At 40.4% G+C, this 118431-nt stretch overlaps 3 protein-coding genes across 5 annotated transcripts; 1 reads left to right on the forward strand and 2 right to left on the reverse strand.

The window, feature by feature from the left end:
* Window positions 1-1754: 1754 nt before the first annotated feature.
* Window positions 1755-38827, reverse strand: KATNAL2 (katanin catalytic subunit A1 like 2). Its single transcript, XM_060761221.2, has 16 exons — window positions 38668-38827; window positions 29087-29157; window positions 28679-28845; window positions 26655-26691; window positions 24775-24904; window positions 23373-23471; window positions 20842-20940; window positions 18199-18276; window positions 17293-17391; window positions 15176-15239; window positions 13841-13959; window positions 10427-10518; window positions 7766-7876; window positions 6212-6374; window positions 3919-4021; window positions 1755-2389 (listed from the first exon to the last, which is right to left on the reverse strand). The coding sequence occupies exons 1-16, from the start codon at window positions 38716-38718 to the stop codon at window positions 2250-2252; spliced, it is 1623 nt and encodes a 540-aa protein (XP_060617204.2). The 5' UTR covers window positions 38719-38827; the 3' UTR covers window positions 1755-2249.
* Window positions 38828-44766: 5939 nt separating this feature from the next.
* On the forward strand, window positions 44767-74384 carry PIAS2 (protein inhibitor of activated STAT 2). Of its 3 annotated transcripts, none has more exons than XM_060761218.2 (14): window positions 44767-44881; window positions 55287-55761; window positions 57221-57305; window positions 57950-58000; window positions 58110-58200; window positions 61246-61380; window positions 61576-61681; window positions 63361-63434; window positions 64135-64295; window positions 65688-65821; window positions 67267-67435; window positions 69232-69371; window positions 70168-70205; window positions 71855-74384. In XM_060761218.2, exons 1-14 carry the CDS (start codon window positions 44858-44860, stop codon window positions 72044-72046), a joined length of 1875 nt encoding a protein of 624 aa, XP_060617201.2. In that variant the 5' UTR covers window positions 44767-44857; the 3' UTR covers window positions 72047-74384. The 3 variants fall into 3 exon arrangements, with proteins under 3 accessions (XP_060617201.2, XP_060617202.2, XP_060617203.2); XM_060761219.2 differs by having other exon boundaries at window positions 44768-44881; window positions 71858-74384; XM_060761220.2 differs by having other exon boundaries at window positions 44768-44881; window positions 71884-74384.
* LOC132766853 (elongation factor 2-like) lies at window positions 73995-102599 on the reverse strand. The gene is made up of 15 exons (XM_060761217.2): window positions 102437-102599; window positions 91699-91913; window positions 90508-90689; window positions 88699-88910; window positions 87481-87662; window positions 86993-87098; window positions 85780-85893; window positions 85394-85532; window positions 84262-84457; window positions 83671-83929; window positions 80659-80766; window positions 78435-78788; window positions 77780-77962; window positions 76077-76209; window positions 73995-74383 (listed from the first exon to the last, which is right to left on the reverse strand). The coding sequence occupies exons 1-15, from the start codon at window positions 102437-102439 to the stop codon at window positions 74190-74192; spliced, it is 2580 nt and encodes an 859-aa protein (XP_060617200.1). The 5' UTR covers window positions 102440-102599; the 3' UTR covers window positions 73995-74189.
* Window positions 102600-118431: the final 15832 nt, after the last annotated feature.

Here is a 118431-nt window from a genome sequence, read left to right on the forward strand (position 1 = left end):
GCTCACAGTATTCCAGGTGTGGTCTGACCAAGGCAAAATAGAGGGGTAGCATGATTTCCATGGATTTAGACACTAGATGCAGGCCAAAATCCCTTTGGTTTTTCGTCGCCGCATGACATTGGTGGCTCCGTGTGTTGAACATTTTGTACCTAGCTTTACCCCAACAACAATCTTGTAGTCTCACCAAGCAAAGAAGGTAAAATATACCTTGTATTCTTGAATATGCAGGAAAAGAGAACAAGAAATGCTCTTGATTTGCACAAGCAAGTAAGGCCCCAAAGGACACCCTGAAAGGGAACAGATGTTTATTCTTCTTTGTTACCAGCTCTGTTTATATCTAAATTAAGACAAGGACCACTGTGCAGAGCAGCTAAAACACCTGTCAGTTTTCTCCTCCAAGGAGGGAATGCCTAGGAGCAAAATATTAGTACAGTCAGTCATTGAGAGATTGGTTCCAGATATTAGCAGGATTATATAAAATACTAGCTGTACCTGCCACGCGTTGCTGTGGCCAACCTTCCCTCCCTCTTTCTCTCCTTTCTTTCTCTCCTTCCTTCCCCTTTTTCTTTCCTTCTTTCCTTCTCTCCTTCCTTCCTTCCTTCCTTCTCTTCCTCTTCCGTTCCTTCTCCTTTTCTTTCCCTTCATCTTTCTCCACTTTCTTTCCTTCTCTACCTATTCTTGAGCTGCAACTCCCAGCAGTCCTCCTGATCCATCTGTCTACCTATCTCTATCTAATCTATCTATCTGGAGGATTGATGGGAGTTGCAGTCTAGGAATAGGAAATTGGAAATACACAGAGATTGGGATGTTCTCAAAGAAATCCAAGAAGAAAGTTTGGATCTTGGAAGCAGTGCATTTGGATCATCCTCCTCTCCTAAAGGGCCTGGTCTAGGGGATGCTGGGAGCTGTAGTCTGGAAGAGAGTGTGGATATGCTATTGTGTGTTTTGTTTGCCGGGGTGATCATTTTTGTGCATGAATTGTAGCATCTTTTTGCTTTCTTAGCTTTTTAAGTCCCTTCCACTGTGCTTTTTTAAAGTGTTTTTATGAGTGATGGTCACTTGTTGGCCTGAGAGGTGTATTGTGTCCAAATTTGGTGTCAATTCGTCCAGTGGTTTTTGAGTTATGTTAATCCTACAAACGAACATTACATTTTTAGTTATTTAGACTAGCCGTTCCCTGCCACGTGTTGCTGTGGCCCAGTCTGGTGATCTGGAAAATAAAGTAATGTGAAAGTGTTGGTTTCTAATATATGTAATTCCTTTATGCTTGTGGTTAACAGTATTTCTTGCTGTTTCTTGGTCAGTGTTGATGTGGAGATTGTTTATCCTTCTTTAGGGGTCCCTTTCAAACCTATGATACTATATCTCTCTTGTGTGTATCATATATATCTATCTATATCTATGGCTGGATGGCTCTTTGTCAGAAGGGCTTTGATTACATTTTCTTGCTCTGGTGAAGGGAGTTGGACTGGATGGCCTTAAGTATGGGGTTCTGCCTTGATTCTGTTGTTGGTGGGGTTCAGAATGCTTTTGATTGTGGGTGAACTGTAAATCCCAGTAACTACACCTCCCAAATCTCAAGGTCTATTTTCCCCAAACTTCATCTGTGTTCATATTTGGGCATATGGAATATTCGTGCCAAAATTGGCCCAGAACCATCATTGTTTTGAGTCCACAGCACTCTCTGGATGTAGGTGAACTACATCTCCCAAATTCAAGGTCAATGCCCACCAAACCCTTCCAATGTTTTCTGTTTGTCATGGGAGTTCTGTGTGCCATGTTTGATTCAATTCTATCATTGGTGGAGTTCAGAGTGTTCTTTGATTGTAGGTGCACTATAAATCTCAGCAACTACAACTCCTAAATGACAAAATCAATTTTTTTGAATGAAGGACATACGTTGGCCTGATAGGTGTCTTGTGTCCAAATTTGGTGTCAATTTGTCCAGTGGTTTTTGAGTTCTGTTAATCCCACAAACAAACATTACATTTTTATTTATCTAGATATTTAATACATACCAATTGCTTCTAGGTTTAAAATAATAAAGTGCAAAATCGTTTTCCTTGCATATTCATAAAAAGTGAGCAGCTAGAAAGAACTGTAGAGGGAAGATGCCAAAGACCAAGTGCCAGCTTCCCTCTCAGCTGTCAAATGTCTTCTTGATGTTCTTTGCATTCTTGATTGTAGAAATTGGCTGGGGATGCCTTTTTTTGTGGGGGGGGGGGGGGATGAAATTCTGGATTAGAGTTTCAGACAGATTCAAATTCTCTTTGCCAGCTGGTGTATTTCTGGGTGAGGTTCTTAGCGGAGGGCTTGGTGTGCATGAGCACCTCCAGGAAGTCTTCGGTGGTGACAGTGTCCAGCTGGATTACAGGAAGGCTCCCACTATCTGAAAGGGAAAAGGACACACAATCCTTGCATTGGAAGGTGTGGCGTAATGTAAAATCACGCATAGTTCATGTTTGATCAGTCCACACACTGTCTCGCCAGAGAAAATATGCCATGCAGATTATCAACAAACACACAGAAAGAGAAGGAAATAAAACAAAGTTAGAGATCATAGAATCATAGAGTTGGAAGAGACCTCATGGGCCATCCAGTCCAACCCCATTCTGCCAAGAAGCAGGAAAATCGCGCTCAAAGCACCCCCGACAGATGGCCATCCAGCCTCCAAAGAAGGAGCCTCCATCACACTCCGGGGCAGAGAGTTCAATAAAGAACAAGTAGTTCGTAATTCAGAACAACATATGTACAATCATGTGATCAGTCGCATTAACTCGCATAATGTCCTTTTAAAGAGATTTAAAATGGTCTTTCTTTGTCCATGTGGAAAACCTTCTTCCAGCAGCTCATGAAACAAGAGCACACTCTAAACCAGGGGTCCTCAAACTAAGGCCCGGGGGTCGGATACAGCCCTCCAAGGTCATTTACCCAGCCCTCACTCAGGGTCAACCTAAGTCTGAAACGACTTGAAAGCACACAACAACAACAATCCTATCTCATCAGCCAAAAGCAGGCCCACACTTCCCATTGAAATACTAATAAGCTTATAATTGTTAAAATTGCTCTTCATTTTAATTATTGTACTGTATTTAAGGGGGTTTTTTTGCACTACAAATTAGATATGTGCGGTGTGCATAGGAATTCATTCATGTTTTTTTTCAAATTATAATCCGGCCCTCCAACAGTCTGAGGGACTATGACCTGGCCCTCTGCTTAAAATGTTTGTGGATCCCTGCTCTAAACTGTCTCTCTGACTTTCTACTTCTGAGCACCTGGCCAGCTCAAGCCTGAAAAAATGTAACAGTAAGCAAAACTCCCAGGCTCAGCTAGCTCCCCAGGCAAAGCCCAACCAATCAGTTTTGTGCATGTTATTTTACAGTTGACACACACACACTCTAACTGATTTCTTACATGCCCTAACAGAAGGGACTCCAATGGCCATCTTGCCCAACCCCATCCCACCATGCAGGGACATTACATGACCAAAGCTCTCCCAGCAGATGGCCATCAATTTTCTGTTTAAAACTTTCCGGAGAAGGAGACTCCATCACACTCTGAGGCGGAAGCGTAGTCCCCATTGACCTGAAATTCACATGTTGACAAGGGGTGCTCTGCTGATGGTCAATGGAATAAAAATGAAATAAATTACTACAATTTCCCTTTTTATGGCTCAAAGCCTAAATGAATGGGAAAAAAACACCCTAAATTGACAGATAACTTGAAGGCAGGTACATGTACACACACACACACACACACAAGTAAATAGAACACTGCCACCTGCTGAATATAAAAATATAGCTAGTTCTGTACAAGTTATTGCTAGCCTGTAAAAACTTATCTTTCTAAGTATCCTCAAATAGCATTATCTGCAGCATCAATCCAGTTTGAACACCCAGGAGGTTGTTACCAGGTTACCTGGCTGGTGGTTTTCAAGGGCACTGAAGATTTTTCTGACGGGTCGCATCGCAGCTTCTTTGCAGCCCAATTTGATGTCGGAGCCAGAATACCCGTCCATCTCCTAAGACGCAAATCGGAAATACATATGTGAGTCTGCTGAGACTTCCCACAAGAGGCTGTTTAAAAACTAATAAGTAAGCAGGGCAAGAGTTTTAAAGAAAAAGAAATCAGAAAGAGGTTGCGAGGAACACTCCATTGCAAAGACATGATTTGGTATGTTCCATTTACTACATGAATCCAACATTGCTAATTGCTCATTCTTTCCCTATTCAGATAAAGTAAACTGACTACCAGGTGAGACTGATTTGAGACTATCAGTTGATATTTATTTATTTATTTACTTCATTTATATACCGCTTTTCTCAGCCCTTGGGCGACTCAAAGCGGTTAACAATAGCAAAATTCAATGCTCAACATCATAAAAACAGTTTAAAAACAATTAAAACAATAACATAATAAACAGTTAAACATCAATATAACATCTCATTAGCGTCTCAAAGTAGAATCAAGATCCAATCTCATCATCCGTTGTTCCGAATTCCTATATTCATTGCACTGCCTATTCAAATGCCAGCTCGAACAACCAGGTCTTCACTTTCCTCCGAAATGCCAATAGGGAGGGGGTCGATCTAATTCCTATAGGAAGGGCGTTCCACAGCCGAGGGGCCACCACTGAGAAGGCCCTATCTCTCGTCCCCGCCAGACATACCTGTGATGCAGGTGGGACCAAGAGCAGGGCCTCCCCAGATGATCTTAATGTCCTAGCGGGTTCATAGGAGGAGATGCGTTCGGACACGTAAGTTGGGCCAGAACTGTTTAGGGCTTTATAGGCTAATGCCAGCACTTTGAATTGTGTGCGGTAGCAGACTGGTAGCCAGTGGAGCTCGCGCAACAGAGAAGTTGCATGCTCCCTGAGTGCCACTCCTGGCTGCCAAGCGTTGGACCATTTGAAGCTTCTGAGCAGTCTTCAAAGGCAACCCCACGTAGCGAGCGTTGCAGTAGCCTATATGGGATGTAACCAGAGTGTGGACCACCGTGGCCAAGTCAGACTTCCCAAGTCTGATTAGGAAGGCTTTTCCGTTTTCTGCCCCATCTGAAAGCCTTTTCTAAAATTACAGGTTGAACTTCACAGAAAGAGGGAAGAAGCTGAAGAGGGAAGCGAGGATCTGGGAAATGACAAGAGGTGTGTGTTGCACCTCAGAATAGAGACACCTTGCTTAGACACCAAGGAACACACCATCAGTAGTCTTTATAGTTTATTAAAGTAAAAGATAAAAAGTTCAAAAAGGCAAAAGTATATTTCAAAAGATCAATCCAAGGTAACATAGGCAAACAAGATCCATGAAGACACAGGCAAGGTGAAATCACATGAGAATGTGACAACGTCCTAAATCATGAACATGAAAGCTGCAAGACAAATCCAAAGTCTCTTGATTGAAACGGGAAGTTGCTCTGACACTGAGGCACGTTCAAACAGCCTGTTTAATACTCTTTGGATAATATGAAGGTGTTCCTATGGCCCCGAGCCTCCCTCTCTCACCTGCTGGCGATCCTGACACTCCTTCAAACCTTAAATTCCAACCGATCAGCTCGATCTAAACCTCCGGCTTCATCAAGGTCAACTCCCTCGTTAGTGCTTTTTCCCTCGTTATCTGGCTGAGAACTATCTGGTTGCACCTGGCTCTCAGTAGTTTCACTTTCCCCAGCGTCATCCCTTGCTGTGGGAAACAACTGAACTTCTTCCCCCTGTTCCTGGTCTTCTTCGTCTAACACAGGGACATCCTCGATTTGCACCTGACTGTGCATCTGAATCCCATCATCCCCATCAGAATTGTTGACACTATCACTCTGAGATTCTACCTGAGTCACAACAGTGTGGATGTGTGTGGAGAGCTAGGCTTGGATCCCCAATCTTTCACCAAAATGATTTTTACATCGTTTTTATATTATTTATTTATTTATAGTATTTATATACCACCTTTCTCACCTCTGGGGGGAATATATAATATGCGCTAAATGTTTTTAATTGTGTTTTATGACTATTGTGGCATCGAATTGTGCCAGTTGTAAGCCCCCTTGAGTTGCCTCTGGGTGGGAATGGTGGCATAGAAATGCCATAAGTAAATAAATAAATAAATTTCCTAAATCTAAAATAAAGCAACATTTGAAACACTTCTGGTCCAAAGCATTTTGGTTAAGAGATACCCAACCTGTATTTGTCCTTGCTGGTGAGCAACGGCGCCATCTTTACCTGACTAAGCAAGGCATAGTCCAACTCAGTCCTCAGCGTCACTCCTCCGCTGTTGCTCACAGGGGGAAGCCAGTGCTGGATCATGGCTTGCCGTGCCTCTTGACTTGGTAGGTCAACCAGAATCCTTTTTTCCAGCCGGCGCAGCATGGCACAATCCAGTTCCCTAAAGAGATACAAGAAACACAGTTTCCTAAGGAACAAGACACAGAACAGTTTTGTTCTTGTTGTGCCTGCAAAACACTTTTGACTTATGGAGACCCTAAGGCAGTCATGGGCAAACTATGGCCCTCCAGGTGCTTTGGACTTCAACTCCCATAATTCCTAACAGCTGGTAGGCTGTTAGGAATTGTGGGAGCTGAAGTCCAAAGCACCTGGAGGGCCAAAGTTTGCCAATGCCAGCCCTAACTTAACTTATCAATGTATTTTCTCAGCAAGATTTGCTCAGGAAGGGTTTGCATTTGTCTTCCCCTGAGGATGAAGTGTGTGATTTGCCCAAGGTCATCCCAGGGGTTTCCATGGTCTCCAGACCAACACACAAAGCTCTGGATGACGGTTTTAATATGGCAATTTTAAACTGATGAACTAGTTCCAATCTATATATTTTAAACTATTTTAATGTATATGTAATGTTTTTTAACTATTTTAATGTAGAGACCCTGGTGGCGCAGTGCGAATCCGGGGAGTGGCATGAGCTCCCGCTGTTAGCCCTAGCATCTGCCAACCTAGCAGTTTGAAAACATGCAAATATGAGTAGATCAAAAGGGAACCTACAGGAAGCACTGCCTGAACATCAAGCAAAAAGTGAGTGTAGAAACAATATCATACGAAAGCTGACTGGCACAACCTAGGGATCACAGCCAGACACAGTGAAGACGTCTGCCCTTGCGCTATGCTACTCTGCTGCTGAGTATGCATGCCCAGTGTGGAACACATCTCATCACACTAAAACAGTGGACGTGGCTCTTAATGAGACATGCCGCATTATCACGGGGTGTCTGCGCCCTACACCACTGGAGAAATTACACTGCTTAGCCGATACTGCACCACCTGACATCCGTTGTGAATAGTGTATGTTTTCTATTACAGGCCATTTCCACCTCAACTAGATCTATCTGGTTTTTAAAAAAAACCCAAGGGGTTTTATCGTGAAACTTTTCAAAGTCACCTTTTAATGCTAACAGGACCCAACCTTGCCTATTTATAGAGCATATCTTTTCTGAGCACTGGATGCTTTAAGCACCTTATAAGTTTCTTTGCTGAAACCCTTCTTTAGCTTAACCATAGTAAATAACTTGGCTATCAAGTCCCTTTTTAAATATTAGCAGCTGGCTTGCCCTGGCATATGTTAACTTCACGGAGGATTATGCACTCCTGCGGCACAGACAACAAGAACTGCGGAGGGGAGGAAAAAAAGAGTAAAAAGCTCCCAATTAATCTTTGAAGGTTTTAAGCAAATATCAAGGCTTTTATTGCTCTGAGACTAAGTCAAAAATCTTTATCTGTGTTTAGAGGCTCACGCAAATGTATTCAAAATGTACTCTCCGGATCTCTTACCAGGGTAAGTTGGAAGCCGCTAAAACAAAGACAAGATCATCCGATCGGGCCAGGCCATCCATCTGCACCAATAATTCTGTTTTCATCCGCCGGCTTCCTTCATGTTCACCGCTACCAAAGATATATTCAAGGGGAAGAGGGGGCACGGAAAGGAGGAAGTGTTATTCTCTGGTTACATCAGTACAAGCTCCTTTCTTTCTATAGGAAAAGGCTTAGATGGAGGAAACCCAGCGACGGGTCTCTTCCCATCCACCCCCCAACTCCAAGCACGGCTGACTTCCATTAGCTAAACCCCGAGGCATTATGTCAAACTTCATGGCGATTAATGCCCAAAAGTTAATTCTGCAATGAATCCACTCTTAAGAGTACTAGAATGAGAGGAAATGCACAGTTTGGAGTTTTATCTTTGCACGCAGATTAAGAGAAGAAGCCCTAAGCAAATACCGGAGCTGGCATTTAGTGAGAAGGCTATTAAGCCTGGGGTTGGATCACGACAGACCTTTACAGAGAAAAGTAACAGGCGCTCATGCTGTGACCACATGGAGACTTTGCACATCTCATAATGCAGGACAAGATGGGCTACTGAGCTCATTCAGTATACAAGGGTTGAATGAAAAGTAATGCCTCCACCTTCGTTACTTGGGTTTGGATGGGAATATTTTAATAAATCAAATGCAGAAATAATCCTTAGAATGTGCTCTTTAACTACTACTGTTCACTTTTCTACATAATCACCAGACAATTGGATACATTTCTGCCAACGATGAACAAGTTTTCTGAAGCCGTCACAAAAGAAGTCGACAGTCTGTTTCCACAAGCAGCGTCTCACAGTTCTCTCATCCTGGGTACCCATCGTGCACAGATCTTCCATGAAAGCGTCTCACAGTTCTCTCGACGTCTTCATCAGAAGCAGAATGATGTCCCAGCAGATCTTCTTTCTGAAGCCATCACGGAAGAAGTCAACACTCTGTTTCCGCAACCCATCATGCACAGATCTTTCGGTAGCCAAGCAAAGCAATAATGTGACCCACACGTTCTTGTGAAATGCTGATTATGCTTGAAATTTCTCTCTGAGTGATATGACGATCATCCTGAATAAATCTGTCAATCTTTTGCTTGTGAAACGTGGTGGTTGCTATCACAGGACGTACACCTCTTTGTCACGCTAGTCAGATGTTCCCACCCCAACACCTTTAAACTTACTTGCCAAACGACGCACAGTACTCACATCAACACAATCACCATAAACTGCTTGCATTCTCTGATTAATTTCGTTTGGGGTGACACCTTCTGCTGTCAAGAATTCAATGACTGCACGTTGCTTAAGTCGCATTGACCGACCATCTGTGCAGGGTTCGATACTTCACACTTTAACAACACAACCGTTCAATAATAAGGCTTTCTCCCAAATTGGAACTGTAGAGGAGAGTCTACTGAACAAGCCAGTACCTGCCGCACACCTGTACTGCCATCTGTTGAGGAGTTACAAAGGCGGAGGCATTACTTTTCATTCAACCCTCGTACATTACAGTCTTATGATCCCACACATTCTTGGACTTAACTCATACCAAACAATGGCAGAACGTAGTAAGAACGTCTCTTTTGCAAGTATCCACTAAAAAGAATGGGAACATCATAGAGAATATGCCTACAACTTTGTGGGGCTCCTGCGAGATTTAATACCATGTATAGGAGGGATTTGTGGTGTAGTGGTTTGAGTGTTGGACTAGAACACTAGGGGACCAGGGTTCAAATGTCCACTCAGTCATGGAAACTCACTAGGTAATCTTGGGAAAGATATTGTCAAAGGTTTTCATGGTCAGAATCACTGGGTGACTGTGAGTTTTCCAGGCTGTATGGCCATGTTCCAGAAGCATTCTCTCTTGACATTTCACCCACATCTATATCAGGCATCCTCAGAGGTGGTGAGATCAGTTGGAAACTAGGACGAGAAGTTTATATATTTGTGGAAGATCCAGGGTGGGACACAACCTCAGAGAATGCCTGCCATAGATGTGGGCGAAACGTCCGGAGAGAACACTTCTGGAACATGGCCATACAGCTCGGAAAACTCACAGCAACCTGTTGTGTAAGATATATTATTTCAGTCTCAGAAGAAGGAAAAACAACCCCCTTTGGCGAAATTCTGCCAAGAAAACTCAGTGACAAGTCAATAGTACCACAAAAGCTATTAGAACCACAAGTAAGGTGGGATCCTGCATAGATTGTGCTATACTTTAGTAGAGGAAAATCTCCATTCCATCGCTGTACGAGTATCAGTTTTACAGCCTTCTCTAGCGAGCCATTGCTCTCTATGTGCAATAAAGTGGATTGTGGGTGTGAAAAATCAATAACTATATGGATATTGCCTGGGATGTAAAAGTTGACAATTAGGCTACAAGATCTTTAAAGTTCCCAAATTCAACCCTTGGTATCTCCAGCTTAAGTATCTTAATATGCAAGGCTATGAAAGACCAGATGGCACAAAGATATGAGGACTATCCATTACCACAAAGCAGCTCCTTGCATCTAAAATAATGTTCTCTTGAGGCTCACCTGGCCTCTCTCTTAAAGGAGACAAACATACTGAACGTCACCTAGCAAGAAGATCTACCTTACAGGAAAGACTCAGCAAAGGGCATGCCACTCACAAACAGTTACCCTGGCACGGTGCCGCGTTGACTCATGACGGACTCCAGCTCATCCAGAAAGATTGTGGAGGGGGCATGGTAGCGGGCCAGCTCAAACAAGACCTGCTCGGAAACGGGTACAAGGAGAGACAGGTAAGGAGAGACAAAGCCAGCTTCTCTAGCTCTGGTTTCATGAAGTTCAGGAAGAACACACTGTTATAGAAAGCTTGTGTATAAAAGTCTTCTACACTGAGATGCTCTTGAAGCTTCGGCAGGACCAATGGTTCATCACAATACTCACTTCCATTATTGGCAGCAGCAATTCTAAGTCCATGTGGTGGTCTATTTCATTATCTGCTACCACAGATCTGAGCATAGTAAAGGTAAAGGTCTAGTCATGTCCAACTCTGGGGGGTGGTGCTCATCTCCATTTCTAAGACGAACAACCGGCATTGTCTGTAGACACTTCCTAGGTCATGTGGCCAGCATGACTGCATGGAGCGCCATTACCTTTCCACAGAAGCAGTAACTATTGGAATGTGTCCAGAGGAGGGCAAATTAAATGATCAAGGGTCTGGAGAAGAAGCCCTATGAGGAGTGGCTTAAGGAGCTCGGCATGTTTAGCCTGAAGAAGAGAAGGCTGAGTGGAGATATGATAGCCGTGTATAAATATGTGAGAGGAAGTCATAGGGAGGAGGGAGCGAACTTGTTTTCTGCTTCCCTGGAGACTATGGACTCAAACAATGATGGATTTGGACCAAACTTGGCACAAATACTCAATATGCCCAAATGTGAACACTGGTGGAGTTTGGGGAAAATAGACCTGGACATTTGGGAGTTGTAGTTGCTGGGATTTATAGTTCATCTACAATCAAAGAGAATTCTGAACTCCATCAATGATAGAATTGGGCCAAACTTCCCACACAGAGCCACCATGAGCAACAGAAAATACTGTGTTTTCTGATGATCTTTGGTGACCCCTCTGACACTGCCCTCACAACCTCCCCCCCCCCCTCCAGGGTCCCAACTCCCAGGTTAAGAAACGCTGCTTTACCTGTTGTAGATAAGCAGCCAGAACGATATAATGCAATCCCATTCCTTCCCAATCAAGCTTTATTGCTTAGGCTTAATGTTTACTTCAGACATGTCACTGCAAGTCAACACCAAAATCCTTTGTTTGTTTCTCCATCCCAACATGGTCAAAATATTGCAAACAGAGGACAAAGAGGAAAAAAGCAAAGCTAGGTAAGTGAAAAAGCCTTTGTTAAAAAGAGCTTCGCCATCAGAGGATTTGTCAACCGAGATATGCTTGTAATGGTGATATTACTTTCAGCTACTTTGAGCCCAAGATGAAGTAATACAGGATATAAAGATACATTTCTTAAAAATGTATTTATGTGTTATATATTTTATTTTTTCCCCATGTGCTTTGACTAATACAGCTGATTTTTAAGGAAGTCTATGTGGAAAAATATCTGAAAATAAAACCGTTTGGAAAAAATAACAATATCTGAACCAGAGCCTTAGTATAAGAGTACAAACCATTTCTTAAATCTGCATGGTTTATAAAAGAGCAAACATCCATACATAATCCCGTCTTTATGTTTTAAATCTTTTCTGCTAAATCCTTCCCAAGTACATGGAGAATAATAGGATAGAAGAAAATGATTCCAGAAAGGGATTCTGGGCAAATCCTAAAGCAGCGACCAGAGATTAAAACATTTCCTTTCTTCCACTGTTGCATTATTTGTAAATTTTTAAATAAGGATTAAATAAAATTAAAACCAAGTTGGGTGGAACTAAAACAGTTTGAGATTTGTTTCTTTTTTTCCCTCCCTTACTAACCCAGAACAAATAATATTGTCGTCATTATCTGCTCTCAAACCGACTTTGATGTGTGTTGACCATATGAAGGAGAGATCTCAGAGAGTCCCTATCATCCACTGCCCTAGAATCATAGAATCAAAGAGTTGGAAGAGACCTTATGGGCCATCCAGTCCAACCCCATTCTGCCAAGAAGCAGGAATATTGCATTCAAATCACCCCTGACAGATGGCCATCCAGCCTCTGCTTAAAAACTTCCAAAGGAGGCGCCTCCACCACACTCCGGGGCAGAGAGTTCCACTGCTGAACGGCTCTCACAGTCAGGAAGTTCTTCCTCATGTTCAGATGGAATCTCCTCTCTTGTAGTTTGAAGCCATTGTTCCGCGTCCTAATCTCCATGGAAACAGAAAACAAGCTTGCTCCCTCCTCCTTGTGACTTCCTCTCACATATTTATACATGGCTATCATATCTCCTCTCAGCTTTCTCTTCTTCAGGCTAAACATGCCCAGCTCCTTAAGCTGCTCCTCATAGGGCTTGTTCTCCAGACCCTAGATCATTTTAGTCGCCCTCCTCTGGACACATTCCAGCTTGCCAATGTCTCTCTTCAATTGTGGTGCCCAGAATTGGACACAATATTCCAGGTGTGGTTTGACCAAGGCAGAATAGAGGGGTAGCATGACTTCCCTAGACCTAGACACTAGGCTCCTATTGATGCCGTGTCTAGATCCAGGGAAGTCATGCTTCCCCTCTATTCTGCCTTGGTTAGTGAAGGCAAAGATCACATTCCAGAGAGGGATCAGAGAAGTCTTTCTCTAGAGAAGCAAGTTCAGAGGATTAACTGCCAGGATGAGAGATTAATGAGCTGATACCTAGGAGACTTAGTTTTCACAAACTCTGAGCTGATTCACAGACTCAGTGAAGGTCACAGTGCTTATTAGAGACAAAGCCATTATCAGTTTGCCAGGGAAAACGGAATGATTTCATGGCTTTATTAGAGAGACCAAAGGGATTTTTCAGCAGTCTGGTCAATGTTGGAGTTTGAAGCAACATCTCTTGCCAAGTTCTAGTCAAGCCTGCTAAGGGAATTCTAGTTTAATGTTATCAGTTGTTCATGTTCCACGCTTCCAAGTTTAAAGTATTGTTCCTGAATGTTTATGCATTGGATTTTATGCTGCCTTGTGTATCCTGATTCTTTTGCATTCCTGGTGTTTCATGCAACTCTTGTATCTTGAATCTTATGGACTATTTCATACATTTGGACTTTGATGTTTTTACTACTTTTGCTCAACTGCTTTTAATATATTCTTCAATAAACTGCTTTGCTGATTTACATTGGACTGGAGTGTGGTGATTAAGCTTCCTGTCCTGGAATACAACAGGTAGAAACACTCAATAATGGAGGCTACTGCCCTGATTTTACTAGATTTGAACACTTTTAAAAATAAGCAAGTCTTTCATAGATCTCCTACTAATAGGGTTGTCTGAGGTCAAAGCCAACTAGATGGCAAAAAAACAACATAGTAGATTGGAGTTAAATCATTCCTGCCCTGTAGTAATACACTTTCTTCCCACCACTATTCAGTTTTGCAGTTGTAAAAGGAAGACAAAATCAGTTCTTACTCTGACAAGTTTTTCTGAATCACCTCTCCATTTGCTAACGATAGTGGATGCTGAGATATTGAAGAAGGTAGTATTGCATTCAGTGGCCACAGCTTTAGCTAGCAAAGTTTTTCCAGTACCTACATGGTGCAGGAAAGAGGAAGCTTACTATCAGCCTTCAGTCTCTCCTTAAGCATTATATACAGGTAAGAAATACTTTTCTTGATTTGTTTGGTCAAGATTGTGTTATTTCTAAAAGGAAGATAAGTACAGCCATTATTTAGAGCAGTGTTTCTCAACCTTCCTTAATACAGTTCCTCGTGTTGTGGTGACCCCCAATCAGTACATTAATTTTTTTTACTACTTAATAAAAGTAATTTTGCTACGAATCGTAATGTCAATATCTGATATGCAGGATGTATTTTCATTCACTGGATGAAATTTGGCACAAATATCCGATACACCCAAATTTGAATACTGGTGGGGTCAGGGGAGGGGATTGATTTTGTCATTTGGGAGTTGTAGTTGCTGGGATTTTATGATGTTTTTGTTAGTGGGGAGAAGGGTGGGGTATAAATATAGGAAATAAATAAATAATAAATAATAGTTGCTGGATTTATAGTTTGCTTACAATCAGAGCATTCTGAACCCCACCAAGGATAGAATTGGGCCAAACTTCTCACACAGAATCCCCATGACCAACAGAAAATACTGTGTTTTCTGATGGTTTTTGGTGACCCCTTTGACACCCCCTCGTGACCCCCCCCAGGGGGGGGGGGGTTCGGACCCCCCAGGTTGAGAAACACTCATTTAGAGGAATCAGGCTCCAAGCAACACTACTAAATGCTACAAGAATACTAGCTGTGAAAGAGTCTCAGGCCCCTTCTACACCATCATATAAAATCCAGATTATCGGCTTTGAACTGGATAATACAGCAGTGTAGACTCACATAACCCAGTTCAAAGAAGATAATATGGATTATCTGCTTTGATAATCTGGATTATATGGCAGTGTAGAAGGGACCTGAGACTCCTTTTCTCTCCACAAGGAGAGAAATTTAGGAATGCATTCACATATAAATATATCTCTTTAAAAATGTTTTGGTCTCCTTTCTTTAATGGCACACCACTCCCAATGTACAAGGGAAATAAGTGGTCAAGGCTAGAAACTAATCTAGCATTCATCTTGCAGAACACAAAAGATGTGCATGCAGCCAGATTCACAGCAGGGAAGAAGAACCTGCTGAGACCACATTAAGAACACTATATCTGCCTTCAGCCAGAGCATAAGAAACATTGCAGATGTCGAAGGGAAGACAAATGCAAATTCACAAGCTATCACTCTACGGTGTTTACCTGGAGGTCCATAAAGCAGTAATCCTTTCCATGGAGACAGGATGCCTGTAAACAGCTGTGGATACTAAGGAAAGAGGTTGACAAATCTCAGATTTTTTTTGAAAATATTCGAGTCAAAGAGCAATTTTTGAAACAACACTCAAAGTATCATGCTGATCCCCCTGCTATTCCTATACTGTACATAACACATTGCAATAGAGGCTTTATCATACAAATATGGGATATTGGGTTGTAAGGGCCACACTTTCACTTAGATGATCCCTCGTTGTCTGAGTAAGTTCGGTGTACTGGCGGTGGGTCCGTAGGTGACTGTGGAGCCCTATTCTTGATCCGCATCTTCTCCCACAGTGAGGGCATTGGTTTCCAAGTGGAAGGCGGTCCTGGTCGGGGTTGGCTTGACGCACCTTCCTCTTGGCACATTTCTCTCTTTCACCCTCCAATCATGCCTCTTCAAATTCTACAGCACTGCTGGTCACAGCTGACCTCCAGCTAGAGCACTCAAGGGCCAGGGTTTCCCATTTCTCGGTGTCTATGCCACAGTTTTTAAGGTTGGCTTTGAACCCATCTTTAAATCTCTTTTCCTCTCCTCCAACATTCTGTTTTCCGTACTTGAGTTCTGAGTAGAGTAACTGCTTTGGGAGATGGTGATTGGGCATTCGGACAACATGGCCGGTCCAGCGAAGTTGATGGCAAAGGACCATCTCTTCAATGCTGTTGGTCTTTGCTTCTTCCAGCATGCTGACAATTGTCAGCCTTGATTTGCAAAAAATTTTTGGAGGCAATGCTGATGGAATTCTTCCAGGAATTGAGTGTGACATCTGTAGATAGTCCACGTTTCGCAGGCATATAGCAGGGTTGGGAGGACAATAGCATTATAAACAAGCACCTTGGTATCTCTACGGATGTCCTGGTCCTCAAACACTCTGTGTCTCATTCAGAAGAATGCTGCACTCGCAGAGCTCAGGTGGTGTTGTATTACAGTCTCAATGTTGACTTTTGTGGAAAGGTGGCTGCCAAGGTAACAGAAATGGTCAACATTTTCTAATGTTACACCATTAAGCTGTATTTCTGGCATTGGAGAGGGATTGGCTGGTGACTGCTGGAAGAGCACTTTGGTTTTCTCAATGTTCAGTGACAGGCCGAGCTTCTCGTATGCTTCTGCGAAGGTGTTTAGAGTGGTTTGTAGGTCTTCTTCTGAATGCGCACAGACGACATTGTCATCATATTGGTTTGTATGGGCCACAGCTTAATGACAGAGCACAAGTTTCCATTCAGTTGACTTCTTAGCTCAGCATCTCCAAGCAAGACACTAAAAGCCTCCACCAACAACATGGAGAGCTCTCGCCAATTCAGATGAACAAAAACGAGCTAAACAGAAACAAGGGCTAATTGGTATAAGCCATTGGCCAACATTTCTGCATTCTGAAAGATTTCCAGATAAATATTTGGTAGCACATTTGCTAAGACCTGCAAGAGTAGAAACAGTTAAATCATGGAAAACATCAAATCAACAGTGGTCAAAAAGAGTGTGATTTATAGCCTTACACAGCACAACAAAGAACTCTTGGTGTCTTAGTTTTTAGACGAACTGTTTTTAGTGACGAACTGGCTGAAAAAGGCAGAGGGAAAGTTCTTTCACACAGGCATCAAAACTCGTCCCACAAATGACAAAATGTATTGAATTGAATGGTGATTCTGTGGAACAATAATGTAATACCTATGCTGCAATCCATGTAAGTTTTATTACAATATATGCATTCTTTGTATTTTAAAAAAATCTTGTAATTTTACTTTCCGGATAATGCTCATAATTCTGGAGGACCTCAAGTTTGCCAGAGGTGTTCACTTAGATTTAAAAAAATGTTTCTTATGTTCAGCTTTCACAAGGGTCTTGTGCCCCACCCCTGTAAAAGTGACGGGCCTATTTCCTAGTGTTAGAGTGACATGTATTTGGGTCTTTGACTAAGATTGGGGTGTGAGACGGATGGAGCAACGGAAGCGGAATTTGAATGTTGTAACTCTGATGCAAGTTAATAAATGGATTTTAAAATGTTGAAAAGAGGGGGAAATTGAAAGAGTCTTGTGCCTTTTAAAATAGTTGTGGAGGATCTACTTACCCGTATGGGATACACCACAGCTTCCTTGACTAACCGCTTGGCTGCATCAAGTCCAATAATATCACTCCATTTGACATTTGGGTTATGGAGATAAATATCCTGCAAAACATTGATTGCTAAAAAAGCAAACTCAGGACAACCGTTTAAATCAGGCCTCCAGCTGTTTTGGACTTTTACTCCCACAATTCCTAACAGCCTACGTACCAAAGTTTGCCCATGCCTTATTTAAATGGCCAAGTATAACACATACTAAAATATAAATTTACTTATGCTGTTTTAAAATTAAATAGCAACCTCTATGTTTCAGTAAACATTTGATTTTATTTATCGGGAGAAAGGCGCGATAAAAGTTAAGTAAATAAACAAATAAAATTTGCAGACTGATTGTTTCACATGTAACAGACTTGAAGGTGTACACAAACAAACATGCATTAGTTGGAACTAACAGACAGAATTCAAGTCATAATCTCCACTTTTGTCAGCAACCATGCTGCACAAAGCTACACAGAGAAGGCAATCCAAGACGACCTACCACTGAAACAGATGGATACTGTTTATCCCTACCGACAACAGCAAACCACCCCCTTGGATTATTATTATTAATAATAATAATAATAATAATAATCTTTATTTGTACCCCGCTACCATCTCCCCAAGGGACTCGGTGTGGCTTACATGAGGCCAAGCCCCAAGTACATCAAACAAAACATCAATAACACAACATTAATAAAACAGTCAATAAAATACAAATCATATAAATCACATAAACAAAATTAGGGATTATGCCCTAGGGATGTTCCCTCTGCTGCTCACAACTTCCATTTGTTATTGGACAGGAATGAAGAGCATTCCAGTCCCACGCGATTAATGTAGAACATTCTCCAAGATGGAAAAGGAAGCTCCTACCCGGCTCACGACGGTTGCAAGTTCTCTCATTTCAGCAGACATCCCACCAAAGGCTCCTAGCGGTTTTAACAGCCGTTCCTATTAAAACATAAAGCATGCACAAGCATACAGGATTAATATCTTACATATTGGGAGGTGTCATTAAATTTGACTTGAAATAGGTTACATCTTTTGGAAATAGGCTTTTGGGTAAGTTCACATTCATTCTTTACACATTCATTCCTATCATATGTGGTGAGGCACCGAGGCTATTTCCACTCCACTGATCAAAGTAATAGTTGAATTCAAGGGATGTTGTGGTTATTTGGGTTGAATAACCTTCCTACATCTTGGATATTGCATAGGCCCAAGATCAAATAAGAACGACTTTGGAGATCCTCATCTATCTCAGGACGGAAATGAAGTATATAATCCTTAATAAAGAGGTATGTGTAGTTGTTTGTTGTTGATTATTTGTTCAGTCGCTTCCGACTCTTTGTGACATCATGGACTATCCCATGCCAGAGCTCCCTGTTGGCCAAGGCTACCTCCAGTTCCTTCAAAGTCAAGCCAGTCCCTTCAAGGATACCATCCATCCATCTTGCCCTTGGTCGGCCCCTCTTCCTTTTTCCTTCCATTTTCCCCAGCATCATTGTCTTCTCTAAGCTTTCCTTTCTTCTCATGATGTGGCCAAAGTACTTCATCTTGGCCTCTACTATCCTTCCCTCCAATGAGCAGCCGGGCTTTATTTCCAGAAGTATGGATTGGTTGGATCTTCTCGTGGTCCAACGCACTCTCAGAACTTTCTTCCAACACCACAGTTCAAAAGCATCTATCTTCTTTCGCTCAGCCTTCCCTAAGGTCCAGCTCTCACATCCATAGGTTACTATGGGGAATACCATTGCTTTAACTATGCAGATCTTTGTTGCCAGTGAGATGTCTCTACTCCTCACTATTTTACCAAGATTGGTCATTGCTCTCCTCCCAAGAAGTAAACATCTTCTGATTTCCTGGCTGCAGTTTGTGTCTGCAGTAATCTTTGCACCTAGAAATACAAAGTCTGTTTTCTCCTTCTATTTGTCAGTTATCAATCAGTCTTGTTGCCATAATCTTGGTTTTTTTGATGTTGAACTGCAATCCAGCGTTTGCCTTTTCTTCTTTCACCTTGGTTAGAAGGCTCCTCCGCTCCTCCTCACCTTCAGCCATCCAGTGGTATCATCTGCTTAGCTAAGGTTGTTAATGTTTCTTCCAGCAATTTTAACTCCAGCCTTGCATTCGTCAAGCCCCGCACATCACATGATGTGTCCTGCATACAAGTTGAATAGATCGGGTGAGAGTATACAGCCTTGCCGTACTCCTTCCCCAATCTTGAACCTTGTATGTAGGGATGGGTGTAAAGACCACATCTAATGTAACTACCAGGGCAGGGAAAGGAGACACTAACACCCAAACAGATCCTTGTCTTTTTTTGTGTTCACCTGGAAGGGTAAAGAATTGTCATGAAGCTAATGGGGCATATTGCCTTCCAAGAAGGTACCATCTAGGGAAGATCTCAGCAAAATTGGGCAAACCCAAACCCCAATCTTCACACTCATTCAAATATTTCCAGCCCACATGCCCTACCGACACCCCTTGCTTTTGATGCATTGAGACTATTACTATTTAAAGATCCAGATCTTCCAAAATATGGACCTAAGAGACAGGCGGCCAGAAGGGCAAATAACTAGATCCAGTCCTGAAGATCTTCCCATCTAGTCATAATCATCCTAGTTTCAAAGTCAAGTTTTTCATCCTCCTCTTTCACTTGCTTTCTAGGAGACCACAGATAGTTGCACAGCACATCCATTGCACATAAATGGTCCCAGGTTCAGTTCTTGACATCTCCCATTAAAAGGATTAAATGGGAACGAAAGACCTTTCCCTGTTTGAGACCCTGAAGAACCATGGTCGAACTATCTACCACTGAGGAAGACAGACAAAAACATTGACCTAGGCTTTGGTTGTTTGTCTCTTTTGCGTAAGGGTCTGAGGTGATTCTTCCCATTTATATGTTTGGTCCATGTTGAAACAGAGAGCTGACAGACAATGACTAGAGATGTATCGTCGAAGGTTTTCATGGCTGGAATCACTGGGTTGTAGGTTTTTCTTACAACCTCACAACCTCTGAAGATGCTTGCCATAGATGCAGGTGAAATGGCAGGAAAGAACGCTTCTGGAACATGGCCATACAGCCCAAAAAAACCTACAAGAACTCAATGAGTAGAGACTCCACTTACAATTCATACTTGGGGAGGAAGAGGTTAGAGAGCCTTTACACCTCAATTTACAGAGGAGTAAGTCACTTAGTAGAGCACCATATAGATAGTCTTTCTACCTTTGCTCAAGTGAAAATATGGCCTTTGTTACAATGTAGATCCAAGCTATATATTATGGATTTCTTTCAGATTTTTTGTGCAATGATTCAAATTTAGTAAAATTTGGTAAAATTTTAGTATGTCTGGATATTTCACTAATTTCTTTGTGTTTTCTGAAAATATGAAGGGCGATAAATGCACAAAGCCAGACATCCTCAGACCAGGAATTTCTATTTTCAATCAACTCATCCAACGAGCCAGGCATCACTCCTCCAATTTACCTTTTGGGTCTAGAAAGAATATCACTCACCGAAGGATCCGGATTGCAGTTAAGGCTATGCAAAGCTATTTCACTTGATGCACCTTTAATAGCATCGTGGATCATCCCACGGAAATCAATAATTTGACCCTGTAGGAGAAAAAAAGAATGTTTACCAGGACTAAAGACCATAACAAGCACTGAAGTAGGAATCTGAAGGATGCCAGATGGGGAAGGAAAGGCTAGATCCCCAGGAAAGCTTACTGTATATACCCGAGTATAAGCCGACCGAATATAGGCTGGGGCACCTAATTTTCCACAAAACAACCTGGGAAAACTTATTAACTTGAGTATAACTTGAGGGTGGGAAATGCAGCAGCTACTGGTAAATTTCAAAATAAAAATAGATATCAATAAAATTACATTAATTGAGGCATCAGTAGGTTAAATGTTTTTAAATATTTACATAAAACTGTAATTTAAGATAAGACTGTCCAACTCTGATTAAACCATTATTCTAACCTTCTTCAATATAAATGTGCTTACATATCTTTCCAATAATCATCATAGATCATTTTAACTATACATTTTGGGATAATGCTGTGTGTATATGAATAAGGAAAAGTGGGAAAGACTGTGTCGAGAGAGGAGGAGAGGAAGCACGCACTGCACCGAGAGGAGGAGAGGAAGGAGTGCGCTGCACCAAGAGAGGAAGGTGCGCACTGCACTGAGAGAAGGAGAGGAAGGAGTGCACTGCACTAAGAGAGGAGGAGAGGAAGGTGCGCACTGTGCCAAGAGAGGAGGAGAGGAAGGTGCACACTGCACTGAGAGAAGAGGAGAGGAAGGTGTATACTGCACCAAGAGAGGAGGAGAGGAAGGTGCATGTTGTGCGAGAAAGGAGAAGAGAAAGGTGTGCACTGCAAACTGTGTCAAGAGAGGAAGGAACAAACTGCACTGAGAGAGGAGGAGGAGAGCAAGGTGCACACTGTGCGAGAAAGGAGGAGAGGAAGGTGTGTGCTATGTCGAGAGAGGAGGAGAGGAAGGTGCACACTGTGTAAAGAGAGGAGGAGAGGAAGGTGCATGTTGAATGAGAAAGGAGGAGAGGAAGGTGCACACTGTTTCAAGACAGGAGGAGAGGACGGTGCACGCTGCATGAGAAAGGAGGAGAGAAAGGTGCACACTGTGTCAAGAGAGGAGGAGAGAAAGGTGCATGCTGCATGAGAAAGGAGGAGAGGAAGGTGCACACTGCACCTAGAGAGAAGGAGAGGAAGATGCGTATTGCACCAAGAGAGGAGAGGAAGGTGTGTGTTGTGTCGAGAGAGGAGAGGAAGGTGCACACTGTGTCAAGAGAGGAAGAGAGGAAGGGGTACGCTGCGCAAGAAAGGAGAAGAAGGTGCACACTGCACCAAGAGATGAGGAGAGGAAGGTGCATGATGCTTGAGAAAGGAGGAGGAAGGTGCGCACTGTGTGAGAGAATAAGAAAGGAAGGAGAGCTGAGTTGCTGTGTGGAGGTGAGGGTCCTGGCAGGAAGGCGTGGGGCTGAAAGAAGGCCTTCTTTCAGCCCCAAACCTTCCTACCAGTACCCACACCCGAGTATAAGCTGAGGGGGGCTTATTCAGCCTAAAAAAGGGCTGAAAAACTAGGCTTATACTTGAGTACATAAGTATTTAATGGCAAGAAGTTAGGGGAAGTTGCACGTTAGGTGCTACAAATAAGTTCAATCAGTTTGCTTATCTGAGAAACAAACCAGCATGATCTCCTCCACTGACTTTCATGTTGGTCTGGCTTGACTACCCTTCCATACCTTTGCTTCTGCAAGTGCTTATGATAGGTATGAAAGACCAGTCTCCTTCATCAAAAGCCCTGGCAGGTTTACCTGGCCACAATCTGTACAGTGTCCACTTTAACCTTCTTTTTAAAAATCATAACAGCCATTGTGGAAAATGCAAATGACAGCTAGATTCAGAGGAGATGGGAATGGGCAGGGCCTGGATTAGCAGTGGTTCCTGTCAGGCTGTTGGGTCTGTATCAGCCACCAAAATACATTGAATTCATGTCAGCCTGCCCCACATCTGACCTGCTCCCAGGAAGGTTTTGTTAAATGAGCCAAGGTAAAGGTAAAGGTTTACCCTTGACATTAAATTTAGTCGGTCCGATTCTGGGGGGTGGTGTTTATCTCCATTTCTAAGCCGAAGAGCTGGCATTGTCTGTAGACACCTCCAAGGTCATGTGGCCAGCATGACTGCACGGAGTGCCGTATTTTTCCCACTGGAGTTGTACCTATTGATCTACTCACATCTGCATGTTTATGAACTGCTAGGTTGGCAGAAGCTAGGGCTAACACTGAGAGCTCACCCATCTCCATGGATTCAAACTGCTGACCTTTCAGTCAGCAAGTTCTGCAGCTCAGCGGTTTAACCTGCTATGCCACCGCAGCCCCAAATAAGTCAAGACCAAGATGGAATTTAACAAGGGAAGATCTATGTTTGAAACTCCCCATAAGTCATTCCCTGTTGTTGATATCATCAGACACCAAAGGTGTAGTATGATATACACATGAAAAATGTCAGATGACAACTAACCCTTCGAGGATGAGTCCCTTCTCCACCTCCTCCTTTGTGGATTGCGGATACATTTAAACCAAAGTCAGATGAAATACGATTCAAAGAATCTTCACTTTCCTGTAGAAAAAGGATCCATTATTGTTGCCATATGAAGGAGAAAAGGGAAGCCGTGCATAATCACACACACATTCTAGACTTTAAGAAAGCTAATTTCAGTAAATTTAGAGAAGCAATGGGTGCGATCCTGTAGTGAAGACCATGGAAACTTGTGTTTAGAGAATAATATAATAATAATAACACTTTATTTATATTCCGCCCTTCTCACCCAAAGGGGACTCAGGGCGGATCACGGCACATATGTATGGCAAACATTCAATGCCGCTTTGTATACACAGACAGACGGAACAGAACAGAAGGAGGTGGTTTGTTTCAGCTGTTTGTGGTGCCATGGAAGGTTGGGCTCGAGTCCAGGTGGTGCTGTTGCTCTATCCTGATTGACAAGGAGTCGTCAGGAATTCCTCCTTCCTTTTGGTCACCAAGCATTTTCTGATCTTCTTAATTTAAGCCACCATTAAAAATCCTCCCCCGCTTTTAGCAGTACCTAATTTCTCTAATCACAGCTAAAGCTGTTTTCGAATTGCTTAGGTAAACAATGAGCTAGGCTGACAGTTGGCAGCTCACGCCAACCAAGGGCTTCGAACTTGCAACCTTTTGGTTGATAGATCTTATAACTGCTGATGATTTACCAGCTGTGCTAAACCTTCGGCTGGTTGGGCTAGATTTTTTTATTGTGTCAGAAGTGACTTGAGAATCTGCAAGTCGCTTCTGGTGTGAGATAATTGACCATCTGGAGAGATGTTGCCCAGGGAACGCCCGGATGTGTTACCATCCTGTGGGAGGCTTCTCTCATGTCCCCGCATAGGAAGCTGGAGCTGAGGCTGGATGGCCAAACAGGCTGGATGGCCATCTGTCAGGGGTGATTTGAATGCAATATTCCTGCTTCTTGGCAGGGGGTTGGACTGGATGGCCCATGAGGTCTCTTCCAACTCTTTGATTCTATGATTCTATGACAGAAGGGAGCTCACCCCATCTCAAAGATTCAAACTGCCACCCTTCAGGTCAGCAGTTCAGCTGGCAAAAGGATTTAACCCATTGCACCACAGTTGAGCTAGATGATGTGACCATATTAGCCACCTCTATCTTCCTACTGAACCATGCTGACTGAATCCAGTACAATAGAACAGATCAAAATGATAGATTTAAGAAGCCTGCTTATCCAACCCAAGGAAAGTCAATATCCACAATGCTATTAAGTTATCTGATGTTTGTCGGTCCCCACAATCTATTAGTTGCCTTACCCAAGTGTCAAAAGGATTACATTCCAAAAGGTGTGAGAAGCAAGTAACAGAGGGACGTTAACCTGTCTAGGGCTCTCCTTGCTGAAACTTTTGGAGTCTGCTGTTCTGGAAGGGTTTGCTTTTGACGTGGGCCTCTGCGTTGTTTGAGGCTGGCTGATTTTAGGAAGATTCCGGTAATTGCTGCTACCTGCCCTAGAACACAAAACGGGTTCCTGGTGTAGCATACCTTGCAATACGAAAGAGTACTAATAGTTACACAGCCCTACACACTGATGGGGGTAACTTTGGTAATTTTCATTGTTTGCAGATTTGATTTCTAGAAATCTCGAGGTCCTCCAGATCAACTTTCCTATTGCCGCGATCCCTTAACTTTCAAAATTTCATTATAAATGGCAGTACCTAATAGGTTCTGTCATAAAACTCACCAATAATGACATTTTGAAAGTTTTGTAAGAGTTCTGACATTTTCACCACCAGAACTTTAGCAACACTGTAGAAGCAAAGCACCAGCGCCCCCTAGTTTTCACCACCAGAACTTTCATGTTTGGGCGCTGCGTTTGATGGTCCCTCTGTAGACTTGTCCGCAGCTGCATGGTACAGGGTAGACTCCTGCAGAAGTGAGAGGATCCCTCTTGTCCTTTGCTGAACGTAGCATTTGTTGGATTTTCTTGGTGGGGCTGTGGATAGTTTGTATATTGTGTTTCCTCATCAGCTTCTCATCAACCTCTCACCTCTGCAGGAGTCTACCGTATACCATGCAGCTGTGGACAAGTCTACATAGGGACCACCAAACACAGCATTGCCCAAACACGAAACAAGGAACATGAAAGGCACTGCAGACTATTTCAACAAGAGAAATCAGCCATAGCAGAGCACCTGATGAACCAGCCTGGACACAGCATTTTATTTGAGAACACAGAAATGCTGGACCACACCAACAACCACCATGTCAGACTACACAGAGAAGCCATTGAAATCCACAAGCATGTGGACAATTTCAACAGAAAGGAGGAAACCATGAAAACGAACAAAATCTGGCTACCAGTATTAATAAACTCTAAAATTACAACAGCAAAACAGCAGAGAGGAAACAACCAGGCACATCTTAACACCTCTCAACAAAAGATTCCCCCAGGCTCAGCCAGGCCTTTCAATGCCAATGAAGGTGGTCAGTTAAAACATTCACACCTAGCTCCAGCGGAGAAGAGCTCCTTGCCCCACCCCAGTCATTCCACAGATATATAAACCCATTTTCCTAATTCCAACAGATCTCACTGCCTCTGAAGATGCTTGCCATAGATGCAGGTGAAACGTCAGGAGAAAATGCCTCTAGAACATGGCCATATAGCCCGAAAAAACCCACAAGAACCTAGTGATTCCAGCCATGAAAGCCTTCAACAACACATTAAAATAATAACTGTTGTAATAATAATAATAATAATAATAATAATAATAATAACAATAACAACAGAGTAAAATAATGGAAAGGACATAAGAGTAATACTACAATAAAATAATAAATGTAATAATAATAATAGAGTAAAATGATAAATGTATTAAAATAATAACCTTGACTCAAGCATAAGGGAGACTTTTTCAGCCTAAAAAAAGAGCTGAAAAACTAGGCTTATACTTGAGTATATACAGTACTTTGAATACTATAAATACTTTAAAAATTCTTTTACCCCACAGGATACCCAAGACACAAGACATAGTTACCAAAATCTCTTTGCTCCTGTCCCAATTAACAACTTCATTCACATTGAAGTCTCTTATGATTTACTTTCTATTTTCCATTAGAAAATGGTATAGTGCTTCCATGTTGCGAGCTTAACCCTGTTTGCCACAAAACTGGAGTGGGAATGATAAATAAATATAAAGTATTTTAAATCAACAAAATTCTGTTAACTATTGTTGTTCGCGTAGTTGCCATTTCTCTTACCTTTTTATTTTTCCTCCACTTCTTGATTTATTATCAGCTGTGTGGAAGGAAAACATGAGTATGAATTTTCTCTTGCTTTTAATAAATGTATCAAGCTGAAGGTCACAATTTAAAATATATCTTTGTGTTGTCAGAGGCTTTGATGGCCGGAATCACTGGGTTGTTATGAGTTTTCTGGGCTGTATGGCCAAGTTCTAGAAGCACTCTCTCCTGATGTTTCGCCCACAACTATGGCAGGCATCCTCAGAAGTTGTGAGGTCTGCTGGAAACTAGGAAAATTGGGTTTATATATATGTGGAATGCCCAGGGTGGGAGAAAGAACTCTCGTCTCTTTGAGGCAAGTGTGAATGTTGAAATTGGCCACATTGATGCCCTTGCAGCTTCAAAGCCTGGCTGCTTGCTGTCTGGGGGATCCTTTGTTGAGAGGTGTTAGCTGGCCCTGATTGTTTTCTGTCAGGAATTTCCCTGTTTTTGGGGTGTAGCTCTTTATTTACTGTCCTGATTTTAGAAGTTTTTTTAAATATCGGTAACCAGATTTTGTTCATCTTCATGTTTATTTTTATATTATTTGAGAACACAGAAATGCTGGACCAGTCTAACAACTACCATGTCAGACTACACAGAGAAGCAATTGAAAGCCACAACAAGCATGTGGACAATTTCAACAGAAAGGAGAAAACCATGAAAACGAACAAAATCTGTCTACCAGTACTAAAAAACTCTAAAATCAGGACAGTAAATAAAGGGCAAGGCTTAAAAAAGAGAGGAATTCCAGGCAAGAATCAATCAGGCCAGCTAACACCTCCCAACAAAGGATTCCCCCAGGCAGCAACCAGCCAGGCCTTGAAACTGCGGGCCATTAAATGCTAATCAAGGTGGCCAATTGCAACATCTATGTAAATAAAAATGTAATGTTCATTTGTGGGATTAACGGAACTCAAAAACCACTTGGGGAATTGACACCAAATTTGGACACAATACACCTAACAACCCAATGTATGTCCTTCACTCATAAAAACACTGAAAAGCACAGCAGAAGGGACTTAAAAGGCCCCCAAAAGCTAAATGACAATATAGAAAAAAAGGGAAGAAAGAGGGAGGGAAGGGGAGAAAAAAAGAAAGAGAAAGAAAGAAAGAAAGAGAAAGAAAGAAAGAAAGAAAGAAAAAGAAAGAAAGAGGGAGGGAGGGAAAGAAAGAAGGAAAGGGAGAAGGAAGTATGGAAGCAAAGAGAGAAGGAAGGAAAGAGGCAGAGAAGGAAGAAAGGAGAGAAAGAGGGAGGGAAAGAAAAAGGGAGAAGGAAGGAAAGCTAGAGAAGGAAGGAGATAAAGAAAGAAAAAAGGGAAAGAAGGAAGGAAAGAGGGAGTGAAGGAAGGGGGGAAGATGTAGAGAAAGAGGGAGGGAAGGAAAGAAGAAAAGAGAGAAGCAAGAAAAGAGAGACAGCAGAAGAGAAAGAAAAAGGGGAAAGGAAGGAAAGAGGAAGTGAAGGAAGGAGAGAAAGAAAGAAAGAAAGAGGGAAGTTTGGCCACAGCAAAGCGTGGCGGGTACAGCTAGCTAGTTCACAATATTTTCTTCTTTTTCTTCCAACTCTGCATAATATTCCTTCTTCTTATTTTATCCATTAACAAATTTCTACTCTTAATTTAGTTAATTAATATCTTAATATTCATAATTAATATCTTAATATCTTAATTAACCAAATATTTGGCGCTGAAGCTCATAGAATCATAGAATCACGGAGTTGAAGGAGACCTTGTGGACCATCCAGTCCAACCCCCCGCCAAGAAGCAGGAAAATCCCATTCAAAGCACCCCTGAAAGATGGCCATCCAGCCTCTGCTTAAATCTCTAATGCAGCCAGTGATATATTTATGCAGATTAGAAAGTGCTCAGTTATATGGACCAAAGTATGTTGGACAACATTGCTTCCAAAAAAGAAAGAAAAGGTCTATGAAGACTTCTTGCAGTAATATAATTTTAATTTTGAAAGGGAAACAAGTGCATTGTTTCTGAAAAAGCGCAACTTACTGGTGTCTAAGGTTTTCTTGGTGATCTTTGGATACTTCTGAAATTTAACATAGTAATAACTTTCATATTCCAGCATAATCGTTTCAAGATCCACGTTGTCGCAAACTTCAAAGCGTCGCAAGTTCATTTTCGTTTCTTGTTCCAAAGTGTTTGCAGTATCAACATATCTGGGAATTATAAATCCAGAGGTTCCTGTTTTGTTATTAAGACACAAACATTGTAACAGACTTTAAAAAAAATTATGTCTAGCTCAGGCATGGATAAATTTTGGCCCTCCAGGTGTTTTGGACTTCAACTCCCACAATTCCTAACAGCTGATAGGAAGATTCTTGATGATTGGATCAATGCTAAAATGTCCTCTTACATAGGAACATTTTTTTCCTGGAGAAGAAACAACAATATACATACCCTTCCTCAGTTAAATAATTTAGTATCAGAATGAGAAGATTTTTTCGACGGGCTTCTGTTCGCATCTCTTCCTGTGAATAAAAAGGTGAGTTGTGTCATATTTTCCATTGTGATAAAGCAAACACTCCTGAATAGAGATTAGATTGGAACAATTAGATTGGAGGAGTTATGCCATATTGTCTTATCATGACTTTTAAGCCTGAGGGCTTTTAGCTGGTATTGCACCACCTGATATCCGCTGGGGAGTAGCAACCAACAGTGAAAGGACCAAGGCAGTGACATCTCCGGCCCACCCCCTGTTTGGGTATCAGCCAGCATGTCAATGACTTAAATCAAGAAATAGTTTTCTAAGATCTACAGAGACAATCGCTAGAACACCTCAGCAAGCGAGAGTCCAAAAGTGGCAGGCTCAAACCCAGAACCTCAACCAATGGCTGATACCAAATAAGAGACTCCCTCCTGGGCACACAGAAGACTGGGTGACTTGGAAGGCAATGAACAGACTGCGCTCTGGCACCATGAGATGCAGAGCCAACCTAAAGAAATGGGGCTACAAAGTGGAGTCCATGACATGCGAGTGTGGAGAAGAGCAAACCACTGACCACCTACTACAATGCAGTCTGGGCCTTGCCCTATGTGCAATGGAGGACCTTCTCCTAGCTACACCAGAGGCACTCCAAGTGGCCAGCTATTGGTCAAAGGACATTTAGCATAATACCAAGTTTTGAACTTTGTGATTTTAAAAATATATTACAATTGTACTCAATTTGCTTCTGACATGATAAATAAATAACCAAATTACAACAGTCATGATTCTGCAGCACTGACCCCATGGAAGCTAATGTGCTGTCAAACTGCATTAAATCTACAGTGTATATGCACTGAATAGCTATGTGTGCATTATATTTAGGATGATCATGATTTTCATGAGCATCACATTTTATGTGGCATACAAAAATGTTCTGATTTTTTCTTAAAAACGGGGTGCCATCTAGTGGCTCAAGGAAAAAAGCTTTTTTTATTTACTTTTGGGTATAGTTTTGAAAAAAGAATGTTTTTTCAAGACCAGTGGTTTCCAATCTTTTTTTTCTTTTTTTGACCAGGGACCACTCTCTGACATTAGTACCAAAAGGGTTAGGAATCAGTTTTTGGGCAACTTTAGAGTTGGTTTGGATACTGATTCAGAAAATTGCATTGGATAGACCACATCAGCTCTGATATCTGATACAGAACATATGCCATGGTCAGTGACAGGGAAGGAGTGGCAGGTGGTGCAAAAGGAGGGGAAATAAAATAAATAAAATAAAATAAAATAAATAAATAAATAAATAAATAAATAAATAGGAAAGAGGACCGGATGGACCTCTCATGGACCGGATTTTTGTCCTCACAGCCCAGTGGTGGTCCACGGCACACAGGTAAAGAACCATTGCTCTAGTTTTTCCGGATTTTAGGGCCCAAATCCTTATGAAAAGTGGCTTAGAAAGCTGGATAAGTTTAGCTTGAAGAAGGTTGAATGGGGACGTGAGAGCCATGTACAGATAATTGAAAGAACGTAATATTGATGACAGGGCTTGTTTCCTGCTACTATAAGGCCAGAATATGGAGCAATAGAGTTGAAGATTCCATCTAAACATTAAGAAGAACTGATTGATGGTAAGACCTGTTTGACAGTCGAATATGCTGTCTCAGAGTGTGATGACACTCTGAGACATCTACACATCTTCATCCTTCCAGATGTGACCTTAATTTGATTTGCCACCTTCCCTGGGCTCTCTCTAGGAACAATTGCACATTCTCTGATACTTCCACACTCAGCATTTATTCCCTCAGCCATGATACTGTTTTTAAAATGTGTAATGTGATTGTATGTTTTTCTGATGTTGGAGTTGATTTTATTTTGTCTTATTTTTATTGGTTGTGTTTAATCTGTATTCTTGGCCTTGTCCCCTTGTAAGCCGCCCCAAGTCCCTCTGGGGAGATGGTGGCGGAGTATAAGACTAAAGTTGTTGTTATTATTATTATTTTACTGACACAAAAACACAGTATGTCACAGCAAATGAGATCTATATGCTGGATTTCATAACACAAAATCACAAGTCAAATACTTCCCAAGCGTCTAGGACTGTGTGACACGTGCAGACCCAAGTCAGGTGGCCTTTTGCAGTTGACAGATCGTGATTTTATTTTTATTTATTTATTTACAGTATTTGTATACCGCTTTTCTCACCCCGAAGGGGACTCAAAGCAGTTTTGTTAATGTTTATTGTTTCCAAATGCTGGCTGAGATCTTTTGGCATGGCACTCAGTGTGCCGATGACCACTGGGATGACCTGAACTGGTTTATGCCAGAGCCTTTGCAGTTCGATTTTGAGGTCCTGATAACAGCTGAGTTTTTCCTGTTGTTTTTCCTCAATGTGACTGTCAACCGGTATGGTTCGAATCTGGGGAGAGGCGGATGTGCTCCCTCTATCAAATCCAGCTCCTCTTGCGGGGACATGAGAGAAGCCTCCCACAAGGATGATAAAAGCATCAAATCATCTGGGCGTCCCCTGGGCAACGTCCTTGCAGAAGGCCAATTCTCTCACACCAGAAGTGACTTGCAGTTTCTCAAGTCACTCCTGACACGATAAAAAAACAAAAAAACAAAAACAACCCGGTATGGTGACATCAATAATCCAAACTTTATTCTTTTCCATAATCGTGATGTCTGGTGTATTGTGTTCCAAAACTTTGTCAGTCTGGATTTGAAAGTCCCACAGTATTTTTGCGTGTTCATTTTCTACTACCCCCGATGGGTGCCACCTTGTTATGGTGGGGGGCTTAACTGCTCCAAGGATGCTGAGAGCTGTGCTGGCGGCAATGTAACTACCAGCAGGTCCAACCAAGCCAGAGAGGTCTCAGCTGAGGAGTGGAACCAAGAGCACCTAACCCATTAGCACTATGGAGAAGCAAAGCAAAACGAAGTCTATACTGACTCAATTGATGCCCAGAATAAAAAAGGACCGCAGCGGATGCTGCTGATTCTGGACATCCATCGACAAGTGGGCCACAGAATAAAAATACAAATGAATATTCACAGAAGTGGCAGAAATATACAATGCCAGAACACCGCACAATTATTATCAATATTATTATTATGCGGTAAAATCCAGAATGATGTGGGTTATAAGATGGGTGGTGTCTAAAAATGTTCATGTCTAATGCGTGCTGCAATGTATATCCAATGAAAAACATGTGTCCAAAAAAGTCAAGAGAAAGTCTGAAATCAGCTATATAATGTGCTACAGCTAATCAGTATATGAAGAGGAGAAATTCTGGATTATGTGGCTCTGTAGAAGCAGCTGGAGTCTCTTTCTCTTGAGGTTTTTAAAGAGAGACTAGATGGCTATCTGTCAGGAGTGCTTTGATTGTGTTTTCCTGTATGGCTGAATGGGGTTGGACTGCATGGCCCTTAGAGTTGCTTCGAATTTTATGATTCTCTCATGGAAATGAGTGGCCAGCAACCTTCTTAAGAGGTGAAAATTTGTTTCAATCAGCCCAGCAGCAAGTATGTAAATCTAAACATTATCTATTATGTTTGTTTGTTTCTACACTGACCATATAATGCAGTTTTGGTCAGAATTTTATGGTCGGTGTAGATTAGAAGCAGCCTTTGACCCTTATCTTATCTCTGGTCCTTTCCTTTCCAAATCTTCAAGTAGGCTCTCCTTTACTGCAAAGCGCTGCAGCCCTCATCAAACACTTCCCACAATGGCCAAAACACACCAAATGCATCTTTGCTCAGAATTGCAACTAGTTCCCACAGAAGTGGTAGATCTTGCACATGCCTGAAAGGATAAAAGCACTTTGAAAAGCAAAACATTATTTAAAATTCAGTTTAGGTTTATAGTGATTTACATTTGCTTCTTTAATTGCTATGTAGAATGCCACCCTCTTTACAGCCATTGGTATTTCAATAGACGGTTAAGTGTTTAAAGTTTAATAAGCTCCCATTCCTAGGACAAAAAAATAGTGTAATTAAATTTTCAATTACTATAAGGGTTTTTTGGTCCATACAATTAATAAAAGCTTAAGGCACTTAAACAGGAGCTAGTTTCAAATGCTAAAAGTGCTTCCCTAATTAGCTTCCATGTTTACAGAGCACATTATTCATTTCTTAAAATGCCACACATTGTTTTGGTTGCAGCTGCCAAAAGATGAATTAGTGAGCAATCAAGGTTTATTATTAAAATCCAATAATTCCACAAGGTTCTTTTACCCCCTCGCTCTTGAAAGATGCTGATGTTGCACTCTCAATTTCAATAAATCTAAAGCAAGAATGATCAGATATGTTCTCTTCTGCATTGATCACAATCTTTGGTCAATTTTGTGAATTGTCTCAATTTAAAAAGGGCACATGAGTCCTATTAAATTTCTAATTACAAGTCCAAATGAAAAAGCATTTGTCATGACTTATATTCGAAATTCATACTACAGTATATTCTGGCGTATAAGACTACTTTTAAACCCAAGAAAATCTTCTCAAAAGTCAGGGGTCATCTTATACGCGGGTGTAGTCTTATGCATGGGAGTGGTCTTAACTCTATATTTTAATTGGAAAAGTTGGGGGTCGTCTTATACACCCAGTCGTCTTATATGCCGGAATATACGGTAATTTCCTTCTGTCCACACAGTTCATTGTCTCTTGCTCTTTGTTTCACCATATGGGTTAAGATAAGTAGACTGGTGAATGCTGGTGACTGTAAATCTATCTATCTATCTATCTATCTATCTATCTATCTATCTATAAATGCTCTGTGCATAATGAGTACCTTAAAAAAAAAAGAACCAATGAAGGAAATCACACCAAATTTGGCAACAAAACGTCTCACAACACAAGGAGTGACCATCACTCAAAAAAATATATATGATTTTGTCATTTGGGAGTTGTAGTTGCTGGGATGTATAATTAGCCTACAATCAAAGAGCATTCTGAACTCCAGCAATGATGGAATTGAACCAAAGGTGACACACAGGACTTCTATGACCAACAGAAAGCACTAGAAAGGTTTGGTGGGCATTGACTTTGGGAGCTGTAGTTCACGTACATCCAGAGACCACTGTGGACTCAAACAATGATGGATCTGGACCAAACTTGGCACAAATATTCCATATGCTCAAATATGAACACAGATGGAGTTTGGGGAAATAGACCTTGACATTTGGGACTTGTAGTTGCTGGGATTTATAGTTCACCAACAATCAAAGAGCATTTTGAACCCCACAAACGACAGAACTGGGGCAAATTTCCCACACAGAACCCCCATAACCGACAGAAAATACTTAAGGCCATCCAGTCCAACTCTCTGCACCAGGCAAGAAAATCTAATCAAAGCCCTCCTGACAAAGAGTCATCCAGCCATAGATAGATAGATATGATTCACACACAGATATATCATAGATTTGAAAGGGACCCCTAAAGAAGGACAATTACTGTATGTACTTAAGTATAAGCCGACCCGAATATAAGCCGAGGCACCTGATTTTACTACAAAAAAACTGGGAAAACTTATTGACTCGAGTAGAAGCCGAGGATGGAAAATGCAGAAGCTATGGGTCAGTTTCAAAATAAAACTAGATACAAATAAAATTACATTAATAGAGGCATCAGTAGGTTGATTGTTTATTAATATTTACATAAAACTGTAAGATAAGACTTTCCAACTCTGACTAAACCATTATTCTAACCTTCTTCAATGTACATGTGTTTACATATCCTTCCAATAATAATAAAGTAAAATAATAAATGTAATAATAATACAAATAAATGTAATAATAATAATAATAATAATAATAATAATAGAGTAAAATGATAAATAACCTTGACTCGAGTATAAGCCGAGGGGAGCTTTTTCAGCCCAAAAAAAGGGAATTAAGGGGAAGGCAAGTGTGTTTCTTAGGGTTAACAGCTGAATTCAGCAACCCAAGTGGCCCTCTCCTACATATTCATTCCTCTCATCTCAGATAATGAAACAACCAGAGTCATGAACATAATCCAATGGACTTCATTTTAAAAGGAAAGATATTAACATGGCATCACTGTTTGCAAATGCAATGGGAGCTGGAGACTCTCATCTCAGTGGGACAGTAAATCCATGCAGATCTATCTGAGGAGTTGAACTCTATCCCACAAAAGATGAAGCACTTTGAGGAGCTCATTTAAATATACAGTAGAATCTCACTTATCCAACATAAACAGGCTGGCAGAATGTTGGATAAGCGAAAATGTTGAATAATAAGGAGGGATTAAGGAAAAGCCTATTAAACGTCAAATTACATTATGTGTTCTGTCGTGTGTTGGGCCTGTAACAGCTGTCTTTTCTATAGGACGTATACTTTAAGCCCAGCGGGAAGCCAGGTAGCCTCAAAGAGAGGTTCTCAGGGATTTTTCTGAAGTGATGGTCTTTAGAGTCTTTAAAGATACAACAAAGTCTTTATTATGGAACAAACAACAAATCTTCAATGGTTCAAACAACACTTCAAGGCTTTCTTAGTCTAGTCCTCAATGGACTGGTACCTGACTTTAATTAACTGTACTTTCTCTGTAGGAAAAAACCCTATTTAACCTCTCCCAGGCTGTTTACTATCTATGTCTCATCGGTGTGGGTCCTACTACCGATTCCAAATGCGTCTGGGTATCGAGTAGACCTACCAGCCGAGGCTTGTAGATATTTCAGCTGGAGTTCTGTGGATCTGTAGTGCTGTCCTCCCTCAGAGAATTCTTTGAAAACTTCAGGGATGTTTTCCCTCTGTTTGCTGAGAGGCTGTGAGCTCTCAGCCAGAGCCTTGGGACCTTTCCCCTGGAATTTCTGTTTCCCCGGATGTTCCTTTTCCCTGGATGCTCTTGAGAAAAGAAGCTTTTCTACGGGACGAGTTGGTCTACGTCCTATAGTTTAGATTCCTTATGAGAGACTGCCCAAAAAATGGCTCCTTTCCCTCCCAGAGCCCTGAACAAGGGGCGGACCAAAGCTTAATTATGATGGACAGGAGGCCTGCCCCATGACTGCAAACAGATAACAGAAAGAAAATAAAGTTGGAGCTCCTGGTACAGCCGTACCAGCACAAGACCCCTAAAGAAGGACAATGACATGTTGCATGTTCCAGAGTAGGAAAACCAGCCAATCTCCACATAAACATTGGCAAAGAAACAGCAAGAAATACTGTTTACTCACAAGCAGAAAGGAATTACATATATTAGAAACCAACACTTTCTCATTACTTTATTTTCCAGATCACCAGACTGGGCCACAGCAACGCGTGGCAGGGGACTGCTAGTAATAATAATTAGAGAAGTAACCATTAGACAAATTGTAATTCTGAATAAAATTGGTTCATGGTACAAGAAAAGGTTGAATATACCTTTCCGAAATACATGAGACCAAAAGTGTTTTGGATTTTAGAATTTTTTTAAAAAAAAATTGAATAGATATATCTGCATATATTTACATAATCAGATATTCTGGAGATGAGCCCCAAATCTAATCACAAAATTAGTTTTCGTTCATATATATCTTGTACACATATCCTGAAGGTAATTCTATTCTATCTGTTCTGGTATAGCCGCACCAGGAGCTCCAGCTTATCTTGCTATTTGTTGATTACTGCATGTATTTTAAAGTTCTATGCCTTTGTAGTTAGATGGTTGTCCTTAATTTGCATTTATTGGATCTATGACCTGTCAATTATCATTAGGTTCCCTGGTCCCGCCCCCTTTTAGGGTTTTGGAGGGAATAGGAGCCATTTGTGGGTCAGTCCACACAGAGAAGTCTTTCAAACAGGACATAAAACCAGGAGCTCCTGTAGAAAGCTTAGTCTTCTAGAGCTTGGCTGGGGAGATATACAGCCTCATAGCTTGGCCAGAGAGATGCAGGCTCAGCAAAGCTCTTTTGCTGAGGATTTTACAGCGTAAGACCCGTCGCAAACTAGCCTCTTGCGGGAGCAAACTGTGCGAGCACGTCCATGACGTCATGAGACTGCGCTTCTCTCTCCGCCCCTTTCTCCGCCTCTTTCTCCGTGCCAGAGTGGTTTTTCCTTTGCTAGGGCAGCGATGCCAGCGTTCTCTCTCAGTTGAATTCTGCCAACTGAGAGAGAACGCTGGCATCGCTGCCCTAGCAAAGGAAAAACCACTCTGGCACGGAGAAAGAGGCGGAGAAAGGGGCGGAGAGAGAGGCACAGTCTCATGACGTCATGGACGTGCTCGCACAGTTTGCTCTCGCAGGAGGCTAGTTTGCAGCGGCTCTCCTTTGCTGAGGTAATCCGGTCCCACACCACTTCAGCCAGCCATCACGGAAACCTGAACACCTTCTTTTCCCCTGGAAGCAGGCCCGTAGCCAGGATTTTGTTTCGGGGGGAGCTGAGTCTGAGTGAAAGAGGGTCTACCCTAGCAAACCTTTTGTATCATTACCCCAATACCCCCATGCATATGGGATATATTGAGCATAGTGATCAGATCATGATATGAATAAACATAACAGTTTAAATAATGTACCAGTAAGACCTTCTCGCGGACCACCATGAGAATTTCGGGGGGGGGGGGGGGGCTGAAGCCCCTCAAGCCCCCCCCCCCCCGACTACATGCCTGCCTGGAAGTCTACAAAGGACTCTGCTTGGTAAGGGCCACTCGCGGCACCCAGAAGCAGTTGGTACCGGGTGTAGGGGCTCCACGCCAACAGAGGCAAAGACAGACTGCCCAGATAAGAGGTTAAGGATTTCCCCATTAGTAAAAAAAAACAGTTATGAAGATAGTGAAGATAGTGGACAAGATTGAGAGAGCCAATAGACTGTCAAGAAAGCCTTGAAGTACCTGGTTGATTTCAATAATAAAGAACTTTGTTCAACCTTTAAGCAATCTAAAGACTCTGTTTGGGGGAATCCAAGGGCCTTTAATCTCAGGCAGCCCCGGCGTCCCGTTGGGCACACAGAATGTATGTCCTGTCTACAGTCTTATGTATAGGCCCAGCGTACGATAGCACACAATCATTACCTCAGCCACACTATGATGATTTCAGATTTTGGAATTCCGGGTAAGTAATGCTCAACCTGTCTAACTGGGATGCTCCACCAAAAAAAAAAAAAACCAAAAAGGTTTACCAAATAGTGGTGAGGTGCAAAACATTGTGGAAAAAGCCTATTCGAAAACTCATTTGGGATTTGCAAAAAAAAAGGCACATAAAATAACAGCTTTGTGATCTGTAGAGACTCATATTTATATATCCTCATAATTCATATATATATAGATAGATAGATATCAATATGTGCACAAGCTCATATATATATATATATATATATATATATATATATATATATATATATATAATCTCCTCATCATTCATATTTCTGTGTGTGTGTGTGTGTATCTCAAGAAAACCCAAGTGCAACAACTCTGCAAGACCTTGTAACTCAGCTGGGCTCAGGAGCTCCACTGCGCCTGCGCAGGTGCAACCCAGTTAGAGAGGCGCATGCGCACAGAACGCGCCTTATCAGTTGCCATAGCAACGCAGAGAAACACACACAATCCAGGCCTTCTTTCCCCCACTCACCGCTTCCTTCACCTCATGCGTCTTTTTCAAAGCATGGTAAGTTAACTCCATGGCTAGAATGGTATTTAAAGACAATCAAAAGAAAATCCGGGTATATTTCTATTCCAGATTTGCAACATGAAGAGACCGGTGGCTTGCTGCTCCACTACGACGGCGTTCGGCAGTATGACAGAACAGCCAATCAACGGCGTGGAAGGGACAAGGTTTGGCCAATGAAAGGAAGGGCGGGGCAAAGGACAATCGCGGGCAACACGGGATAGGCTGAAAGGCTGACCAATCAGGAGGTTAGGGAGGGGAAAGGGGCGGAGTCTCCAGGAACTAGCTGGGCAAGCGCTGCAAAGAAGCCTCCTTCATTGATGACGCAGAGATTCGTTTGCTGACTCAGCAGAAAAGACTCTCTAGTGTCCAGCACAAGTGGAAAGCGGAAGTCAGCCCTTTTTGATGACTCAGCAGAGCAATTGCATGGAAAGAAGAGAAGTTAGTGAACTTAGAAAAAGGCGTTTTGGGGGGCATCTATGCTATCTATATTATTATTAGGTTCTTGTAGGTTTTTTCGGGCTATAGGGCCATGTTCTAGAGGCATTTCTCCTGACGTTTCGCCTGCATCTATGGCAAGCATCCTCAGATGCTTATTATTATGCTTATAATTATTATTATGCTTATAATTATGCTTATAATTATTATATTATTATTATTATTATTATATCATTATCATTATTATTACTTTGAGTGCATCTTATTATTATTACTTGTGCGCCAGCTGCGCCCATACCTTGGGAAGTCTGACTTGGCCACGGTGGTCCATGCTTTGGTTACATCCCATTTAGATTACTGCAACGCTCTCTACGTGGGGTTGCCTTTGAAGACTGCCCGGAAGCTCCAACTAGTCCAACGTGCGGCAGCCAGAATGCTAACACGAGCAGGGTACAAGGAGCATACTACTCCTCTGTTGCACCAGCTCCACTGGTTGCCAATTAGCTTCTGAGCACAATTCAAAGTGCTGGTGTTAACCTATAAATCCCTAAACGACTCCAACCCAGTTAACCTGTTCGAACATATTCTCCCCTATGAACCATCTAGGTTGTTAAGATCGCCTGGAGGGGCCCTGCTCTCGGTCCCACCAGCGCGTCTGGTGGGGACGAGGGACAGGGCCTTCTCGGTGGTGGTCCCTCGACTCTGGAACTCTCTCCCACTGGAGATCAGAACTGCCCCCTCCAATCTGTCATTCAGAAAACGGGTGAAAACCTGGCTATGGGGTTTGGCTTTCGACGAGTGAATCAATATTTCTGTGATCGGATAGATGACGATGAATGATGGACAACGAATTCACTATGACAACTGACCATTGTTATTATGTGATTGCATTTTGCTGTTATAACATTTTAATTGAATATGTTATATGATGTTTTTAATGATTGTTTCGTGATTTTATTGTTGGAAACCGGCCCGAGTCCCCCGATAGAGGGGAGAAGACCGGTATACAAAATTGCTAAATAAATAAATAATAAATCTATGCTATATATATAATACTGATATATAATATATAATACTGATATATTGTACTATGCTAATAATATAATATAATATAATATAAATATTATATTACTATGCTAATAGTATAATATATTGTATGAAAATATATATTGTAAGCTGCTCTGAGTCCCCTTCGGGGTGATAAGGGTGGCATATAAATGCCGTAAAAAATAAATAAATATAATTAATGCACTTTAATTAATGCATTTAACTGCATCTATGTTAGTATTATTATTATTATTTGAAACACAACAAGATGAGTCCACAGCAGACAAGATAACTCTGCTGGCTGTTGTATTGGATCACAAGTGTCTAGGACTGTGTGATATATTGGCGAATAATGTGTGCAGATCCCAGTAACGTGGCCTTCTGCAACTTGCAGATGGTAATTTTGTCAGCGCCGATTGTGTTTAAGTGCAGGCCAGGGTCTTTAGGCACTGCATCCAGTGTGCCGATCATCACTGGGACCACCTTGACTAATTTGTGCCAGAGTCTTTGCAGTTCGACCTTTAAATCCTTATATCGTGTCAGCTTTTCTAGTTGTTTCTCTTCGATCCTGCTGTCACCTGGGACAGCAATATCGACAATCCATTGTTATTATTATTATTTACACCCCACTTTTTCTCTCCACAAAGTAGACCCAATTTCTAAATATTTACTTAAGTTTCTAAAGTCACTTACAGTCATTGTTCTGCCAGGACTCACTGTCTGCTCTACTTGAAGCAAGTAGGCAACATTATTTGCCCCTAATTTCCCTAGGTAAATAAGAACTCCCATTCATTTCACCTCCACCTGGGAACAATTCTTCCTGATGTGTATCTTAATTTCTAAAAGGAAAATATATGATGTCTGTGTGTGAATGAGAAGCGTTCTCCAGTTATACTCCATTGTAAATGCATAGTGAATTGTAGTGAGTATTGTAACCCTGTGAGGATACTGTAAGAAGTAGGCAGCACAGCAGGCATGTAGCTGGGGGGGGGGGGGGGGCTTGAGGGGCTTAAGCCCCCCCCCCCCCAAATTCTCATGGTGGTTCGCGAAAAGGCCTTACTGGTACATTATTTAAACTGTTATGTTTATTCATATCATGATCTGATCACCATACTCAATATATCCCATATGCATGGGGGTATTGGGGTAATGATACAAAAGGTTTGCTAGGCTAGACCCTCTTTCACTCAGACTCAGCCCCCCCAACCCCCCCCCCTGAAAATTTTTTAGCCCCCCCCCCCACCCGAAACGAAATCCTGGCTACGGGCCTGCAGCACAGTAGTTGTTATTTTTATTTATTTATTAGCTCATATGGTTTGTTGTGCATGCTGTAAGCATGCTATATAAGAGATATAAATTATAACTACTGATTGTGCTTAATGTATATATGCTTCACATTTACTATTTTGTATTATTTTTTACTTTCTCTGTAAAACTTGTCAGGATTGTTTAACTTTGAGTGGAAACTGGAACTGCTCACCCAAGATAACACAATAAAGGAAAGGTAAGACAATGAGGAACTCTGGCAGCAAATAATATTATTATTGCTATTGTTAAATACTGCCAGAGACTGTCTAACAGGTCAGCACTAATACAGGTCTGAATATGACAATAAATAACAATTACTGAGATTACTAATATTGCTATTGTTAATATTAACAGAGACCCTTTGAGAATTGAATGCAATAACAACATTATTAGTCTCTGACAGGGATAAATACATTTTGTTGTTACTGTTGTTGTTTCTTCTCTGCTGTTTTGCTGTTGTAATTTTAGAGTTTTTTTTTATACTGGTAGCCAGATTTTGTTCATTTTCATGGTCTCCTCCTTTCTGTTGAAATTGTCCACATGCTTGTGGATTTCAATGGCTTCTCTGTGTAGTCTGACATGGTGGTTGTTGGAGTGGACCAGCATTTCTGTGTTCTCAAATAATATGCTGTGAAGCAGAGAGGAAACAATCAGGCACATCTTAATTGTCTGATTGTCCTTATCTAGTTGTCAGATTGCCCAAAGGCCTGGTCCCACAACCATGTCTTTACTTTCCTCCCGAAGAGGAGGAGGGAAGTTGATGACCTAATTACCCCCAGGAGTGAGTTCTACAGGTGAGGGGCCACCACTGAGAAGGCCCTGTTCCTCGTCCCCACCAACCTCACTTGTGATAGCGGTGGGGTCGAGAGTAGGGCCCTCCCAGATGATCTCAAAATCCGGGGTGGGACGTAGAGGGAGATGTGTTTGGACAGGTATGCTGGACTGGAACCGTATAGGGTTTTGTAGGTCAAAACCAACACCTTGAACTGGACCGGCAGCCAGTGGAGCTGACACAGCAGGGCGGTGGTGTGCTCCCTGTATGACGCTCCGGTGAGTAATCTGGCTGCCGCTTGCTGGACCAGTTGAAGTTTCCGAACAGTCTTATTTATTTATTTATTTATTTATTATTTAAACTTATATGCCGCCACTCCCCTGGGGCTTGGAGCGGCTTACAAGACTAGCTAAAATCTAACACAATTTAAAAGCAATTTAAAACAATTTAAAAACAACACTATCAAACATTAAAACCTGTTGAAACAGGTATGTCTTACATGCCCTGCGGAAAGATGGTGAGTCCCGCAAGGCACAGACTTCAAGTGGCAGAGTATTCCAGAGTGATGGTGCCACTGCTGTGAAGGCTCTGCGTCTGGTTGCTGTTAGATGCAAGGTCCTGACACTGGGGACTTCCAATAGATCTTGGTCCTCAGAACGGAGGGATCTCTGGGGTTGGTAGGGGGTGAGGCGGTCCCTCAGGTACATCGGCCCCAGACCATGCAAGGCCTTAAAGGTGAGTACCATCACTTTGAAAGTGATCCGGTGCTCAATTGGTAACCAATGCAGCTGTAGTAAGATTGGGGTTATGTGGCATCTCATCAGAATTCCCGCAAGAAGCCGAGTAGCTGCGTTTTGTACCAACTTGAGCTTCCGGATCATCGTCTTCAAGGGTAGAGTGCGTTGCAGTAGTCTATTCGGGATGTAACAAGAGTTCTTTCTCCCACCCTGGACATTATTCCACAGATATATAAACCCAAATTTCCTAGTTCCCAATAGACCTCACAACCTCTGAGGATGCCTGCCACAGATCATAGAATCATAGAATCAAAGAGTTGGAAGAGACCTCATGGGCCATCCAGTCCAACCCCCTGCCAAGAAGCAGGAATATTGCATTCAAATCACCCCTGACAGATGGCCATCCAGCCTCTGTTTAAAAGCTTCCAAAGAAGGAGCCTCCACCACACTCCGGGGCAGAGAGTTCCACTGCTGAACGGCTCTCACAGTCAGGAAGTTCTTCCTCATGTTCAGATGGAATCTCCTCTCTTGTAGTTTGAAGCCATTGTTTCGCATCCTAGTCTCCAGGGAAGCAGAAAACAAGCTTGCTCCCTCCTCCCTGTGGCTTCCTCTCACATATTTATACATGGCTATCATATCCCCAAAGATTACTGCAGATGCAGACTGTGGCCAGGAAATCAGAAGACGCTTACTTCTTGGGAGGAGAGCAATGTCCAGTCTCGATAAAGTAGTAAAGAGTAGAGACATCAGACTGGCAACAAAGATCCATTGCCTAGTCAAAACCATGGTATTCCCTGTAGTAACCTACGGATGTGAGAGCTGGACCTTAGGGAAGGCTGAGCGAAGGAAGATCGATGCTTTTGAGCTGTGGTGTTGGAGGAAAGTGCTGAGAGTGCCTTGGACTGCGAGAAGATCCAACCAGTCCATCCTCCAGGAAATAAAGCCCGACTGCTCACTGGAGGGAAGGATACTAGAGACAAAGCTGAAGTCCTTTGGCCACATCTTGAGGAGACAGCAAAGCCTAGAGAAGACAATTATGCTGGGGAAAGTGGAAGGCAAAAGGAAGAGGGGCCAACCAAGGGCAAGATGGATGGATGGGATCCTTGAAGTGACTGGACTGACTTTGAAGGAGCTGGGGGTGGTGACGGCCGACAGGGAGCTCTGGCATGGGCTGGTCCATGAGGTCGCGAAGAGTCAGAGACAATTGAACGAATGAACAACAATCATATCCCCTCTCAGCCTTCTCTTCTTCAGGCTAAACATGCACAGCTCCTTAAGCCGTTCCTCATAGGCCTTGTTCTCCAGACCCTTGATAATTTTAGTCGCCCTCCTCTGGACACATTCCAGCTTGTCAATATCTCTCTTGAATTGTGGTGCCCAGAATTGGACACAATATTCCAGATGTGGTCTAACCAAAACAGAATAGAGGGGTAGCATTACTTCCCTAGATCTAGACACTATGCTCCTATTGATGCAGGCCAAATAGACCTCACAACCTTTGAGGATGCCTGCCACAGATGCAGGGGAAATCTCAGGAGGGAATGCTTCTGGAGCATGGCCTTACAGCCCGGAAAACCTACAACAACCCAGTGATTCCGGCCATGGAAGACTTCATGTTGCTGTTGTTGTTGCCAAAACAGTGCTGCCCCTTTAAGAAAGGAAAGCCTCATTCTCAAGAGGGCTCCTCCCTCCCTCCCGCCCGCCCTTTCAAACACCCAGCGAAGGGGGCGTGGCCAGGAGTAGGCCCCGCCCCTCGGGGGGTCCACGTGACCGGCGGAGCGGCGGGGGAGGGGGCGCTGGGCGCGTGCCTCAGGATGGTGGCGGCAGAAGCGGCGGAGGCGGCGGAGGGAAAATGGCGGACTTCGAGGAGCTGAGGGTGAGCAGCAGGCGCGGGCGGTTGGAAGGCAAGGCCGCGGGGGCCTCCGTTGCCTGGGCCCCGGATCCCTCTGTCCACTGAGGCCTCCCAACCTTCCTTCCTTCTCTCCCTGGAGCCTGAGGCCTAGCTCGCCCCCACAGCCCGGGAATTGGGGCCTACACGGTCTTGTTCCTAAGGCTGCGAGCAGCGCCTAGGCCCCTCCAAGGAAAGAAGAAGGCCTTAGGCAGAATACATTGGAATATTACCAATAATTAGGTTCCTGTAGGTTTTTTCGGGCTATAGGGCCATGTTCTAGAGGCATTTCTCCTGACGTTTCGCCTGCATCTATGGCAAGCATCCCCAGAGGTAGTGAGGTCTGTTGGAAGTAGGAATTAACAACAGCTAAACAACAGAGCGTAAACAATCAGGCACATCAAATCACTCTCAACAGAAGATTCCCCCCAGGCACTTCCAAGCCATTAAATGCTAATCAAGGTGGTCAGTTGAAACATTCACACCTTGCTCCAACAGACAAGATTCCTTTGTCTCACCCTGGTCATTCCACAGATATAAAAACCCATTTTCCTATTTCCAACAGACCTCACTACCTCTGAGGATGCTTGCCATAGATGCAGGCGAAACGTCAGGAGAAATGCCTGTAGAACATGGCCCTATAGCCCGAAAAAACCTACAAGAACCTAGTGATTCCAGCCATGAAAGCCTTCGACAATACATTACCAATAATAATTATAATAAATCCGAATAGTCTCTCTTAATGGCCGGCCTGTGCTGTGAGCCACTAAGAGAGCCAGAAGGGTATACATATAGTAATAAATAATAGCAATAAATAATCAAAATAATAATCTGCACCTGAATATTCTCTCTAATTGTTTTTAATCCCCTGAAGCACTAAGAGAGCCAAGAGACTATACATATAGTAATAAATAGGTTTAATAAATTATAGTAATAGTTAAACATGAGCCAACAATGTGATGTGGCAGCAAAAAAAGCCAATGGGATTTTGGCCTGCATCAATAGGAGCATAGTGTCTAGATCTAGGGAATTAATGCTACCTCTCTATTCCGCTTTGGTTAGACCACACCTGGAATATTGTGTCCAATTCTGGGGACCACAATTCAAGAGAGATATTGACAAGCTGGAATGTGTCCAGAGGAGGGTGACTAAAATGATCAAGGGTCTGGAGAACAAGCCCTATGAGGAGCAGCTTAAGGAGCTGGGCATGTTTAGCCTAAAGAAGAGAAGGCTGAGAGGAGATATGATAGTCATATATAAATATGTGAGAGGAAGCCACAGGGAGGAGGGAGCCGGCTTGTTTTCTGCTTCCCTGGAGACTAGGACGTGGAACAATGGCTTCAAACTACAAGAGAGGAGATTCCATCTGAACATGAGGAAGAACTTCCTGACTGTGAGAGCCGTTCAGCAGTGGAACTCTCTGCCTCGGGGTGTGGTGGAGGCTCCTTCTTTGGAAGCTTTTAAACAGAGGCTGGATGGCCATCTGTCAGGGGTGATTTGAATGCAATATTCCTGCTTCTTGGCAGAATGGGGTTGGACTGGATGGCCCATGAGGTCTCTTCCAACTCTTCGATTCTATGATTCTAATAATAATAAATATCTTTATAAATAAAACATGTAATGTAGTATACATATAAATTTATTTATTTTTGGCATTGGTAGCCTTCCTTTCTCAGCCTTATAGCTACTCAAAGCGGCTTACAGAAATGGGCAGAATTTGATGCCATACATTCAAAGTACAGTTAAAAACATTCAACCTAATAATATAAAAACCATATAAATCATTAAAACCATTTTGAAAACATAGAATCACCAGTGTCGTCCTGTTAAAATCATTATCCAGCAGCTTCGTCTAGTCATTCTGTCTTCATTCTTCCTATTTCTGAATTATTCATTCCACTGCATTTCTTGGTCGGGCCCTCTTCCTTTTGCCTTCCACAATATATTATATCCTTAGCATAGTTCAATATCAGTATTAAATACATTGAATGTTTGTTGTGTATATGCTGTGCTCCGTCCTGAGTCCCCTTCGGGTTGAAAAGGGTGGAATATAAATGTTTTAAATAAATAAAATATTACTATATTGTACTATACCATTATATTGTAATATTATTAGTAATATTACATGTAATATAAATATATAATTGTAATATATTATTAGTAGTATTATATTGCATTACATTATAATATTATAAATATATGTGTATTTATAATTGATATTGTATTACATTATTTTATTAGAATAGCACAGGAGACAAGGTGGAACTGTCCCCTGGCCCCCTCTCTCTTCACTGGCCCAGAGCGGCAGTTGGTGCTGGGGGGAGGCAGGGGACAGTTTGATCTTATCTCCTGCATCACCGATGACATATGCAGGAGACAAGATGGAACTGTCCTCTGCCTCCCCCCCCCCCCCCTTCACTCTATCCCAGAGTGGCAGCTGGTTCTGAGGGGAGAAGTCCTCATCTGATGACATATGCAGGAGACAAGATGGAACTGTCCCCTGGCCCCCTCTCTCTTCATTTTGGCCCAGAGCAGCAGTTGGTGCTGGGGGGAACACATGAATATTCTCTGTAATAGGCAGCCTGTGTTGTTTTTAAGGCTGTGAGCAATTAAGAGAGCCAAATATAATAATTAATATAATATAATAATTAATATACACCTGGATAGTCTTTCTAATGGCCAGTCTATATTTTTAATTTTGTGAACCACTGAAGAGAGCATAATACATATAAATAATAATAATATAAACCTGAATATTCTCTCTAACGGCTGTCCTGTATTGTTACTGTGAGCTGCTAAGGGAAGACGGTAAAAGTTTCCTCTTGACACGAAGTCTAGTCGAATCTGACACCTCCATTTCTAAGCAATCAGCATTGTCCGTAGACACCTAGGTCATGCAGCCAGCATGACTGAATGGAGCGAAATTACCCTCCCCAAAAGTAGTACCTATTGATGTACTCACATTTGTATCGCCCTGCTCCCCGGATTCAAACTGCTAGGTTGCAAAAGCTGGGACTAACAATGGGAGCTCACCCTGTCCCACAGATTCGAACCACCGACCTTCTGGTCAGCAAGTTCAGCAGCTTCACAGTTTAACCCACTGCAGGGAAAGGAAGAAAGTAGAGTATAAATAAATATAATGAACACCTGCATATTCTCCTTCATGGCCAGACTATATTGTTTTCAATGTTGCAAGCTGTTTTGAGTCTCGTCTAAGAGAGGAAACTGGAGTTTTACTAAACACCAGACACAAACGTGGTTTGTAGGGCTCATCCCTCATGGAGAGGGCCTTCTCGATGGTGGCCCCCCAGCTTTGGAATGCCTTCCTCAGGGAGATTAGGCAGGCCCCCAAACTGCCCTTCTTCTGTACAAATCTGAAAACTTGGATGTTTAAACAAGCCTTTTAGAATGGCTAGTCCCAATGGTCCACAATCAATAACACAACATTGCACTTTCATTCCATGCTTTTGTTCCTTAGCTACAATTTGCACTATCCATTCCCTTGTCTTGTTTACAGTCTGGCCATGTCTTACGAAAGTTGTCACCATAGGTTATTGTTCTGAGTTAAATTGTTTTTTATATGCAAAATATTTTACTTTATTGTATTGTACTCTGTGTCTATTTTATGCTATGTTTTAGGCACTTTGTGCCATATATAAGCAACCTCGAGTCTCTTTGGGAGATAGAGGTGGGATTCAAGAATAAAGTTGTTGTTGTTGTTGTTGTTGTTGTTGTTGTTGTTGTAAATAAACATAGTAATGTTATAAACGTGAATATTTTTCTTAATAGCTGGCTTTTATTTGTCACTTTTGGCCCACTCCTAATTCTGCTCTGTTCCAAGGATAGCTTTCTTTGTCTACCATTGGGAGGTGTGATGTAATTAGGGTTGTGTCATGTGATTGTGAGCTGCCCATAGGAAGAAAGGTGGGATAGAAATAAAGTGATAACAACAGCTCTCCCAGTTCACACTTTCCAAACAGATTGGTCCAGGGAGATACAATTTTAAAGATAATCATCATGTACTAGTAATAATAAAATCTATATGGATCCGAGGAGCCTGTTTTGCTCTTTACTTTGCCTTGATTAAAGGACAGAATGAGTGAGATTTTGTGGGGGAAGAGGCATTTTAAGTCTACCTTTAAAGGTATTTTAATATTTTTATGTTCCACAAATCATAAAGTTTAATTGTGGTTTAAAAAAAATACCCATATTGTAATGTATTTGCTCTGTTTTTAATGTTATGGTGTCATCTTTGCTATTTAGCACCTTGAGTCCTTCTATTGGGATAAAGATTAAAAAAGTAAATGAATAAAATTCTTTGTCTCAAAACACCGTACAACTAATTCTAATTGAAATGCCCTCACGTGGTGTACAGCTGGCTCTCCCTATCCAGGGATTCAACCAATGATGGCTTGAAAATATTCCAAAAATTATATTCTAAACCTTGATATTGACGTGATATATAAGGAACATCCTTTAACTAGGCTATTTAATGATTGGCACAATGGAACTTGGAACATCAACTGATTTTGATAGTCCTGGAACCAAACCTTAGCACAGTGTTTCTCAAACTGTGCTCCCCCAGGTGTTTTGGACTTCAACTCCCAGAAATCCTAGCCATCTTACCAGATTTTAGGAATTGTGGGAGCTGTGGGGAGTGCAGTTTGAGGGACTCTGCTAGCTGATACTAAAGCCCAATGTATATCTGTTCTGCCTTCCTTTCCCAATCTGTGGTCTCTATTTACACTCGCATTTGACGCTCTTACCTTTCTGTCTTTCCTACAACTATGTTTCTCATCCCATGAAAACTGAACATCTTTACTACGTTCACTCTTAATTCTTTTCCAAGCTGTTTCATCTTGAATGTTGCCTCTTGCAAGGCTCCTTTTGCAGAAAAGGTGCTTCCTGTAACATCCTTCTGTATCTCATGGTCAGTCTTTTTCCTTTTTATTTCATTGGTTTTCTTTTTGACAGCCAAAAATTAGATTTGATGATTGCAGTGGCGATCCATTTTCTGAAGGATGTCAAAGTCATAGTTAAAATCAGGCAATTTCATAGCACCTTCAGAAATGAATTTAAAATGTGATAGACAGTTCTGTTACTTGACAAGTGTCACTTAGAAAATTTGGTAAATCAAAAATATAGAGAAAAGCCTTCTTTGCTGCGTTCTAAAGCTGACAGCCTCTTAAAAGTCAAACTATAGATCAGATACATTTTATTCTCTGTACTTCTTTCATCTTGTCAGATACTTGGTTATTTCTTTCATGTCATCTTCATAGAGTGCTCAAATTCTTCATTTTCCTTCCTTTCTTCTTGGAGATAGTTGCCTCGGCGTTGCATAAGTTTTAGCTCAGAGTACACTTCATGCATTTTGTATTAATAGACTCCATCTGTTCTTTGGGGCTTGCTTCTAGGTAAACATGTATACAGTTAAGCTGTTGTATGCCTATCCGTGATGTGAAATTACTTTTCCCCAAGAAATCTGAGAGCCTTCTTAGGTAACCTAGATTTGAGTTCTTATTGTCTATTATAATTTGGAGCTAGAAGGAGAAGTTAAAGCACTTGGATTATGGCTGTGGAAATGAAATGTAAGGATGCTTTGCAGATTTGTTTTTCTACACTTCTTTTTTGTACATAATTTTATTTGAATTAATCATATTTGAACTTGTGTTCTTGTGCTTTGATAAATTAGATTGGAAGAGTCAGAAAGGTTCTACAGTTTGCCATAATAAAACCAGATAAAACAGAAGGATTTGCAGTAGAGCTGTTAGAATATCCATGTTTAGATTAACTTGAGGAATGTCAAAGAAGGAAGGTTAACTTTATGAGTCCCCCCAGGGGTGAGAAAGGCGGTATATAAATACTGTAAATAAATAATACTGGAAATAGATTATTATTCTGCTTGTGTATTTTGCTCCCCTTTGTTTGTTGTCTGCTATTAGCCGAGTCTTTTCCCTTCATATTTAAAGCTTAAAAATGTAAAGTAGTAATATCCAAATTGTCAGTGACTCCTCTTGACTGTTTTAAAAATGTCACAGCCAGTTTGTTTTTAAAAGGTATACTTGAAACATGGAAGGATCTGCTATTTTATTCTTTGTGCTGCTTCTGATGATAGGTGATGTTCTTTTTCGTTCCTTTGTGTGGATCACTTTTCCTTCTTTTCATTATTTAAACTTTTTATCTTTAAAGTATTAAACTATTCTGTAGTGGTATTTTGCTTTTGTATATTTACTGTTGACAGAGCATAATGATAATAATATCGTTATTATTCTTATACCCCGCCACCATCTCCCCGAAGAGGCTTGGGGCTGCTTACAAGGGGACAAGCCCACGTTACAAATAGGAACAGCATTAAAATCAATCATATAAAAACAACGCAATCACAAAAGCATCATATTAAAACAATAAGGCTGAGATAAAGTAAAAACCTGGGATCAGTCTAAAATAAGTGCAATGATTCCGAAATGGGGCCAATGGAAAGTGAAATTCAAGTGCACAGAGACTGAGGAATACCCTTAGAAAGTGTCGAGTAACCAATGCGTGGGCCAAGAATAAAGTGCATGGCTTAGAGTAGGAACGAGATAGTTAGATAATGATACCAGTCTTCCTCAACTTGGTTGTTTTGGATTGCAGAACGATTGGCTACACTTGATCATGGGATCATTGGCCAGGCTTTATAATGTTCAAAACATCTGAAGTGCATGCAATTAGAGAAGGTTGCTCCATACTTTAACTGTTTTTCTTTGGGATGAGGAGAGGGATGAACCATGTTGTGATGGTTTTCTGCTTGCATACAAACATGGAATATGCTATCCGGTCACCATCTTTGTTATTTCTTACAACTGTACAGTCTGTAAGTATTTTGCATGCATCCACCTCTAAGAAGACATGCATAAATATCTATAATGATTGCATATTGGAACCCACCATTGTGGGTTAATACCTTCTGATTCATTGTTTGGATGTGGGATTGGCAGGATTTTGTCATAGAATTGTACAATGACAATGAAGTGTATGCCCAGTAAAGTCCTTTATTTCTTGAAATCAGACTCTTTGAAAGACCACATTCAAAATGAATGGTGAGTCTTTTTAGGTTTTTAAAATCATAGAAGAGACCACAAGGGTCATGCAGGAACACACAATCCAAGCACTCTTAACAGATGGCCATCTAACCTCTGTTTAAAATGTTGTAGAAAAGACGACTACCACACACCAAGGCAGCATAGTTCACTCTCGAACAGCTCTTACCACCAGGAATATCTAATATTTTAGTGGAATCCCAAATGTTTTGGAGCCTCATGGAGTCCTACCGGACTCCTTTCTGTGGGACTCTGTTTCTAAAGCATATGAAAATGGAGCTATAAATCTGTCTGGTGAGGTCCTCAGTTCTTTTTTTTTCAGGCAGGTTCTTGATCCGTAAACTGGCCTGTTGCTTAAGTGAGTTTTTCTGAATTCTTGGGTGTTTGTTTTTTTTGGTGTGTTTTTTAAAGTGTTTTGATTGTGTTGACTTTTATTTCAGCTTTATTAGATACTTTTGCTTACTACAACTCCCTATTTTGGGGCAAAAACTTAGGATATAATTTTAGCCGAGGCCTGGATTTTCTCAATCATTTGATTTTTTTGCTATCTTTGTCAGAACTTCTTGTTTATCTGATTAAGAATTAGGCCCAGAAGCAAACATTTCACTGTTTTTTAAAAGCAAGCAAATGTGTAAGACGGTATGTAGGAAACCCAGTGTGATCTATTACATGCTCAATTTGTACTACTTTGCCATTTTTTATCTAGTTATGAATTATTTCTTATTCAATTATATGAACATTTGCATATCCTGATATTATCAACATATCTTATGTATATATTGACATAAATATAAGAGGAAGGTATGTGTAATATTATTTGTGTTTATACATCTACAGCCTGTAGTTATGGAGAACCTAATATGGGGAAGCAGTGGATATTATCATGTTTCTTTTCTTCAGGACAAAAGAAAAAGTTTTGATTTTGGGGGCATCAGTAGTATCCCTTCAGGAATTTGGTGGTGATCTACTGTGTCTTCATGGGAAGATGAAATGAACTTATCTTGATTGTCTTGACTACTGATGTCTAAAGGAATTTAACCTTTGTGCTAGGAATGCAGAAACTGCCAGTGGGTGTATGCATTTTTTGGCCCAACTTGTTCAGTATAGTTGGACAAGGACTCTTTGGGATTTCAGACAGAGTTCTTAGGCTTACCTGGAGATCTCCAGAATCAGATGCAAGCAAATATGTGAATTACAACTCTTTTTGAATAATGGTTTGGTGGGTTTGCTACTTAAAGGTAGGAAGCCTCAACTCAACTCTTCTTTTTCTGTTGGACAAACTCCTTTATGTTGCGGTGTTCTTGGTTTTGAGTTAGTAGGCTAGGTATTAAGAAAGGAAACAAGAATACAATATTGCAATTTGCTGCTAAGAACAGAGAGAGATTTGTGTTTCAGGGTTTGTTTTTTCAGAAAAGGGAAATAACTGGATTGTTTTTAAATTTAGTTTCCCATTCATACTTCCAAGTTACTAAAACAAAATGATGCATGACTTAAGCTCACATAAACTGTTATAATACATTGACCACAGTAAATGATCTTAAAACAGTAGAATATTTATGTATGCCATTTTATACTGCTTGAGTTAAAAAGATATCTTGTGCCAAATGTATATGTTTATGTAGAAAAACAGTCTTCAGCACAGCCTGGTTGATAGCCTGGTTGATACGGGGTTGTTGATCCTAGTTGTAGACCATACTCCAGATAAATGAGTATGGGCTACAACTAGGATCTACTTCTGAATAAATAAGATTGTAAGGGCAGGTTTCACACACTTTGTGATTATAGTGAGCTCTCTAGATATGTGATTTAAAGTAACTCTGGATTGTCTTGAATGTTTCGCACAAAATTGTATATCTGGCCAAAAGAAGCTCTAAAAATTCAGAAGGAAGCAGAGAACTGTGAGACTTGGCAATCTCATTTACAATAGATTTGGCAATGCAGTACATCTTCGTCCACAGGACCAGTATCTGCAATTCCATTTATTCTCGTGTTCAACAAAATATGTCCTTTGCCTGCATTTTCTAGGTTCTCTACCATCACTCCGTGGTATTCCTGGGCTCCAAATTCTTCATTTCAATAGAACTTACTATTATTTGAGGTGTTACGTTTCCATACAAAATCCAGGAACATACTGTACTGCAGTTTAAATGCTATAGTGTACTTCATTTGATTTTTTTTTGTCATTAGTTTGATGATGACAGTAGATGCCCCCCTGACACTGTCAATATGGTTGGGCTACTTCCTTTGTGTAAAGATTGGTTATGTGGTTTTTCCATACCTCTGTGCATGTTGAGAAAAGGTCTGTGTTACGCTTTATGTGGCTCTTAACCGTTCCAATGGAACAGAGGAGATAAGTTCCGTTGTGCTAACTAGTTCAGTTGAACTGTAGCTTATGGCCTGCTTTACTTTTCCTCAACGTTCTGGAAATTCAGTCCTGTATTTGAGAGGTGTTAAATTTGAAGAAGGATGCTGAAGGGTCTGAAAACAAAGACTAGTGAGGACAGTTGGAACAAAGACTAGTGAGGACCGGTATGTTTCATCACAGAACAATTCCCAAGGGCATGTAATTATTGAGTAGAACTTTCAAGAAAGTTGACTTAGAGTAAATTTGCGGAGAAACTTCCTCATAGCCCACGAAACTGCCTGAGGACCTGATTTACTGCTCTTTGGTGGCCGCACTTAAACAGTCTGTTCAGTTGTCTGTCAAAGGTGTTGGGAGTCATGAGGACCACAAGTCAAGAATACTGTAGTCAGCGCTGCTTCGGTCTTTCAGTATATTTGTATTCTTAAAATATTAAATCTATTAGAATTATGCTGTTACTGTTTTTAGTTGCCATCCTGAATAACTGCTCTTACCACAAATAACTACTACTTCACATGTAGTGACTATGTACATTTGCTTGATTGGAGGGGAGACAGTTGTCCAGAAAATGCATTTGGTGTTCTCAGCATCCTGATGTTAATACCTTTAAAGTTCAGTTGCAGTTTCTGTTTTACCACCTGATCTCATGTTTGAGATTCATCAATTCATCAATTTATCTAAATAAAACTGTCAAATGTGAGGGAGGTTATAAATAACAGAAAGTTTCATAATATTTTCTAGGCTGCTTGCTGAGCAGGGGTTGGAGGTGGTCCCTCCCCCAAATAGGTATTTGAAATAATTACTGTACAATATACATGAAATGGTAGGGAGGGGGAAGAGTTCTTAAGAAAGACTTTATCTGTTTTATATTACACTTTCAAACATGTGATGTCTAGTGATATCTACTCAAAGTATTGTGTCTGTGTTTTTTATGTGCTATATTTTCTCTTAGAATATGGTGTCAAGTTTTCGGGTCTCTGAGTTACAAGTGCTATTGGGCTTTGCTGGACGCAATAAAAGCGGGCGCAAACATGACCTCCTGATGAGGGCATTGCACTTGCTGAAGAGTGGCTGTAGCCCAGCTGTTCAGATAAAGATTCGAGAACTGTACAGGCGCCGGTATCCCAGGACAATAGAAGGACTTTCTGACTTGTCTGCTATAAAATCCTCAGTCTTCGGTCTGGACAGTAGCTCATCTCCTGTGGAATCTGATTTGGCTGCAGCCGGACTTCATCCAATACCATCTACTTCAGTCACCCCTCAATCTCCTTCCTCGCCACTTAGTTCAGTTTTACTTCAAGACACAAAACCGTGCTTTGAGATGCAGCAACCATCACCTCCAGTCCCACCAGTGCATCCTGATGTTCAATTGAAAAGTCTTCCCTTCTATGATGTACTTGATGTTCTCATTAAACCTACAAGCCTAGGTAAGTGTTAAAACGTGACAATGTAACAGTTGATTGTGTTCTTATTCTTGCTAAAATCTCTTCTGGGCATATGTAAAGGTAAAGGTTGTCCCCTGACATTAAGTCCAGTCATGTCTGACTCTGGGGTGTGGTGCTCATCTCCATTTCTAAGCCGAAGAGCCGGCTCCATGACTGCATGGAGCACCGTTACTTTTCCGCCGGAGCGGTACCTATTGATCTACTCACATTTGCATGTTTTCGAACTTCTGGGCATAGCACAATATAATTTGGACCAAGGGGCATGCATGTCTCTGCTGCTTAAGCTGATAATCTTTTAAATATGCACTCTTTAGAAACAAAACTAAATTCTTACATGCACAGTGACTAATATCTGAAGCAATCATTCACAGCTGTATGCAAAACATGTATGGGAACGCTTCGTTTCAAAAATGAAGTTTGATTGTGAGCACTTGAATAGCCTTGACACATAGTGGGCAGCACATGGAAGGACTGAAGGTAATAAAAAAAACACAATGTAGAAAAAACACTAAATTCATTTGTTAGATCTAACTAAAACAGTGGTTCTCAACCTGTGAGTCCCCAGGTGTTTTGACTGCACTGAAAGTAGAATCTTACTTCAGCACTGGCAAGGGGACAGCTCTCAAAGCAAAGAAAGACCAGCGGCCTTAAGAAGAGTAGTTGGGAAGCTTTGATTCATCTGCCTCACTCTGCCTAATGGCAGATATGGCCCTCTTCTGAATCTTATTGGGAAAGAGACAGAAAAATAAGCAAATATGTGAGAGCTCCATGGTTGTTTGGACAGAAAAATTAGCAAATATATGAAAGATCCATGCTTGTTTTAATGCTTCCACTCCAAGCAGGGACAGTCGGGAACAATGTGTTTTTGTCCTGATAGCCAGAGTTCCCTGGCAACCCTTCCTTAACATGATGCTGAAATTCACCCAGTTTTTGTGAGTAGCTCAACTCAATTTTCACTTGTAGTCAGGGTCCACTTTCATCAGTTAATACTGCCTATAGTGAGCTGACAAGACACCACAACAGCCTTTAGTTATGACCGTAAAGCTGTTCCTACCAAATGTGCCTGGTGAAACCAAGAGAAAGTCCTTTTCTGAGGATGGCAAAACTCTAGCAAGCTCAAATTGAGTTATAACAGTCTTTCAGATACAATGAAACCCCAAATCAATAAGCAGCAATTGGGGTCAGCATCAAAGCAAGGCATATCAGTGTTAGGTTAATTTTTAAAGACATGTAAAATGTAGGCATGAACTTCATACTTTTAATATTTGCCAAATGCTTGAAAGTGTCGCATTTATATCTTGGTTAGTGTTATGGCCATTTCAGTCTCTGCTAAAACCAGGAATACTTTAGATTAATTTCTGTTTCTTTACAGCCTTTTGTAGTCTATGAACTTTGTCAGTGGTTTATCACACCTAAAAGATGTTTCCCTCTGTCTTTTCAGTACAGAGCAGTATTCAAAGATTTCAAGAGAAGTTCTTTATCTTTGCTCTAACACCCCAACAAGTCAGAGAAATCTGCATTTCCAGGTACTAATGGATTGTTTGGCATGAACTTTCTCACATCTGATTTGGCTAACTTTTATTTGACTGAATTATAAGGGAGTGGAAATTTGAGAGAAAATAGTGTACTTTGAGTCTTTTTTTACGAGTGCCTGGTGGGAATTTTCCATCATCTAAGGAAATAGTCCCCTATTTTGCTGTTAACAGTCTTGTAGCATGAAATTAAGAGATCACAGTTTTTTCATAAATAAGAGTCCTTTTCAAATTTTGAAAGGTGCATTATCTATCATTTATAAGAGTCTTGTGAGTGGTAGTCTGTGATGTTTAAACTGCAGTCTGCCATTGCAATAGATGCAAGAATTGGACTTTAGTTTAACTAGTTCTCAGGGAAACACTACTGAATTTGTTTTTTCTTTCCTTGATACATCATTCATCAGAGCATGTTGGTCAGCTTGCCTACAAGTTTATCTCTGCAACTGTGAAGTCTAGTTGTATGTACACATATTTTTCACTTACTGTGTCTGTGGGAAATGGTTAGATGTGATGTCTTGTCTAATATATGCATCAGAACCTAGTGAGGGCAGTATAATTATAGATACTATACTTTTTAGGGCTACAAATAAAAAAAACTAGAAAGTCATTTTATAACTTTCCCACTTTCATTCTAACAGGGACTTCTTGCCAGGAGGCCGAAGGGATTACACTGTTCAAGTTCAGCTAAGGTGACTTCAGCCTTTTTATGTTAGTGTATTATAACATTTATCTTTTTATTGAAGTATGTTCCAAGTTATGATCATGTGTCCTTTTAACACAATTCTTTTCCATACACAGGTTATGTCTGGCAGAAACAAGCTGTTCTCAGGAAGACAATTATCCCAGTAGCTTGTGCATAAAAGTAAATGGAAAACTCTTTCCTTTGCCGGTAAGGTGTTGCAAGTTTTTAATATTGTTTATGCTTGAAATTGAGCTTCTTGAAATCCTCACATTAGTAGCCCAATATAATGCAGTGCCCTCTTCCATATACCCTTGCATTTAATGCCCCTGTGTTTCAGTAAAGGAAGTAGATTGCTTAAAGTTATAAAGATCTCGGAACTGGATTACCATAATGTTTGGAATCATGGAATTCTATGTATGCACTATAATAAGCTGCATGATACTGCATCATCTTGTTTTTCCTACTTGGACTGCCTTGTTCCAGTTTTCTTCTCTGATTTAGAGGAAAGAGATTCACAATACTTGTCAAAAATATTAAAAATTAACTAGGTATTTTTAATTACAAAAATGTGAACCAAGCACTGAATGGGTGAAATGGATGCAATGACTCAGCAAAAGCCTGTAGCTTAGTAGGCCTCTGTGTTAGTTTGCCTCAGTCTCACAGTGTGAGGTAGGCCTTAGTCTGTGAGAGAAGCCAGAGTGTGAGGTAAGCCTTGATATGAGAATGCCTCATATCAAGGCTCCAGTGTGAAGGTTGAACTTTATTTGTGTCATTGAAACCTTGTCTTGTAAATAGTGCAACCATATTATTTTGCTATAAAGAAAAGATTTAATGTTGGTTTGTGTGTTTTTGTTCTTTTGATCACTTTGGGCTACTGGTGCTGGGTCACACTGGTGCTGATGAGTTACTCTGCTGTGCATTTATAAGGAGGATCTTTTGTTAATAATCCCACTGGGCCAAAATTCATATCGATACAATAATAGTTCCCAGCAGTAGGTGAAGGTAGTTTAGAGTAGTTAGCTCTTCCTCCTTCTCCAAAGAGCGGGCCAAATACCATTCCTGGCAATTGATTTGCACTGCCTACTCTGGATCATACTGTTACTTTTTTATCTACTTATGCAGGAAATCTTTTTGTAACTTCATGTGGATGAGTATGGTTATTAATGTATCAGAACACAGCAGAGAATGATACAACCTTTTGATTGCTGCTTATTTATTTATCGTGTCAGGGGCAACCAGACAATTGTATTACATTTCTAACAGAACAAAACAACCAAACAGACACAAAACAAAATTTGCAAGCTTGGTAGTTGATTAAATGTCCTTTGACCAGTATCTGGCCACTTGGAGTGCCTCTGGTGTTGCCGCAAGGAGGTCCTCCATTGTGCATGTGGCAGGGCTCAGGTTGCATTGCAGCGGGTGGTCTGTAGTTTGCTCTTCTCCATACTTGCATGTCATGGATTCCACTTTGTAGCCCCATTTCTTAAGATTGGCTCTGCATCTCGTGGTGCCAGAGCGCAGTCTGTTCAGCGCCTTCCACGTCACCCAGTCTTCTGTGTTCCCAGGAGGGAGACTCTCATTTGGTATCAGCCATTGATTGAGGTTCTGGGTTTGAGCCTGCCACTTTTGGACTCTCGCATGCTGAGGTGTTCCAGCCAGTGTCTCTGTAGATCGTAGAAAACTATTTATTGATTTAAGTCGTTGACATGCTGGCTGATACCCAAACAAGGGATGAGCTAGAGATGTCACTGCCTTGGTCCTTTCACTATTGGTTGCTACTTCCCGGCGGATATCAGGTGGTGCAATGCCGGATAAACAGTGTAATTTCTCCAGTTTGCTGCTGATTTTCTTCCAATGTGGGTGTATCATTGTTAGGGGAATGTCCTTGTATGTCTCAGGAAGCTATGGAGAGCAAGCTTGTTTACATGGGTGAGGACGTGTCTCAGGAAATTTGGGTCATTAGAATGTTGCTCAGTGCTGGCTGATGTCCTGCAAAAACACTTCTTTATAAAACTATATGGCTTTTAATTATCCCCCAAAGTTGCCAAGTTATTGAAGTTACACAAGAATAAGTCCCAGAGAATTTGGCAAGAACTACTTTTGAGTGAGACTATATAGGAGTGCACTATAAGGTGAACTTTTGGATTTATACTTCGGAATAAGCCCCATTGAGCACGGTCAATTGCCTTTGGAGTAAATAAAGCTTTAAGCACATTGACAACAGATTTTAATTGTGTTTTCTTGTATTGCAGAGGGTTGGTCTAGATCAGTGGTTTTCAACCTGTGGGTCCCCAGATGTTTTAGCATTCAACTCCCAGAAATGCTAACAATTGGTAAACTGGCTGGGATTTCTGGGAGTTGTAGGCCTAAACAGCTGGGGACTCACAGGTTGAGAACCCTTGGTCTAGATCAGTGGTTCTCAACCTTCCTAATGCTGTGACTCCTTAATACAGTCCCTCATGTTGTGCTGACCCCCAACCGTAACATTGTTATTGTTGTTACTTCATAACACTCATTTTACTACTGTTATAAATCATAATGTAAATATCAGATATGTAAGATGTATTTTCATTCACTGGACCAAACTGGGCACAAATACCCAATGCACCCACATGTAAATGCTAGTGGGGTTGGGGGAGGACTGATTTTGTAATTTGGGAGTTGTAGTTGCTGGGAGTTATAGTTCACCTATAATCAAAGAGCATTCTGAACTCCACCAGCGATGTATTTGAACCTAATTTGCCACACAGAACTCCCATGATCAACAGAAAACACTGGAAGGGTTTGGTGGGCATTGACCTTGAGTTTGGGAGTTGTAGTTCACCTCTATCCAGAGAGCACTGTGGACTCACGCAGTGGTGGATCTGGACCAAACTTGGCACAAATACTCAATATGTGCAAATGTGAACACTGGTGGAGTCTGGGGAAGATAGACCTTGACTTTTGGGAGTTGTAGTTGCTGGGATTTATAGTTCACTACAATCAAAGAATATTCTGAACTCCACCAACAATTGAATTGGCTCAAACTTCCCACATGGAATCCCCATGACCATCAGAAAATACTGTTTTCTGATGTTCTTTGGCGACCCCTCTGACACCCCTTCACGACCCCCTCAGGGGTCCCGACCCCCACGTTGAGAAACACTGGTCTAGATGGTTCTTGTGGTCTCTTCCAATGTTATGATTCTGTGATTTTTATTCCAACAATCCTCAAGGGGAAAAACTGAAAAATAATGTTCCTGTATTTTTCAGGGATATGCTCCTCCACCCAAAAATGGGATTGAGCAAAAGAGACCTGGACGTCCCTTGAATATTACATCTCTAGTCAGGCTATCCTCTGCAGTGCCAAATCAGATTTCCATTTCCTGGGCATCTGAAATTGGAAAGGTAAATTCTTTGCATGATACCAAAGTTTTCATATAAAAGAATGCAGAATTGCATCAAATATCATGCATTAGTCATTCATTCCTGAAATACTGTATTGATTAATATGCTGATATCTTATTGGTGACTGCTGACAGACTTCTCTTGAGTTTCTGTGACAATTGGCATCACATTTTTCTCCCCACCCTCCTTTTGCAGAATTACTCCATGTCTGTGTATCTTGTCCGCCAACTTACTTCAGCAATGCTATTGCAAAGGCTAAAAATGAAAGGAATTCGAAACCCTGATCATTCCCGGGCATTAAGTGAGTGATGCTTGTGTTTTTCCTCTTTTTAGATCAGTTTTTGTTAAGATTCAGTTTTTTGAGTCCATCCCTGAAAGTCTGTTTCTGGTTTCCAAAATCTGAAGGATTACAGCATGTAGACAAGAAGTTCAAAACACGTAAATAACTGGACATGTAGCTTACATCATATTGTCACGTCTAGCTGCTGGGTTTTTTTTCCTATTCAGGAGGGAAAGAGGATTGGATGGCACAAAGTGATGGAATGCATAAACACTGTGAATGGCAGTCGTTAGTCGTGAAATAGTGCAACTATGGTAGCTAGCTTGATAGCTTACTAACGTTGCTGGATATCTAGAACAAGTCCAGAATCCTCTTGTAAAGATGGCCACCAATTTGTAAAGATTTTGTAAAGATGCCACCACTTTGTAAGGGCTTATTAAATTGATAGCGTAGCTAATAGCTAGTAATATTGAATTGGTCTTTCTTCAAGGTGTAGAGTGACTTAACTTGGAAAGGATTTGTAACAGAGACTGGGCTTCAGAAGAAAATGTAACAAGTTTATTGAAATGTAGCAGAAGCTTGATGGTTTCAATGTTTCTTACCTCTTAGAGGCACATATCTTCAGAGGTTACATTTATAACATTCCTTAAAACAACTCTGGAAAGGACTCTTCCTTCCACTAAACAGGTTTCAAACAATTTTTCTTCAAACTGTGTTTCTTTTCTTACTAGGTTACTTCAGATACAAGCTTACTCTTTCTTTGTAATATTTCTGTTGTAATAAAGATTCTCACTGGATTTCTCTCACCCCTTTTACTCATACACTAAATACTAATATAAATAAGTCAACTTGACTTATCCAAACTACCTAGGCTAAAAGCCAAAACCTTCCTGATCCTCACTACAGTAGAATCAGCCTTTCCCTGTAGCTTTTAAACTACAGTCTACCTTCCTGATTTTCACTACTACAGAACCAACCACTCCTGTAGTTCGCTGACTACAGACTGACGGTTTTAAAATGGCTGCCCTGCCAAGTGGCAGTTGGCTCCGCCCCTTTTTCCATAGCAACCCAACTCAAATTGAGCTAAGCTGGCTACCATCCTCCCATTTATGCTACTCTAAATACTTACCTCTCTAAACACCTATCTATACTTATACATAACTGTAGATTAAAATTCACAATTCACCACACCTCTGTAGCTGTGTATGAACAAAGACAGATTGCTTACCTGTAATTGCAGATCTTTGAGTGGTCATCTGTGCAGTCACAGATCTTCCCCTGTGCATGGAAGCCTCCTTGGAGAAATGATGGGAGTATAAATTTATTGATTTTAAAATATAGAAAGTTATTGAAAGTTCTGATAGTTGCAACTTCATCTTTTCCCCAATATGGGGTTAGAATAAAAATACAATCAAAAACCAATTACACAAATGTTGAAAATACTAATTTAAAAAGTATATTTTATAATACACCACTGTTAACCAAGGACACAAATGCCGTTTCTAAAACTATATTTTCTCCAAGCTCTGGCAACATCTGGTTTCTCAGAAGATTAGCGTTTTAATGCAAAACTTGGTTTTATGTTCAGTTTCTCGTTTGTTTGTTTTGCATTTATAAATTAATAAAATAAATAGACCACGAAACGACAGTATTGTTGAAGTCAGTAATTCTAACTTATTTTGTTTTCCTTATAAAATCAGTTAAAGAAAAACTCACGGCTGACCCAGACAGTGAAATTGCTACCACCAGTCTACGAGTATCACTGATGTGTCCTGTAAGTTAAACTAGAAAAAGGCATGAATTGAAAAAGAAAAATCTTTTGTTTTTATTTACTTATAAATGATATGGCTTAAATAAGCAAACATGTCAGTCAGTATGTATAAAGGAGCTATATTTGATATTCATATGGAATGTGGTCCTTTTGCCAAGAATTGAAACCTGTCTGAAAAATTTAAAAGGGATTGACAGGATACTCAATTTTCAAAACTCTAGGCTTTTATGACACATATATTGTGAAAAGCTTCTGTAAAAATTCTAGATAGTTCCCTAATAGATACATTTTATGTGTAATTAGATGAAGAGCAACTACTACCAGAGTGCTGATTGGATAGTACAAATGTACTCAGGCCTTGTTAGATCACATTAGCCCATTTAACTTTGGCCATACAATGTGTGCACACATTAGTAAAACTTTGTGTTGTTTTGATATATTAATTTGGATGTTTTATGCTTAAGTTCTATGTTAGTTATAATTTTCAATTGATTATGTTTTATTTAAATTATAGTTGTTATGCTTAAGTTGCTCTTTATGTGGGGTTATCTTGGGTTTTTATATTTGTATGTTATTGAGGCATTGACTTTTTGCCTTTTTGTTTGTTGGAATGCGCCCTGAGTCACCCAGGGAAGATACGGCGGAATATAAATAAAGTTTTTTTTAAAAATTAATTCCTTTCTTCTCCTTCCCTGATTACCAGCTGGGGAAAATGAGGCTGACCATTCCCTGCCGCGCTGGTACTTGCACCCATCTGCAGTGTTTTGATGCAGCTCTCTACTTGCAAATGAATGAGAAGAAGCCCACCTGGATATGTCCTGTGTGTGATAAGAAAGCTGCCTATGAGAGTCTCATCTTAGATGGGTAAGAAAAGAAGGCGACACTGCTTTTACTTTTAGGTATGGACAGTTGCTATACAGGCAGCCCCCAAGTTGCAAACAGGATAGGTTCTTCACCCCTGCGGTGTTTGTTTTGCTGTCTGTGCTTCTATTTAGAAGTCTTCCCCTCACTTTCTGTCTGCAACCTTTGTTGTGGAAACAAAGATTGTGGATAAAGCTTCAGTGAAGACATCTATCCCCCATGATAAGTCTTTCAGGAGTGAATTTCCCTTCCAAAGGGTAGATTTATCTCACTCCCTGTTGTCTCATCCCTGTTCTTAACTATGAGTCATTTGTAAGTCAGATGTTTGTGACTTGGGGACTGCCTGTATTTAGCAAACATGTAGCAACTATTTCAGGTGAAAGCTAAATTTGTATATATTAACATACCTAAAGCTATAAAGGGATTGTTCAGGATCAGAGTTAAATTTGTAAAATAGCTTGAAGTTGGGCCCTTGCACTATACATTTCTATACATTAAATCTGGGGTCCTCAAACTTTTTAAACAGAGGGCCAGGTCACAGTCGCTCAAACTGTTGGAGGGCCAGATTATAGTTTGAAAAAGGCAATAATTGAAATGAAGAACAATTTTACAAATATAAACTTATTCATATTTCAATGGGAAGTATGGGCCTGATTTTGGCTGATGAGATAGGATTGTTGTTGTTGTGTGCTTTCAAGTCGTTTCAGACTTAGGTTGACCCTGAGCAAAGGCCGAGTAAATGACCTTTGAGGGCTGTATCCGGCCCTCGGGCCTTAGTTTGAGGACCCCTGCATTAAACTATCATTGTAATACTCTTGACCTAAAGCTATAGGTTTGGCTTGAAACTTTGTTCCATGCTGAAATCAGTGGCCATTTTGATATGATTGTAATATGATATGCAGTTAATGTATGAGGTATAGAACCACATACATTATGGATACTGAGAAATAGTTCCACAGGCTGATTCAGTGTATTGCCATGTAGTCAGGATTTACATTGAATTTATATAGGGCTTATTGAATTGAAACATGTAATATCAAGTGTGTTGATCAAATCATGGTAACAATAATATCGTTTCCAAATAATATTCATAGTGGCTGTTGAAATCCAAATAGAAAGTACAAAACATAAGACATGTTTTTACAAAATTTGTTGACAAAAGAATCTCTTTGTGAGGTCCCTCCAGAAAACTAATACAAGGTTTTTACTTTGGTAAAAATATTCTGTTCCCAACCCCACAATGCCAGGAAATGGAATGAATGTAATACAGACTAGTAAGCAATAGTTGACAGTTGTAATAGCTATCAGAGTAAAGGGAGGGTGAGTTAAAAATAAAGGCAGTATCAGAACTGTTTGTGGAAACAAACGGATAATATTTCATATTGTTTCTTCCAGGCTCTTTATGGAAATTCTCAATGAATGTTCAGATGTAGACGAGATCAAATTTCAGGAGGATGGTTCCTGGTGTCCAATGAGGCCAAAGAAGGAGCCTTTGAAGGTGGTTAGCCCACAGTGCAGCAAAGTAGAAAGTAAGTGAAATGAGTCACTTTGGGACATGAAACACTGTATTTGTATGCGAGAGCACCCAGGCTGGCTTATATTCCCTCTTCTTCCAAAGGAAGAGAGCTTTCCGATACTTCTACTTCCCTGAAAGAAGCCTCCACAAGAGTATGTTTTACATCTTCCTCAGAGTGTACTTGAAGCCCCATTAATGCCATTTTCTTGTGTTTGATGCTTTTGTGTTTGGGTTGTAGTAGGTTTTTTTGGGCTATATGGCCATGTTCTAGAGGCATTCTCTCCTGATGTTTTGTCTGCATCTATGGCAGGCATTTTCAGAGGTTGGGAGGTTTGTTGGAAACTAGGCAAGCAACGTTTATATATCTGTGGAAAGTCCAGGGTGGAAGAAAGAACTTTTGTCTGTTTGAGGCAAGTGTGAATGTCATAATTGGCCACATTGATTAACATTTAATGGCCTTGCAGCTTCAAAGCCTGGCTGGTTGCTGCCTGAAGGAATCCTTTGTTGGGAGGTGTTAGCTGGCCCTGATTTATTCTTGTCTTTTTTTTTAGTGTTACTCTTTATTTACTGTCCTGACTTTAGAGTTTTTTAAATACTGGTAGCCAGATTTTGTTCATTTTCATGTTTTCCTCCCTGTTGAAATTATCCACATGCTTGTGGATTTCAATGGCTTCTCTGTGTAGTCTGACATGGTGGTTGTGAGAGTGGTCCTGCATTTCTGTGTTCTCAAATAATATGCTGTGTCCAGGTTGGATCATCAGATGCTCTGCTATGGCTGACGTCTCATCTTTCCTTCATCACTCCAGCCTGTTCTTCAGTTCTGTGATGCTCTCCATTCTGTCCACCTGGAGGCAGAATTCTTTTAATGATAAAAGACTTGAGTGAAGGGTTACATGACGGAACATCTCCCATATTTTCTTCATATTCCAATGTTCTCATTAGCGACAGGCTTGATGAAAGACGAGGAAGGGAAACATAGTAGATTGTAAGCACCAGAAGGAACTAGGTTGAATCCTCCCTTAACCTTTTCCCTGATACACAAAAAAGGATGATTTGAGCCCACAGCTTGTTTTCTGGATCTTTACTCTCCTGTTAGGAGATGATAGCAGGAAACATCTTCCCATTTTAAGATTATCTTTTCTTAGACAAAAATAGAACAGTAATTATGTTTGGCAACAGTGCTTCTGTGGAAAGAAAAGCAAAACATAGCTCTGAGGATGCTTGTCATAGATGCAGGCGAAATGTCGAGAGAATGCCTCTAGAACATGGCCATATAGCCCGAAAAAAACCTACAACAACTGAGCAAAACATAGTTTTGAAAAACGTAGCAGTTGGCAAAGCTGGTATAAACACCAGTAGAGATTAGTTAAGTAGATACAATTATTGTGAAGTACCGGTTAGTCTTTCCATAATGTGACTTGCTATAGATGTCTGCTATGCTACCTGTGCTCCTTTCAGGTTCCAGTGTGGTCAGCAAGCCCTGCTCCACGCCTCTCAGTGAAGTCAGCAAGAAGAAAGTGGATGTCATTGACCTCACGGTTGAGAGTTCCTCTGACGAAGAGGAAGATGCGCCTTCCAAAAGGAAATGTATATACATGTCTGATACACAAGCAAGTCCAACCAAAGGGTATGCTGGTTTTCAATGAATCATATTTTCTGTCTTGGCTGGTGAGTGCAAACTTCTGACCTTTGATTCTTTGGATTGAGTTTTCAGAATTCCAAGGGAGTTGACATAAACTCCAAGTAAGAAGGAAGTGAAGGAAGGTAATTTGGTCCATATTAAATCCATCACACTCCGGGGCAGAGAGTTCCACTGCTGAACGGCTCTCACAGTCAGGAAGTTCTTCCTAATGTTCAGGTGGAATCTCCTTTCCTGTAGGTTGAAGCCATTGTTCTGCATCCTAGTCTCCATGGCAGCAGAAAACAAGCTTGCTCCCTTCTCCCTATGACTTCCCCTCACATATTTATACATGGCCCTCATTATGTCTCCTCTCAGCCTTCTCTTCTTCAGGCTAAACATGCCCAGCTCTTGAAGCCGCTCCTCATAGGGCTTGTTCTCCAGACCCTTGATCATTTTAGTCACCCTCCTCTTGTCTGTTTTGAGACAAGTGTGAATATCGCAATGGGCCACATTGGTTAGCATTTAATGGCTTTACAGCCTCAAAGCCTGGCCAATTGCTGCCTAGGGGAATCCTTTGTTGGGAGGTGTCAGCTGGCTCTGATTAATTCTTACCTGGAATTCCCTTGTTTTTTGAATATTGCTCTTTTTTTACTGTCCTGATTTTAGAATTTTATTTAATACTGGTAGCCAGATTTTGTTCGTTTTCATGGTTCCTTCCTTTCTGTTGAAATTGTCCACATGCTTGTGGATTTCAGTGGCTTCTCTGTGTAGTCTGACATGGTGGTTGTGAGAGTGGTCCAGCATTTCTGTGTTCTCCAATAATAAGCTGTGTCCAGGTTGGTTCATCAGGTGCTCTGCTATGGCTGACTTCTCTGGTTGAAGTAGTCTGCAGTGCCTTTCATGTTCCTTGATGCGTGTTTGGGCAATGCTGTGTTTGGTGGTCCCTATGTAGACTTGTCCACAGCTGCATGGTACACAGTAGACTCCTGCAGAAGTGAGAGGATCTCTCTTGTCCTTTGCTGAACGTAGCATTTGTTGGATTTTCTTGGTGGGTCTGTAGATAGTTTATATGTTGTGTTTCCTCATCAGCTTCCCTATGCGGTCAGTGGTTCCCTTGATGTATGGCAAGAACACTTTTCCTCTGGGTGGATCTTTGTCTTGACTCTCGTGGCTTGTTCTCAGTCTTGCAGCTCTTCCAATGTCTGAGGTGGAGTCTCCATTGGGTGCTCTGCTATGGCTGCTATGAGATGTATCTCGTGTAAAAAAATAGCAATTTTTCAATGCACTTTGCAGGAGGTCTTGGGTTTGACTTCAGAGAATGTGTGATCTAACTGTATTTTAACTGCATACAATTGAACAAGAACTGTGAATAGTTTTCTTATTGTCTATTGTTTAATAAATTATACAGACACATGCTTTATCAAGTCACTATGAATAGGTTATTGATAAGATCGGACGGAATGTTTGTTGTGATGTAGAAGATGTAAATAGTAACGGTGGTGAGACATGTATAGATAATTATTTGGAGAACATGGTTATTTCACTGTGCACTTGATGTTGTCTTTTCTTAAAACATGGCATATTGGTAAACATAGCTCTGGTGTTGTCTCTAAACTGAAGCTACGTTTCTTATCCCTTGTATTTTGTTTATTTTACTGTGATTCACATTGTTTCCTCGGGCTGGCTTTAGATTAGGGAAGCCTGTGCCCTTCCGTTGCTTTCATTAGCCTCAACCAGTGTGGCTGTTGGTCAGGAAAGGTGAAAATTGGCTTGTTTCTGACGTTTCCTGTTCTTTCAAACAGGGTGCTCATGTATCAGCCATCTACGGTCCGAGTCCCCGGAGTGAGCACAGTGGATCCTTCTGCAATTCCACCCTCATTAACAGATTACCCTGTTCCATTCCATCATCCACCAATGTCAAGTATTTCATCAGACTTGCCTGGTAGGTCAACGTGTTCCCCTGACACTATATCCCTCTTCTTGAAATGTTGATAGTGATTGTGGGAACTGTGTGGGAGAGAATTGCGCAAAGACTCAACTTCTTAGTCTTAATAGTGACAGTATCACCACAGTCCCTATCTGGTGCATAGGGAGAAGGTGATCAATTATTCCAGCCATTGCAGTGGGACACAGACCTTGAATGACATTTCTGTCTGGGTTGCAGGAGGGTTTGCACCCAGATAAGTTACTTAGTTCATAGAGAATATTGGCCTTAATCATCTTGGGTGGTACTGTCTATCCATTTTGTATCTCCATGTATTATTTCCCCATGTTTAACACTTTGTGACTTCCTGGTAGTGCAATGGGTTAAACCGCTGAGCTGCTGAACTTGCTGACCAAAAGGTTGGCAGTTTGAATCTGGAGAGTGGGGTGAGCTCCTGCTGTTAGCCCCAGCTTCTGCCAACCTAGCAGTTTGAAAACATGCAAATATGAGTAGATCAATAGGCACCGCTTCTGCGGGAAAGTAATGGCACTCTATGCAGTCATGCTGTCCACATGACCTTGGAGGGGTCTATGGACAACACCAGCTCTTCAGCTTAGAAATGGAGATGAGCACCACCTCCCAGAGTCAGACAAGGGAAACCCTTTACCTTTACCTTTAAGTAAAGCTTGTGATTGTGGGTAGTTGAACCTGCTTTTTTGCTGCAGATTGGCACTAATTCTATAGTACACTGGATTTAATGATGTACAATCTGCATCTGTTCTCTAAAGGCAACCTATATTTGTCTTCTTTCCAGGTTTGGATTTTCTTTCTTTAATCCCAGTTGATCCACAGGTAAGTGTCTCAACTATGTATGATATAAGATCCTTTAGAATATGAACTGAACTAGAATAAGTTCAATATAGTGAAGAAAGAACTTCCAGCTGATTAGATTTTGTGCAGCAGTAAAACCCATCTTTTCTGCCTTACCATGATGTCACTCCAACACTCTCCTGTTAAAACTGTAGCAAAAGCGTTTAATGCCCATGCTTAGTCGATACGCTTCAAAGCTGAAACACTAGAGATGTTTTTGTAATGTAGGAATGCTTACACTATATACTAGGCACGAGCAAACTTTGGCCCTCCAGCTGTTTTGGATTGCAACTCCCACAATTTGTAACAGCCTAGTGGCTGTCAAATATTTAAACATGACCATCAGGTCCCCTTTCGGTCCTGTCTTCTGCAGGCTAAACATACCCAGCTCCCTAAGATGCTCTTCACAAATCTTGGCTTCCAGACCTTTGGCCATTTTGGTCTCTCTTCTCTGTACACAATTCTAGCTTCTCAATATGCTTCTTGAATTGTGGTGCCCAGAACTTGACATTGTATTCCAAATGAGGGCCTTTTTTTCCATGTCAGGAGTGACCTGAGAAACTGCAAGTCGCTTCTGGTGTGAGAGAATTGGCCGTCTGCAAGGACGTTGCCCAGGGGACGCCCAAATGATTTGATGTTTTATCATTCTTGTGGGTGGCTTCTCTCATGTCCCTGCATGAGGAGCTGGAGCTGATAGAGGGAGCTCATCCGCCTTTCCCCGGATTCGAACCTGCGACCTGTCGGTCTTCAGTCCTGCTGGCACAGGGGTTTAACCCACTGTGCCACCGAGGGCTCCAAATGAGAGCTGACCAAAGCAGAATAGAGTTGTGAGGGACTATGACTTTCTTTGATCTAGACCAGTGGTTACCAACCTGTGGTCTGTGGACCACCAGTGGTCCACAAGAACAAAAATATGGTTCGCCGCCTCACCATTGCTACACCGTTGCCTCGAAACAATGCCGTGAGAGCAAGTGGTTTCGCAAAACCCTCTTATAGTGCCGAGACAATGGGGATGTCGGGAGGCGAGAAGCACTAGCCATGAAAGATTACTACTTCCACATCAGCTCTAGATTATGAAATATGGTTTTCTGTGGGCGAGCAGATGGCGATTACTGGATGGCATGTGTTCTGTATCAGAAACTAGAGCTGGTGTGGTCTGAATCAACACCCCAAATAACCAAACCAACCCTAAAGTTGACCAAAAACTAATTTTGGTACTAATGTTGGAGAATGGTCCCTGGTCAAAGTCGTCCTTGGTCAAGTGGTCCCTGTCAAAAAAAGGTTGGGAACCACTGATCTATGAACTTTACTCGTATTGATGCAGCCAAGAATGGCCTTGGCCTTTCTAGCTCTCGCATCACAGTCACATTCAGCTTGTACAAGGCCATCTAAGATTCCTAGATCCCTTTCACATGGACTGTTTTCAAGACAGGCATCACTCATCCTGTATCTGGGCATTTCCTTTTTTCTGCTATAGTGTAGTACTGTTCTCTCTAAATAGGGAATCCAGAGTAGCAGTTTCTCCAAGCTTTGTCTTTGAAGTTTTTTGAGGGTTTCCATGCTGCTTTTGCTTTGCTTTTCCCTTGTGCGCCTAGTCTCTCTTCCTCATCTGCCCCATTGTTTGTTTCAAGCAGTACTGTGCTCCTATGTTTTTGGATAGTCTCACCTCCACGTTGCCCACAAGCACCACCCCTGGCAACATCATCACCTCCACCACCAGCCACCAGGAGAGCAGCACTCGCGTTAGCTCCTCTGGCCGGAGCGAGACGGCAGTCATCACCAGCAGTGGAAGCTCCATTCCTGACATCATCTCCTTGGACTAAATAAAAACTGGAAAAATTTGCTAGTCTGGAATGGCACTGAGACACCCTTCTGCATGCGTTCAATTCCCGGACCATCCATACCTTAAGACTTACATATTTTTTGGAGTATTTATTGAAGGGAAAACGCAGCTTTGGGTTTTGTTTCCTCTAGTGTGGATTTACTCACTGGAAGAAGAAGAAAAGTGACTGGAAGGATGGTGTATATGCATCTATGTGTATATATTTGTTTTTTTTTTTCTCTGCTTAGGAAAAATGAGATTTTATTTTGAAACAAGTCAGCTCCTCAGGCTTGTAATGAAGAGAACTGACGTGGGTTGTGCTCTGTGGACTTCAGGATGGATTCCATATGCGAACTTTAATTTTGTTACATTTAGCAATAATGTAAAAACCGTTTTTAATAAAAAAATAAATGCACTTAAGTCTGGAGTGGCAGAAGCTTTGGTTAGTTCCAGATGCAAGGACAAGAATAAGAAATCACATACATCTGAATTTTTGACCCTTTTTTTTTAACTTACGCTTCAAATAAATTTTCTGTTGAGGTTGAAGCTTTGTGATTTAAAACTCTATCCTCGTCTCTCCCATCCCGATCCCTCTCATTGCATCATCCTTTTTTTTTTCTTCAAATGTGGACTCTTGGAGGTTCATGCTGCTTTGGAACTGTTCAATTTCAAGTGCAAAAAAAAATGCTAGATTTTGGGGAGTTGCAGAGAAGAAGAATGCTATGCAAAACTCAGCCATGCTCCTATGTTTATAGAAATGTGAATGCAAAGCCTTCTAACTAGTTCTCCAGGAAAAGTACTGCCCATTCAATCTACTTGGATGTAGGAAATGTTCTGTAAAATGTCCAGATTTTCAGATTTGAGTTTTGTCTCATGCTTCTGCCGAGTTACCTTGTATGTATGCCGCATTTTGTGTCTACAAACTCCTGCGTCCATTTATAAGGTTTGATACGGTTCTCACAATTGCACAACTAATATCACTTGAAAAATCTGCTGCTAGGAAGATTGTACTTTTCTCCTTGTAGGTTACATGGGAGAAATGCATACGTGACTATATAGATGAGGCAGGATCTCACCCTTGGGAGTCTTTAGCTTGGAAAATATATGTAGATGAAGAGGCAAATGAATGATTTTGATTACCATGGCTGTTCTACACTGATCAAGTCACTTGTCAGGGGAAGGATGTTGTTGAAAGAAAAACCCACATTTATTTCCTTGGATGACACCTGAAGATTTTGGGAAAGGGCACTCAGGGCATGTAGCCACACTGCAGAGTTTTAGCAGTTTGATACCACTTTAACTGCCAAGGATCAATGCTATGAACTCTGGGACTTACAGCTTGTTACTGCACCAGAGCTCTCTGTCAAAGATAGCTAGATTTCATAGATCTACAAATATTTCAATTTGTACAGCAAGGATTTTAAAAGTTGATTACCCCATATTCCTTGCTGTCATAGGTACCATTATGGGAAAGTTCTCTCCAATTGAAAATTTTAGCAACTGGTATACTTTTTGCAATTGTGTCTCTATGTACCAAAATGCAACTTCATAGTAGTATTGATCTTTTGCTAGAACAGGCAAGTCTTTTAAGTTTTTAAAGTGTCAGCCCTAAATGTACTACCAGTATGGTTTCCCCTTTCCTTATTTAATCACCATCCTAATCCAGAGGATTTGCTGTATTAGGTGATTTCATACAGCTGAAATGTACACTTTTGGGAATTTTTTTTTTGTAGATGACAGAATTTAATACTAAAAATTTAGAGTTCAATCTGAAAGGGCATTTTGCAAATGGCATACTTGTGTGTTAAAACGGTTGTATATATTGGGCAAATGAATATGTTCTAAAGCTGCCGTGTTTCCAAAAACTGAACTTGATTTCATGTACTGGATGCTACCAAAGTCATCAAGTAAAGCTAACTGCTTAAACAGATGGAATCCCACCAGATAAAGCCGTTCAACAACACATACTTTTTTTTATTTCTCACTATGTGAACATGACATAATTGCTAGATGCTGGTTTGTGGTTTCCTTTTTTCAGCCTTGTATATTCAGTTTCCTGCTGCTTTCCTGGCTTGGTGAAGCAATCCAATTCCACGATGTAGATGGGTACTGTAATAGATGCCCCCGTCTCAATGAGGCTGTAGTTACAATTTGTCTAGGAAGTTGTCCAGAGGTGAAATGCTTTCCTTTAAGCCTTTGCGTTTGCGTGTTTCAGCTACAACTTGGCATGGACGTGAATTGGGATCGTAAGGGTCTCCGGGCAAAACCTGCCAGTGATCAAAAACGCACTGTGGGAAAGCCTGACCGCCGGTATTGGATCTCAAGTCAGCAGTGAAGCCTAGTGCAGAAGAGAAAGGAATCACTTGACAGGAGCTAGAACACAACATGCAGTTAAGGCCAGTGAGATTTATGTCCAAGCTTGTTCTGCCACTCAGCAATGTTTATGTGAACAGCATTCAATGATGTACATGTTACTTTTTTAAAAACTGAAATTCCACCTTCCAATTAGCCTATATAATTTATTGGAATTTCTTGCGCCTCTTCCCAATTTGCAGCTTTTAAACTGTGATCCAACTACACCGTTCATTGGTCCCTGCTACATCCAAAAGAACCCAAAACAGCCACTTCAATAGTATTCCTCTAGTCCTGGCATCTTTTATTTCTCTCTTTATTATAGTAATATTGCTATAAGCTTCTCACTTTCAACTCTTCCTTCTCACTCATTTTCCCTCTTGAAATGAAATGTAAATTAATTAAACTGAGATAATCAGTATGAGCAAGAGTTCTGAAGCATCTGGTGGGCCAGCTTCTTTACCCCATTCTATTTTGAGGGAATTAGTTCAGATTCTACTTATTTTAAAGCGGCTGTAACAAACACTTGAATTTCATAGTGCAGGGTGAGGAAACTGCTCACTTAAAAGAGTTTATAAATCCATATTCTAATCTATGAAAAGGGAAATTGTTGTAGACTTCAATGAAACCCTGCAATTAATAGCTTTAAAAACAAAGTGCTAGGATCTACTGAAATCAAAGCCTGAAACTTATCAAAGGCCATTCCTATTCTCGAATGAGACTGAAAGACAGGCCATTTGACTATTGGCTGCCAATTTGTAACTTCTGTATATACTCGAATATAAACCGACCCAAATATAAGCTGAGGCACCTAATTTTACCACCAAAAACTGGGTAAACGGCTTGACTCGAATATAGGCCAAGGGTGGGAAATGCAGCAGCTTCTGGCAAATTTCAAAAATCAAAATAGATACCAATAAAATTACATCAGTTGAGGCATCAGTAGGTTAAATGTTTTTGAATATTTACATAAAACTAATTTAAGATAAAGCTGTCCAACTCTGATTAAACCATTATTTTAACTTTCCTCCTTCAATGTAAATAATATTATTTAGATAATATTAAATAGAGTAATAAGTGTAATAAAATTAATAATAATAGAGTAAAATAATGGAAACATAACAGAAATAATAGAGTAAAATAATCAATGTAATAATACAGTAAAATAATAAAGATGATAAAAAATAAAATAAATGTAATAAAAATAAAGTGAAATAATAACCTTGACTTGGGTATAAGGCGGGGGGGGGGGGGGGAGCTTTTTGAGCCTAAAAATGGGCTGAAAAACTCAGCTTATACTTGAGTATATATGCTACCTTAAAGCCTTATTGTTCTTTTACTAAAAACTGAAGGGAAGGAAGAGTAGAAGTGAACCAACCACCTGCCTAGCAGAATGTCTGTGGCAAAATGTCACCTTCGATTGTCGTAAGCAATTTTAACAGTGCTCAAAATATATGTGAGGTATAACAAAACAAGAAAGCGGTCCTTATTAGTTCCCCCCAAATTGTATACAATTTCTAGATGTGTGTCCAGTGACCTGAGAAATCTTCTTAAGTAAAAAAATGAGAATTAATGTTAGGTTAGAGAGAGAGAGAGAGAAAGAGAAAGAGAGAAAGTAATAGAGAAGGTGACACTCCAGTAAGGAACAGAGGAACATGAAGTCAATCCAGATCTCTTACCAAAAGACTCATTGACAGGCAGGTATGCTTTGACCACAAACATTGGGGTTCCAGCTACTTGAGACTCTTCAAAAACATGGCCACGTTTTCGATTCAACACACCATAGATGCCTCCAACGACCTGTTCAGGGCACTGGGAGGGAAAGAAAGCAGCTCAGATTTCCCTCCCCACTGGTTCATGCAGTAGGTCGACTGCAGTGCATTTAATCTTCCATTACACAAATATCAGTTCTCATATTTCTGGATTTTGTCATGCTGCTTTATTTCGGTAACATAGAAATAACAAGACTAATACCCAGTGGCTAGATTCTTGTTAGTGGAAGCCCCTTTTCCAGGGTCATGCAGCAGAGATGAGGGAAGACCGATGTCTGCTGGGCCCAAGTACTCTCTTTCTCCAATGCCTGGCTTTTTCCTCAAGCTGCCAGTTGCCTAATGGCTTACTGCATCTCTAGTAGTACAATCTAAAACAGGCATGGGCAAACTTCAGCCCTCCAGGTGTTTTGTACTTCAATTTCTAACAGCTAGTAAACTAACTGGGATTCCTGCGAGTTGGAAGTCCAAAAGACTGGAGGACAGAAGTTTGCCCATGTTTGATCTAAAACAAATAGTGTGACACCTTGGTATGTGCTGGGGTTTGGTTCCACGATCCTATCTCCAGCCCTGGTGAAGCCTCAAGTCCTATTATATACAACGGAGAAGCAAAATTGTGTCTTTTATATAAAATGGCATAAGACGAAGATGCCTCCCATTGTTAATACAGCACTTTGTAAATAAGGTACATCTTCAAAAGCCTGTTTTGGACTTCCAACTCTCAGGAATCCCAGTTTACTAGCTGTTAGAAATGCCCTTACATTTTACCCTTCACTTATTCATGGGTCATATATAACCTTAATTTTGGTCCCAAAACCTGCCTTCAATTTATTCATTAGGTTAAATAATTATACAGGTATGTACAGTAGGTATCTTCACATACAGTAACGAGGTATTTGGAGGGGAGTTGTTTGGCACTTGCAAAGCCCTAAAGCTCACACCAGCCAAGGCACAAAGTGAGGAAACTTTATTATGCTTTATAGTATGGCAGATCTTTCTTCCCTAGAGCTGGATCCAACCCTACTAACTTGAGGGGGGAATGCAATGGAACACAGGCATTTTTGTGGTGCTTTATCCTTGCAACACTGTTTCAGGTCTTCTTATGAAAGCTCCCCATATGAGCAACTGGCATTCAACCTGTAAAAGCTCCTGCAAATGTCCAAGTTATTGATGTTCCTAGCTAGGAGTAGGAACTGTTCTGAAAGAGCTTAAAATAGTTTGAGAAAGTAAGTAAAGCTAAGATGACACACCAAGCATTAATTGCAGAAGTGGCCAGTTTTACCTTGTTGGCCTATGCCTAATGCTTAGACCAAGACAGACAATGAAACAAGCTGTCAAACAATACCTCACTCTCCTTACATGTTGCACATAAACACAACAGAAGATCCCCTTGGGATCTCTTCTCTAAAAATCACCACAGCGATAATGAAACCCTATCTTCTCCCCAAATTAATACTCTGAAAGCAAAACATTGCTTTGAAAGTTACCAGGCTGTTAGAAATTGTGAGAGTTGAGGTCCAAAACACTTGGAGGGCCAAAGTTTGCCCATGGCTGCTCCACACTATCCTTCGAAGCCAGAATGCTTGCTTGTGAGGCTGATGCCAGAGACATACCTGAATTTCTACCAGATAGATTGGCTCCATCAATCGGGGCTGGGCAGTCAAAGCAGAGGCATACAAGACCCTCCTGGCAGTTGGGATGATTTGGCCTCCACCTCGATGGATGGCATCAGCATGGAGAGTGACATCGTGGATGTCAAAGCGAACCCCCCGCATGTTCTCCTCACACAAAACGCCCTGTGAAAAGGGAAGAGCACATCAAAACGATAACTATCTCTAGCACTATAGGACATCACAATCTTTGATAGCTTTTAAAGAAGACTGGGTTGAAATTACTATTTGAGTGGAATTAAAATGGACAGGAGAGAATAAGACATCCTTCTAGGAGGATCTACCTCATGCTGCATAGATTTCATAAGTGGTAATAAAAAATTACAGTGAACACCTACTAGTGAATTAGAAAGCTACAAAACCAAATAGGGAACATAAATTGGACTGCAACATCAATCAGGGTTTGTAGATATATCTTTCTTGAATTCATGAAATTGTTTGAGGTCATTCAAAGCCATCAAGTCCAACACTGGCTAGTTAGTCTTCCTACTAAATAGTGTTTTTTTTTTTTTAAAGTGAGGTATTGGAGACTTCAAATGTGTATGAATTGAAGAATATTTCCCAATTCGCTTTCAAGGCAATTTTGTTACAGACCTACCTCTTTTGTTGCCCACTGGAATCCTGCCACCACACTGTCTTTGATTTCATTGAGATACTGCACGCCTTTGGTGATGTCAACTAAAATATTGGGGCCTGTCCCATCGGGTCCGAAGCACCAGATCTTCCTTGCTTCAGAGACGTCCCACTCGTACTTCTCAGCCAGGTATCGCGCACGCTGCTTCAGCTCCTGACGGGAGCTCACGTCCCCTTTGTCTATATCTTCTGCCAAGCCTTCAGGGAAGGGGCGGGCCTTCATGTACAGACGGTTGTGTTTGTTGGGGGACTTTGACAAGCACATTTGATTAGACTCTTCACAGACTGTCTCCCGATAAGATACTACTGGATCGGATTTCTGCAAAACACAAATGGTCTGTATAGGTGACTTCTGCTGCATGACAAGATCAACCAATCCCCAGTTTCAATTTTGAATGACCACATGGGAGAAATCTCTCTTCCATTCTACACTTACTCCTATTAAATGCGTGTTCAGAAAAATCACTTTTTTCCTAAAAAGCTGGATCTCATAGCATGTTGAGAGTGGGTTCATAGTACCTGAATGTCTGTATAACTGCCAGGAATCCCCAGCAGCTTAGAAGCAGTTAGATTTAGTGTTGTAGTCTTAATCCCTAGTGGAGGGGTGGGCAACTGTGTCCCTCCAGATTGTTTTGGGCAGCAATTCCCCTAATTCCTCTCTGCCCACTATGATGCTAGAGCTGATGAAAACTATACACCCCAAGGTTTCCACAGCCAGCTGCCCATCCCTTCTTTAGTATAAGCACTTGTGAAATCAACTTGTCTACTCCAAAATGCTTCTGAGTAATACAAAGGCTATATTCATTTACTAGGTCTGTGCACTATGTATTTCTCATGTGATACCCATTTTCTAGGGATGAGCTGTGTCACTAAGGGGAATTAAAAATCGAACATGATATGTTGACAAATGTTTGTCCTCTGGATAAACAGACAAAATGTAATCCTCCATGAGGTGCCTTTTCCTCTCCTGATGCTCAGCTCAAAGATGTCAGAGCACAACAATGGCAATTGAACCCATTTTGTCCTCCACACTACAGGAGCTTGCCCTCACTGCAGCAGGCCCTACTTTTAAAAAGCAGAAAGATGTGACACCTCTGATAATCAGTGCAATAATGAGGAGAGCTTTGGCCAGTTTCCCATGCTATTGAAGTCTGCCTAGCACCCCTGCAAATGCTTATGTTTTTAATTATGGTTTTATATTATGTATTAATGTTTATATTATGTATTAATGTTTTTAAATGGTTTATGGTATTGTTGGGCATTGAATTGTTGCCTCTGTAAACCACCCTGAATCGGCTGAGGGCTGAGAAGGACGGTATATAAATATAGTAAATAAATAAATAAATAATGCTTTCTGAGCATAAAGAGAAGACGTACAGTCAACTCTCCGTATCCATGGATTCTGTTTCAAAAGATTCAACTCTATCAGACATGGGCAAACTGAGGCCCTTCAGGTGGACTTCAACTCCCACAATTCCTAACAGCTGAAGTTTGCTTATGCCTGAACTATACATAACTTGAAAATACTCACACATTCTCCCCCCAAAATTCCCAAAAGCAGACCTTGATTTTGCCACTTTATATAAGGGACACAATTTTACTATGCCACTGTATGCAATGTTCACTTGAGCATCCATATAATTTGGTGTCCATGGATGGTCCTGAACCAACCCACAGGGAATATGAAGGAAGAGCTCAATGGTAATATGAAAGTGTATTTGTAGATCTTTGTGCAAGATTATCTTTACAAGCCCTAGTGAAATGCAGTAGGTAGAACCCAGTCAGGACAGAACAAGCTCAAAACCATTTAGTACATATAGCAGAAATCAATCATGTTTGGAATTTCAGTTTTACCAATAAACTCACAATTTAGGTAACACTCAGGAGATCTTTATGTTTTATTTCGTTTTTACTTTGCTATCTTTGGCTTCTAGCTTCTTGCCCTCTCTTATGCTATCCATTGTAAAAAGCAAAACAAAACACAAAAACAAAAAAGCCACCAAATTCTCTCCATCTGTATTCTAAGAGCAAGTATAATTATATGCCTGTATCATAAAGCTGAACAATTTTTGTAATTTGTCCTATATATTATTTCATTACCTGGCACACAAATAGACCCAGAGGTGTTGCAGTTTTTATAAACGCATCAGTGTTCCAAAACCTGCCTCCAGAGCAACCACTATGCCTACCTTGATGGGAATACAAGCATGATCCTCTTCTAGATCTTTGAGGCAGATTTCCAAATGCAGCTCACCAGCTCCAGCAATTATATGCTCCCCAGATTCCTCAATGATGCACTACAGAACAGAAAAAAGCTAGTTATGATGTTGTCATTTCATCAAGTGGCACTAAACATATACCATTTGCAAGAGTGGTAGTTTATATGTACATGCAGCATGAGATATTTCTCTGAAGCAGGCCTGCACAACCTGCGGCCCTCCAGGCATTTGGGCCTTCAACTCCCAGAAACCCTGGCTAGCTTGTCCAATCAATGGTCAGGAATTCTGAGAGCTGAAGTCCAAAACACCTGGGGGGACACAGTATGGATGGAGTGAGATTTCATTTAGTTTTACTCTGCTGCTCTAGAGATTAGGACATAAATCAACTTACAAGAAAGGCGATTTCCCCTAAATGTTTGGTAGAACTTCCTGTTCCTGTGCAGGCCTGCTCCAATTGCCTTTTTTAATGGTTGCACTGAAACCAAGATTTCAGTGCTTTTTTATTTCCCAGGAATAGTGAGCTTTCAACTAAGGAATGCATAACAACACCTAAACATCTATGTGAAATTACTGTTCTAACACACAAGACATATTCCATGACCTATGCATTAAAAACTGAAGCACAGCAAACCACAATTCACAGCAAATAATTCTTAACATTAAAAAACAAAATTTATGTACACACTGCAAGTTACAGATTTTTTCCTGAAACATTTGGTGTGGTAAACAAGACGTTTAATCTAAAATAGGTTTTAAGTAAAAGGGAAAAAGCCCAGTTGTAGATTTCCAAATTGCAAGGTTATGAAGTATACAAAAGTCTCTGTAGGGACAACTTTGCAGTGGACAAGCTGCTTGTATAGCTGTTTGTACAGCTTCTGCATAATGGATATAACACATCGTCAGATGTATAATTCGCAACAAACAATGATTGTTGCAGTTCAAATTTCTTTGTAGTGAACTTTTTCTATTTAATAAAAATGATTGCAGTTTAATATTCTAATTTGAGAATTATCGATAAAATACTTTATATTATCCCATATTGGATAAAACAGAAAACTGATATACTGCAAACCACAGCCCACAAGCTTTACATTTTGATATGAACTCAACATTTTTACATTTCTATAATGTTGAACTGGGCCACCCAATTGTTCTAGATAAATAATTCCCAGTAGCCAGCATAGATTACCAAATTATTTCTAAATTCTCCTAAAAGGTTGTTTTAAAGAAAACACAATTAAATTATGCTGGCTGCTTTCATGTATTTCCAGCTTCAACACAGCAGCCTCTTCAAACTCTGAAGGAGAAACTATTTTTCTACAAATAGCAATTTCTGGATATATCTTATTTGCTTTAGACAAAAGCAAGAGAATTTGGAAATGTATTGACTATTTAGATGCCTCAGTGTGCCTTGATAGAACGTAAGCTAATATGCATGAGGTTCACAAGTGCTTCCTGATCAGAAACAGCAGGCCCAGAGCTACTGAACTTTGACAGGATCACCACATCATGTCCCTTCTAAAGCTTTTACCATGGAAAAGTCAGCATTACAATAAATCTTTCCTGCTCTCAATCATTTTTGCAACATTCAGTTGAGTGGTGCAATCTTCATAACAGATGTAGCCCACCCCCATGTCACTTCCCATCTCCAGCCAATTAATAAAATATATATTACATGGAATCATACAGTTGGAAGAGACTTTGTGAGCCATTCAGTCCAACCGCCTGCCAAGAAGCAGGAAAATCACATTCAAAGCACCCCCAATAGATGACCACCCAGCCTCTGTTGAAAAGCCTCCAAAGAAAAAGCCTCTTTCACACTCCAGGGCAGAGAGTTCCACTGCTGAACAGTTCTCACAGTTAGGAAGTTCTTCCTGATCTGATGTTAAGGTGGAATCTCCTTTCCTGTAGTTTGAAGCCATTGTTCTCTGTCCTATTTTCCAGGGCAGAAGAAAACAAGCTTGCTCCCTTCTCCCTATGACCTCCCCTCACATATTTATATATGGCCATCATGTCTAGTCTCAGCCTTCTCTTCTGCAGGCTAAACATGCCCAGCTCTCTAAGCTGTTCCTCATAGGGCTTGTTCTCCAGACCCCCTGATCATTTTAGTTGCCCTCCTCTGGACACATTCCAGCCTGTCAACATCTTCCTTAAACTGTGGTGCTCAGAATTGGACACAGCGATTCCAGGTGTGATCTGACCAAGGCAGAATAGAGGAATAGCATGACTTCCTTGGATCAAGACACTACTCCTATACTGCAGATTGGTTAGATGTTATAGCTGGCTTTTGGCTGGTGTTTTAGGCACATGTAACTGTCTGTCCCCTTTTCTCTGTGTGCATTTTTATTTCTAGGGGAATGATGTAACATTTGTATTCAGTTTACAGTTGTGGGAGTGGAGTTTTGCAAGTATTGTGCTTTCTTGGATGACACGTAACTACTCATCAACACTTCCAATGTTCCACTTGATTCAAGGATATTTGGAACAATGATTTGTTGGCCAATCTCTGGGATACAGATCAACCCAAATTTAATTACATGAATACAAATTGGTATTCATGTTCATAGCTGTTGGAGTGGAATGCTCCATTCTACTTGATTCAATGGGATGATGGACAATGTTGGTATTCAGGTCAGTTACAGCTCAATTACATGAATGCAAGTTTATACTAAGCATGCATGATGATAGACTCTCAGATTACAATTTTCTCTCCATCTCATTCTTCATGAAGAAGTACTGATTCAGTGTTTAGCTGGATGTAACTGAGTGGCCCAGTTAACAATAAGGACTGACAACAATTTGTAAAGAACAGATTGTTTTGTTGGAGATTCCTAACTAAGTTCTTAACAGGCATGCAGTTGCTTCAGTTGGGTGGCATATCTCCAAATAGTATGGAGGGGCAAAACAAAGATAAGTGTTTAATTTCAACAAAACTAGTTCACTGAAAGCCAGTCATTCTAGTCACACACATTCAACACTCACCTGGACCATAGGGTCAGACTTGGCGAGACGCTTCAGACCTTCCACTAGTTTGGGCAGGTCGGCAGGGTTTTTTGCTTCAACAGCAACACGCACCACTGGGCTAACACTAAATTTCATCACTCTCATGTTGTGGGCATGTTCAAAGGTGGTAATAGTGCCCGTCTTCACCAAAAACTGGTCAACACCAACTAGACCAACAATGTTGCCACAAGGAACATCCTCAATGGGCTCAACATAACGACCCATCATCAAGATGGTTCTACAAAGACAGAGGATGGGTAACAAGCCTTGAATATCTATTTTGCCATTGAACGTTTGCTCAAAATCAGCCTTTTCACATCAAAGGTGTTCTGTTATGACTACCTTTAATGGACTATCACAATGTCAGTGTTACTAGATTTATACTCGATATTCCCAATATTTAAAAAAAACAAAAAAACAGGCAGGGGAGAAAAGTCTCTCGACAAAAGAAAAACAGTACCTCTTACTGCCCGGTCTCTCCCCAACCCTCATAAAACAAAAGGGCTTTTCACTGCATTGGAGGTTGTTTGCGTGCATTTCCCAAAGGAGAAAAGCCATCACCATCCTTACCTCTGAATGGGCTTCAGGTAGAGATCTTCCTTTTTCCCTGGGGTATAGTTTGGTCCCATTATGCGCACTTTCTGACCCGTAGAAACAACACCAGAGAATACCCGTCCAAAGGCATAGAAGCGTCCTTTGTCTGATGTGGGAACCATTTTGGAAATGTACATCATCAGAGGACCTTTTGGATCACAGTTTTTAACACCTGAAATAAATTAAAGCATAAGAGATAAGGCTGAGGTGAAATTTAGGTGAAGCATATAGTGGAATCTTGGCTTCAGCTATGGTTTGGTTCTAGCCCCCCCCCCCCCCCCCAGATGCCAAAATCTGTGGATGCTCAAGTTTCATGATATACAGTGACAACACAAAATGCTGCTCCTTATGTAAAATGGAAAAATTAAAGGTTTTTATTTTAAAATATTTTCAAGCTGTGAGTGGCTTTAATCCATAGATACAGACTCTATGGATAGAAAGGACTATATTGGAGTTTAATTAAAAATAATCTCAACTTAGGGAAAGACATCTGACAAAAACTGCATCTATGCCAAACAGGGAAATGAAATGGAAAGTGCATTTGCTTGTTTGCTTATATTGGTGGCACAGTTGAGAACCACCGTGAATCTCATGTCCTATTATTATTTTATTTTCATTTGTATACTGCTTTTTCTCTCTTAGAAAAGAGACTCAAAGCAGCTCACAACAAGACCAACACAATGCAAGTTAAATCAAGTATGGGCAAACTTTGGCCCTCCAGATGATTTGGACTTCAACTGTTAGGCAGCCTACTGTTAGGAATTCTGGGAGTTGAAGTCCAAAACATCTGGAGGGTCAAAGTTTGCCCATACCTGATTTAAAACCTAAAAATATACAACCATTAAAATAGAACTAAATATCAACAGTGTTAAAAATAAAACAGTTAAAACCAATTAAAAACCTATTCATAGCTAAAATCACAGCACCCCTGAACATTATCGAGATTTAATCTGAATGACTGAATTGCTCTTAACATGAGGAGGCCAGCACTCGTGAAAGGAATAGCAACATGGCAAAGGAATATTTGGGAATATTTGTTACAAAGCAGAGCTGCTACTACCGTCTAATTCCCTTTCCTGCCTTAAAAGGCCAAATGCTCTTGACTTACCCATAGCGGCTTCATCATCAGGAGGTCCTTCATAAAGAAGTTCACAGCGATACTTCTGTGCAGTGACAGGGGAAGGCAGATGGATGGTGATCATCTGAAGTAAGGCATCTCCAGCAGGCAGCCAGCGGCGCATCACAGCCTGGAAAGGATACAGCAAACACCATTCAGAAATCCTGACTGAGCTGGCCAACTTTGGCTTCTTGGTTCAGTTATTGCAGAAGGATGGCATCCCATTTTGGGAGTTAATACGCCAATGCCAAACCTAGATGAACATATGCTGCTCCCCAATGTCTCTGGTGGACTGATCCCAAAACTTCCTGTTTGCAAAGGAAGTGCTCTTTGACAGAATAGAGCTAAAAAGTACCCCCATTCCCATCTTTAAGTACCTTGAGCAATGGCTTCCCTTCCTTTTCTCTATCTTCAGCATCCAGCTTGATGTCCAGTTTCTCTATCAGCTTTGATGCTTCTTCCTTCTTAAAATTCATAATTGCATCAAAGACCTGCACAATACAAGTAAGTTAGAGATGTTATTTGCGGACAGAACAAAAGTCTAAGAATGTAATCCTACTGTTGCCAAGACATGAGTGACAGCCAAACAAATAACTCAACACTGCATTCAATTACCTGCTAATAAGCCCTAATTGAATTCAGTAGGACTGGGTTCCGAGAATACATGTATAGGATGTTACTGTTTTCTTTCTTGGCTCACTTGAACAGTTATTTCACCAGCTCAACGTGATTTCTGCCAAAATAAGGCATGTTCACAGCCTTTTTCTTACACTCATGTCATGACCCTATATTGGGTATTTTTTTTCCCACTGCCAATCCAGGAAACTTTGCACTCTCCAAGCACTAGTTCTTGATATCGTGGCTGTAGTATTTCATCAAAATAGCACTCATCATGCCTGCTCTTAAAAATCTGCTTTATAGTGTATTAAATTCTAGTCTGGCTTACAAATTACTTTTGAATCCAAGTGCTCTCATTCAACTGGTTTGAGCTGCATCATTCAAAGCATTTATTTGAGTAAGCAAGATTTCAAAAGTCTTGTTTGTTTATAACTGGTTTGAATTTTTTAGGCCATGTATGTGTATGTGCCTTCAAGTAGCCTATTGAAAAATGGTGGCTTTATGAATTCCATAGAATTTTCTTAGGCATGGAATACTCAAATGTGGGTTGTGGTAGTTCTCTCTTCTGAAATATAGCCTACAACACCCAAGGCCCCTTCTCCATTGATCATTAAATGCAGTTTGAAGCTAGTTTCAAACTATTGCAAGTGTGAAAAAAGAAAGCCCTTAATGCACATCATTGCTCTGCAGTTTGTCAAATCACCATCCAGACCCCAAACTGGTTCCAGTAGTTCATTGGTAGTTATCTGCAAAGCAAAACTATTTCTCTTCAACACCAATTTGAAACTGTATCAGATAATTAGTGTAGATGGCAAAAGCTAAATGGTGAATACTGTAATGGTGATTCAACTTTTTAGCAATGTGCAAACTACTCAGTCCTTTGAAGTACATATCTGGCCCACTTCTCTTGACAGTGGAGGGAAAAATTAACAAGATTTACATGGCAATACTAATTTGGTCAATCAGTTTTACCTTAAAAATGGGGTCCAAGATGAGTTGGCAGAATGTGCGTGGCAATTTCTTCCCATCGGCACTGTTTGCTGTTTTGCTGAATTTTCCATTTGCTGGATCAAAGTATCTAAATAAAAAAATGAAGTGTTTCACATATTGAAACTTGTAAAGGAAAAGGCAGTGTTAGCTCATTTATTTTGACCTAAGCTATTCATCTGTCAAATGAAGGCAGTGATCCTACACCGTATACCACTAACTGTTCCATTGTCTTTCTAATTCACAGAACAAAAAGGAAACAGACTATACAGTAACAGGTTTCATGTTTACATAGACATCCTTCCAGCACTTAACTCTATTCTTACTATCACAGATATCTACCTCAATTTCGCAGCAGCAAATCAAAAACCACACAGGTAAGCATTTTAAATATTCAATTAACTACCACTTTGTTGTAAATATCTGGGAGACATGAAAAATAGGTAGAAATATGTATATGCCCCCTTACTCACTTATCTCCCCATAACTTTTTCATCATGTCTTCTACTTTCTTGGCCCTCTCAGCAGCTGAGGGTTGTGCCTTCTCCCCTTTGGCAGCAAATTTGGCTACATACATCTCAGCAAATTGTTTCAGAGTAAATGCCCAACCATGCAGGCCAGAACCAAAGCCTACGGTGCCAATGACTGGGTCAATCTACAAAGAGAAGAAGAGCATCAATTTATTATAAGGGGTTTTGTATGGTATCCTAAGCTTATTTATTTGACAATGTCTTCAGTGAAATCTGTGACGCTCACATCCAAATAACAGAGAGGCCCCTGTGTATTTCTTCAGTGGCCACTAAGCAGAACAACAAGGTAAATAACACATGGCATTATTACATTCATACAATAAATCTTCTAATCCATCTCATGCATTACATTGCAATTGCTGAAAAGGCAAGCCAAGTTATATACTTCATAATACTTCAGAGGATGACCTTCAAAGCACTTTTTCAGTGAACAAGCATGTTTTTCCAATGCAATATTGAAGTATACCAGTTCATTTGTTTTTTATCTATAGAGTTGAAGAACAGCAAAGAAGTATCAACCATGCTCTTGAAAACCATTTGTGTGATTCATATCAGAGATTTAAAAGGCACTTAAGTTAGCTACACGCTGCATAATTTTAATGTGGATTTTTCATGGAAAAATAAAGAAGCCAGTACCAATGTTAGCAAAAACTACCAATTTTATCTCTGTCAGCTTTGCACATGTAATAGCTTTTGCAAACAGCTTATCTTCCAACTCTGTGTTATCTTCAAGAAAACACACTGGTCTATTTGGCCAGACTATTAACAGCAGAAATTTCTAAGGTCTCAAGCAGAGAAAGGGCTTTCCCAGCTTTGCTGCCTAAGACGCTTCTTTCAAATTACAGATAACTGGCAACTGAACTTGGAACCCTAGTATGTGTTCTGCTGGTGGGCTATGGCCCTTCCCGCATTTTAAGGTATTGCTCAATTGTTTACTTTTATATGATCCTTTTATAAAAAAAGCCCAAATAAAAAGACTGCTTGAAAAATTGCTCAGTGAAGATGGTAACACTGATACCCACAGGCCTAATCAGAAAGAACTCCCAAATTATTTTTACCTTGGTTTCTGTTTAGCAGTCACATGAAACAAGCACACATGCACTCTTATCATATTAAGAGAATGTCCAGACCCATTCCAATTGAAACATAAGTTCTCTTTACCATAATATTACCCATGGGTCCAGTTTCACCCTCTCCATAAGTAGAAATGATAACATTGACATTTTCCACTATGCGCTGGAAGGTCTGGTAAAGCTCTTCTCGATCTAACTGCAATTCCAGCAGAGCACGATCCATCTTGTTCATCATCAGTACTGGCTTGATACGCTCAGCTATTGCCTGGCGAAGCACAGTCTCGGTCTGCACACAAACCCCTAAATGAGAAAGTGACAGCCAATGTTTTGAGGCTGCTTCTAGAGAAAAACTCTTGAAGCAGAACTGATCATGCAAAGACACCTTTTATGCTGAATTTTTCAACTTGAAGAAAAGGAAAAATAACAGTTGATTCAACTGATTTCATTTTATAGAGTCATCATAGGTTGGAGCTAACTTGATGACAAAGAAAACCAACTATACTATGTTCCTAGACATTATTTCTAATTCCTTATAGAAAAATAAACATTGCTAAGGTCCACTGCAACATCAGCTTTTCCACTTACTCTTGAAGTTTTGGGAAGGGAAGAATGTATGCAGCTGAAATTTTGTGTGATGTAGAGATATCTTAAATCAAGCACATGTACATGTACTTCCTTCACATTATTCATTCTGAAGGCCTAACTACAGGATTTTCTGTCAAGCTGTATTCACAAACCCAGCTGTACAATTATCACCAAAAACTGCCCCACAATCTGAAGATTATCATTGTGCTGCAACAATTTGAAACCCATTTGCATTTCCTCCAAAGATTTTGTGGGCTTCGGAATTTCTGCATACAAGCAGTCCCTGGGTTACATACAAGATTCTTTCTTTGTTCTTAAGCTGAATCATAGACTCAAAGAGTTGGAAGAGACCTCACGGGCCATCCAGTCCAACCCCCTGCCAAGAAGCAGGAATACTGCATTCAAATCACCCCTGACAGATGGCCATCCAGCCTCTGTTTAAAAGCTTCCAAAGAAGGAGCCTCCGGGGCAGAGAGTTCCACTGCTGAACGGCTCTTTGAATTTGAATGTAAGTCAGAACAGGTACATCTTTAAGTCTAACTCCAGACATTTTAAAGATCTGGATAGCATAGGTAAGGATTAACGCCCCTTTAACATTTCTTTTGCTGAATGTGCCCCTGTTCAGAATATTTCTCTTCCTATGACAATTCAATTTTGAAAATTTTGGGTTATTATGAAAATAAGGATTGGTGATAAAGCTTCAAGTGAGACACTCTTTTCCCATAATAACTCTTACAGGGGTGAATTTCCCTTCCTAGGGATAGATTTCTCCTCATTTCCTGTTATCTCACCCCCATTCTTAACTATGAGTCACATGTAAGTTGGATATTTGTAATTCGGGGACTGCCTGTAATCACATTTTAAATTTCTGGAATACGTAAAGGTGGTGCAGAATTAAATGGCACACTAGTGAAAGATCACCCCAACTCTTTCTAATTGGTGCAGAAATTGATAGTAATCCATAGGTTTGGGTTGCCTTTGTCGGTTAACTGAAACATCAATAGCCGGAAGTAACTTTGGCCAGCATCAAAAGCACCAGTTTTTTCTTCCCTTCACGGTCTGCCTCTGAAACTCAGTATAAGTTTTAAGAAAATCTTCTGCTTCCCTTCTTCAGTTTCAAATTGGGAGAAACACTGAGTTCCCCATGCCAATCACAGGGCAGTAGAACTCATGTCATGGAGAGAAGAATGAGGACTCCTGAAAACATTAACACTTATCCTCAGAAGACCTCAACTTCAAATGTTTCACTATCACTTAATGGCCACTTGATAACAAACAGAATACAAGCCTTTCTTGTTTTAAGCACACTTACCTGAAACACAGTCAACAACGACAAGAGCACCATCAGTGACACGAAGTGCTGCTGTGACTTCAGAAGAGAAATCCACATGCCCAGGGGAGTCAATTAAATTAATGAGGAAACCAGAACCATCTTTAGACTGCTTGATAAATGCCAAATCATTTTCTGAGAGCTCATAGTACAGAGAAATGGCTCTACAAAATAAAAGGATGGAAGGTTTTGTAAAAAAAACATGTTTTTATATATATTTAAAACTTCCATATGCCCTACACCTGCATATTCATGTATGATTTAGATAAGCTTTATTTATTTATCGTATCAGGGACAGACCAGACAATTGCATTGCATTTTTAACAAACAAACAAACAAAACACAAAGTTTGCAAGTAGATCAGCTAAATTGGGGGGAGAGTGGCACCAATCACTGGAGAGCCATAAACACACTCCATTTTCACCCAACGCACCTTTCTCTGCCATCCCTAGGAGTTCAAAATATTTTCACCCCAAAATGACCAACAGTGCTGCCAGAACTACTAGTAAAATATAAGTATCCACCTTTGAAAGGGCAAAATTAAACTAGGCATACAGATTACCCAACAAAAAGCTATCACTTTGAATTGTATTTCCAAAATGAAATCCTCTATTTGGAAACAAGGGCAATTAAAGCAGTGATACGCTTACTTAAGCATGCATGTAATTGCACTCTTCCTTGTGTGTTAACTTACCATAATTCAGATGTAATTTAGTACCACAATGACAATTTACCATAACCAATTATTGGTTAACTCTGGCCCTTTTTCATTTCACTTTTACAGTCTCTCTGCAATTGGACACCAATACCTACACATCTGATGAACTGACATTTAGCCAAAAAAAGTTTATGCTACAATACATGTTATCAGTCTTAGAATTGCCACAAAACATTTCATTGATTTTGTGCCAATGAACACAGCTGACCTTCTAAAATTTAGCCTCTGTAGTTTCTTCAATTCCTACAGAACTGATATTTCGGTGAACGTATATACTTAAATGCAACATAGTAACTTAAGTTGTTGGAATCAGACACGTGGTTTAAGCCATGAATCAACTAAACCAGAAAATGTTAAATAAACAGGTTTTTCTCATTATTTTAAAATTTCCTAATTTGAAACTTGATTAAGGTTTTAAAGTGAAACGGATTACACACATTGTTAATGATACTCACGTAGATTTTATTGTGATACATCTTTCCTGTTCATCTTTCCGTGTATCAGTAAAACGTGTTTCACCAGCTCTGGCTGAAGCTATGATGCCTGCTTTACAGACCAATGAATCTGTAAGTGTAGACTTGCCATGGTCGACATGAGCAATCACAGACATATTCCTGATGTTTGATTTTTTGTCCATGATCGCTCGGATCTGGTCCACTGTAAAATTCACCTGAGGTAAAAATAAAAATAAAGATAAGGCTTTCATACAGAGATACAATATATGCATGGCTCATTGAAAGGATTTTTCCAGCAGGTGTCCTATATGGCAGCAGCTAGTTCCCATGGCATTAAAGCAGAATATTTTGATGAGAAAATCCCTATCATCACCACACGACATTAAAAGCCCAACCTCATATATTTGTAAAAGCCTGGTAGATCAACAATCTGTTATCTGCTACTTCTAAGAGAGCATGGGCTGGGCCATTCTGGCCTCTTTGGAGGAGAAGTTTCAAAGTCTGAGAGAAACCAATGAGAATGCCCTCTTCTTTGTGCTCACTAAACAAATCTGAAAAGATGGTGGGAGAGAGTGAGAAAGGCAACTGTAAATCTCTAATGGACTCAGTCAGGGATATATGATTCTGTAGATAACCTGGACTCATGCCATATGAGGTTTTAAGGGGTTAAAAAACAGCACTTAATTGTGCCCAGAAACAGACCACCAGCCAAAGAAGCTGCAGCAATTAGAAAGTTGTGTGAGTCTTGTAGCCAGCTCGTTAACAACCCGACTACAGCTCTTTGGTCCAATTGAAGGTTCCAAGCTCCTTCGGAGACAATACTCCAACCAGGATGAAAACATGGCATTACCACCAGATCCAACTTCTCTAGGAACACGTGCAACTGATGCACCAGCTTTATTTGTATGAAGCATTCTTGGTCCCTGCTGAAACCTGGGCCTCCAGACTGAACTAAATCCAGGAATACACCTAAATGGCAAATCTAAGGACATCATCTAATACAGTGGTTCTCAACTTGTGGGTCCCCAGATATTTTGGCCTTCAACTCCCAGAAATCCTAACAGCTGGTAAACTGGCTGGGATTTCTGGGAGTTGTAGGCCCAAACACCTGGGGACTCACAGGTTAAGAACCACTGATCTAACACTAGATGAATCTTTATTCCGAGGTATGCCATTCAGCTTACTGGAGCACCTCTGTTTTGTTTGGATTAAGCTTCAATTTGTTTGCCTTCATCCAGTCCATTACAGATCCTAGGCATCAGTATAGCACAGGGACAGCTTCCTTGTAATTAGATAGAAAGGAGTAACAGAACTGGATGTTATCAGCATACTTGTGACACCTGGCTCCAAAATTCTATATAACCTCTCCAAACAGTTTCACGTAGTTGAAAAGCTACCACACACTTTATACCTTGACAAAAAACGGAAGCTTGTATACTGACCTAAAGTATAATAGGACCCAACAACTTTTTTTTATAGAAGAGTTCTTACTGCTTTCTTCAGGCATGTTGGGACCCTGCCTTATTGTAATGGTGATGTATTAAACACTTCCCTGAACCACACAGCCAGTCCTCCTTTGACGTGTTATTACTTAGAAAGGGTAAGGATCCTGGCTGAACAAATTGAAAAATATTTATCAAAACTGGCCTGGCAGGAGCCAAGGTTACATCCACTGGAATTGTATCAATTCAGACTTCAGAATGAATCGGAGTGATTTTATCTGTGAAATGGTGGTGAAATTCTTCACAGTGGGCTGTTGTGTGGCCTATTTTCTCCTATGGGTCAGATTATAACAAATCCCTAACCAACTGAAACAGCTCTGCTGATGAAATAGTAGTAGTCAAGAGGAAAAAAAACACATTTTTGCTACTTTTATTGTCTCACCAAAGCTCTTCAGATAGATTTTAGCCTGTTCCAAATCAGATTTGCTTTGAGCATTGTTGAGGGGCCGACCAAGGGCAAGATGGATGGATGGCATCCTTGAAGTGACTGGACTGACCTTGAAGGAGCTGGGGGTGGTGACGGCCGACAGGGAGCTCTGGCGTGGGCTAGTCCATGAGGTCACGAAGAGTCGGAGACGACTGAACGAATGAACAACAACCATTGTTGATCTAGTCTCCATCTTGTTTTATTGCTGCCAGCTCCTTAAAAAACCAAGGAGCTGGTTTAGCTTTATTCTGTAAGAAGAGAAACTAAGAAGTGATTCTGTCAATTGCCCCAGTCATTTCCCCATTTCAGACATCAGCCAGCATTTTGATACAATCCTTAATCAAGGCAGCAGGAAATTCCCCAAGAATGATCAGGAAACAATCCAAATCCACAAGTCTCCTGGGGCAGACCATCTTCAAGGGTCTCCCACCCCTGTAGAGACCCTGAAACCCAGCAAGCCTAAACTTCATCAAGGAGTAATGTGCCCATGATGATGGAACAGCAGAAATCTCCACCGCTCCCAGATCACCACCATGACAACCTTTACAGAAAACAATGTCTACAGCAGGGGTCCTCAAACTAAGGCCCAGGGGCCGGATACAGCCCTCCAAGGTCATTTACCCAGCCCTTGCTCAGGGTCAACCTAAGTCTGAAATGACTTGAAAGCACACAACAACAATCGTATCTCATCAGCCAAAAGCAGGCCCACACTTCCCAATGAAATACTAAGTTTATATTTGTTAAAATCGTTCTTCATTTTAATTATTGTATTGTTTTTAAGTTTCTTTTGCACTACAAATAAGATATGTGCAGTGTGCATAGGAATTCATTCATGTTTTTTTCAAATTATAATCCGGCCCTCCAACAGTTTGAGGGACTGTGATCTGGCCCTCTGTTTAAAAAGTTTGAGGACCCCTGGTCTAGAGCATGCGTGTCAAACACATGTTTACCAAGGGCCACAACAGCCTTATGCTTGCCTTCAAAGAGCAGTTTTGCAATTATAATACTGTATAAAGGTAATTATGTTGCTGTTGCACTGAAAGCTTTGTGGGCACAGAAAATGATATGTCTAGTTGGATTTGGCCTGCATTTGACACGTGGTCTGGAGTGTACCCAACAGTATACCACTTGGGTCAAATCAATAGTTACTTGCCGATGAAGATATCATGAGCCACTCCTGACAGAGCAGTCCAAGCATGAATATTGAAGTCCTCCAACACTGCAAGCCATGGAGATCCCAACACCAACCCTGAGGCCACCTGATTTCAGGAAAGTAGATTGTTGAGCAGCAGGTTGTGTAGTACACAAAATACTTATTTTTCTCATTTTGAGTTGCATTTTTTGTAGGACCAGGCAAATTGCTGTCCTTGATGCTGCTATACTGTAACTTCCATCATACATCATTATTAGCTACGTGCCAGGCCCGATGGGAGTAGTAGTCCAACATCTTTCTGTTGGATTTTAACCTCCAATTCACTGCTTAGAATATTACTTGTTCTCATTTCATTGTGTGTCCTATTGCCAATCTGAACAAGTAATATATACAGACACAAATAACCAAAATATATTTAAGCCTGAGTTAAAGTTTTGTTTCTATTTTTCCTCTCATTGCTAATGAGTAGTGTGTTATTTTAAGTCTCCAAATATACTGGTAAACATGCTTGGGCCCTGCCACCAGCCTCAATCTTTAGAGGAATATATTTGGCAACCAAAGAAAACACCTTTTCCGATATAAGCAGCTCTCTATGTGTTCCATGTTTTCTTGGAACATATTCACCTGGCATTGGTGAAATATACTGCTTTCTTTAGCTTTTAGTAGGCTATGATAGGAAGCCCTTTTGTGATTTTAATTATTGATTGTTGTGATTTGCTTTATACACTGTTAATTATACTTATGTCATTGTATTTATACTTATGTATTGTTGTCTGCATGTGGCACTTGGAGTGCTTCTGTGAGCTGCCCCAAGTCCCTTTGGGGAGATGGTGGCAGGGTGCAAATAAAGATTTTTTTTAATTTGTTGTTGTTGTTTTGTGCTTTTAGGGCTTACTTCCATTGTAGTATTTTTCCTAAGTTGCCTTTAAAACTAATTGGAATGCATCTAAAATGATAAATAAACAAACATTTCTGGAAATCTCTCTTAAATACACTGAATAACAGTTATTATTTCTTTAATGCTTCTTCATTTTTAAATTATATGCACTGCAATTTAAATGCCAACCAGTATCCTTTAAAAAGGTGAATAAGTGGGACTACATAAATAACTAATAGAAGACAGACATTCCAGAGCAGAAAGAGATAGAAAATAGATCAGGCTGTCCTGGCAGATTTCCAAGAGCTTTTGCAAGCATTTTCAACTTCAAATAATTTTACAAACATGACAATAAGGGTCCTTCCCTGCTCCTGCCAAGATTTGCCTTCTAAAATTAGGAAAACATGGTAGAAAGAAAGAATAGACATGTATAAAAACAATAGTATGTGAACTCTAGTTATGGAATGAAAAACACATGACTAGAGATGTTGTACTCATCAGTTCTTAGTTTGCCTACTTTAGCCACTATCTTGCACCTGGATATAATTGGTGAATCTGGAGGTTCCAGAAAAAAACAAAATATATCCTTTAGGTACAAATAATGAGTATTGCTTGACTTTTCAGGAGTTCCAGATCACTATGAGATCCATTCAAAATCTTACAAGCCCTACATATGTCCAGTTCTTCCCCAGGGAAAGAACAACTGACTTCCTAAATTGCAAGTTTCCTAAAATCAGTCCTTTCCTCAGGCTTGCATTCCTTTACTATGAGGTTGGACCAGCAAGTCTAGATGTTTTCAGTATTGGAACTACACAAAACTCCACCCTACTACAATGGACCTGCTTTTTAAAAAACATCTGTACATGTCTGTACATGTCTGCTTTTTCTACCATTTCCTCTACTTTCTCCTCTTTCTCTTCATCTCTTGCTCTAAATCTTTCTTCTCTGACCCTATCTTTCTGTTTTGAAGATCCTATGAAATATTTGGTACTTCCAAGCCTGTCAACATTGTCAGAAGAAAGTGCAAGATCATCATGGGATCTTCATGTAAGTGTAAGATCATCATGGGAGCCCTCGGTGGCGCAGTGGGTTAAACCCCTGTGCCGGCAGGACTGAAGACCGACAGGTCGCAGGTTTGAATCTGCGGAGAGGCAGATGAGCTCCCTCTATCAGCTCCAGCTCCTTATGCGGGGACATGAGAGAAGCCTCCCACAAGGATGATAAAACATCAAATCATCTGGGCATCCCCTGGGCAACGTCCTTGCAGACGGCCAATTCTCTCACACCAGAAGCGACTTGCAGTCTCTCAGGTCACTCCTGACACGACAAAAAAAATAATAATCATGGGATTTTAATGCATGTCAAGAATTTTATAACAATTTTATAACAATAACAGCTTTTTCCATTGTTGATTTACCATCATCAATACCCCATGTAAGAAAGGGGAATGAGGCAGCATGAGCACAGAGAATTACAACCCATTTGGGGGAAGGGTGTTGCACTTTTTTGTGCTTACTCCACTGAAATCATTGTAGGGATCAGCACAACTCACACCTCAGAATGACTGGACAGTATCAAACACGTCAAAGCAGTATGTCTAACCATCAAAAAGATACTCCTTCCTGGAAGCACCATATACAAGGTCAAAAAACCAACTGTTTCCATTCAAGTGTCAAACTTTTCAGTACAAAACTGCTTGTTAATGCTTGGGGGAGATACTGGTTGCTATTATTTGCAACATACTTGGCAGTAAGCCCTATTAGATATACTTAAGAGCAAACATACAAAGCTTTGCTCTAGTTGCCCTGAATGTAATCTAAAGAGCCTTAATCCTCATTGCACCTTCTTCAGGACAGCTACATAGCTGGCAAGATACCTGTGTTTATTTCTCACCCATTCCCCAATATATGGATCACAAGAAGATTGGTACACTTCACAGGGTTGTTAAGGATTGCTAGGGTAAACATATATGAAGCACCCTTGAACATCTGAAATGTCATATATAGATAAAAGGCATGGGCTGGATTGCAGCTATCATGCAATCTTCCCTTTGTGATGAAAACATAATTGTTACTGTGGTTCTTTAAATATGCTTGCTACATTCTGCTACTATTTAAAACCAGGAGGAGGGAGAGGGAAGCTTGCCAAATAAATAAATCCACACCAGACACAAATTCTTGCAGTGCCTGCTGCAGAATATGGATGCACACTTGGAAGGCACAGCTGATCTTCATAGGACCTAGTACCGAATTCACACAAAACAGCAATGATTCACATTTCCTTTCTTTCACTATTTCAAATCATGCCACTCTTTAAACTGCCTTGTGCCCCATTTAATTGTATTCTGTGGCAACAGGCAAAAGCCACTGCAATGAATATGCACCATAGTATTTATCACAAACATTGGGAGGGGAGGTTGGGTGGATTGTGTAAATCAATAGGTAAGTCCTTTATATCCAGAATATCAGGAAGAAGGAGATGTAATTTCACATTTGAGTAGATATGTAGAATACAGGAGCGTCCACTAAATTTTCTGTACAACAAAACATACTATGAACTATGAAGCCTGAAGTGAGTTGGCTATCCCTTACAGTTATCTCATCTTAGGGGTTGTTTGTTGTATCTCTCATTGCTGTAAAAATGCTCTGGACAAAATGACTGATAAACCTTCGTCATACAGACTATGGCTATAAATAGGACAGCTTTGTAGCTTTATACAGAACCAACAAGCAAAATACTGGAAACAACAGTAAGACAAAAGGGAGATCCTCCTCTGGGAGGAGAAACAGGACAGTTACACAATAATCTTAAACCTTAAAGCAAGGATTGGGAAGACATAATCAGGCGAGGTGTGCAGGTTCACACTTAGGGCCCTTCCACACAGCCCTATAACCCAGAATATCATGGCAGAAAATCTGACAATATCTGCTTTGAACTGGGTTATCTGAGTCCACACTGGATAGTTGCCATGTATCCCAGTTCAAAGCAGCAAATGTGGGATTTTCTGCCTTGATATTCTGGGATGCAGGAGAGCATGGAAAGGCCTTGGGTTATCTGAGTCCACACTCAGATAATGTGGGATTTTCTACCTTGATATTCTGGGATATAGGGCTGTCTAGAAGGGCCCTCAATTGCTGAGGATTTTTTTAAAAAAAAATTATTATGCCCCAGCATTATAATACAAGATTCTATTCCTTCTGTTTTTAGATGTGACAGCTCCAGCCCAATGACATCGAAGGCAATTGAACGGTTAACCCATAGGAGAAGAATAATATCAATAACAACAACAACTGCTCCCCATGCCAGGTATCCTTAGAAGCACTGGTCCAAGGAAAAACACATCTAAACAGGACCAATCATGGGCTGCAACCTTTACTGGGAAAGTAGTAAAAAAGATTATTATGGAGGAAGAATGATTATGGGAGGAGAAGCAATCCACACCAGCTTCCATTTTGTTTTAGATATTTGACAGAACCCACTATTTTTGGTGGTTTTGCTTGTAAAAAGTTATATTCATTAATAGTGCTATCCAAATAAATAAAGATAGAGGGTGGTGGTGATGCTTAGTGATGACATGATAAATATACATGTATAAAACAAACACACAGTAATAATAATGTAATGGATAATACACATAACAAACAATAGGACCTCAAAATGAGAAGCCCCCTTTTGCTGTTGTTTTTAACTGAAAGGTGCCATATTCATTAATGGTGCTAGGGAAATAAATATATAGGGATGAGAACAATAGTAAGAATGAACTGAAATAACCATAAACATTAATAATAAATATACACACATATTGCAAAAGCATAATGATAATAGTAATATAATGGGTAATACATATAATAAACAATAGGGCCTCAAATTGAGAAGTCCCTTTTTGTTGTTGTTTTAAATTTAAAAGGGCCATATTAATTAATGGTGCTAGGAAAATAAATATATATAGGGATGGAGACAACTGTAAAATATAACTGAAATAACAATGAACATAGTAATAATAAATATACATATATATTGCAAAAGCATAATAATAATAATAATAATAATGTTTAATGGATAATACACATAATAAACAATAGGGCCTCAAATTGAGAAATCTTTTTGTTGTTTTTAATTGAAAAGTGCCCTATTGATGGTGCTAGGGAAATAAATATATATAGGGATTAGAAAAACAGTAATAACTAACTGAAATAACAATAAACATAGTAATCAGAAATATACATATACTGAAAAACCATAATAATAATAATAATAATAATAATGTAATAGATAATACACATAATAAACAATAGGGCCTCAAATGCCATATTAATGGTGCTAGGGAAATAAAAATATAGGGATGAGAGTAACAGTAACAATTAACTGAAATAACAATAAGCATATTAATAATAAATATACACACATATTGCAAAACAATAATAATAATAATAATAATAATAATAGATAATAAACATAATAGCAATAAAAATTAAATCAACAAGTAAAATAACAATAAACATAGCATAGTAATAATGCAATACACATATATATTGTAAAAGCATTATTTATTTATTTATTATTATTTATTTACTATTTTATTTATCGTGTCATCAGCAACCAGACAGCATAATAATACAGAAATAGATAATAAACATAATAGCAATAAAAATTAAAGTGACAATTAAAACAACAAAAAACATAAGCATAGTAATAACTCAATACACAGACATACAGATTGAAAAAGCATAATAATAATAATAATAATAATAATAATAATAATGAAATAGATAATACACATAATAGCAATAAAATTAAAGTAACAATTAAAACAACAATAAACATAAGTATGGTAATAACTCAATAAACATACATACAGATTGTAAAAGCATAATAATAATAATAATAATAAAATAGATAATACAGGTAAAGGTTGTCCCCTGACATTAAGTCCAGTCATGTCTGACTCTGGGGTGTGGTGCTCATCTCCATTTCTAAGCCGAAGAGCCGGCGTTGTCCATAGACACCTCCAAAGTCATGTGGCCAGCATGACTGCATGGAACGCCGTTACCTTCCCACCAAAGCGGTACCTATTGATCTACTCACATTTGCATGTTTTTGAACTGCTAGGTTGGCAGAAGCTAGGGCTGACAGCGGAAGCTCACGCCGCTCCCTGGAATCGAACCTGCGACCTTTAGGTCAACAAGCTCAGCAGCTCAGTGCTTTAACCCACTGCGCCACCGGGGCCCCCCGAGATAATATACATAATAGCAATAATTTTTTATTTTATTTATTTTATACCTTAATTTTTATTGAGATAATATAAATAATAGCAATAAAAAATTAAGGTAACAATTAATTAAAACAAAAATAAACACAAGCATGGTAATAACGCAATACACATACATACAGATTGTAAAAGCATAATAATAATAATAATAATAATAATAAAATAGATAATACACATAATAGCAATAAAAATTAAAGTAACAATTAATTGAAATAATAAACATAAGCACAGTAATATCGTGAAACACATACATACATATTGTAAAAGCATAATAATAATAATAATAATAATAATGAAATAGATAATACATATAATAGCAATAAAAATTAAGGTAACAATTAATTAAAACAACAATAAGCATAAGCATGGTAATAACTCAATACACAGACATACAGATTGAAAAAGCATAATAATAATAATAATAATAATAATAATGAAATAAATACACAAGCATGGTAATAACTCAATACACAGACATACAGATTGAAAAAGCATAATAATAATAATAATAATAATAATAATAATAATGAAATAAATACACAAGCATGGTAATAACTCAATACACAGACATACAGATTGAAAAAGCATAATAATAATAATAATAATAATAATAATGAAATAAATACACAAGCATGGTAATAACTCAATACACAGACATACAGATTGTAAAAGCATAATAATAATAATAATAATAATAATAATAATAATAATAATGAAATAAATACACAAGCATGGTAATAACTCAATACACAGACATACAGATTGAAAAAGCATAATAATAATAATAATAATAATAATAATAATGAAATAAATACACAAGCATGGTAATAACTCAATACACAGACATACAGATTGAAAAAGCATAATAATAATAATAATAATAATGAAATAAATACACAAGCATGGTAATAACTCAATACACAGACATACAGATTGTAAAAGCACAATATAATGATGATGATGATAATATGCACATAACAACAATAAACATTTTAAAAGGATGCCCAAATTGTCAATTGTTCTGCCATATTTATGAATGGGTGAACAAAGATAGTGGGGATGATGACAATAGTGACTAGGAACTCAAACGACAAGAAACAGAAAGACATAATGAATAATAAAATGCCAGCATTAAAAAAATAATAAAGATAATAACAATATCATAATAATATAGATACTACACATAGCCATAAACAATGGGGCCCAATGGGAAAGGGCTTTGAGTCCCCCCAGGGTATATAAATACTGTAAATAAATAAACAAAGGCCTTCCCTCTCAGCCCCCTCCCTTCCCTTCCCTCCCCTCCCTACTTGGGGCGGTTGCCAAGGCAACCATCCTGACAGGTGCCCTTCCCAAGGGCAGAACATGGCGGGGCCTTTGGGGGGCCTCCCGAATAAAAAGGGGCGAGGGTCGGGGAAACAGGCACCGGCGTCACGAAATGGGGCGCCGGTTAAACGCCCCGCGCCCCCCTCTTGAGCGATGGCGCATTTTCCCTCACGGAATCGCTCACCATTTTGGCGGATGGCTCTGGATATCTCCGCACCCCCCCGCCTCAATTTATCGCCGCCGCCTCAGCCGAGACCAAGACGAAGACCACAAAGGGGGCTCTTGGCGCCTAGAGCGGACGCTTCGCGGTGAAGGGCGGGGCCTATGCTCTGCGACCCCGCTTTCGGCTCAGGAAGGGGAGGGGGAGGAGGGAAGGGGCGGAGCCTGGCGTTGCTATGGCGACAGGCCTGTCTACAGAGCCAAGGCCTTGCTGATCAACATTTACACAAATGACCAGCCATTGCCTGAAGGGACAGAGAGTTTCATCTATGCTGACGATCATGCCATCACTGCCCAAGCAGGGAGCTTTGAGAATGGTTGAACAGAAGCTCTCCAAAGCTCTAGGTGCTCTTATTGTCCATTACAGGGAAAAGCAGCTGATCCCTAATCCATCTAAAACACAGACATGTGGCTTTCATCTCAAGAACAGACAAGCATCCCGAGCTCTGAGGATTACCTGGGAAGAAATCCCATTGGAGCATTGCAGCGCACCGAAATACCTGGGAGTCACTCTGGACCATGCTCTGACCTACAAGAAGCACTGCCTGAACATCAAGCAAAAAGTGGGCGCTAGAAACAATATCATATGAAAGCTGACTGGCACAACCTGGGGATCACAACCAGATACAGTGAAGACATCTGCCCTTGCGCTGTGCTACTCTGCTGCTGAGTATGCATGCCCAGTGTGGAACACATCTCACCACACTAAAACAGTGGATGTGGCTCTTAATGAGACATGCCGCATTATCACGGGGTGTCTGCGCCCTACACCACTGGAGAAATTACACTGCTTAGCTGGTATTGCACCACCTGACATCCGCCGGGAAGTAGCAGCCAATAGTGAAAGGACTAAGGCAGAGACATCTCCAGCTCATCCCCTGTTTGGGTAAGATCTACAGAGACACTCGCTGGAACACCTCAGCAAGCGAGAGTCCAAAAGTGGCAGGCTCAAACCCAGAACCTCAACCAATGGCTGATACCAAATGAGAGACTCCCCCTTGGGCACACAGAGGACTGGGCAACTTGGAAGGCGCTGAAAAGACTGCGCTCTGGCACCACAAGATGCAGAACCAACCTCAAGAAATGGGGCTACAAAGTGGAATACTTGACATGTGAGTGTGGAGTGGAGCAAACCACTGACCACTTGCTGCAATGCAACCTGAGCCCTGCCACATGCACAATGGAGGACCTTCTTGCAGCAACACCAGAAGCACTCCAAGTGGCCAGATACTGGTCAAAGGACATTTAATCATCTACCAAACTCATAATTTCTTTATTTTGTCTGTTTGTTTGCTTTGTTCTGTTAGAAATGTAATATAAATTGACTGGTTGCCCTGATACGACAAACAAACATCTAATATATATATATATGTATGTATGTATGTATGTATGTATGTATATTTAAAGATGGGCTCAAAGCCAACCTTAAAAACTCTGGCATAGACACTGAGAACTGGGAGGCCCTGGCCCTTGAGCGCTCCAGCTGGAGGTCAGCTGTGACCAGCAGTGCTGCAGAATTCGAGGAGGCACGAGTGGAGGGTGAAAGAGAGAAACGTGCCAGAAGGAAGGCGCGTCAAGCCAACCCCGACCGAGACCGCCTTCCACCTGGAAACCAATGCCCTCCCTGCGGAAGAAGGTGCAGAGCAAGAATAGGGCTCCACAGCCACATACGGACCCACAAAAACACTGGAAGACAATCATCCTCGGAAAATGAGGGATCGCCTAAAAAGAATATATTATATATATATAACCTGTTAATAATAATAATAATAATAATAATAATAATAAATGCCTGTGTCTCCTGTGAGTAATAATATATGAATTTTATATAGAACTGTATAATAATAATAATAAAATACCCGTGTCTCCTCTGAATAATAATATATGAATTTTATATATAACCTGAATAATAATAATGATAATAATATTAAAATACCCGTGTCTCCTGTGAATAATAATATATGAATTTTATATACAACCTGTATAATAATAATAATAATAATAAAATACCCGCGTCTCCTCTGAATAATAATATATGAATTTTATATATAACCTGAATAATAATAATAATAATAATAATAATAAATTACCCATGTCTCCTGTGAATAATAATATATGAATTTTATATACAACCTGTATAATAATAATAATAATAATAATAATAATATACCCGCGTCTCCTCTGAATAATAATATATGAATTTTATATATAACCTGAATAATAATAATAATAATAATAATAATAATATACCCATGTCTCCTGTGAATAATAATATATGAATTTTATACATCACCTGAATAATAATAATAATAATAATAATAATAATAATAATAAATTACCCATGTCTTCTGTGAATAATATATGAATTTTATATATAAATTGAATAATAATAATAATAATAATAATAATAATAATAATAATAAATTACCAGTGTCTCCATTATAACTGTATTCTCAGTTTGCTCCTGACACGATAAATAAATATATAACCTGTATAATAATCAATATAATATAATTAATATATACAGCCTGTATAATAATATTTAGCCTGTATAATAATATTAACAGTAAATTGCCAATGTCTCCATTATGACTGTATTCTCAATTTGCTTCTGACATGATAAATAAATATATATAACCTGTATAATAATTAATATAATATAATTAATATATATAATCTGTATAATAATAATGAATTACCCAGTGTCTCCTCTAAATAATAATATATGAATTTTATATATAACCTGTATAATAATATTAATAATAAATTATCGGTGTGTCCATTATGACTGTATTCTCAATTTGCTTCTGACACGATAAATAAATATAATACCTGTATAGTAATTAATATAATATAATTAATATATATAACCTGTATAATAATAATATATTACCCCATGTCTCCTCTGAATAATAATATATGTATTTTATATATAACCTGTATAATAATATTAATAATAAATTGCAAGTGTCTCCATTATAACTGTATTCTTCTGGCACAATAAATAATAATAATAATAATAATAATAATAATAATAATAATAATAATAACCCATGCAACATAGTTAAGATGCATAGATAAAACAATGGACCATAACAATACATATTTAAAAAAACAGAACAAAGATTAAAACACAAATATTAGTACAAGGCAAATTTAATATTCAAAGTTTCAGACTGATTTGGTCAACAGAGAAGTGTTTTAATTCTTTGCAACTTATGACGAATTATTTTTCTATTTATTTATACTCTGCTTCATGTTTTTTTCATGATTTTCTGTGTAACTTGTATCCTTTGACAGGCGGTATCAATATATAAACTGTATGTAAACTTATATAAAATGTATATAAACTGTTTCATAAAATGTATGAGAAATTTAGCCCAATGACGGTCACCCCCTGTGACCCTGTAGAGATAATCCTCTGTGAACTGGAAAGCTGAGCAAATCCCTCTGGCTGTTTCCCAAGCCAGGTAATAATTCTGTCAATTGTTTCTATATATGCTAAGATAGGTAACTTCCCATGCCAGCCCGGATAAGCCCAAAGCTGTTTATCTTGCTGTATGATTCTCCCGAGGCTGAGAGATTGCTGCCCGTGGAAACAAAGACTTAAGAGCAAGTGCATTTGTTAACTCTTTTATTTAACAACCAAGCGCCTGTTGGCTTGGGATCTTCACCTTTGTTCTAAGATCTCGCACATTTGTTTCCTGAAGCTCCTAGATTTGTTATAACCTCTGAGGATGCCTGCCATAGATGCAGGTGAAATGTCAGGAAAGAATGCTTCTGGAACATGGCCAGACAGCCTGGAAAACTCACAACAACCCAGTGATGCTGGCCATAAAAGTCTTCGACAACATTTTACTCAACCTTCTCTATACATCTTTCATCTTATCAATATTGTCCTTGAATTGTGGGGCCCAGAACTGCACACAGTGTTGTTCCAGGTGGAGTTTGCCCAAAACAGAAGAGAGTGCGACTGTGACTTCTCTCAGTTTAGATACTATTCTCCTATTGATACAGCCTAGAATTGCATTGGCCTTTTTAGCTGCAGCACCACACTGTTGACTCATGTTCAGCTTGTGTCTACTTAGGCCCCTTCTACACTGGCATATGAAATCCAGAATATCTGCTTATCTCAGATTATATGGCAATGTAGATTCTTATAATCTAGATAAAGTGGATGAAGTTATTTCTCTGTGACTTCTCTGTTTATAGCAGATGCCTGTCATCTGCTGAAATCTTGAAGCCCTTTGAAAGATGCCAGGCTAACCAGCAGAGGGAGCACAAAGTCCATTATTCTCTTTTGGTTCTGGAGGTCTTGCTTTTCTCTCTTTACATCATCACAATCTATTTCATTTGACTCTGTTTTATTGTTATTGGCAGCTGCCAAGTCAATAGTGAAGGATGTGCAGCGATGTCTCTGAAAAGCAGAAACGTATTTCCAGCCCTGGTATTCTGCCTCCAACAGTAAGAAAATCAAACCCAGATACATCACTCAAAAACAATCCAAAATGTTAGAGTGGTCAACAGAGGAAGAGGTAATAAAAACTGTATGTTGAAATGGGCAGAAAATTTTAAAAGATTGATTTCAATGGCGGAATGGGAAAAAATGTGGAACAAAAAACTTAATTATACATATGCAACCAATATTAAGAAAATTGGCTGAAAATGTTCCACCGGTGGTATATTACACCGATAAAATTAAGCCATATTTATAAAAATACATCTAAACACTGTTGGAAATGCAATGATCATGAAGGGAGCTTCTATCATCTCTGGAGGACTTGCAGGGAAGCCCAGAAGTATTGGAGATGGATTCATGGGGAATGCCAACAAATTTTTTAAAAGAAATTTCCAAAAAAAACCGGAATACTACTTATTAGGTATTGTAGATAGGGATATAAAACTGGACATGAATGAAGATATTCTGTTCATGTATATGACGACAGCCGCTAGAATAAACTATGCGAAACTTTGGGAGCTGAAAGAATTAACGGAGAAGGACCAATGGATAAAAAAGATAAATGAGATGAAGGACATGGACAAATTAACTTTTTTACTCAAGAAAAATACAGGAAATCCAGTTTAACAAACAAACTGGGCACAGGTGGAAGATTATTTAGAAAAAAAGAAGTAAAGATACTTAACTGTGAATAGTTTATCAATATAGGGTTTTTTTGGGGGGGGGTTGTTATGTCAGGAGTGACTTGAGAAACTGCAAGTCGCTTCTGGTGTGAGAGAATTGGCCGTCTGCAATATATCAATATAGGTTACAAGAATGAACAATTGAGAAAGAATTAGGAAGACCACATAGTTAATAAAGTTAAACTCGCGAAGGATTAGGAGGAATTCACAAGATTTTATTTTTATTTCTATATTTTTATATATTTTTTCATGTTTCCATTTTTAATATTTTTTTCCTCCTTCACTAATTATTACCTTTATCTCTTTGTTTTCCTACTTTTCTTCAAAATAATATGTTCACCCACTTTACTTAGAAATTATATTTCTTTCCTTTTCTTTTCTATATATATATATATATATATATATACCAAATAAAAAATTAAATGGAAAAAAACAACCCAAAATTTTAATTCATTGAGGCTTGCAAACCTGCCTGTAATCCAGAGAGGGGCATGGAAGGGGCACCTGTGCTTCATATCATCACCCAGGACTTTCCCCATGCATTATTTTCCTTCCAAAGATTTAGACCTGTACGGTTCTCAGTTCATTTTTACCTTTAAAAAATAGGGCTAAAATCAGAGTACTATGAACACAAAGCAGTTACTCTTTCTAGATTCCATCAGCGTTGCCTCTGAAAAATCCTGCAAATCTCTTGGGAAGACAGGCAGACAAATGTTAGCATGCTGGAAGAAGCAAAGACCACTAGCATTGAAGGGATGCTCCTATGCCATCAACTCCCCTGGACTGGCTACGAGAAAGGAGATTCTACAAGAAAGGAGATTCCATCTGAATATTAGGAAGAACTTCCTGACTGTGAGAGCTGTTCAGCAGTGGAACTCTCTGCTCCAGAGTGTGGTGGAGGCTCCTTCTTTGGAGGCTTTTAAACAGAGGCTGGATGGCCATCTGTCAGGGGTGCTTTGAATGCAATATTCCTGCTTCTTGGCAGGGGGTTGGACTGGATGGCCCATGGGTCTCTTCCAACTCTATGATTCTATGAATGCCCGATCACCGTCTCCCAAAGCAGTTACTCTACTCCCAACTCAATAATGGAGAACAGAATGTTGGTGGACAGGAAAAGAGATATAAAGATGGGCTTAAAGCCAACCTTAAAAACTGTGGCATAGACACCAAGAACTGGGAAGCCTAGTCCCCAAGTATTCTAATTGGAGGTCAGCTGTGTCCAGCAGTGCTGTGGAATTTGAAGAGGCATGAATGGAGGGCAAAAGGGAGAAACGTGCCAAGAGGAAGGCGCATCAAGCCAACCCTGACAAGGACTGCCTTCCACCTGGAAACTGATGTCCTCACTGCGGGAGAACATGCGGATCAAGAATAGGGCTCCACAGCCACCTACGGACCCACTGCCAAGACACTGCACTTGGAAGGCCATTGTGCAGGTACATCTGCACCAGGAGCTCCAATTTTGTTTGCTTTGCATTTAATGTTTGTTATAGTCCCAAGTTTCAGGGACTCTGCAGATAAGTGGCTTCTTTTGGCTGCAATCATAGGGCAAGCCACCTGTTAATTATAGTTAGGTTCCCTGGTCCCACCCCCTTTGGGTTTTGGAGGGAATAGGAGCCAGTTTGGGGCATAATACTAAGAGCTCCTGTAGAAAGCTTCGTCTTCTACGGCTTGGCCGGGGAGATACAGCCCCATGGCTTGGCTGGGAGATATACAGCCTTACAGCTTAGCCGGGGTTATATAGCCCACAGCTTGGCCAAGGATCATACAGCCTTACAGCTCCTTTGCTGAGGGACTTCAGCTAGCCATCACCGAAACCTGAACTCCTTTTCCTCTGTAAGTCTACAAAGCTCTGCTTGTTAAGGGTCACTCGCGGAAGCCAGAAGCAGTTGGTACCGGGTGCAGGGGCTCCACGTAAACAGAGGCAAAGACAAACTGCCCAGATTAGAAGTTAAGGATTTCCCCATTAGTTAAATTACAGTTTATGAAGATAGTGCCTGTTCCCTGTGGACAGAGAGAGCCAATAGAGTGTTAAGAAAGCTTTAAAGTACCTGTTTGTTTTAATCAATAATAAAGAACTTTGTTGAACCTTTAAGCAATCTAAAGACTCTGATTTAAGGAAATCCAAGGGCCTTTAATCTGAGGCAGCCCTGGCGTCCCGTTGGGCACACGGAATTTATGTCCTGTCTACAGTCTTATGCACAAACCCAGCGTGTGACAGCACAGCCATCATACTCGGACAACAAGGGATTGCCTAAGTAAGTAAAGTAAGTAAGCAGAGAGGATCTCCATCATCCAGGAAACTGATATAGCTTCTGAATACAACAGTTTTAACCTAGATTGGTTCTAATTAAACAGCTTTCTAATGAGAAATACAAGAACTTCAGCCAGTATACTACTATTCCCAACCTCCACATGGTTCGATAAAGCAGCACAATAATTCTTTATTTCAAATAATAACAAACTTGTTCTTTTTAAAAAAATCATTTAGAACAGGACTACACTTAATGCATTTAATCCAGGGTGACAAGCACTGGCTGTAGCTTTTCTGCTGATGGTCAGGAGCCCAGCCTCTGTTTTGACTAAAAGAGTTAATGTTTGGCTTGAATACTTTTGTGACTGGCATGGATTTATTTATTTTTTTCAGGCTGAGAAACACAAGTACCCAGCTGAATGGATGTTCATATGCATTTACTGATAACTAGAAAAGCCAGTGTGGTGTTGTGGTTTGAGCATTGGGCTATGACTCTGGTGACCCAGCCATGGAAATTTAATGGGTGACCTTGAGTAAGTCACACTCTCTCAGCCTTAGAGGCAAGCAAAGGCGCAGACCCCTTCTGAAGAAAATCTTGCAAGAAAGACCCCCGTATTTGTTTTTGTTGTATATTCGTTCAGTTGCTTCTGACTCTTCATGAATTCCTGGACCTGCCCATGCAAGAGCTCCCTGTCAGCTGTGGCCATCCCCTGCTCCTTCAAAGTCATGCCAGATCCTTCAAGGATACCATCCATCCATCTTGTCCTTGGTCGGCCCCTCTTCCTTTTTCCTTCTATTTTCCCCAGCATCATTGTCTTCTCTAAGTTTTCCTGTCTTCTCATTATGTGGCCAAAGTACTTCACCTATGCCTCTAATATCCTTCCCTCCAATAAGCAGTTGGGCTTTATTTCCTGAACTATGGACTGGTTGGATCATCTCGCAGTCCAAGGCACTCTCAGAATTTTCCTGCAGCACCACATTTCAAAATCCTCTATCATCCTTCTCTCAGCCTTCCTTATGGATCACCATAAGTAGGAAAGCACTCGAAGGCACACAGCACACACAACCTATTTTTACTATTACCCTAAAATCTGTAGTTAGAGATATACTTCCAGTAATGAAATAGATGTCTTCCTAAGCTTTCCTTCTTTAAACAGGACAGTTGGTAAAAGAAGCAGAAATAAAAAAACAGAACAAGTCTAGGTTCCTACATCACAAAAAAGAGGAATATACAGTAGTAGAACCTTTGCTTTCACGAGGATTTGTGGCACAGGAATCCCGGGAAAGGGAGAAAAGTATTCTCCCCTATAAACCATCAAGAATGTTAAGATCGTCTGGAGAGGCCCTGCTCTCTGTCCTACCATCTTCGCAGTCATGTCTGGTGGGAACTAGAGACAGGGCCTTTTCTGTGGTGGCCCCCCGGCTATGGAATTCCGTCCCGAATGAAATTAGATCTGCCCCCTCCCTCCTGACCTTTAGGAAGCTAGTGAAAACCTGGCTGTGGAATGAGGCCTTTGCAGAATGATGGGTGAGACCGGTTATTAACCACAGTATATGGACTGAACATACGGACTGAGTTGGACATGTTTTTTTTCTTGGCGAATGGCTTTTATGTAATTTATCTTATATAGATTTGTTAATTTACTGTCGATATATGATGTTTTAGATTTTTACTTTTAGCATTGAATCTTTGCTGTCAGCCGGTCTGAGTCCCTCTACGGAGGTAGAGAAGATCGGGATATAAAAGTTTTAAATAATTTAAATAATAAATAAAAGTGCAAATAAAAAGGACACTCTGTTTTTAACCCAAGGAAGCACTCTATAGGAATCTCTAGGTTCTTCAGCATGTCTCTGCAATCAATTTCTAGCCAAAACTGACCGTGGAATCACACCGAAGAACCTACAAATGTCCAGTGAAGTGTTCTCTCTATAAATCTAAAGATCCTCCAGCCTGACTTCCAACACAAGTTGACCTTAAAGTCTTGCTGGAGGACCTGTAGATTCCTAGAGGGAACATATCTGGCAAATCTACGAATAATTAAATTGTATTTATTTATCGTGTCATCTGCAACCAGAACATTGTATTACATTTCTAACAGAACAAAACAAACAAACAGATAAAAAAAACAACACAAATTTTGCAAATTTGGTAGCTGATTAAATGTCCTTTGACCAGTATCTGGCCACTTGGAGTGCCTCTGGTGTTGCCGCAAGAAGGTCCTCCATTGTGCATGTGGCAGGGCTCAGGTTGCATTACAGCAGGTGGTCAGTGGTTTGCTCTTCTCCGCACTCGCATGTCGTGGATTCCACTTTGTAGCCCCATTTCTTAAGATTGGCTCTGCATCTCGTGGTGCCAGAGCGCAGTCTGTTCGGCGCCTTCCAAGTCGCCCAGTCCTCTGTGTGCCCAGGAGGGAGTTTCTCATCTGGTATCACCCACGGATTTCACAATTAAATTGTGAAAAACTGCAAATATGGAAGGTCGATTGTACTTCAGCATGTTTCAGTGAACTACTTATACAAAACTAACAAAATAAGCCAAGGAAGCACTGAACAAACATACATGGTTGTATAAGAATTGTTCGGAGTACAATGTTGCCATTACTGGATCAAGCTTTACTGGGTCAATGCACACCCTAATTTTGGGAAGATAATTTAGCCCAAATAGGTGAGCATTAGAGTCAAGTAAATATGCTAATTATTGTGTTTGGAATATTAAATTACAGTTAAATTGAGCCCTGATTGGCTTCATTTCATCTACACTTCAAAAGGACTCTCCAAGACCCTGCACTGCATCCCTCAGTTGGGTTCAGTGCAAGAAGAGGTCCTTAAATTTCAGATTAAACTCCAAGGCGGATTCCCTGCTGGTTGAAGAAGCTCCCAGCTGCTGTCACCATTCAAAAGTACCTTTTCACTGAGTTCATTTGGGCTGGCTTCCAGGCCCAGAAAATTCAGCACAGGCTAGACACATTTGTGTTTTCATCCACATCATTGTAAGCTGCTTTATTCTGGGATGCTGGCATTTGGTGATAAGGTGGATAAAACAGTGACCTTATTTTGTTCATGCATAATTTATTTTTGAATGCTCTATTACATCTCTCATTCTTTTTCTTTATACTCCCACATCTGGATAAGAGAAGTCGGTGGATAAATCCTGCAAACTGAGCAGGGTTGACTCAAAACTTTTTGCTGCCTGAGGCCTCAATTGCATACAGAAGAGGCAGTTGGATTAGCAGTTCAGTGTACCTTCAGTACAAATCAGGTCCATACAGTTCTGGCCTTAAGCAAAAGGAACAGTACGAAAGATTGGAAATAAGGGTGCTTTCACAATCACTGTCTGAAGCAGTTGTTTCACTCTGCCTAATACTAACACTAGGTGTGTTTCTGAGCTATTTTGTCCCATTCTCCTACCCACCAAGGTAGGAGCTCCTGATGGCACAATGGGTTAAACCCTTGTGCCAACAGGACTGAAGACTGACAAGTTGGAGGTTCGAATTCGGGGAGAGCATGAATGAGCTCCCTCTGTCAGCTCCAGCTCCCCATGCAGGGACATGAAAGAAGACTCTCACAAGGATGGTAAAGCATCAAACATACGGGCATCCCCGGGCAACATCCTTGCAGATGGCCAATTCTCTCATACCAGAAGCGACTTGCATTTTCTCAAGTTGCTTCTGACACACACACGTACACACACACAAAACCCACCAAGGTTTCTCCTCCTTGCAACTCCATAAAGTAACAGCAGAAAGGTACAAGGAGAAATCCCAAAGTTTGTAGTGGTATAATTTGTCTCATCATGCATATTTCCTAAACACTACACAATTCTGGCACTATGATTCCACTTTAACTGCTATGGACTCATCCTATGGAAGCCTACTCTTTGGCTTCTGATGAGAAATGAAAGCTGTTTAGCTGAGAATTTGAAATTTTCCTCCCTAAACTACAAATCCCACCATCCCAGAAGATGGAACCCATATAGTAAGAGAGGAATCACAGTGCAATACAATTAGCCCTCCATATCCATAATTGCAAGGATTCAGCCATCCACATCTTGAAAATATAACAAATCCATAAAGCTAATTTTGCTATGTGTGTGTGTATGTATGTGTATATGTATATATATGTGTGTGTGTGTGAGTGTGTGTGTGTGTATATACATATGCATGCTCTGTGCATAATGAGACCTTAAAAACAAAAGAACCAATGAAGGAAATCACACCAAATTTGGCAACAAAACATCTCACAACACAAGGAGTGAACATCACTCAAAAATTATGATTTTGTCATTTGTGAGTTGTAGTTGCTTATATTTGATTGTATAGTTGTATAGTATAGTATAGATTGTATAGTATAGTTGATTGTATAGTTAACTTACAATCAAAGAACATTTTGAATTCCACCCACGATAGAATTAAACCAACCTTGGCACACAGAACTCCCATGACCAGCAGAAAATACTGGAAGGGTTTGGTGGGCATTGGCCTTGAGTTTTGGAGTTCTAGTTCACCTACATCCAGAGAGCACTGTGGACTCAAACAATGATTGATCTGGACCAAACTTGACACAAATACTCAATATGCCCAAATGTGAACACTGATGGAGTCTGGCGAAAAAATAGACCTTGACATTTGGGGGTTGTAGTTGCTGGGATTTATAGTTCACTTACAATCAAAGAGCATTCTGGACTCCACCAACAATGGAATTAAACCAAACTTGGTACACAGAACTCCCATGAACAACAGAAAATACTGGAAAGGTTTGCTGGATATTGTGTTTTTGAGTTGTAGTTCATCTACATCCAGAGACCCCTGTGGACTCAAAACAATGATGGATCCTTCCTTTGCTGCTATATATAACCTCAGCGGATACCAAGGTCCACTGTTGTGTAGTATTAATAAAGGCCCCTTGGTTCTTCTTCCTACAGGGCAAAAAAAAAATCTATGTTAGGGCTTTAATTGATTATTTTGCTTCACAAGTTAGGTAACCTCTTATGAATTTGATATGCAAAGAGTTCAATACATGTCCTTAATTGAACATTGGCAGTTTAGCACTGAACGGAAACTTAGTCCTAATTGTTTTCTTCGCATATGAAACTTTTAATAGCCTCATAAAATATGTCACCTAGAAATGCTAATTCCCATTTTGTGCAGTACATAGAAGTGAGTCTTATTTTAGAATCCAGCAGCAATTTATGGAATAAAAGTGACATTATTGCCTGCCCTCTAACTATCTCAGCTTTGTAGGGGAGAGTTCCTATGAGATGACACACATTAGAATCACGGAATTGGAAGAGATCCCAAGGACCATTCAGTCCAAGCCCATTCTGCCATATAGATGGCCATCCACCCTCTGTTTAAAAACATCCAGAGAAGGAGACTTCACCCCACTTTCTGTCAAGATTTTCAATGCTAAACACCTTGCTGTTATGAAGTCTTTCCTAATGTTTAGGTAGAATTTATTTTTCTGTAGCTTGACTCCATGTTCTGTGTCATAATCTCTTGAGTGCAAGAAAAAAGTCTGCTCCATCTTCAACATGACATCTTTTCAGATGTTTAAACATGGCTTTCATGTCTCCTCTCAAACTCCTTTTCTCCAGGCTAAACATACTCAGTTACTTTGGCCACTTATCATACAGCTTGGTTTTCCAAGCCTTTGACCTGACCGCTCATCTCTGGATATTGTTCTAGCTTGTCAATATTCTTCTTGAATTGACAGAACTAAACACAATGTTTAAGGTGAAGTTTGTGCAACGGAGAATAGAGTGACAATATTCTTTCTCTCGCTCTCTAGAAACTATACTATTGTTATCTAAACCCATTTCAAACTGACTCCAGAGCAGTATATTTAGTTGAGACAGCTATGGTCTTCACTTGAGCATTGTCAGCAGGTATTTTTGAACCTCTCTGCAGCATTCGATACCATTGACCATTATGTCCTTCTGGAATGTTTCAGTGCTCCTGGCCCTTTCTCTCTTACATAGAATCATAGAATCATAGAGTTGGAAGAGACCTCATGGGCCATCCAGTCCAACCCCCTGCCAAGAAGCAGGAATATTGCATTCAAATCACCCCTGACAGATGGCCATCCAGCCTCTGTTTAAAAGCTTCCAAAAGAAGGAGCCTCCACCAAACTCCAGGGCAGAGAGTTCCACTGCTGAACGGCTCTCACAGTCAGGAAGTTCTTCCTCATGTTCAGATGGAATCTCCTCTCTTGTAGTTTGAAGCCATTGTATCGCGTCCTAGTCTCCAGGGAAGCAGAAAACAAGCTTGCTCCCTCCTCCCCATGGCTTCCTCTCACATATTTATACATGGCTATCATATCTCCTCTCAGCCTTCTCTTCTTCAGGCTAAACATGCCCAGCTCCTTAAGCCGCTCCTCATAGGGCTTATTCTCCAGACCCTTGATCATTTTAGTCGCCCTCCTCTGGATGCATTCCAGCTTGTCAATATCTCTCTTGAATTGTGGTGCCCAGAATTGGACACAATATTCCAGGTGTGGTCTAACCAAAGCGGAATAGAGAGGTAGCATTACTTCCCTAGATCTAGACACTAACTCCTATTGATGCAGGCCAAAATCCTATTGGCTTTTTTTGCCGCCACATCACATTGTGGGCTCATGTTTAACTTGTTGTCCACGAGGACTCCAAGATCATTTTCACACGTACTGCTCTCGAGCCAGGCATCCCCCCGTTCTGTATCTTTGCATTTCGTTTTTTCTGCCTAAGTGGAGTATCTTGCATTTGTCACTGTTGAACTTCATTTTGTTAGTTTTGGCCCATCTCTCTAATCTGTCAAGATCGTTTTGAATTCTGCTCCTGTCCTCTGGAGTATTGGCTATCCCTCCCAATTTGGTGTCATCTGCAAACTTGATGATCCTGCCTTCTAGCCCTTCATCTAAGTCATTAAGAAAGATGTTGAACAGGACCGGGCCCAGGACGGAACCCTGCTGATGGCACTCCGCTCGTCACTTCTTTCCAGGATGAAGAGGAAGATGACAGTGCTTCAGGGGCAGCTATTATATAGCAAATCACAAATTCCATGTTGTATTTTAAAACATCGCTTATCCACACCTCGATGCATGAGGAAGGGCAGGTAGGAGGAAAGAGAGGCAGGTGAGAAATGATGACAACACCAACAATGTCCACAACAGGACAGTCTCAGGCTGGATCTACACTGCCCTATACTCCAGGATCTGATCCCAGATTATCTACTTTATATATATATTTATTTTTGAGTATTTGTACCCTGCCCTTCTCAACCTCCTGGGGGGGGGGGGGGACTCAGGGTGGCTTCCAGCTGGCACATATTCGATACCTACAAATAAACACAATAAAATGCACATCAAATCAATAATTATGAATAGTTTAGAACATTAGGCAAAATACAATACAATCTCCTAAAAAGGGGGCCAGTCTGGTGGCCATTGTCCCGTCGAGTTCTGTAATTAAAGGCTCCATTAAGCTTATCCGTAAATCGTTTCCATCGCAATTGTCATCATTATCAGCATTAAGTCTGTAAAATTACACAAAGGCCAGGTCACACATCCACATTTTTAATTTCTTTCTAAAGGAGAGGAGGGATGTAGATGACCTAATTTACCCAGGGAGATAATTCCACAGGTGGGGGGCCACCACCGAGAAGGCCCTGAACCTCGTCCCTGCCAACCGTGTTTGTGACAGGAGCAGGGCCGAGAGCAGGGCCTCTCCAGAAGATCTTAAAATCCTAGGTGCGACGTAGAAGGAGATACATTCAGACAGGTACACTGGGCTGGAACCGTATAGGGTTTTATAGGTCAAAACCAGCACTTTGAATTGTGCTTGGAATTGGATCAGAAGCCAGTGGAGCTGGCATAACTGAGGAGTGGTATGCTGCTTTTATGGTGCTCCCGTGAGTAATCTAGCTGCCGCCCGCTGCACTAGTTGAAGTTTCCGAACAGTCTTCAAAGGCAACCCCATCTAGAGCGCGTTGCAGTAATCTATTTGGATTATGTGAATCTACAATGCCAGATAATCTGGGATAAGCAGATAACCTGGGATCAGATCCTGGCATATAGGGCAATGTTAAACAGCAGCAGTAGCAATAACAACAATATTGTAAAATGCTCAGCCAGAAAGTCCAAATGCCTCACCAAACTACAAACCCCAGGAATCAATAGGATGTAAGCGTGGCTCTTAATAAAGTGCCATCGTAGTGCTATAACTGAATAATGTGAAAAGCCTCCTGGACAGCTGTCAGTGAAATACTTCATAAATAGCTCACCAACCCTGGAGCTTCTTGTAGCAACGATCCATCAACAAACACAGGATTTCATCTTGTTGAGGTGACCCCGGTCATATGAATTACAGGAGGTTATCTGATGCCACTAGGAGCAACTCATCTGCCTAAAGACATGCAAGGATACGGGACAGAAAAGCCCTAGACCCCGCCAGCCTTTCCTGCTGTTATTTTTAGTCTCAGGAATGGGAATCGTGTAGCCAGCAAAAGAAAGCTGAGCTATCTTGTCAGTGTTTTTGGAGCCATCCGCTTACTCATAGCTCTGGACCTTCCAAACAGCCTGACTCAAGGACAGGG

The sequence above is a fragment of the Anolis sagrei genome, chromosome 2, assembly GCF_037176765.1.
Source record: "Anolis sagrei isolate rAnoSag1 chromosome 2, rAnoSag1.mat, whole genome shotgun sequence".
Taxonomy (NCBI): Eukaryota; Metazoa; Chordata; class Lepidosauria; order Squamata; family Dactyloidae; genus Anolis; species Anolis sagrei.

Excerpts from the sequence above, each read along its gene's own strand:
- KATNAL2 (XM_060761221.2), bottom strand. The coding sequence starts at position 38,718 with ATGGAGTTAACTTACCATGCTTTGAAAAAGACGCATGAGGTGAAGGAA. Across the intron at positions 24,905-26,654 it reads AGTGGAGGAAAAATAAAAAG|GGCAGGTAGCAGCAATTACC; the intron begins GTAAGAGAAATG and ends TTTGTGTTCTAG. Across the intron at positions 18,277-20,841 it reads ACTGCAATCCGGATCCTTCG|GAACGGCTGTTAAAACCGCT; the intron begins GTGAGTGATATT and ends ATGTTTTAATAG.
- PIAS2 (XM_060761218.2), top strand. The coding sequence starts at position 44,858 with ATGGCGGACTTCGAGGAGCTGAGG. Across the intron at positions 57,306-57,949 it reads AGAGAAATCTGCATTTCCAG|GGACTTCTTGCCAGGAGGCC; the intron begins GTACTAATGGAT and ends TCATTCTAACAG. Across the intron at positions 58,201-61,245 it reads GAAAACTCTTTCCTTTGCCG|GGATATGCTCCTCCACCCAA; the intron begins GTAAGGTGTTGC and ends TGTATTTTTCAG.
- LOC132766853 (XM_060761217.2), bottom strand. Across the intron at positions 87,663-88,698 it reads GACCCATGGGTAATATTATG|ATTGACCCAGTCATTGGCAC; the intron begins GTAAAGAGAACT and ends TTCTCTTTGTAG. Across the intron at positions 80,767-83,670 it reads AGTCTGACCCTATGGTCCAG|TGCATCATTGAGGAATCTGG; the intron begins GTGAGTGTTGAA and ends TCTGTTCTGTAG.